Raw genomic sequence first — 144,179 nt, 5'->3', positions numbered from 1 at the left:
GGTCGCATAATTACCATTATTTCAATTGCCCATCAGTTGCTGCTGTTATAGGATGCACTCCTGCTTTATTATCATTACAATAATATCAGCAGCAGCATGTAATGTCAGCCAATTTGTAGACTATACCGCTAAGTGATTGTAGCTGCATTTTATTTAAATTTGATGAGACTTTCTATTACCCACCATGGTATTACTCTGGCAGTTTGAAACCGAAATCTGTGCCTCGTTCTCAATTCATTTTTTTATTGTTGATTGGGTTGAAATCAGTGATAATTGTGTTTTGTAATACCATACATTTGTAATTCAATTAGGAAAATGAATGAGTGACTGTGGGGGGCAGCAGTCTCATGCAGCATCTATTAGCACCTATTGCTGCATTAATATTTTATCTTGGTTTGATAGAATAATTCTGCCAATGGGTCAAAAACATTTATATTCGTGCTTACCAGAAAATAGGAGTTGCCTCTATTAGAGACTGTTATTGCAATATTTCTTTCCTCATGTTTGGAAAGCTGAATTCTTACCTGTGTGGCTGTGATTGGGTTTGTCAGTATGTCAATCATTTGATATTGGCTAATGGAAATGTGTGCAGTGCTGACATGGCCTCTCCTGGAGCTTTTCTGTCTCTATTCCCTTCAAGTTTGAAGTATTATCAGTCTGCTCGGCTGGGTGAATGCTTGATTTCGTCAAACTGCTTTCTATGGAAAAGCTGTGTGTTACCAAGGTGAAAAAGAGGGCAGAATCAATCGCTGCCAGTTACTCTCATCACATTATCACCATATGGTGCCATTTGCAAATGCTATGGAACTGGATGGACTCTTGAGCCACTGCTGTACGGCACATGGAGCCTGTTTGCTCAGACTCACACTGCTTATAGTATTAGCATTCAGTGTGACAGCTGGCCTGAGAGTCAGTCTGCTGTATGCAAGAATTACTCATGGGCAAGTCCTTTATCCTTGCTACAACTCCGACTTAAACTGTTGAGCAGCATCAATGATAATGTGCATTTTAAGCGGCACCTCTTTTCCATAGCCATTGTATAAATTTTGTACTTTAATTTCAATAATGTTGTGTTTTGATAAGCAGTGTTGACTGGGAGAAAATGTGTTCATTAAGAGGGGATTATACGAAGAGAAATGCAACACCTGCAAAACCTGCTGTGGTGCATCTGGCTGTTACCTGCAGAACATGCTGGAAATTTTCAGGCCTTCTTATTGGCTGAGTATAAAAATTTTATACAGCAAAATTTTAATATTTGCCTCTTTTTTTCCCCGATACCACTTCACCTCACCTCAGCACATTGCCAAACACATGCTGGACAGCCTCAGGTGGACCAAACTGTTTTCCCTGCACGTTTCTGAAGCAAATTAATCTGTCGAGATGAAACCCCCCCTTAGTGTTCTACCAACCCCTGACACCCATTCTGTTCTGTGGAGTTAATTATGATAGGCATATGGAAATCCAGCCAGGTGTGATTGGTTTCATTCTTGTTGCGTTTTAGTACAGAATATGAAATGGAAGTAATTCAGTATAGGAAAGGCTTCACAGGTTACATTCTTCTACCAGGCAATACATTTCACATTCAAATGTTATTCCTTTGACATTATCTAAATCTGAAAGCTATTCTTTGAATCATTAAACTATTATTCATGAGGGCACTTTCAGCCACATACTGGCTTTAAGCCGTCATCTCAGAACATGAACACAGCACTTGCTTCTAAAGGTTTTCTTCATGAATGAGCGGGCATGATTGTCTACCCTCCCTCCTGGTCATCATCACCAAGTCTGCTTGCTCTTTATTATCAACACTCTAGTGCATGTCAGCAGGATACTGGTATATACTGCAATGTGTGTGAGCCTGTGCACTTCAGGCTGGATATGAAGCTGGGTTGACATTCAGCAACACGAACAACACCCACTCGCACACAAGGGGTGGCAGTGGTGAGTGTCGGAGGATCAATACACGATCGATAGTCTCTGGATGATTTGACAAGTGCTTTCAGCTCTCTGTGCTCCAACCTGCTTTGTATCTTGATTACTGATTAAGTGGATGGCCCTAGGAACTGACCTGAAGCAGAAGGACTCAAAGAAGGGCCCATGGACTTGTAAGCCGAGCAATTCCCCGACTATCTCCTCATCTCTCACTCTCTGCCCTCGCTGTCTCTCCTCAGGTCAAGCTATTCCTGTGCATCACAGGCAGGAAACTCCCTGTTGTTCTGCAGAGCGTGTGCCCTTTTCTCCACATTCTAAATGAAGATATTTCTGTTTTTCTCTTTAACCCTTCCTTACATGCAAATGTGTCTGCAAGTGCCCACATTTATCATGCTGTACTTAAGAAAAACCCCAGCGGCTTGTGTGCTTCCTTCTGCATTGGTGTTGCTGAGTTCCAGACGTGTTTTTAAAGTTGGAACTGAATGAAATTGTTTTTAATGTATTGTAACATGCAGACTAGAGTGTGTACCCTTTGGGCTTGTGCTTTATATCTTGACTTGCTTTTAATAGAAGTAAAAAAACACAAAATGCTGTGAGCCATTGCAAAGAACAAGGGAAGAGTTGTTTCATTTTCAAACCTATGTAAAGTTTATTTAAATTCAACATCTAACAAAACTGATTTTGTTCACAGTGAGGGCAATTTTTTGTGTGTGAATGTGTGTTTTGGGACCCTGAAGACAGGACAAATATTGCCTGTTGCTTCACATTGTCATGGGTTTTTGGCAGAGTGACAGAGAATGGGACAGAATATACTATACCTTGTCTGATTGACTGATGCCAAAATTTTAATACTTATAAGAGAGAACAAAGTCTGCTGATATGTGAAGTTACATGTTTTATATGTTGCCCTGCCTCTGTCACGCCATTTAACCGTTTCCCCCCCCACCCTTGGCACGCCGCGACACGCAGCGCTGCACCAAAAATCAAAAGCGAAACTGACCACAAACTGTGCGCCTCAAAGAGTTTGTCAAAGAGGTTTTCAGTCCAGCCAGCATAATGCCAGCTGATTTCACTGATCAACTACGAGCCGAGTCGTAATCAGTGAATTAAGCTGGCCTGGCGTCGGGTTGGAACGGGAAGCAGCAGACTTTTTGGCCCTTAGTGGCTCACCAATGATTTCAGCTGGGTGGACTGTGTATATTTAATCAAAACGGCAGATGTGACGAGGAGAGTAAGAGGTCAATCACGGGCCACTCACTCACTCTCTCTCTCACACACACACACACACATAAATGAGCCTAACCAAGTACAGCATCTGAAAACATCTTCCGGGTTTACATCCCTTAAACTATCTTGCTCCAAAAATAAATGTGTATTTATGAATTAAAAATATGTGGAAGTGGAGTTATTCACACAAAACAGCTTGTTCTTGTGTTTATGTGAGGAAAACAAAGACAGCGGACAGTAGAGCATCAAGTCCAATACTCCATTTGAATAATCATTTAAGAAAACAAAGAATATGTTCACATATCTTAAATCCGCTTGCTTTTTTAACTGAATGATTAAACAGAAGTGATATTTGGATGAAGCATGAATTGATATGGTCCCCGAGGAAATCATTAACTGCCACGGCGTTCCCAGCATCCCAAGGGAGAGGATGAGGATGACCCCTTGTAAAACACGATGATTACACCAGCAAACATTAACGGACCCCGGTGCGTAATGGCTCGCCTTAAATCAAATTCATTTAATTATGATGACTCCGGACCCTGGACAAGCACAGTTATCTCCCCAAGAGAGGAAAATGGAAGAGGGACCCGCACGGTGATTAAAGGTGTTGGAGACAAAGTACTTTACGTCGTGAATAATGCATTCACATTTTTATAGCAAGGTAAAATGAATGGAATGAAAGCGTCCAGGGCGGTTGAGATTCCATTTCCACATGTTGAAAGCACTCATAGCCCCGTCGCTAACATTGCTAAGCATTTATCCACATGTTCAGATCAAAGCAACTCCAGATCTAATAGGTTTTATAAGATAACAAAGAGTAAACGCTACACTGATAGTGAGAACTATTTTTCTGTTCACCCTAGTAGCTTAATCCTGTGCTTTTACCTTTTGAAGTAAGTCTGGCGTGGCTGAGGAGGTTGAGTGGTTGTCTAGGGATCGAGAGAATGTTGGTTTGCGCCTTGCCTCAGTGTGTTAATGTGAGGTCATTCTAAGGTGCTTTAGCTAGAAGTGCAGTCCATTTAATACCACAGGTTTCACTTCTTCTCGCCCAGTCCAGATGTGCTGCTGCTCACCTCAGGGTTACCAGAAATGAGTAAGAATCGATGTGGGGGAACATGACTACAAGCAGTTTTAAAAAGGAGACGATGTGTAAATTTATAGCACTGCTCTCCAATTCTACAACCTGAGTCTTTCCTTTATTTTTCTCCAAAGTGAGCTCCTATTCAGTGAAGCCAGGAAGCCTCCAACGCCAGGCAAACCAGACAAACCATAAACAGCAACAAGTATGCTGCCTTTTTCACACTTTCTTGAGACGTTTCAACATTATCATTATCACACTGTTGACTCAAAACATCAAACCTGCTCAACTGTCTTCTTCTGATGTATTGCGCCACTAATTTTAAGAAATACAATTCAGCTCATTAGTCCACAGAAGGCTACATGTGACAAACATATATCTGAAGTCATAGAGTTTTGTGAAATGTAGAGGTTCTGATCGCTTAAGAATGTAAATATTAAAATAGAAGAGTCAAGGTGAGATGAGGAACATTTTCATAAATTGGGAATATCCACCAACCCCTATATCCCCGTATCCCCCCTTTCTGTCCATCATGCCTTTAGTCCATCTGTCTATCAGCAACTCTCCATCAGCCCGTGTCCATCTGTCTGTCTGACAGTTTGTCAGCAGGTCAGTAGCTTGCTTGTGTTCGGTTTCACTCTTCGTGGGTCCGTTTCAGTCTAACAGCGAGTAACTGTCTTCAGCGGAGGCCTTCTGGGAATCTTCTCCTCGCGTTTGACCTCTGAGAAGCGGTTTTACTTTCTTTTGAGGACCGCCGTGACATCTGATGGAGATTTTTTGTACTCAAATACACAACTACATGCCAAAAATACTTGTTCGCAAAAATGAAGTGATCGCAGATTACAAAATGTGTCTAAATCTCTTTCAAAACCAATCTGACGAAAAGAAATTAAGGAACGAGAAAGTGACTTCTATTTAACTCTACTGCAAAGAAATTCTAAAGGAATGACTCGGACTAAACTGAAAGCTCTTTAGCTGTCAAAATGAACACTGGCTTTGTGACGGCTGACAAAGTTTAAATGTTGACTTGCAAGGGTTTTGAGTTCATCCAGTGAAAGGATGGATGTGTATTTACAGAAGAAACTTTATATCGCAGTGAACTAATATGCATAAAGAAATGAATTATGCATTTAAACAGAGCATAAGCACAACACCCCTTTGTTCTATGTCAACCTCCAACTGCTCCTGCAAAACTCTATAAATTCACTGTTTCTTCATCTGCATTAACATACTGTTCTTACCAATCAAGCACTGCATGTGTCACATGTGTGATTTCACATAATTCTATTAATTGTGCCTGTGTAACAAAGACACTTGCAAATCTGGTATATTGATATGTTGAAGTATTGGATACTGTTTGATTGACATCACACAGCAATAAGCTGCTTATTCAGAGGCCAAATACCACAATTTGCATTATACTGCACTATACTGAAGAGTGTTGATGTGGACTTTGTTTTAGTTTGACTTTGCTCAGGGAGGATGAATGATGATGTGTTTTTATCAGTTGTTCCTGCATGCTTGCTCCAGTCTCCTGAGATTTATTTACATACCTTAATTAAAAAACACACGTGTCCATAGGCCTGAAATACAACTCTATCTACATCAGACCGATCAATAAATCAAAAACAAGCAAAGCAGAAATCTAAACAAACGCCGTATGGGTAATCACAACGATGTCAGATTGCATTAAAGTAACACACGGTCAGAGTTGTAATGAAAATCCTCACTAAAACATCTTTTTACCCCCTCAGTCACCCTCCTGTACTCCTCACCCTCTTCACTGCAGTTCCATCCTCCTCTCCAGTTTCACCTTCTGCACTGACTGTGTTACAAAGTATATAATGATGTTGCTGTTGAATTATGAGCATGAATTAAGCTATAAACCATGCACTCGCCAGTGAATAGAGCCTTTAAATCACCAGGAGGAATGCTAACTGCTGTGCATTCTGTTGCAGTGACTTTAAGACCTTAATTCCATGAATGCAGTTGCTTGCCTCTCATCAATATCACATAGGCCAAGACGAGATAAGCTATGTGGAAAAAATAATTTGAAAGGCTCTGCAATCCTCATTAAGATCTGAGAGGGAAATTGTTTTTGTCAGCATGAGAGGAAATAACCTCAGCTCTTTCCTAAATGTGCTGTAATATTGTAATGGAATGTATGCGGCAAGAGTGCATTTCTGGTACGCAGCAAGAGAGATGGATGAGACGATGCGAGGATAAAAGAAAACACCATATTGACCTTGATGAGCACTGTGCAGTGGCTGCTGTTGTGGCTGCCGCCATGAATGTACTTGATGTAGCCATAAACATGAGTCAGAGTTTGGCTGATTTCTAATATGCAGTTTGTCAGAAAAGGAGTGGCTTTGTCTTAATACATTATACCTGATTTAATGGCAGTATTGATTGTATCAATTAGGTGACTGATGATTTGTTTTCATTGTGCAATACATTTCCATCAAACTCTTCCCTGCAAAGACACAACGTGCCATCTCCACGTGTTCACACAGCTCTTTAATTCTTTTGTTGTGAAAAAAGATTTCAATAGAACTCAATAAGAAAATCTTCCATGACTACAGCTCTGATTCTTTTGCATTTCTATAACATATGATGCCATAAATTAGTAACCACGTGCCTAAAATGATATAACGTGATTGGTCGCCATGGTTGCACCATCGAGTTCCATTTAGGCGCATGTAGACCAAAACAAGCTGAACAATATCAGCAAGCTTCCGACCAAATCATGACCTCCATTCACAATGTGACCGGCATTCACACAACACACTGCATGTTGGACAACTGTACTTCTAACAGTGTGCAGTGACCGTTATGCCTGACAATGAGCACAAAAGCAGCAAACAGCCACAACCTGCACAACATCCTCTGTAACCTTCCTGACTATTGTATGAATTATGAATAGCTGTATTACAAGAGGAGCGCTGTGTCACACACACACACACACACACACACACACACACACACACACACACACACACACACACACACACACACACACACACACACACACACACACACACACACACACACACACACACACACACACACACACACACACACACACACACACACACGACAATTAAACACCAAGCATCTTAATTGATATTAGAGGACTCAAGCAGTTAGAAGTTAGATTACTAAATGTACATTGCGGGCGCAAAACCAAACATGAAGTCCCTCCCCCTTCCCTGCACAGCTGATTAATCAACTTTAATTCCATTGATCAGTTTCTTATTCCGTACAATGAGGCCAGTCTGATTAACTTGTTGTGGAAATAATGGCAGTGACCTCTGCACCAGGCCAGATGCGAAACTCACCTGGAATCTAATTCGTCCAGGCTGTGATGCAAATGGACAGAAATGCATAGTTTATTAAATTACACTGGCAAAAATGACATCTTTTAATTTCAGAAATGTGATTTTGCCAGCAGGGGGCACTGCTGTTCCAAATCAAACTCGGGTATCAACAGCGTAGGCACGGAGACATTTTTGCCTCACCTGAGCATTATTTCAATTGCGGTGACTCGCCATGATGTGCGTCACAGACGGGGTGGGTGTGTGATGTAGGGTGCGAGTCTGAAACAATTAGACAGTGCAGTTCAGTGTTTCACACACTTTCAGAATATAATTGCAGTGGTAGACCTCAAGGGGGTTCGAGCGGGAGGCTGCAAATAGCACTGAGCATCAAGAGCCTGCAGCTAAAGACCAATAAATTCACAGGGATGTGTGTGAACGCAGCATTTAGGAGGCTTAGACTACCACCACTCAGATCTCTGCATGGCCAACACAATAAAGCATGATGATGTGCGTCATGATCATGCTGTATCCATGTTTTCCAGGGTTTTCCAAGACCCCTGAGCAGATCATTTCTTATTCAGTCTAACTATGTGCACATGTTGCCACTGGTTGAATGACCAGTGGCATCTGACACACATCTGCCCTGAAAGGCATTTAGAGTCAGATAGGTGGTCTAGTCAGTTTCCATAGAACCACCTGTGCTGTGCATTATTTGTTGAGATGAGTCAGCTGTGGAATGGAGTTGTTTTGTATGCATTGTCCCCCGGCACGTCGAAATGATTATTTAGTCAAATATTCAGGAGGAAACACAGAATATGTGACAGGCTGAGGGAGCAAATCTATAACCAGAGAATGTATCCACTAAACCATCCATTCATCAAGCTACCCCTTCCGAACAATCCACAGTGGGGGGTCTATTGGACGGCTGCAGCTGCCAGCGAGGGCAGCCCAACACAACAGGTCCCTGCATTCTCTCATCATCATGAAAGTTGTATGAACCCTCAGTTTCTTCGCCACTGGCTTACTCCCACAAACACGTATATGGCAGCTGGCGCCTTGTTGCCGCCGCCCTCAGCCGAGCGGGTGCGGTGTAATCGCCGGCGCCCGTTTGTCTGTCACAGCGATAACTTGGGACAGCTGTGGTCTGATTTGGCTCAAACATGGCAGGATAATAAGGGTCTTGTTCAGCCTGATGGCGGCGCTGTAGTAAGCACTTTGACATTTAACTTTTATAACTAACTTGTCCTTTTAAAGTGTAAGCCACAGAATACAAATACATCTCCCCTGTAACACGTTCATGCTTAATCTAAGTGGACATGGCTCATGCTAATAGCTATAGCTAAAAATTATGAACCTGCCAGTGCGGGATGAGTGTAGCGTCGCCCTGAATGCATTTCTAGATTCGCTGGTTATTCAGCAAATATACCAGCTGAGATGCGTATCGATAGCTTGGACTGGTCTCATTCGTAAAGACTGCTAAGGTACTTATTGATAATGTATCTTGAACGCACATTATGTTGCGTCTCGTTTAAGATATCGGATATTGGTGTTCAGACACTATGGTCAATTTAGCTGTGCTTTGAATGATGGATTTATTTTTCATATCCATATTCCTCCATCCATAGAAACTTTTTTCAATCATCCTCAGAGTGGTGCTGGAGCTTTGCAGTTTTTCAGAGAATGTTCTGACCCTGAACTCCTTCCCACTTGACATTGTTATGAATGACTGTTAAAGCCTTACTTGAAACTTGAAACACTTGTACTCGTGACACGACTGCAAGGAGAACTAAATTAATTCAGTTTAGATCTGCTTTGAATTGAATATAGGTGACTGAAGAAATTGAAGACACCCTCATCAAATAGTTCAATAATGAAATGAAATAAAGATTGATTTAATATGGGAATTTTTCAAAAGATGTATATATTATGATTTATGTCATCTCTACATAATGTTTCATAATAATAGTCTTTCATTTCAGTTCCTGCTGTCTTAATGAAGCACACCTTTTGGCATAAGTAATCGCAATTTTCTTCCCAGTGACACATTAATGACATATTAAATCATTACAATTTTTACCTCTACAAAGGCGTTCCAAGGGTCACAAAAATTAGGTGATGAATGAATTCCCCTTCTGTTTGTTTTTTATGACCCAATTTCAAATTGTTGCTTTTCTCAGACAGCATTAATGTGGAAAAAAGTGTTTTTTTAATGGATTTTGTCAAAATCCACAGACCCTTGTCAGTGGGTCCTTACAGAATCCATTAGCGAACGTGTGGCTATTCAACAGCCACAGCAAGTTGAATAGCTACAGGTGAGAAGTGATTTTCACCTCTGAAGGTCAAAAGATTTGTTTGTACACTTCTGGCCATCCACAAGTCGAACACATTACCACCTCAGCCAGATCCACCTTTTTCCATTTTCTTTTCAGGCAGGTTTGTACAAAGAATCTTTTATCAATAATAAATCAATACTTATTTTACTGTACGATGCGTAAACATATCGGCAAATGTTCACACATGACCTGGAGGTTAAACACCATGGCAGTCTCGTTGGGGTTTTGGACCTTTGTGAAAAGAAGTGTAGGATTTGTGTTGTTCACCCCGTCAATGCAGATCATTCTCTACCCCGGAAATACATTATTGTTCTGTATACGTTTCAATAAAACATCTCTTTTGTCAAAACCATTCATAGATAACAAAGAGGACTTTTCTATTCATAAATGACATTCTATTGATTCATTTCTCCGCACGCAAATTGAAAAAATACAATTATCAATAAAACAGGGTTTGGTTGATGCAGTAATTCCCAACAGCTGCTCATTCTAACATGCAGGATGTAAACACAGATATAGGAAATGTCTGTTGTAAATAAATTATAACCTTGCGATTGACAGTCTGCAACATATCCTTTGATAAGAAAAAGCTTTTCTGAGCGATGGCATTGGCAGCTTCCGTCTTCCTTCCTATCGAGGTAAGCTTGCGTGGCATTTGAATGTGCTTATTCTTTTGTGTGCAGGGAGAAAAGCACTTCAAGGAAACAAATTCCATTTCATGAAGAACCCAAGGACGGAAGCAAATATAAAAGCAATAAAAGATATCCAGGAGATAGGTCTTATCTGCAGTCATCACACTGCAAAGCATGCATCACGCTTTTGTCCTTGAGACATTTTCCTCCTTCCACACCCCCCCACTTCTAATACTCGCCCAATCATATGAAAAATGTGATTAAACTGTTCCTCAGCTGAAAAACTACAGCTATTTTCCCAGAGTCGTTATTTTGGGAGCAGCAGATATGGCGGCGCTGCTGTCTATACATGGATTACAGCTGCCCGCCTCAATATGGAGAAAGCCAGCGGCGTGATTTGGAACTGCTCAAAGTGCTGGAGTGCAGGTGCAGGTACACACACACACACACACACACACACACACACACACACACACACACACACACACACACACACACACACACACACACACACACACACACACACACACACACACACACACAAGTTTTCATGCTAATAAAAATGAGAAGCCTTATGAATTCAGTAATAGTCATTTTAAAATAGGGCTGGTGTGTTATTAAGCTTATATCAGATGTGCTCTTAGGAATAGCCCTAAACACTGAACAAAGAAGAAAAGTAATAAGTCTAAGTTGCATTCTAAGCACGGACTGGGATAACTGAGGCTTGTTGTTGAAATAAGAATGAAATCGATGTGCCGGCCATCAGCTGTTGAATGGGCCAATAGAGGGCCTGCTAGTGCAGCGTGCCACATTTTGCCCACGCGTCTTCGGCCTTGGTGGGGAAGTGTAGGCAACCGAGTGTCTGTCTGGTTCTTCTAATGCGACTAAAATAACCACAAAATGTTTTTATGAATACACCAAATGGCCGATTTGAAATGTGTTATCAGAGGATAGATTCTGCTCTGGGTTTCTTTTGGATTGCAACCTCACAACACTGCTAAATGTAATCAGGATTTCCCAGCTGTGGACTGTGACACCTCGCAGTGAGGACGGCCCCGTATGAGGGATCTGCTTAATGTTAGACGCTTTCCCATCGTTGTCATTCATCAAAGAACTCGCGCTCTGGAGGTCTTGTTGAGATCGAAACGCCTCGCTGATGAACACTAATTGCCTCAGCCAGGGAGGTTGTGTTTTGGTTTTGCCTGTTTTCTTATCAGGATTACTTGCAAATTTATGAACCGATTAGCATGAAACTTGGTGGGCAGGTTGAACACCAGCCAGGGAAGAACTCATTTCATTTTGTTGGTGATCGAGATAGGGCAACAGTGAAGAGATTTGGACTAAAAACGTAGACAAATATTTATTCTAAGGTGTGATATGGTGTCAATCTAGATATGGATCTTTGGAATTAATGGCCTCTGGTGAACCAAAACAATTTTTAAGAAACTGCAAAGAAACAAATCAGGATAGAAACATAAAACTAGCACCGTTATGTATCCAAGGTGGCGCAGGTTCACTTGACACATCTTCAATCGTTTTGGATCCAGAAGAAGATTATGATTGTAATATGTGACTGATCTTGTGCCTAGAACCAGAATATCCGCCATGATGGAATAACTGGTGCTCAGTGAGAGACACAAGGTTTTTGATTGTAGGAGCAGGCGTTCAAGGTCAGGGAACAAGCTGGTGTCGATGAGTTTTAAGTGGAAGTGTAATTGGACTTTGTTTGGAACTGTGCCTACTAGTTGAATGAGCGCCTCGACGGCAATGTGCAGGATCCTTGAAATAGTACATTTTCTAAGTTCGGTAGAAGAGCAGAAGATTTGTTGTGAATGACAAACATTTCAAAAGCCCAGCACACACAGAATATCAACCAGGCAGAGGCAGCCTCTCTCTTTGAAAACCTTTTGGCACCAGCTACGCTTTGAGAATCTGTAAAATATAAGTCATGACCTATAATCACTCATGTTTAAGGTGCGCCTGTAACTCCACACATGTACAACTCATTTAAATCACACGGGTCATCTGTAAATGTGCTGCAATCAAATAAACGACTGTACTTTCCACTAACGTGTCACATTTTGACGTACAGACATGACGGCAGATTGTCTCAACATTGACTGACGTTTGTGTTCTGTGTGGCTGGAAAATGGGATTTGATACACAGCGTAACAACACCGGGGGGACACCTGCTCTTTAGTTCCACTGACCGGATGAAAGCTATTAACTCTCTGTCAGGAGAGATGTGGATGTGTATGACCCTGTTCCTCAAATCAAGCACCTGCAGAATTTAAGGAGTCAGTTCACCATCTATTAACGATAAGGAGTTGTAGCTTTCATCTGGTCGATTCAAATGAGTGCCGGAGCGGACCGACTCATTACCGGCTTTCCATTTCTCAAACTAGCGACTATCAATTCTTCTAATTCTAGTCTTGACTACATAATTAAACCTCATAATGGGTAAAGTTTTACAAAATAGAGTGTGTGCCGTCAAGATAAAAGTCCTGCTTTCGAATACACACAAAACATAATGTGGAGATGACAAAGCTTTTACTACTACTTTTACTAACTACACCAGGTCAGTGGATATCTAAATGATGGGAGTCAAAGATTTCCACCAGTCCAGCTTCTTTGTAAATAAATAGAGCAAAGACATCCAAAGTTTGTGTTTTATTAGCCTGGAGCCAATATGCACATTTTCATCATTTCACCTGAGTGTACCAGCACAATTTCCAGTTTCCATGGCCACAACATGCGTTTATCACGATTGGAGGTGAGGTTGTGAAGACATCAAACATAGAGACATGCTTTAATGAAGAGTGGGAGTGCAGCTACCGGCCACTGTGATTGGGGGTAAATAATTAAAATGAAGCTTGCATGAAGCCAAATGCGATTATATGAGAACAACACTGCCCCGTTGTTCAGATGTTCTGCCCTCTGCAGGACGCAGCCCACGTCGTCTTCAAAAAGACTGCGACCTTCCAAGGCTGCAGCAGAGGAAATGAGACACAGCCACACACACACACACACACACACACACACACACACACACACACACACACACACACACACACACACACACACACACACACACACACACACACACACACACACACACGAAGCAGCAGCAGACGGAAATGAAAAGGGCAGGGGGGCAGCGTATCCAAGGCCACAGCCATGTAAAATGGAAATTGGGGGTCAGGAATGCTTTGAGCTACTACCAGCTAATGCTAAAACATGGGTTAACGTTGTTCACGAACACCCTCGCGCGTGTGTGTGTGTATGGATCATACTCACGATACAGTGGCACGCTGAAGTTATAGACACACTCACTCTGCTTTGCTTTGTATCATACATTCATTTCATTTTCGCAGCTCAATGCAACAGAAGACTCCTGTGTGTGTGTTCGGATGAAATGCAAGCCTAAGCAGGGTGTTGACTTTCCACCACTTAGGGGAAATTGAGAACTTTGCCTGCCATGTTAGGTAATGTTAGAAAGTGGATTATTGCATCCTGCATCCAAGGAGAAAATCCCATTTAGGTTTCCGATCTGTTTATAGGATGCAGTAACTGAGGCAATGGGGAGAGTCATCATGGCATCAAAGTCAAGTCAAAGTGACATTTTAAACGGCAAGCAGCTGCACTAGGAGGTTGCGAAAAGACGAGAAAAGGTTCAATCTGAAATGTGTGTGCATGCTGCAGTTATGCAGAGCTTAATTTTGGAAAAAGAGAAAAAAGGACAGAGTGGTTAGTCACTTTAGAAATCCAGTATGAAAACAAGTGTGAAAAATAGGGAAGAGACTGACTGAGGAAGAAAAGATCAAAAGAATGAGGATGAAAAGAAGCATGAGAAGAAAGAAAGAAAGAAAGAGAAATTAGATGGCAGGAAAAGCAAAGTGGAAGGAAAGGGAAGGAGAGCAGCTTACTGTGTGTTCTTTAATGACGACAGGGTTGACGCTGAGTATCTAGTCGTAGTTTCTGAATCATCAAATGTGTTATTTTGCCATTTCTGTAAACCGATAAGCGCATGCGGGCAAGCTGAGTAAAAATGAAAGAAGCCAGCGAGGCGGAGGTGTGTGTGTGTGTGTGTGTGTGTGTGTGTGTGTGTGTGTGTGTGTGTGTGTGTGTGTGTGTGTGTGTGTGTGTGTGTGTGTGTGTGTGTGTGTGTGTGTGTGGGGGGGGGGGGGGGTGTTTGTGCCGCCGCTAAGTTTTAAGGCAGAGAAAAAAATGAGACAAATTGTGTTCCAGCAGAGGTAAAGCCACAAGGCTCGGAATCTAATTGAAGAAAAAGGTCTTTGCAGCGGAGCCCTTTGCAACATTAAAGCTTCCCTGTGGACATTTTGATTGCCAGCAGTGTTGTATAGGGGCAATGTTTTGATGAGTGGGTCCGTCCATTGTTTGTATCTGCTGTTGTACCAAATAAAGATTCCCGTTGTAAAACGCTGCTGGAAGAAGCTGGAAGAGCAAGATCGAGCCGTGGAGACAGCAAAAGAGCATCATGTGAAAAACGCTCTAGCTCTTCAGACAAATCTGAGAGTAGAAAGAGATGTTTGTACTGGCGGAAAACAGATCTGCCACAGATCCACCCACATCCCCTGTAAATCCTGAGGTATGTCAACGAAACTGGAATCATGCGGGGCTTCATAATGAAAGGTCACAATATTTTCAGACCTGGAAAGGGAGGCAAGGCTCAGTTATGTCAAATTATGTTGAGGCCTGTGGCAGGTCAAAACCAAATTACCTGTAGGAGGAGAGTCATTTGAAGCCTGTGCCGCTCGAGGGCCCGTGTCTGAACATCCAGATAAATGTAAGCAGCTGCACCGGCGAAGAAAAGAGTGAAATGATGAAAAATGTCCGGCTAGCGCGTCGAGGTAATTTTGAACACGACATGGCGGCAAAGTAGCAAATATGTTAATAAAGTCCTCAGTCAATGTCAAAGGATGTTTGTGCCAAAAAACACTGGCTTTGTTTCAGCGTTACCTGAATTAAGCAGCTATCGCAAAATGGTAAAAAACAGAGAGCTAATCTGGTCTCTTTGAAGGTGGGGGGGTTGATATCTGCAGTCAGTGGAGTTAACATCTTCTGAAAGGTCTGCACTGATCCCCAAGATTGATAACAAAGTAAAAGATATCAACCTTAAAGGGCAACCTTCAAAGGGCGATCTTGATACGTAATTGGCCATCTTCTTCTTCTTCGAGGTGGGATTTGAAAGGACCAGCTCCAAGGTTTATATCTGATTTAATATCAGAGGCTTCTCAGCGCCCAGTCGCACTCATTAATGGCATATTTAATCATTTGAGGTTAAATTATACATCACTGGTGTCACGCATTCGTCTCTGATGAATCGTGTTTTTGTTCGGGGATCGGCAACTCTTCTGAGAAAGTGTAAGTTGGTTTGTTTAAGTCACATACACACCGCCGTAAATCTTACAAAGTCACCGTACACTCCTCGGGTATCTTGAAAGACATTGGAGTCTGGAAATGACTTGACTGATCGTGACAGGGGGGCTGCGAATTACCAAGAACTTTCATCAGGAAGAATCCTTGGATGCTGAGTTCTCACACACACACACACACACACACACACACACACACACACACACACACACACACACACACACACACACACACACACACACACACACACACACACACACACACACACACACACACACACACACACACACACACACACACACACGAGAAGTGACAGAGGAAATAAAAGCGAAAACCTCACATAAGACAGGATTTCCTCATCTCTCCAGGAAGCTGCTCATGCAACATGTTGTGGGCTGATTTGCAGGAGGAAAGAAAAAAAAAACAACAAAGGCTGAAAAGAAGAAGGAGCCGCGCTTGCTGATATTTCCCACCGTGTCTTGGAAGTTTCATTGGCCTTGCATCACAACATGTTTCACACCACAGGATTTGGGCCTGTTTTCCGCCCCCCCACCCCCAACACCACCCCAGCATCTGGGCTTCATCAGTGCATCTGTTGGGGTGCAGTTTTGAATAGTTCACACATAAACAGAAGATCTTTGTTCGATTTGCCTCTCAGCTGAAAGTGTTTTGTCTGTAAGATGCAATAACTCGGCTTTATATGAACCTTTACCTGATTCTCAATTATTAGCCACCAGGTTCTCTTTTTACACTCAAACACACACACACAAACATATGCAAAGATGTCTGTGGCCATATTGAGCCCTACAGCCATAGATTTATGAAAACACTGGCCGCACTGTTTCAAACAACAGGAAACTTTCCATCTTTCCCTTTATAGGCCCAAAAGAGGCGATGCCACTGTGCACAGGCGCTACTCACTGCGGGAGTGCTGAGAGACAGCTGCTAATTACCAATTACCTGCAGCTGCAACTGTCTGCACTGCTGCCTCACACCCAAACATACACAGCAATCACACCTCGCTGTGATGTTGAAATGGGATTTGAAACGTTGATTTATTGTTACACAGAAGGCAGCGAAAAGGAGATGCATATATAAGCCGGCGTTTTTGTTTACAAGTAGTTCTGGCAGAAAAACAAAGTCAAGTCATATTAAATGGATTCCAGTCAAATCCATATCCTAACCTGGAACTTAATGCAGCGCCGCCTGATGTAGAGCACGGCAGGTCATCGCCCTACATTCTGGAAATGTTGCCCTACATTTCGTTGATTTTTATGAGACAGGATCTAATAAACAACATCCCTCATATGTTCACAGCCTGGCAGCGCGACATTTCGCCCACTGTTCTCTGTGTTTCACGTCTCTGTTTGTGCTTTCCGATCAACCTCTACAAAACAACACAGCGCAAATCATCACTTTTGTTTTCTTGTGAATTTAAGAGGCGACTGACATTCCTCATCTTCCCCTGATAGGTAAGCAAGATGTTGATTGCTTTGGATATGATATGTGTTGCATTATTCTTTTTAATTAGGGGGTTGATGTTTATAAGCCCCAAACAGTAACTCTAGATAATAGTGGATTCAGCGCCAGTTAATCAAAATCCTGTTGGCAGATAATGCTGCCAGCGGCTCCGCCAGGTTTGCAAAAATTTAATTAGCAAAGCCATGAATCTCGACTCTGTGATGCTTGCTCAAGGGTGAAAGCATACTGAACGCAACATTCAGTGTGTGGTTGAATGGTTTAAGAAGCTAAAAGGTCTGGGAAGGGAAAGGGAAGAGGTAATGTCTTCATTTTTACCAGAGTGAAAATAAATTGGCGCTCGCACCAGGCACAGATATTGATATTTATGAGAATTAGAGTTTGTTTTCATGCGCCACCTTCAGATCCTCAGTTTAGTAACATCAAAGACCATAGCTAAGAGTACTGCCAAAACCTGTGAGGCATTACTCTACTTAAGGTGCAGACAGAGAAAAAACCATGTTGTGAAAACACAAGAGTCCTCCAGACACATTTTGGAATGTGCTGTGTTCAAAATTTCAGTCTCATATTCTTGCTTCTCAACATGTTTGTAACACTTTGCTATTCAGTGTATTATCTTGTCAGTGTCAATGTTTCCAGTCTGAAGTGCTTGTCTGGCTGTTATTATTTTTAATCTGTGTTGTGTATTTGCATCTTTTTTTTTATATTTACTTGGCTTGTAAGAACAGTTCCCCCCATGATTCACACATCACTGCAGTTGTACAAACCATTGTAGGAACTGGGCTGTGCACAATTGCAGCATAGTGTGAAGTCCCAGTATGTGGATTGTTATATGAATTCATTTCAAATGCATATAGTCAACAAATTATTTATCAAAAAGCTGATACTGTTGCCATGTGGTTTACAGACCCACCCATAGAAATTCATCTTTAACAAAATGAAATCAACAGATTGTTGCATTTTCGCTATTAAAAAGGAACACAATTGTTTTGTTTATTCAAATGTTAACCACACATTTTGCATTTTTGAACGTGGCATGACCATGATGTCTACATTTAGGTGACAGATCAATATAAGAGCTATTTCAATTGTAACTGTAATTTTAACGACATCCATATTATATGCTGTACTTTTTCTTTTTTTACACTAATCTATGACGCATTAGCACACTAACAACATAAAGGTCGGTTGAAGTGAAATATAAATGTGACAGGGTGGTGATAAATCATCATCTTCTCTGTTACATTGGTCTTCTCATACTTTTTAATCAGCTGTGCCTATCACACGATGAAAATAGCTCACCAGATGGAGAGCAGAGAGCACAATGACTCTCGGGTACAAAAAACTTTAATGTTTTTTTCCTCCAGGGAGTTGAGAATGTCACAAAGGGCAGGAAATGTGAGACATCTAGGGTATGCAGGTAAGAGCATGAAAGCAGATGTGCGCCTTCGTAAACTGAATATATGTTTGTGGAGATATACAAAAGAGGGGAAAGGTCAGATTGAATCGTTTATTTGATGTTGCACGTCAGAGCACATATGCTGCTTTAAATGTGCCTGCCTACAGAGCGCCACACGGTAACTTAGTGTATTTCCCTTCCTATCAATAAAAGTGTAAGAATACTCATTAGAGCGTAAAGCACGGCCACTATATAGAATCTACAACTGAATGGATCGGGCAGTTCCATTGCGTTCCCTTGTGATATATCATTAGCGCAATTGCCTCATAGGTGTTGCCTATTTGAGCAGTATTAAACCTTTTCGTAATGAGGTTTTCACAGGCGGAAAGAACGATTTAGAGTTTCTGCCATAGATCAAATGAGTTCTGGACTCCGATCCTTGCATGCTGCCATCCAGACAAACAAATGGAGGCAAAGCCCAAGCAAAGCCTAATGCACCGAGGAGACGACATTAGAAGCACATATCCTGTTTTATTAATGTGGTCAATACAGTCCATTAGGCCAGGGATTTAAAAAGCCACAGAGCACTTCCACCGCCATTAATATTCCCTCTGACCCACAGTAATCTGGCTTTTTGTTGAAGAAGGCCAAGTCGGTCGTTCAGATTCCCAAAACAGCACAAATGGAAAATTGTTCTGTTGAACTCGCTGAAAATTGTATTGCATTTGTATGCCCCACATTTTGAATATGTGAAAGATGACTTCAATATCACTTCCTCAGAATACCGGAGATGTTTTCATAAAATTGTTCAATCTCTCAAGATGAGCGGATAGTTTTATGGCTTTTCATTTGTGTGGATTTCATCTGCTACCCAAGGCTGAAATATATATTTCCTAGCTCTGTGCCATAAAAGGAAAACAGGAGATGAAAAAGACTATGGAGACCACGGAGACCAATGCAGGCGCAAATATAATTCATGAAAGCAAAATAAACTATTTTGAAGTTTGAGAAGGCGAGCAGTGGAGGCCTTAGTGTGCAGTCTGTTAAAGCTTGGAAATGAAAAAGACCAAATATTGCAATTCAGTTGCACGGGGAGCAACAAACATTTGCATTGTTCACGTTACCAAAAATCCTTAAAAATAATTTCCCCTTGGGGATCAATAAAGTGTCTTTCTTTCATTCTAAATTACCTTGAGCACAATGATCAGTGACAAATCAAATCATTTAGTTATCAAAAGATGGCCTCTAGCTTCAAATACAGATACAGACCAGGTGTCTTCTGTGTAGAGTTTGCATTTTCTCCCTGTGTCTGCGTGGGTTCTCTCTGGCTCCCTCCAACAGGCCAAAGACATGCAGGTTAATTCGGGGACTCCAAATTGTCAGTAGGTGTGAGAGTGAGAGTTGTTTGTGTCTATGTGTGCCCTGTGATGGACTGGCGACCTGCCCTGGCCTGTTGGCAGCTGGGATTGGCTCCAGCGACCCCACCACCCACTAGTGGATAAGCTGGTAGATGATGGATGGACGGAAGATGCAATTAGTCATGGGGTCACATATCTAACCTGATGAAGACTTATGAATCAGAATCATATGGCATTGTTTTGGCCCAAAAAATGTTTTAAATTATTGCCTGGCTTCCAAAAATGATGTGGCAGATGTGAATGTGCTCTGATGAATTCTTTAGTATTCCCAACAAAAACGCTGCTGCCAAACCCCTGCTACAGTAACTTGACCGCATGTAACCGAGGCTTCCTACAGCTCGTGAACACATCAAAGCATCAAAAACGTGTTAGATACGTAATAGACCATCACACACACACACACACACACACACACACACACTGAACACTTCTCCAACCAAATGTAGTAAAGGGGTTAAAACATGGGAGAAGCAAAGATCTCGGTTGATGAAAGATGCACGAGCGAAGTGGAGCAAGGATTGGAATGTTGAATTCAACGTTGGGTGGCGAAGCTGCTGGTGGAAGGATTTCAAAGCAGATGGATAATGCACTAAGCATGTAAGCACCATATTTGATCTGCTCACGCCCAAATGAAAATGCAATGAGTCTGACAGACTGCACAGCAAAAAATGAATACATCAAAGTCTCAAGATTGGGATCTAAGATAATTGCCAGTTCATTTTTCTTTATCCAAGGAAATTAATCTTATCAAAGCCTCTATGCTCAAATGAATAGACTCTTAAAAAAACATGTCTAGTAAATGCTTGAATAGTTGCATATTAAGATCCATTACTTAATATCTTGGCAAGCCAATTAGTCTATATTTGTTTCTAGAAAGAAAGAAAGAAACAAAAACAATCCCTGCTCGAAAACCTCACAAGGTTACAGAATAATTGGTTTGGGGAGATTTTTTCATTTGAACATTTTAAACGTTTGTTGGTTGATTTCAAAAAGCTACAAACTGATTTTAGCAGGTTCTTAAAAATATATTCCGTAAAATTGCAAGCCGTTATGTTTATTTTTTATTATTATTATTTTATTGATTCATCTATGTATTACTTTTTACTTTTGTAAATTTCACAGGTAAAGTAATGGACCAATCTCAATGAAAAAGAAAATCTAAAAAAATAAGACTTAATAGATATTCTTAGACAGGGTGTATACTATGGAATTGCTGTACAGTTCTAAATAGAGCTAGAAACATGCAACAGCAATTAATGTGTAGTTGAGACGATGCTGAATTCAGAACATATTTTATTACAGCTCGTAATTGCACGTTTCAGGTGTGTGCGGTTTAATAAGTGCCCTTCTGGTTTGCAGCCTGTGTGCATATTGGCCTGTTGAACACTGTTGCATATCTGAACAAAGCAAAAAACAACATCCACACGAGTTCCTCCTGCAGGACTAGCACATCCCTGAACTCCTCCAGCTGTGAAGCGTGGGAGCGTGTCAGCAAGTCAGCAACACGTGCAAGTCACTCCCTCGGCGGCCACGTTTGCCACCTCTCTGTCATGTTCCTGCCACTTATTAAGCTTCTGACGAGCCCACAACCCAATACACGGTGGCAGGTTGATGCTTGTAAGTGGGGGGGGAAAAAAAGTTCAAACTGATACTTCAGGTCACGGCGACACGGTGTGCGACAGAGATTGAGCGTGACCTGTGTGAGCAGTGTTTCTTCAAATGAAAGTATTTCTGTACTGATGGATGGGCAACAACGCACTGCAGCTGCATTCAGAATTGGTGTGTGGTGACACACTGCTGCTGTGCTGTACGTTTACTCTTGTCTTGCATGTTGTAGGTGTCACAGGTGTTTGCAATCATCCATTGATTGCAAACACCAACTTTGCAACCCTAACCCACTGGTGGTAAATACAGCACATAGAGTGTAAGACCCATAAAGAAAAGGAAAGGAACATTGCAAAATGAACGCTGAACTTTGGTTACTTAAACTTAAACTACTTGGATAAATGAAAATATAAAGTCTTTAGTTTGTCTACAGTCAATTCAATAGTTTATTGGTCCATTTAGTAGTGGTAGTGTTTTGGGGGCGACTGGCACCCTCCTACCTGACCATCAGCTGGGGGATTCCATCAGTCTGTTGTGCTCTCCGGGCAGAATCAGGCTGGGAGGCTTTACCGTCCACAGGAGAGGATCTTCACAGGCGACTCTTCCACTCTGTCCATACAACAAACAGGCTTGTTGTTCAAGCATAAAAGCATGTTGGGGCCTTTCATTACACTCTAGTTCAATAACTTAAATATTATTATCAATATCTGAATCATGGTACTATAATACCAGCATGCACTATGACACACTATATATTTATATATATATATGAAACACTAAAGCACCAATTAAACAAACTAATAACATAACACACAAATACATTTGATTTGAGAACAATCTGTACCTCAATCCAATATTAGAAGAGATCACTGATGGTTAAATGTAGAATAGTGTTCGTGGTGTGGATCCTAACATGAGAAGAGCTTTCTTCAAGAACATGTTCTGATAACACCTATGAATGGTTAACACATATGAATGGAAACCTTTAGGAGGAGGTCAGAAGCAGATCATAATGTTCATAAAACTCCAGGAAAACGTTTGACAATTAATAAAACAGCAAACCCACTGTGTTTCTCTTAAATCTTTAAACATGAACTTGACTGTGTGAATCTGCGTGTGTTATCCCCCTAATCAGAGTAGCAGTGGTGACAGGTGTGTGTAGGTCTTCTAGGGGTGTAGTTTTCATGGGCCAAGAACTTGCAACTTACACATTTGATTGACTTTAATTTGAGGTGTCAGCCATTGCTTCGCTAGCTGTGCCGGTGGCTTCAAATTAGCATAGATGTAATGACTCCCGTTTTACCAAATAACCTACTGCCTAATCTCATACAAGTTACCTTATTCAAACTTCAACAGTATCGGTACTTATTAAAATACAGAATTAGTCCAAAAAATGACGTTCTTACCTGAAAATTATTGTTTTGGCAGCAAAACCGGCTCGCTCCTTCGCACAGCTATTTAAATTGATTCACGCGCAAGGTAAAAGTGGGCGTGGCTTTTCATGAAATCGATCACGTGACTCTTCTGTTCTCCCTTACTGGTCAAAGTGACATTGTTTCCACCGATACCTTGGATACGACCACCCCGTGTTAAGATTCTTCACCCCAATGTCAACAATCAACAACTGCGGCGCAGGACCTTCAGATTTCATCAACTTATCGCGCTTCGATTTCCGTCTTCTGTGTGGATTAGTTAGCTTGTAGATACATTAAACATACGTCATTAACTTTTTGATGCTACACATCAATTTGCTTTGCTCCTCTGCGTCGCACACATACGATTCGTATGATCAAACAGGTGCGTTGTTGATCCGTCAGTCATGTTCAGCAAGAGGCAGAACTTTGGCTGATCACCTCTCTACTTGTTGAAATGTTGAAAAATATTCATAAATGATTCATTCTTTAATCCTTTATTGTCAATCACAAAAATAATCACTGCTAAGCCTGTCTGGTAAAGTCCAAAAACACACAACTTCTTTGTTGTTTTATTCCTTTTTGTGAAGCTTTTTCAGAGGCTGAAATCTTTTCTGATTTTAAAGCTAATTTCACATTAATGATGTACTGCTGATTGCTTTTAGATGGAATAAAAGCATAGCAGATTGTTCGAACTTACTCACAACACTGTGACAAATCCCTGCTCATCTGTTTTACCGATCCCTTTCATTCAAGGCCTAATGCCGAGAGCATGCAGGGCTAAATTATACCTCCTCAATTCCTTCATTCTTCACTCCAGTTTGAATCGTGTGATTTTTCTTAGTTGTCACAAAACAATGATTTGCTGATTGAAAAATGTGTTGTTGGCAATTCAAAGAGCCCTAAAGTCCACTGTTTTTATCAGATGGTAGTTAACTTCATCTGTAGATCACAATTGAAATACAAATAACACGATTTCTACTGAATGGCGAGCACACAAACTATGAAAGCTTCCAAGTAAAGTTCTATATTATCCGTCTAAACTTTGTTGTACATCCTTGACCTATTTCCTGTCAAAAGCGATACACTTTTTATTTTATGTTTTTTTAGGACCCATTAGAGCATAGCCCTCTGCCTGTGCTGTACTGCCAATGTTGTCAAGTTATTTCCCTCTGTAGTCCTATTCACAGCTTGTGTCAGACCACTCCCTATGACAGTAATGGTTCTTTAAAAGCTTGGTGGAGGTATGTTCCCTTTGCTGCCTGACAAGGTGGAGCATCAATGGTCCTAGCCCATTCACAAACCTGCCCTCTTCTACCTCCCCCCTCTCTCAGGGGAGCAAAAGCTTAGTTATGTGGATATATAATTCATCCGGATTCCTACACACAGTGCGCTGCAAAGAATCTGTGGATTCCTGTGGGCAGTGTCACGTCTTCATCCCCACCATCTAATGTGAGAGATTTGAATCCTCCTCTTTTCTTTCCTGCTGCATTGTATTTCAGTTCCCTAGACAGAGAAACACATGCCTGATAGCATGAAGAGAGGAAGCACAAAGGCCTGTAGTCGCCAGCAGGTTCAAATCAGGGAAATGAATCCAGTCTTGTTGTCTGGCTCTTTCAAAAGCCAGGGGACTGACATCACTGTTTATACATTTGAATGCTGTCTGCACAGATTTGTTGTTCCGTGCATCCTAATGCACGGATGCCATCTAATTTCCATATTGAGATGATTAAATTATGATTTCTTTCAATTGTAATAAACTGAATGAGGACTCAGTTGATAATTGATCACTCAAGCAGCAGATATACAAACCAAGGGTGTGAAGCTCTTATCTGCAATTTGTTTCTGCATCGATTAACTTCAAAATAATCCATATTGTGATGCAAAATGAAAGTGGGTGAGGTATAAACCAAAATTAGGCACTCTGTAAACTGTGCAATCTTTTCAGTCCATGCATGTCACACTGTGCGACAAGGGAATCAACAGTGTCCGATATAAAGTTGGATGTAGGTCAGATTGTGTGATGAATGCCTGGTGAATCAGAGCTTTACAAAGGCAGCATTGACTCACTATCTATCTGTGTGGGTCACATCAGCAGTCACATTGTATGATTCTTTGGTCACATAAGCAAGAAATTGTCCATCTATTCTCACAACCATTGTTACTGTATGCATTTATGGAGAAAATAATCATGCAAATCACATTACACCAGTACAATTCACCCCTACAACACATACAATGCACTGCTTGTTTAAGCTGCAAAGACATTTTAATTTTCTCAAAGGAAGCTGCATCTACAACAGATTTAAACTGTAATATCTCAATGTAAATGTCTAATTTCCTCAATGGCTGAACTGGGCTAGTGCACTTTTGCAGGCTTTTTTTCGGGGGATACACACTCAAAAGGGAGAACAATTGACCCAAACCATTTCCCACAAGGTTAGCATGCCCTCCCCACCATGCGATGTGGTCGCCCCATACATCAAGAGTGACACCCGGGAAAATGAATGCCACCAAGATCCTGGGCTCAGCGGTGTTATTGAATGCATCTTCCTCAGTGGCCACCGGCATAGTAAGACGTCAGCAAAGACCTCGACAAAGCATTAAATGTGAGACTTAATATACAAGCCAAGCAAAGAAAATCAAAGCATCTCTTCTTCACTTTCTTTGTATAATTAAAATAAAACAGCTTGGTAGAATAAATGTTGAATGACTCACTCATATTGTTGACATCTAGTCTTTCAAAACTCCCCTTAAATATATCTTTAAGTTCCTTCAGTTTTGTTTGAGCTTTTGTGTCACCTGTAAATGAGAAATTCATTTATTTATTCATTTATGGTGTAGTTTTCCAAGTTTATAATATAAAATATGAAACATATGGTCGCCTTACCAATAGTCATAGTGCAACCTGCCATTTGAATGGTGAATTTGAGCCTCTATTGGGTTCATATGTGTGTGAGTCTGATTTAGTGCTTCCCCAGCCACTGACCTCACCGCACGTCACTGCTACAGCGCCCCTGCTGACCTCTGTTGGGAATAAATTCTGGCGAGGGAAGGATCATTTTGAGGAACTCCTGAACCTGACTTGACACCTGCCGAGGAAGAGGCAGAGTCTGAGTACCCAGGGGAGGACCTGTCTGTCTCTCTTGCAGAGGTCACTGCTGAGGTAGTGAAAAAAACAAAAACCTCAACAGGGAAGGCACAAGGGATAGATGAGATTTGCTCAGAGATGGTTAATGTCTCCTGGAGGTCGAAGACAGCGCCCGGGGATTGGCAGAGAGGGGTGACGGCTCCCATTTAAAGAAAGGGGGCGCTCAGTGTGTTCCAATTGCTGTGGGTTCATACCGCTTAGCCTACCCAGAAAACCTTGGGGCACTGGGAAGAAAGGTTCAGCCAATTATGGAACCTTAGATGAAGACTACGTGTGGTTTGTGGATCTGGAGAAGATGATAGCGTCCCTCTAGAAATCTTGTGGAAGTGCTCTGGGAAACATGAGTGCCTCGTCCAGACTGGATGTTACAAACAATAAGGTGGCTCTATCACCAAAATGAGAGCTGTGTCCAGATTCTCAGCAGTACTTCTAGCATGTCCCCGGTGGATGTGGAGCTCTGCCAAGGCTGTGCCTCGTTGTTGATTCTGTTTGTGATTTTGACAGACAGAGCCAGAGAGTCCAGTTTGGAGAGAGTCCAGTTTGGTGACGTGGAGCGTGCATCTGTGGTTTTTGCAGATGGTGTAGCTCTCTTGGCTTCATCAGGCTGTGATCTCCGACATGCTTCGTGTTGTTTTGAAACTGAATGTGAAGTGGTTGCCACATTGGAGACCACAGTAATCTGCTCGAAAATGGTGCATTGTCTCTTTCGCCTGGGGAGTGAAAATGCGTCCCACGCTAAAGAGGTGAAGTGTCATGGTGTCTTTTTCACAGCTCAGGAAAGGATGGAGCATGAGACTGATCACATGACTGTCACATGGGTGCTGTGGCAGATATAATCCATATCATTATCATTACTGTACTCAATTTAAGTTACCATTTAGTATTTTTTTAATAGTTATGGAGTAAGTATAGATACATACCTTAATGTTGTATCCAGTAATATTAGTGATTGTAACTAGTTTTCACTGTAGAGCTTCAGGAGTCAGTAATTGCCATGAGCAAGATATTCCTCCACTAAATAAAACTATGAAAAACAAATAGATATAATCAACAGACAGGTATACAGTTTGTGGAAGAGAGACAGACAAGCAGACAGACGGACAGACAGTGTCTGTCTAAGAGAGCATGTGGAAGAGATGCAGGGGTAAAAAGAGGAGGAGGAGGAATAGGCAACATTCCAGCCTGCAGTAACCTTGATGACACCCTTCATTACTATGTGCAGTCTGACATACTGACAGAGGCATGCGGCACCAGATGGAGAGGAGGGACACAACGCCGCGTTCCCACCCTCCACTCGTCCTTTGTGGAGGGCCGGTGAGAAGGAAGTTTCCGGCAGAAAAGAAAAGGATGGGGCAGCAGTAGCTTTGGTACACAGCTTGACTGACACTCCACTGGCTCAGCTCGGCAAGGCTGCCCTTGTCCTTGTTCCTTGACAGCAGGTGGTGTAAACTCTGGCCCGACCTTGCCACGTCGTCAGCCTTCGTTTCCGTCTCTGCGTGAAGCTAGAGGTCCCTCGTCCAAACGGTGTGCAGTCTCTGAACATCCACCATCAGGGTGTTGGTGTCAGCATGCGTCGTTACAAATTGAAAACCACAGCAGGGTAAAAAAGTTGCCTTGATTTATAACTGATACACCAGGTGGTATGTTCCACACTGTGAGAGTGTTCAGTACTGTGCAAATAAGCAGCTCGTTAAATAATGAATACACAGACTCGAACATGAAAGTCATCAGAGGATTTCATTTAAATACTGATTTCATATTTGAAATTCTAAAGTGTCCAAAGTGAGTAAAGCTCAGGCTGAATGTTAATGGTCAACTAGCAGCTATTTCCGTACATACGTGTCTTTCTGAGCAAGTATGCGCATCACCACACACACTCACAGTAAAATGAAATAAAGTGACAGTTCCAGTACTGGGAGAAAAAGTCATGGCGGAGTGATCAAAGGTGGCGCTGACAGCAGTCTCCTTTAAGGACGCTGGCAGTTAACGCAGGGCTACCCAGCCTCTTTGTCTTCCTGGCAGCCCTTTGATGAGACTCTCTTGGGTGATTCACTCTTACTTACAGACGTGCGCACGGCTGTTAAGATTTGGATCAAAACAGATTGAGAGGGAGACACGTGCACCGAAGAGAAGGGGGGGAGAAAGAATAGAGAAAAAGATTAAAACTGAGAGAAATGACAGTGAAGCGTGTAGACATCAGAGAGACGGAGCATGGCAGAGACAAAAAGTGACTTTAGGAGGGAGGATTAATTATGATGTTGGAATACACTATTTATCAGTTCCTTGTTGTCAGGTTTCAAAGGCGAAAGGTTACTGTAGTTAATGGTTTGCGAGTCGTGGTGCGAGCAACATGGGTTGAACAATCAACTCATCAAGCTCAACGGTGACAGTCACGCAATCAGTCACACTCGTGCTCGCATGGTTACAAATCTGATATCAATTTAGATTAATCCCTCACCTACTTAACTCGTCGGTTTTGACGTTTTCAAAAAGAGTTTGCATTGTATAAATCAAAAAGGGATCTGTGCAAATGATGTGTGAACAAATAAGACAGGTCGTATTGTTAAGCTTCCACACCCAAAAAAATACTGAACAAGCTGTCACCGGTTCGGGTCAAGACCTGTGATTGGCTGACTGATCTGCTGCATTAGGTGTTTTAAAGGATTAGCTTTTGGATAAATCCTCTGACTGAACAGATAATTTTTCTTCTATATTTTTATGTGACAGACCCTCCAAGGTCTGCAAAATCTGATTTGACCACACATATCTGTGGAGCAGTAATGCTTGTTATTGAATACATATACTGTTCATCTCGCACAAACTCTGTCTTTTGGCATCCTTGTAATGTCAAAAGTAACATTCCACTGATTGGCAAGCAGCACTGGTCCCTGGCTGTTATTGCAGCGGCAAGAGTCACAAAGCAGACCGGCAGAATTTTGGTGGCAGATGGCAGAACTGTGTGCATTCCCATGGGGTGGCAGCTTACCACCAGCGCCGGGTTGAGCAACAAAGTTGAAGCTTTACGTACATTGGAATAAAAAGAGGCCGCACCACTTCTGCTGCCTGTTGTGCGAGTTCATGTAGATTCTTCATTCTTAGTTCAAGCATCCAGGAAATATTCCACTTTTGTTTGGTATTATGATTACTATTCATGTTTTTGTGTCTAAATATCTAATATTGTTGTTAATGTTGAGCTGAGTCTGCTTGAGGAAAACTGTACTTGAATCTGAAATGTTGAATAGGTGTCATGAGAAGATAAGGTACTATCTACAGTCTTGACCAGATACTGCTTGGTGTTTAAATCTGGTGTTTGTTACAGGCAACACAGTACGCAGTGTGAATAAAATCATAGTACTGTATTACATTTACTTACTTGTATTACCATTATCGCACTCTACAGAATGAATAGGCGGTAATCACTGATCTCGGCTGAGGGAACACCTCCTTTTTTTCTTACTGAGACGTTTAATCTGGAAAATATTCCACTGCAACTACAAATCATTCTGTTCTCAATTATCATCCAATATATATCCTCATATGTCATCCAGATAAGGAAAAGTGTGTGGTAATGTACAAAGTATGTAAATGTGAACAGGACTCATTGAGATCAGAATGCGAACCAATATACAATCTGACTTTGTGATGGGATCTCAGTCTGTCCCGACTGTACACAGTATGTACAATTGGGACACATTTGTGTGATTAAAATCTGCACATTACATTAAATTGGAAGCTATCAGCCAGTCTCATCTTCCTGCCTCGGCTTTGATTTCATTGTTATTTTGATTCAGGAGTTGTGGCTTACTGAACCACAACAAGGAAGCAACAAAGCAAGGGGTAAATACACAAATAATGTATGCAAGTTGAGAAGTTGAGACAAAGACACCAAGCAACCTTCTTAACTAACTGTAGTGTCTTTGGATTTTCAAGGTTCCTTTTTCTTTAATAGTCCTCTCCAAAGACGATCTCCATAAGCCATTAGAAGGCCATGGATGTATTTCTGCATTCAAATGGCTTGACGTTAAAAAGGAAAAGGCCAAAACCAGCAGATGACCGTGATCTTTACTCAACATCCTTATTCCTGCTAAAGCTGAATGTTTATATCCAGTAAAGTAAACACAGATGCTCCAGAATCTTGTGTGTGTTTGGTTTTGGGTAAATGTCAGCTGTTGCGGAGGCATTCTGTTCGTTGAGACCAACATGGGCTGGTTTTCTAAGGCTCAAAGGCTCCATCTCAAAGCTTTATCTCTGCACTTCTTTATAATCTGAAGTTTGGCAGGCATAAACCAAGTCTTTTGCAAAATCCACTAGGACTGAGAAAGGTAAAGGAGCAGTCCCACTTCATGCATACGTAGGAGGGAAACCTACTGGTCTTATGGTTCAATCACTTAACTCAATAGCAAGAGCTGTGATGGGAAAATAACAGTAGGTATGATTATTGCTTGGTTGAAAATACCAGCTAATCTCAGCATCACTCTGTCCCAAAGGGCAGGTCCCCCATCAAATAGCTAAATTAAAAAGAACCTGGATGGAAACTTGAGCTCATACTCTTCACCTCCCACATCTAACCTTTACAGCGGGCAGTACAGGAATAAATAACTGCAGTGATGATTCATATTGGAGCCATAACAGGTCTACAAAATGAATCAGTAACATATAACTGATGAGATGTTGGATTTGGGGATGTATGAGTTTCTGAATCAAGACACAAAGTTCTCGAGTGTCACTGGCCCTCTAACTAGTTAATCACAAATCAGTGTTGTTGAGTCATATATGGAAAACCTTATACTAGGAAATCAAGATGAAAAGTAAAGGCAGAGTTAAGCAAACAATTATAACTTTAATGGCACATTTGCGTACATCATGAACACCTTGCTGCCCCTCTGCAGAATCACTCATGTTAAATACTCTTCCTCCTCTAATCTATAGAACCTTTGTATGCCTTTGTTTAGTCTTGATATGTCAGCTGCCAACAAAATTGCCATGTCAAAATATCATTCTCTCATTGCCTCATCATAGCTGAAAAAGCTTGTATCAGCATTGACTAATTACCTGTCCTACAAATCATAATTTGTTTTTGCTTCAGATTCCTCTCTGTGGCATACAAAATAAGGCCAAAGGTAATCCCATTGATTGGTGTCGTGTGAACTCAGCACCTCTCAACAATGAGGTGAGCGTGCCATCCCATTAAATTAATTAATTACCTTTTGCCATTTGGGAACCATTTAAATTTGTAAAATTGTGCCTGGGCCAAGGAAGGTTAATTGGGCATTTAGCTCTCAGAGCTCCCTCCAGCACCCAGGAGGAGGTTGTCCCTAAAACAGAGGCATCTCTTTAATAAAAGTAGCACAGTGACCCTTGCAGGAGACAATACCTGGTTCTGTGTCTTTGACCCCACCCATCCTACTGATAAATGGGTACAAAAGAACGCGTCTCTTGATTCCTACTCCAGCCCACCACAGGCTGAGCTATCCTACTCTATCCTACTCTCAGACCCCAGCATTACTACAATCCACCAGAGAGAGATAAGGTGGTAAGGTGTAGCTGGCTTGTTGTGTTTTGAAGCTATGATTGCGGTCTGTGTGTGTGTGTGTGTGTGTGTCTCCCTTTCGACAGAGACAGATGGAGTGGGAGCCACCAGATTTACCAGAGGAAGCAGTTTATAGAATATTGTCAGGGGAGTAGGTAGAGTGTCTGAAATGCAGCTTTCAAGTCACAGCCATCAATCTCACCAGTGCCTGTCTAGATCAGGAGGCTTTTTTTTATTACGTTCACAAAATATGATGGTGTTGTGGTTCAACATTCTGAAGCTCCAGAGACCGACAGACCAGCGGCTACATGCAAAGAACAGAACAGTACAGGTGAAGCTGTTCAACCATCCATATGTAAATAAATTGCCCCATTCTGTCAATCAGATTGTGAAATTGGGGCAGTGGCTGTGAAGGTGCCGTGTTAATGAACAGTCTCTCAGGGCTCGGTGCTGGCACTTATACATCAGGAGGCAACATGTTGTACAAAATTCTACAAAAAAAGAATCTCCCTGACTTTTCCCCTGCTAAAATAATCTATGTTTGAGTTTCCCAAAAAGTTTCAATACGGGCCAAAAACAAAAGAACATTCCGAATTTGGACTTTGACACAGATCAGTCACCAGGTCGAATAAGAACTGCATGAAGTCTCACCTGAGCATGTTTTCATACATCTATAAGCAGGGATGTGTGTCAGCAGTATGTGACCTCCTGCAGACCTGCAAAGTTTTCTTATAAATAAGATGACGCACTCTGGCTATAATTGACAAGAACAAAACTCTCCCCTCATCTTTTATTCATGCTGGAATGAATGGTAAAAGTATCTCAACGTGATGTAAAGAAAAATCAAATCAAATTCTTAAGTCAAATGTAGCTTTTATGAAAAATAGTGATGTCGACAAAGTAGCAATAACCGACTCTGACTACAAAAAGAAGAGACCAAATGGCAGACATTTGCAAACTTTTTCAGGGTATATGTAATAGTATATCTTAAGTGTGCTATGTGATAACAAAACGCAAAACATTCCATTGCTCCCTCTGATGTGATGAAAAGCAGTTTTCTCAGCCAAAAACCTTTTCTCACATCACCGTGCGCGCTGATAACCCCCTGCTTTACCGCGAACGCCTCTGAGAGGAAAAGGGAAAGTGTGCGTCATCATCACTGTGATATGTGTGTGTTAATGCATGTGTCAACACACCTGCCTGTAGCCCCCGTTTTATCGTTTTGCATATGAATCGTGGAATGAGAGCATTTCTAGAATAGGTGGTATTTCCTGTTGACTCTGTGTGTGTTGCGTTCACTGACCATCCTACATGCTGATTTCCATGTTTGTGTTTTTCTGTGCTATTTTGCTGGTTTGTTACTTGAATTTATTATCTTGTGTTTTGTTGTTTTGTTGCATTTGAGATTTTTTCTCCACTGCACCCCGGGGGCCGCCATAAATATCCACACAGCTCCAAAAGCTTTCATAATATGAAGATCGATGCTGCTGCCTCACAAGGTTTTCACCATCCGAGACATTTTTTTTAAATAATTTCCTTGTAGCTGTGAGACATATGACAATATCGCACCTCTGAAATAATTTAGTCCGTTGTTTTGTTTCTGTGTGACTTGTCAGGAACTTTCTTTCTATACAATGCACATAACGTTAGCACATATTTCTGTTATTCGCAGCTGTTAACAAGATCCTGGAATAACAACAGCCCTGAGGTGTTTGTGGTGGAGTGTCTTCAATTATCTGGAGAGCCGCTTGCCAGGTTGTGTCTAATTCCTTGCAAGGCGAGACTGTACACTAACAACGGTGTTTTTTTTCTTGTCAGCTGTTTGTCTGCCCACAGGAAAGCAAAAACTGAAGACCAAGTTCACCTGGTCCCTCTTAATGAGCTTTGGTTATTTGGGTTGTTGTCCTCAGTTACCCCTTAAGTAAGGGATCTTGTTATGAATGTCTCCCTTTCCTTTTTTCTGCTTCTCCCTTTCGCTTTAGTCTGGGTGTTCAGAGTTTTGTGAATTTTGAGAAATATGTCTGTTTCCATATGTTTTATCCCATGAAACAGAGGGACAATACATACATTGTATACAATGTATGTATACAATGCATACAATTTCTGTTTATTTTCATGTAGCTTTGTTTCTTTTATAAAATTACAACAAAATTAGTCGTATAATTGCTTCTCCACAAAACCTTGGATCACCTGCGTTTGCTGGCGATTAAGAGAATTAAAAGTGACAATTAACTGTAAATTAGTAAGTAAATTACAACATTTATTCACCCAGACCCAAATATTACAATTTTACAGTTTATTGAAATGGTTAAAGCTCAGTAAATACTAAGACACAAACAGTTCATTCTCTCAATAAAAGTAATGTGTGATATGTTAGGTTAAAGCACTGAGTAACTGCAGGATATTAAGGATTTTAATTGGATTGTTTACATGATGTTTTTGTTGGTGCAGTGGTGTGAAAATCATCTAAGCAGGAACAGAGATGAACCGAGTGAAGTCCTGTGTCAGGATCAACTCTTACCTGTGCCACCTACAGGCTTGGGAAGTGATAGCAGCAGCAGCAGCAGACATCACCTGAAGGCCTCACAAGTCCAAACATGGAAAACCTTGAACAAACTCAACATGCATGCATAAATTAATCTTCTTACCTGAAAGCGACATAAGGATAATTAGTCAACAAAAAATGGTGTGGAGCTGAACGGACCCACATCTAGATGGAACATAGTTATCATATATCTGTCCATACGCACAAAAGTCTACTTCCACGTACAAATGAAGAAAAGCTGTTGCAGAATTGAGAAGTTTAATAAGAGATGGGCTGAGTGTGTGTGGATAAATGTATACAAGCTTTCATTTATCTACAAAGCAAATTATTCACCCAGATTGTGATTTATTAGAACCCGGAAATACAGTAAATAAATTGATAAATTGTATATAATTAGCACAGGGTGAGGCATCGCAAATGCACATGAAAGTTGAACGTTGAGGATATGTTTTTTACAAGATGCAAGTAATATTGTAGAGACCAAACCGTAAGCGTGTGTAAGAGAGATATTGTAACTTAAACTCTGCACTGCAGAAGAAGCAGCAACAGAAGGACCAATGCAGCCAATCAGCATCCATGTTCCAAATGATCGTAAATCTAAATGTTCCTCACTGGGGATTCTACGTTTGTTAGGGTTTATCTGAGGTCCTGTCTGTATAGGCTTATCTGTTCTGTTGTGTTGATATTAGAGGAAATCACAGCTTACAGTTGAGACAAATGCAGTAACCAGGAGTGACAACTGAGATTTAAGGTATTTTAGAACAGATGTCACCAAATTATCCACGGACCCTTATGATTTGCATTAGAATCATGATTCAAGGAACTTCAAGTAATTCAGCTGGCATTGTTGATTAAACACATTTTGCTTGCTGAAGAGGCTTTGGGATAATTAAGCAAATATTTACCCCCATAAAAAATACAACAGTGGTTCTCAACCTTTGGTGCGAGTACAAGTATCAGTACAGTTTGCAGAGTTATGTGCAGTTCCCCTGGTGTCACTGCAAATCTAGCATAATGAGTCTGTGAGGGAGAATATGGTGCAGGTGAAGAAGAATCTAAACCCAACGTCTACAGAATTAATGCTTTGATTTTTTGGTTGAAAGTTCCAAAGTCCAATCATGTCATCATGTAGCCCAGCTAGTATAGGAAACTCTTTAGGACATAGATGTGTGGCAAAGATGTGAGCTGTGAGTCAGCAGCGGATGAGTAGGTGGACACGACTATCGGGTGTGTATTGAATCTGCAGGTGAATGACAGCACAGTTTTTGTCATTGTCAACCTTCAGCACATGTATTACTTCTTTCACTTCATCCAGTGGACAGTGATGTCTGGGGCGAGTGATGTCACGGCTTTGAATAGACTTTAGAGGTTTCATTCAACATTCATGATTTTCTATGGAACCGTATATTACAGAAAAGAGTGGTGTGTTTCGGTTTGACCATGGGAGCAGACTTATATCACCCTGCGAAGACGCCTTTGACAAAAGATGTTCTGCCCTTTTTGATCTGAGAGACTATTTCCTCATTTTCAAACTTAGGGAAACGGTACAAACAGTCCTTGCTCTTCGTATTAAATATAGCCTTTTAATGAGAAATAGATTATTATATGAAACATTCATTTGAAATAAGCGGATATAATGGTCTCAACAGAACAGCAAAAGGTACATAGGCAAGGTATAAGGTGTAAAAATCTTCAATCAGACATATCCATGGATACATGTAAGCAACACTGTGGTAGCATAATGCCAAAGGAGTAAATGTGCTTGTTTCATGGACCTTGCAGTGGCTGAAAACTGTAATGTACATAATGTTTTGACAGTATCAAAATCATCAGAGGTGTAATTAATTTACATTAGACATGGCTGCCCTGTACTTTGTGCTAATGTACTCAAATGGAGGGCTACTTTGAAGTAGTGAAGTCTTATTTTCCCTTTTTTTCTGACTATTTCCTCTATTTGTTACTGAGAGCAATGTTAACTGTAACAGTATTAATTATTTACAGGACATATTGTACAAAAGGGGACAGTAATTATCCACCATTCAGGATTTAAAGTCATTCTTAGTCTCCTGGCTGGTAGTTGATATCCCCACATGCACAAACCTCCTGGCACGCTTACGTCCCAGGAGGAAAATGAAAATGGAAAGATTTACGCGGTTAATATCTGACCATAATTCAGTGTCACTATGAGAGTTTAGTCCAGCTCCAAACATGTTAAAGGGATAGATAACAGGCACTTAATATAACAATAATAATAATAATCTAATTTGCAGAGTCCAATGTTGACTATCAGGTGAATGTTGAATGTTTCAGTTGCCTGTTTACGTTTGCGTGGCCATTTTAGAACATCTCAGGCTTTTTTGGCTTATCAGACTAAGCTCCACTTTATCTTCATCAGGCTCAGCTCGGTCTCCATTACACCAAGCTGTAGCTCATCGGGTTCAACTGTACTTTGGTCAGTCTCAGCTGCGGCCACAGCTCTAGATGTCAGCCACTTTGTCAGCCTACGCTAAATTGATTGAAAGTACCGCAGAAGTAGTAGTCGTGTAGCGAGTACAGCTGAAGTATAGCTGAGTCTAACTGATGCTGAGCCTGGCAAGTCTTTTGTCACTGCAAAAGCAAAATAATCAGACTAATTAGAGCTGGGCCTGACAAATTAGGATGGGCAAAGCCATATTTCAGCAGTAGACTTCAGTATTGATACTTCATAATAAAGCACCTTTCCAGAAATCCCAACAACATAAAAATAAGGCCAATCATAGTTTCGTAGAGCCAGACTAGAATTCTACACATATTTTACACGTTGAACACAATTTGTTGTTTCATTGCTCTCATCCAGATTTAAGCCAAAATCCATAACAGTTTCCCACAAACTTGAACATCTGTGTTTGCGGCTGGCCCTGCGAGTCTACTTTAATCACACTGAAAAAGAGCAATAACAATTAGGTAAAAGAATAATGATAATGATGATGGTGATGATAATAATTAAAGAGAGAGAGAAGCTTTACCCACATCAAGAAATAAACAGGCAATAACAAAGAATAAACTCAGTAGAATGGAAGGAAATAAAGCGTTTTAAGATGCCATATAAAAGTTTCTTCTGGACTGGCAGCTTTAATAGAGAGAGAGAGAGAGGAGGTTGCCGTCTCCTCTGGGTTAGATTTGGACCAAGACATGTCCAGAACACTTATGTCGGAGGACCTGATTGACCCGTCTGTTTAACTGGGTTAACAGGTCACTGGGGGTGCAAAGTAAAAATACAGAAGCATCATTGAAGAAATTACAGAATCATAAAATACATTCTTTAACATGAAGCTGATGCAGAGAGGCAAGTATAGAAGTGGACCAGCGAGAAGCAAATGGATTCATTCATTGGATTCATCCACGTGGGATTACGACCAACAACATACAGGTAGTGTTAGTTCAAGTTCGATGAACGGAGTGTGTGTGTGTGTGAAATAGAGTTGTAGTTCTGTTGTTGTATCCAGCAACATGCATAAATGGTTAAATCTGAATGTAGTGACGTCTGGAAAGAAAAAGACAAAATAATGTGGTCATAAAAAGCTTACAGAGTAAAAATGTATTTAAAGATTTAATATAACTGTTTCTTAAGCCATACAGTATGTTTTTTTTCTGTGGCATATAGAAATTCAATGGCTTTACAACACATTTCTTATCCAACATTATATACCTTCTTTTGTCATCTGCCAGCTGTGCTCTTAAATATGAAATGAACGCAATAGACAGGCCTGAAGGGGAAAGAAAACACACACACACGCACCACACACGCACACACACAAACGGAGCATTTTTTCTTGTTCTTAAGTAAGTACTTAGTGAGTGGGGAGAGGATGAACCTTCATGTCTGATGTTTACCTCGGGGGAAAGTGTATGGCTTCAAGTTGTTGTGGTAAAATGTGCGTGAATGACGAATGTTTTTACATTTTGCTCTTGGCGCTGGAAAAGCTCCACAATTCAGCGGTCACAACATGTACATTTTGCAAAGCCGTACAAAATAGCATTGATTGTTAAATCTTCAGACCACAATATATTGCACTCGCGCACCAGGAGGTACTGCCTTGTGAAAAAACACAGCTTGGATTTCAAACACGGGATAGAAGCGCCCCAAAATGCAAAGATTCAGCTTTTAGACTTTTTGAGTCCATTTCAAAATGACACATTAAATTAACGAACAGCGAAGCGTCAAGCGAAATAAAGGTATACACGTACACGCACGTGCGCGCACACACACACACACACACACGCACACATACACACACATATATATGTATATATAAACAGCTGGCTTTTGTTATTTGACATGACTATCCATTACTGCCCTGCTGTGTGCCTTATGTGTCAGAACAATGACGGAGTGCCTCATCACTCACGGAGAGCGATGCAGATTCACTGTAGGTTTTGAAATGTATTAAAGAGTCTCTAACTAATGTGTGGAGTATTTACTCACTAGGGCTATTCGATCCTTACAATGTATAAACATTTTGAATATTAAACTGTCCGTTATGTCTGAAATAGTGTGAACATTAGCTGAAATAAAAGGAGATCTGCTCTGCCCTTGTGTTACTTCATTATACCTTTAAAAACATTTCTCTCTCAGTAAAGAATGGCAGTTTTTCAGATACAACCTTTGATCCCTCAGAGTAAAATCAAGGCCTCTTTTTCACCAGTACATAGATTTAATATTTCTTTTTTTTTTTTCTCTTTTCTTTCTCTTTTTTAGTTCTTTTTAGGGAATGACGACATGCTGGGACAAATATGATACAGTCTTTATAGGTGGTTCCATCAGTCTTCTCAATCTGCCTGAAATGCGATTCATCACTGCTTACCCCCCCGCCCCCCCCCCCGCCCCCCTTTACCGCTTTATGCTTACAAAGTTGATATTTTTACATCAAAAGGCAGAAAAGGTCCAAAAATGAAAAAAGGAGAAAAACAAAATAAAGATTAATATCCCCTTATAGTTCTTTTGTTGTTGTTGTCGTTGTGGTTGAATGTTTCCGTATAGTTTTCTGTCCTTCTGTAATGTTCTTCAGCAGAGCTTAGTAGTCAGGTGATCTGATTGTTTCAGTATCTCTGTGCTGTACATGTCCAAAGCATGGTTCACACGGATCATCTCACTGTTGTTGAGCTTGAGCCTATGCTTTAGCATACAAGAGAAGAGGTCCAGCTGGGGTTTGCCGGGCGCAGATGGAGGAGCTAGGCGGTTAATCCGATCCCTAATGTCCAGTAACAGGAGCATCACGGACGAGGATGAGTAGAACTGACTTCCCTGGGTGTACGATTGGTTGACCTGCTGCACGGCACTACGGAGCAGGTCGGCGTTAAAGCGCAGGCTGTAGCCGAACACTTGGATGTCGGAGATTTTGATGTAGATCTGCCGCTTGTTGGGGTCTCCCAGATCCACCGGGCCCTGTCCCGTGTCATTTCGCAGGCCAGTTGGGATCTTAGCGCGGCTTCGCAGGTAGATGTGCACCGTCTCGAAGAAGGTCTTCCACCGGTTGCCAAGCAGCAGAGTCCAGTTAAAGCACTGGGAGTTCTGCAGGCGTATCTTCTCCCAGCGTGGGTAACCGTGTTCACCAAAGGGCATGCTCCAGCCTTCTGAGTGACTGCCACTGAACGGGTTGACATAAACAAAGAACATGGGATCTATGCTGCTGTTTCGCATCTGGCAGATCTTCATCGACAGGCCGATTATCATGTGGAGGTAGTCCATCCGGTTTTTGTTACTCTTCAGCGTCAGGGACATGCGTTTACGCCATCGTGGGTCGAAGAAGGTCTCCAGGCGGATCTCGTTACTGATGAAAGTGGTGTGAATGTAAAGCCGCGAATCCATCTTCTGCAACAGGTATTTGAGCTCCAGGTCCTGGAAGTCCAGATCGGTTTCAAAGCTGATGAACTGCTCGCTGCGTTCTGAGTCCACGTTCTGGGGCTCGCAGCGGCCGCGGTACAACTTGTAGCCCTTGTTGCAGGAGCCACATTGGGAAATGTTGGCCAGGCTGCACATTGCGCAGCTGTTGTTGCCGCCGATGACGCACGGGATGGGTCGCTGGCATAGGTTGATGCCTGTGTGGCAAACGCACGTCCTTTGGCTCTCCAGAAAGGTCCCCCAGAAACCGTTCTCGTTACAGTAGAGGAAGGACTGAACCCTGTTGAGCCACTGCATCACAGATCTATGTAGGCGGTGAGAAAGAGAGAAAGAGAGAAAGAGAGTGAGAGAGAGAGAGAGAGAGAGAGAGAGAGAGAGAGAGGGAGATGGAGATTAGAAACTACTGAGCATTATCTACTGGGTTCTGCACTTTCTCTCATTTAACAGGCACGATTTATGTTTCTTTCCACTACCAACTTACATATTTTGTTGTATTTCATTCAAAGTCATATTTCAAAAGCCTCGTTATGCATTTTAAAGCACAGCATGTACCGTTTTAGCTCACAAATCCACAGTGTTCTTCCCCTGCCCGCCCGCCCCCCAACATCACAACTTCCCTTTCAGATTCCTGGTTTCACACACCAAGATGAAAAAGATGAAAGCACTTCAAAGCACCAACCAGGAAGAGTTTTGACAATTCTTTGACAATCTTGACAAAAATGATGAGACAGCTAAAGAGCATTGAGTTTTTTCAACCAAATGGACTTTCATACTGCACCAAATTGAATAGAAAGCAGTGGGGGAGAGACGGAGGAAATGAGCAGTTTATTTTGTAAATGGTTGTCAGCGGTGTTAAACACACACAGTTTGAAGGAAGTGAGGTTAAACAAGGAAATGAAATCCTGTATGATCCTTTCATGTTGCTTGTTACAGGCTGGGGAATAAGATAATGTATTCAGCTCAACAGAGAGGAGTAGCTTTATTTCCCTCAAGTGGTGCGCTTTACTTGTTATTCTTATCTTGTCTCTTCTTTCCCCCCCTCAGGCATCATTTCTTGTCATCTTGACACTGCTAGAACTTCTTTTGTGACTACAGAAGGTGAATTCTGAATTCTGATTTCTCAAAGAGGAGGGATGGTCAAGGTTGGTCAAGGTTAGCTTGACATGTTAATGAACCTGAGCGTTAACTATGACGGATGACATTGCAGTCTGAGGCAGGCCGGAAAGCCCCCGAGCTAAACCCCAAACCAGCCCGGAACAGTTCCCTAACAGAGGACAATGGGAACAAGCTTTCATCCTGCCAACTTCTGCTCCAAATTGGGAATTGGTTAAAGTCAAGGTTTGTTAGTTGTGCATACAACACGGTATGAAATCAGGCCTTTTTCAAAAATGCAAATGTCTTCCGGGCCTGTGATGCGTCTTATTTTGCATATCTGAAGGAAATTCTGTGAGAATCGTAAATCATTCAGTCCTTAAACTGCACTGGAGTGACTGACCTGGCAATGGTTGTTAAGATTCGAAGTCTATCATGCACAATTCATGAATGATAATGTAAAGTATGCAGATTTTATATTATTTTTAATTATTAGGCTTACTTAGACCTGCAGTTTGTAATCAACAAATACTGCACAGATATTATATATTTAAGTTTAACACTAATATTTATTGAGCTCCCTTGTATTTATTGGAGTTACATTCCTATATTCATGCCAACAAAATATTTGTCAAATCCACAGGTTTTATGCACAGAGGTATAACATTAAAAGCTGGGGATTTCTTTTTTTCTTTTACAAGAGAAAAATAGAGCACTGAAATCAAATGAATACATAAACATTTTCCAAAGATGGCAGAGGGTTCCTTTTCAGAACAGTAAACCTGAATGTGAGTTATGGGACCTAATAATTATATTCATTGTATCTTAAAATTTATTTCTCTAAACTTTTCTTCTTATAAGAATCTACTCCACGTTGGATCTTGCCCAGATGAATTGATACGGCACACAACGGAGATCAATTCCACAGATGCTTCAAATGTGAAACTTTCCTATTATTTTTTATAGCCCATTCATTATCGCATTTGATACAGACATGGCCATTACGATAGCGCCTTTGAATTTATTTGCAATAACTGTTGGGACATCTAGTCTGACATACTGAGCTAAAATATGTTCCATCATGCCGCCTCCTTCCAAAAGAGATTTGGGAGGATCCTGCTGCTACTTTTTATTTTTTGCCTAATTTGTTTCCAGCTAAAGCAAGTGGCTCGGGCTCAGATTTGCCATGGGAAATTAGATAGAAATAAGTGGGAATGGACAGCATTTGTTTCTACAAATCCTCGCATAAGCTGCGTTTGTAATGCAGCATCAAACCGATTCTGGTCGCCGCAGACAAACATCACAGCTCCCTCATGCGTCAGAGCAAAGACAAGAAACATCAGAGATTGAAAAGGACTTAAGATGTCTCTTCAAAGAAGCACACAAACAGAAAGACCTGATATGGCACTTGTGTGTTAAAATCAATACAAATTAGGAAGAAATAATAAATCACGTGGAGGCTACACTCAAATTTGTAAATATGCTCGACTGTGAATATGAATATTTAAAGCCAATGCATAGCCTGCATGCAAATGATTTGGCTGGGAGTGATGCCAATTCATATCTGTCACTATTAATCATTTATACATAAGGAGAAACTGCTACGTTCACTCTACTTGAGGCGAGCTGCTGTGCTCATTAGAGAAAACGCAACAGCAAACCCATTACAGTTCTGCAGGAAAGTTTCAAGTGGAGTCCTGGATTAAGTGTTTGTAACTGAAATTCACATTGGTGGGCCGAGATGATGAAAGACATTTGTACTCTGCTGCAGAATCAGAAGACAGATTTGAAGCCTTACTTATGTTCCTACTCATAGTAAAAATGTTCATCTCACACTGAGCTCATTTGCAATCGGTATCCGCTTCAGTTTCATCTGCAAAGTGGCAAAAGCATTTAAATAAGGCTTTACTCCTTTTTTTTTTTTGATCATATACATTTGACATGAAACACAAACATAAAAGTTTGCCTTCATGATGAAAAACAAAAATCCTGTTGCTCAATGCATAACATAAAATAAGTTATTTTCTGCTGCCTTTTCTCTTTTGAAGACCAAGATCAATTTGAAAGCTGCAACTGGTTCTAATGATGCATGCTGCTGACCCTGTGGTGTACATTTGTATCACAGATTGGAGTTTTCAGTCAATATGTAAGCCCTTAAATTCATATTTCTGCTTCTATGTTGGCTAATATAAGTAAGAATTGAAAGATGTATGGCATTGACAGCTCTGTCTGTACTGGTATTGATGATAAAGATGGTTTGTGATGTAACTTGTTCTCTGTGAAGGCTGTAGCTCTCGCCTAGTCCATTCTTTTGATGTCTCTCAGCATTTGCAGTCCATTCTGAGATGCTTTTATATTCTACTCAACATGGATTTAATGGAGTTAAGATCAAACCGCACGCTCCCATGCTCCCATTCCAGCTTGGTGGCGCTAAACCCACGTCTCACGCCATTCACTGCTGCTCCGAATGTAAATACGCACAGAGTAGCAGGTAGATGACAGCATCATCCACCTTATTGTGGGTCTGGAATGGGAACTGGAAAGCATCCAAGGAATATCTCACACGGGGTCCTGCCTGCCTGTAGTCATTTAGAATCCAAGTGTGCTCATTCTTGGCCACTGGGACTAGGAAAGGATGATTTCCACATTATCAGCAGTCTGTGTAGTCTCATTGACAGGTTGAAGATGTGCTGAAGGCCTCCCTGAGGTACCTGGCACACCCTGTAAAAAACCTGAGCTGATGCTGCTGCTACACGTGGGTCCCTCCTTCCCCCGCTCAGCTGTTTTTGCAGCAGGCGAGGGTTGGATTCCCTTGTTTTGTTGACGTGCTGGAAGAATGTGCACTTTATTCACTCAATGTGTTCTGATACTAGGTCATCAGAGTTGGGGAATGCAAACTACAAATGGCTGACTCCATTTATAATCCAGTGAGGAATAGACACAGATACGGCATGATGTCAACCCTCACAAACGAAATTCATAATGAATGAATCACAACTAAACCAGGTTATTTAATAACAAAACGCATGACTCTCATATGATATCTAAAACCTGATACTCCATCAAAAATCCCTTTATTGTAAAATGTAGTATGTGTAAATGTAATGTGTCAATGTAGCCACATAACCTTCTTCCAGTAATGCAGTTGTATACACTCCCTTTTCCTAATGGCCCATTGAAAATTGCTTTACTGCGTAGCATGAAATGTCTACAAACACGTCACAGTGATTTAAAGCCCTGCGTCAGTCGAAGAAAATGATTTGGCCTCGGTGTATCGATCTGTGCGAGTCGCGTGTGTGTGTGTGTGTGTGTGGGGGGGGGGGGGGGAGCACACGTACATTAGAAGCCCAAAATGGTGAAGACGGCAGCCGGATGCTTTGATCAGCGGCGATACTGTCAATTTCATTTTTATCGAAGTCTGTTTTAAGATATGAAAAAATAAATATCACCGCAAGACGTGCTGAGGTCAGAATCGCTTGATCAGAAAACAAACTGGAGTGAGAAGAACCCGGTGTTCTCACCAAATGTCTGGCTGAGCAGAAGAGGAAAAGATTCTTTAGAGATCAGTCACAAACTAAATAGCACAAAGAGATAGGAACTGTCTCGAAGGAACGTGATCACTTTCCCTCTTTGAGTGATGAGTAATGTTCTTTAAATCAACATTTGGTTATCTGGTTGAAACATCTCCCATTATTCTATAGTCCCTTTATAAATAAAAGTAAAAAATAGATTGAGTTGTTCTGAATGGCCAAAGGTTCATTCTGGGGGATTAACGATGAATTTGGGGATCACTGCATCCCAAAGAATCCGGCCTAATTCACACATAATCTGCTTGCTTTAATCTTCTTCACCAGAGTGAATCATACTCATCATATTGTGTTCAGCTAATATAATGACATTATGGCTTTAACACAGTTGGATGGTAAATGCAGATTTGTGTTCTCTCAATGTACAGATCAAGACTTCATCAGCATATAGTAGAGTACATCATATTGATCTACTGTACACTGGTTCATTAGTGGCTGGTCAGAACAGGAAATTCACACTCATACATATATATACAGCATATACTGTATACAGAGATGTATATGTGTTTGAAATTGCGACTGCATATGCAATCTTCTGTTAATAAGTTCACCAGCCCAGTGTAAGCTGAGAAAATGAACACCACACATGCATGTAGAGCATATGCACAGATAGGAGCTATTTGTTTTCATCAGCTTCTAAAGCAGCCTTCTATATGTGATGCAGAGCACATTTTCACACAAGCAAGCAAACAAACACGCTGCTCTTGTTTCCAGTGCCATCAGGCGCCCTTGATCCGTGCTTCATGGAACAGGGAAGCGAATACTGCCGCTCTTTGATAACACTTCAGCATCAACCATTGCCAAATCGCACGTACACGTACGGGCGTCCTCCTTTTCTGCTTGTGAAGTGCGGCTAAAATTAACGTTTTACACACTCCCGGAGTGTTCCAGACTCGCTTAATGTGGCAGGGAGGAGCCTTGGATATTTGGCATAATGTGTTGTGATATTTCCCACCGTGAACAGAGAAATCCCTCGCATTTCGTGCGGCGATGACAACACGGGGACATCTGCGGCGAGGCTCTTAGGCTGCGGCGGCAGTAGGTGGTGACAGATGTGTGCGCTGACCTATCCAGAAAACTCCCACCGCTACACTTTCCTCCTCAGACTGCAGCGAGGCACACAAGAGCGAGCGAGCGAGAGAGCGAGTGCGCTTTGGGCATGTGCACGCCTCAGCAGTATGTTGACTTGACGGACAGTAACAACAGAGGCCCAAGTTGAAGTTTATGATGGATGACATTGCTTCTGTGTTCGCTCCATGGGGCAACAATTGAAATAAAACTCTGCATCAACTCAGAGGAGAAATTTCCCTTGATGTTGTCACTTAGTTTAGAATATATTTTCAGATCGTTCTATCTTACTTCTATCTAACCAGACACACAAATATCCAAAACAACACACACCTAAAAAAAACCAAGACCCTTTGTTTGTGTCACAGTGTGAGTCACATCTAATCTCCATCATGACGGTGGGGAATATTCTCGCACCGATGCTGCATTTCTACCCACCTCTCCCTAGGCATCTGGTGGTTGGGATTGTGGTGACAACGGATGCTGAGGCCAAAGAGCTTGCGGGCGGTGCGCTGGATCTTGAGTCGTTGGATCTCCAGGGAACTCTGGAGCAGCCGGTAGCGGGCTTGCAGGTCCCAGTCGCTTCCCCACAGGAGATGCACACTGCTAATGGGCAGGAAGTGAGTCGAGGGCAGCCGCTTCAGAAAGGACTTGAACTCGTCTGAGAGGAGCGGTTATAAAAGGGAGAGAGGGAGAGAGGGAGGGAGGGAGGAGAGACGGGGAGGAAATTGAGGTGGACAAGCAAAAGAAGAAATGAGAAAGATGCAGAAGTGGAAAGTAACTAAATGCATTGATCTAATAGTGTTCCATCCATCCATCCATCCATCCATCCATCCATCCTTCCTTTCTGTCAAGCACTGTTAGATTTCACACATACATTGTAATATTATATTACTCCACTGCATTAATCTCTCTGCTGAAGTCACAAGTTATCGTCGAATTTCAGGAGTCACATTCAGCTATTATCTTTCCTCCCTCCCTCCCTCCCTTCCTTCCTTCCCTGTTGTCTGTAGATCAGTTTCACTCTTCCTTGTATCCTTTTGTCCTGTCTTCCTCATTTTGGCGTTCATTTTTTTCTTTCCTTCTATCTGACTGTTAAGAATGAAAATTCATCTTTGCCTTAACTATCGGTGCTTAAACATTTGATACATTGCTACATTTTGCAGTGGCTCATTGATTCAAACGACTCTGCAGCTTTTATAGTATTGCCAACATTTGATTATGTGTTCCAGTGGAAAGATGGAGAACGGCAGAAAATTTTCAATTTATTTACAAAGACGTTCTTAATACACAATGAGGTAAATCCGGGGTGTTTACATGCTCAGGGGTGTTGCGTCCCAATACACCTGATCTCCCTTTTTTAAAGCAGCACGGTTATCTGACGAGCTCAGTCAGGTGTGGGCAAAGCAGGGAGAGATGGAAAACGTGGGTTCCCAGGAGGAGGATTAAGAACCACTGGGATAAGGTACTGAGTAAAGGAAACATGAAGCTTTGTAGGTTTCTCCATTTCAGAATGTAAAGCTGAGCAAATCTCCTCTTAAACGAAACATTGCTCCCCGAGAGATCTGGCCAACCAAAATAGGAAAAACCAAGAACCAGACCGGTGAGCTGCGAGCTGGAAAGTGCTGCTAGAGGCGGGCGCCGAAAACAAGCAAACTCTTTCAGTCGAGCAATGCAATTTGATGATAATGTGAAGAATATTGCGGTGAATAATGTCAGATCTATATTGTCAAACAAAGGGGTTGGTCAATAAGTACACAAGATTAAACTCTGATCCTGCTCATTTCAGATCGATATTGATGTTCTCTAGTCGTTGTTAATAATGGGAAGTATGTGACTTCCGTTATTCAATAGCTGCCTGGGTGAGCATGGGCAGAGAAATGAGAGCGACTGTAACTGTTACTGTCACTCCCACAATGTCTCTGCTCCTCTGTTCCTCCTTCTACCGCATACAAAACTCTCCCATCTCCTCCTCAGACAACCAGCCTGAGGTGCAGAGTTCAGCACTCTGAGCCCCTTTAGAGCTTGAAACTCCATCAGAAGTAAGCGTGGAGATTTACTCGAAACTATTCCAGTAAAAGAATCCTGTGAATACTGGGAAAATGTAAACGAAACAGATGAGACAATGACTCAATAATTACACAAGAGCTTCATTTCCTCTTTATATTGTCAAGAAATAGTGTTGATGCAACTGTACATAAATTGTGTTTGGGTTATTGTTGCTATTATCCCCTGCGTCCATTGGATTTAGAGTGTTTTTAATTTTCAGGACATTTTATGAATTGCTTGTATAGTGGCTGCAATATACTGTACATCAATCTATTCATGTTCAATACAAACTAATTCATTTCTTTATGTGTATTGAATCCTCCTCTGCTCTACGGTCCATACATATATTTATCTGTCGCCAGCAGCTTTTATTGGGACACCTTTATAACACATCAATAATAGATAAACAAGGTGCCTTGTCGAGTTGGAACAGGGATGATGTTTCCTTTTTTTAGCTTGCAACTTCTATACTGTGGAAGAGTGTGTGTGTGTGTGCTGCAGTTGCGCTCTTGATATGTGTGTATGTCTGTGTTTGTATTAGCCAGCTACTTTATCTGGGTCATAGCATGCTGCATATGTTAGCAGTCTTTTCCTGCTTAGTGTTTATTCAGTATTGCTTTGCAGGCATATGTGCATACATTTGTTTGTACACACCAAATGTACAAATGTGTGTGTGTGTGTTTTTTAAAGAAGACTCCCAGGCCATTAACATTGGTAAAGTTAATAGGATAGAATACTGTAATCGAGAAAATGTTCAGACTGTGCAGGCCCAAATCCATCAGATGTGACACAGATGTGTTTTGTTAAAGATGGGGAATCATATTGACATTGTTTCAGGGGCATTTTCATATAAAGAGGCATATTCATATCATGTATATATAACGTGGGATGAAGTCGGTACAGTTCTTTGTCTCAGTGTGCACGGGAACAACCACTGCTCCACAACAGCCATAATTAATTGGCTTCCTATCTTCTCCTCATCCTCATCATCAATATTTAGTAAATTCACAGTCAGTTCACGTGACATCATCCTCAATGACTAATTGACTAACTTTGCTATTGTGCCTTTTTCAGGTTCAAGCTACTGGGCAAACGCCATGAACGGCCTACATCCTGCAGGCTTGCACTGCTCTGCTCCACTTCCAGGGTGATAAACACTGGTGTTAATCAGCAGCACAGTTTGTGGATTCGCCCGTTTGACACTACAGCTGGTGCTAAATTTCAACCAAATTGGGACTGTTTAAAAGTGATTAGCTCTGGTTGTCTAGCACACAATCCGCCACATTATGAGCTGCAGGAATTCTTGCACATTTATTTCTTTCTAACTTTATTTTCAGATCAGTTCAGGGCATGTTATGTTCATTTTGTTTTCAGCCTTGTGGAGGGTTCAAGACACAGAAAGTTCCTACGGCAAATTCCTGCAGCAAGAAAATGTTACTAGAGCAAAATAACAACTTATGAGAGGACACTGGGTCCAATATATCTTACTGTGCACTCCAACCTGCTTTCATTAAAAAAGAGCCCTTTGTATGATGGAGAATACTACTTCATGCTGGCAAACGTAATCACTGTTATCCATTCTTTGCAAACAATTACATGAGGATTCCCCTACAGCAGATCATAGAACCGATCAATGGGTAACTGAGAAAACTCACTCTTGAGTAGGTGTGGGAGGGAGCCAGGAAACACTAAACTATTGAATTTTTAAACTGGGTGTCAGCAAAGTCACCTCAGGGCAAAAAGGTGCTGAGATACTTCTGTGTGGGATTTCAGCTTCTCAGGCTTCCTACTGGGTTCTGGTTTTGATCCCACAGTCTGAAAACACGTGTGGGTTAGCGAAACCTGGAGACTCCAAACTGCTGGTATGTGTGAATGTGAGTGTGAAAGTGTTGGTCTGTGTCTATGTGTTGGCCCTGTTAGACTGGTGACCTGGACAGGTTGCATCCTGCATCTCACCCAGTGGATGCTGGGATGGGATCCAACCCCCTGTGACTCTGCACAGCATGAGCAGGGTTAGACTAATTCCTAATGCAGAGTAGAATTCATTGAATCATCATGGGAAATAAAGAAAGAGAGGAATTTTAAGCTCACCAGAGTTCTCAAAGTCCTTATAAGAAGTGGCCCATGTCTCAGACATCCCCAGCAGTGTGTTCTCCATGATCTGGATGTCGGTGATGGGACAGTTGCACTGGGGATACTCCTCGGCACACTGACAGATGCAGTGGTTGTTGCGACACACATATTCCCCTTCGCCATTGCACATTATGTAGCTCAGAGCCGACTGAACAAACTTCTCCTGCAGATAATCGGGGAATATGGCCTGAAGACCTGAAACAGAGAAACAGCAGAGGAACTTTATATGCAATTTGAAATGTGACAAACACATAAACAGTCTTTTGGGAATCCAGGAAGAGAATATGCAACTTCTTTATTTTTCTTCTGTAAGTGAATTCAACAAACATATGTTCTTATTTTCTTTACAGTAGCCCACAAAAAGATGACAAAATTATTATTCTGCAATTGTGCCGATGTTCAACACACACACACCCGACTATATTACAATATAAAATGAGGGAAAACACACAAAAAAAGCAGAAACGTCCCTTTTTGATCATTCTCAACACTAATGAAAGTCAAATTGATCAGCAAGAAAAATAGTCATTGAAATCACTTCTCCATATTAAAGTAACAGTTATTTGATTTGTGTTATAAGCACTTGTTTATTTGTCTGAAGCTCGTCGGTGTTTGACTTTGAGCCGTCTTTCCTGTGGTGCGCGATGTGACAAATGTAGCAGTGATTGATGTCTGTTGTCTCGTGGTGTGTTGGTTTATTTAACAGAGAATCCCCCCCCCCATCCCTCTGGGTATATGTTGTTCTGAGTGTGTGTGTGTGTGTGTATTCGATATTGAAATACCTCTCTGTAATACCTGTGTGTTTCCATTTATGTTTCAATGCAGTTTGAATCCTGCCCTCCGCATTGTTCTGCAAAAACTAAACACTAAAGGTGATGGTTGCATTTCTAATCTTTGGGTCTGTCTTGACTTCAAGAACCTCTTCACTCTTACCACTGACAAGTTATTTAAATTTTCAGAATCTGAGCCAATCCATATCTCCCCCATGGGATCTTATACAACTGGAGTGCTGACAGCTAACAGGAAAGCCTTTCTCTCCGGTCCAGGCCAGGAAAATAAATCCCTTGCTCTACAAGCCACTGGATTGGAAAAGAACTAAATAGATTTTTCCTTCTTGTATGAAACCACATCTTGGCAAGGCAATATTTTCTTAATAGGTTTTACTTGAGCACAAACAGTGCTTCAGCAGAAAATATGCATCCAGAAACCGGAACACAACATGTTATTGAATGATAAATGATTGTATTATTTTTTTCCATGCAGGTATTTTTTCCAACCTAAAGGTGAAACACGAATTCATCCATGCAAAATCAACATAATGTAGCGTGAATGAAAGGTAATGTAATCATCCCATCCTGCATGGTACACATATATCATTTTAGTGTCATAGGATAAGATCATATTTCTTATGCATGTGCATGGATGGAAAAAAATGTTTATGAATAATAAATGAAGATGATATTATTGATATTAATAGTTAAAATACTTGTATCAAAGCGTAAGTTGTGAACATAATTGGAGTCATATTGCTACACGGTACGTATATATGAGGCTGCCAGGGCCTGAAGTTTCATCTCTGCATGTGTGCGCCAAATTCACTCCATCACAACGCAAACGCTGCCCTGCTCTGTAAATAACCTTGCCTGGTGCCCATTTGCTTTTTCAAGGGTTCTCTCAGTTCTCCACGCCTCATACACCTCAGAACCACTGCCCATCAGCGATGAAGGGAGCAGTGGCTGTGAGCGAGGGAGGGAGGGAGGGAGGGAGGGAAGGAGGGATGGAGTAAAGGGGATGGATGGATCATATCTGACCACAAAAGAGTTGGGTTGCACAGGGCTTTTTCTCCATCAGCCCTGTCTGCGGCCTCTGGATCCAATATTCATTTAGCTTGATGTATTCCTGGGCTTGAAACTTTAATGTGATTTGTGGGAGAATCCAGATGGCAAGTTCACGGATCAGCGCTGCTCACTGACAGTGCTGGTGCCAGCGGCTGGGTGCACAATAACACCCAGTCTCTCAGCCCCCCCTCTCTCCCTGCTCTCTGTAACCATGCCTCATACCCTCCCCGCCCCAACACCATCAACACACACACACATACGCCTACACACACACGCGCTTTCTTTCAATGTGTTGGAAGACTGCGGGGGGAACTATTCAGGACACTGACATAAAGCTCAGCACTATCACTCCTGCAATCTCTTGTTTTTTTCCGACCCCTTTCCTTCTTCTCTCTCACTCTCACACACATCTATCCTGTCTCACTTCATTACGCTCTCTCCTTCTCTTGCACTCTAGCCACACTCATGCACATGTCCCCCGACTTGTCTCCCTCATCCTTTTGCTCTCACCGACTCCATCAATCACTCCCTTCATTACCGCGTCGTCACCTCCTCTCCTCTCACCGTTCGCCTCCGCCGAGCACGTGCTCAGGTTTTGGAAATTTGACGCCTTGTACTTCCAATTCCGCTAGAGAAATGATGTCATGCAATAAAAATAAATCAATCAACATTTGTTAGCAGAGTGAGGGATGAGGAAGAGAATTGGACCCCTCAGGGTGAAAGAATGAAACCAGAAACTAATCAAAATAAAATAGCTGCCTTTACGAACATCGTTGCTCTTTTGTGGCTTGGAGCAACAACATGTTAACACCGGGCGGAGGCAGGTGTTTTTTTTCCGAGGAAAGCCCTCAACGTTTCGGAGTAGGCGGGTAAACCTCGAATCCTTAAAGAGCTGCTGATGAAATGAAAGGTGAATATTGGAATTCCCATGTAGCCGTTTGATAACCTCCAACTTCATGCTCTGTCAGTGCACATAATTCCCTGCTACCCCATACGCCTGGCTCGCTCTAAATAAATAGGGCCTCAAAATGGCAGTTAATCTTGCGGCATACGTCGTAAGCTGATGTATTTCATTCACGTACGCTGGATGTCGACGCTCCGGCGTTCTGCGGAAAAAGTTGAGACTCTGCATCTGTGACTTTACCTGTTCCTTCCATCTCTTCTTTTTTCACAGTGTGTCCCATTTGTGCACGGTGATAGATGGTGAGTGTAAGCCGCAACCGAGGCTTGTAACTGCCTTGGCTAGCAGTCGCCTGCTTATTGCAATGCCACGCTCCGCCTCATAAGTTACACTTTCATTAAAGATTAATTGACCATTGTGTGGCCGCAATTTCACAAAATAATCATTACTTAATCCACTGGTGCAATAAAGTGAATTACCTCAATAGGGGCATTAAATTACCATTGGAGGTTATTGTTGCAGCCCTGATACAAAATCAAAGACCTCTGAAATGGAAGAATGCCTGATTTTACCTTAGTGCAGTCCTGCCTGACCTGCCCTCTGTGTAGAGAGACATACACACACACACACACACATGCAGAAGGGGCTCACAGCTTTTAGGACTTGCTGTGTTGGCCCATTTCACGCGAGGGCTCCTTTTGAAGTAAAGGTGCAGCTAATGTAGCTTTTTATCCTCTATTTATTTCTTTGAATGTCACCATTTAGGCCTGTAGTAGCGTGTGAACTCATGCCAAAAGACATGAAAGAGGAAAACATGTTCGGCTCGTCGCATATCCTAGTAAGTGCGGAATCGAGCCGCGGCAAGAAATCACACTGATAATATGTTGCCATGTCTGTTCAGACTTAATAACAGGGATTTGACGATAATTGAGTCAATATTTCCATTTCATACATCAAACATTAATTCATTTCCTTTCCTTAAAGCGCATGAGTGTGTGTGTTTTCCTTCCTGAGGACTCTCTTGAGGTTTATTTCCTTTTTATGCATGCATGAACACTTGGCCATGCATAGAATGTGACAGCAAAACAATACAGACGGAGGAAATCCCATTTACTAGAACACATTCACACCCTGCCTTCATACATGTGATAAACCTCTGTGTACATGGGTGGAAGTGGAGGACTTTGATGCTGCCCGTCCAGTCAGCTCTTAGATTTAGCTTTAGAAAGGAGCATTTATCTATACCGTTCATCTCAGCGGTGAGAAATATCCGTGAAAGCATAAATTACATTTAATGATTGTCATGGTATTCAAGGTTTTCCGGCTGCTGCTGCCTGAAAAAGGAAAAGGCTGAAATTGCTGATTTATTGCCAGTTGTGCTGAACACTCAGGTTGAGCCAGGGAAAAAGAGTAAAGTTAGTCATCTTTTCTTTCTTCTGTGGACAAACCTGGTGTATAGAGAATGAAACATGGATGTTTAGCTGTGAGTGCTTGTGTTTTTGCAAGATGTCTGTCCTGTAGGTACATACAGTATAATATGTGGTGCACAAGGTCTTAAGCATTCTGTCGCAATTATCACACTGAATATCAGTTGGGTGTACATCACTTTAAGGGCCCAGCGTGTAATTAGAGATGTGGATGCTGTTGGCTGCTCGTGTGCTTCAGTTGCACTCTTCAAGCTGTTCAGTCATGTGCCGCCATGTGTCCTCGCGCAGCAGTGGCAGTAGGGCCTCGGCTGGTGCGAATTTTCTGCTAGTGTGACACATTCACACAAACGCACACACACACAAACTGCCGCACATTCGGACACGCACGCCCTCGTTCACAAATGGCATGTTCTACAACAACCCAAGAGAGGGCGAGAGTGTGACAAGCTGTGACATCTCCATCTCAGCTATAAAAGACACAACTGCCCTTAATGTGTCAGGATGTACAGTTTACACATTTCACACCAGGAGGACAGATTTATGTCATCACAGAGATTGCAACAAAGATTCCTAAATACGGTAAATAATCAGATATATGCTTATATTGAGGTTTTAATATCCTTTTCCAACTATTCTAATCAACATTCTAATCTGATTAGATGGCAGGTATGGGTGTGGACTCATTTTTGGTCACATTACACACACATCAGCTGCAGCAGAGCTTGTTTGTGGCCATTACCAGAACAATGGGGGTTCCAGGGCAAATTCTATTACGTGGCGATGGACGTGGCATTCAAGGGAACTATTTACCCTGTTCCTTTTCCACAACAGTGGAATGGATATTTCGTGTTTCGCTTTTTTTCCCCTGTCTGGGATAGTAAAGCAGCAGGACCCCAAACCAGCCTGACCTTCAAGGAGAGAGGAAGAGAGAGAATCTACTGCATGTGTGTGGATACAGTGGAGCTAATGGACTAATGGCAGCACAGAGACAGCAGGAGAGTAGGACCCTGACATTTTGCACCAAGACATGCTTTTAGAGCTCCACTTGGGAGATTTCACTGGCCGGCAGGAGTTTATCCCAGTGTATTTTAAAACACTCAACTGCTTCCTGCTCAAAATTGCTTACATTGTGCTGTATTTGGCTGAAATGCGGAGTGGAGTGTGTGTTATTTGTTGTATTCTATCACATATGCGGCCCTTTCTCAAAAAATGTGCTTCTATTGAAACACAGGTCCTCATACTGTGTTCGCGACCCAGGAAAGACCCTTACAAATCAACCACAAGAAACGATCAGAAAATAAAGAAACCGCGATCAATTGGTAAAACTGAATCTGTCAGAGGAAGAGAAAATGGGAAACCACGGGCAACCAGCAGCAATGGCAGCCTGGAGGTGGCAAGAGTGAGTGGTGGGGAGGGGAAGAGATTTATGGTCATACCAGCCCAAAGGGAAACTCACTCTTGATTGACCACTTCCAATTGAAAGCTGACCTCCAGGTCAACGTGGAAAGATTTCATCGGCTGCTGGGGTTTCAGCATGTTATGAATAGGTGAGGAAATGGGTGCAGCCATCCATCTAGAAAATGATCTGCTGTTATCAGTTCTCTGGGCGCAAGGACGTATGTTTGCACAGGTCTGACGGACCGAGTCTCATCAAGAGCTGCCTTCATACCCGGGTGTAAATAACTCAAAAGAATCTCGTAAAAGTGTACAATTTGTGATGTCATGTTTTAAAAAAGTGTGTCCCGGTTTCTGATGGCAAAAAAATGAAACGGGGGAAAAAGTGGCTGGACAATATTTGTGCTTGGGAGTGCAGAGAGTTTAAATGCGAGACAGAAGGAGTGATTCAGAAAGAGATGAAGAAGATGAAAAAGCTTCTCTGTGTTGATTGTTGTGCTCATCCAACATTTACTCTGCATGTTTTGCATCACAGATTTCACCCCCCAGTAAATTATCTTCTGGTAACCAAGGACATTGTGTTTACTGACACACTTTACTCTCCAAATCAATTCCTCCAGAAGTCTCTCATCAGAATAAAACCCCCAGAAGGACTTAATTGATTTGTATGTTTGTTTGTTTCCCCCATAATGTTTGCAGCATTTTCACTTGAAAAGAGGGACGGGCATCGAGCGTCAGAGCAATGAGAATCTAATTCATCACTCTACGCACGACTTGCCTACAGGGCCAGTTTAATTTATTTTCACTTCACCACTTTGAAAACTGTTGGCTCAGGCTATTCTAACATATTCATAAATCTTTCAAGATGGGCTCATGGCTCTTCCGAGATAGGCTCTTCAGGAAAGTGGAGACAGGGAGCGAGCATGTGGTAGGTATTGAGAAAAAGCAAATGAGTTTGCTTTTGTTTTTGTGCTAATTTATGTCCGGCGTATTGGTGGTTGGGTCCATGTGAGGTAATGGCTCATGGAGGATCCGGGCTCTTTTATTTTCCTTTGGCCCTGTTAATATATGTTAGCAATTTGCTTTTTTATTTCAACCTCCCACCACATGCTTTGTCTGCTCTTGTTAGATGCTTGATTATGTGGAGGATGTTCCTGTCCTTTGTGTAATTTAATCACAGCCTGCACTGTTCAGCCGCTTTTCTTTACACATAGCATTTATTCAAATAAATGAATCAATGATACAAAGCAATAGATGGCATGAAATGAGGACCGCCTCAGTCTTGTGAAATATGAGATTTTACAGGTAAACAATGAATGTCCTGGGCATTTAATTGGCACTTGTTAATCCTGTGTATCATTCATTTCATTCCCAGCTCTCTGTCTATTTTTACTTTAAGGTCCCTGTGGAGGCACAAAGTGAGAATCCAGACAAACCAATATCACTGTGTTCCAAAGCTTTAGCCCTGAGAGGATACAACACATAAACCAGAAATTAATTTGGGAGAACAAAAGTGTATTTAAATCACAATTATTGTAACTCTTTCTTCAGTCAATTACAGAAGCAATTTGGAACTTTCATTTACTTTGAACTGAAGGGAATAAATAAACTGAGTTTTATGATTAGCAATTTATGATCTTCTATAAATAACAGTCTTTTGCTACATGTGCATTTTCCTTTCTTGGTTATTTGCAATATGAATTGAGTTCAAAATCATATATGAGCTGTATGCTCAAGGTAATAAATTTGTCGGGGGGAAGACAGGCAGAGAGAGAGAGAACGAGAGAGAGAGGGAGAGGGAGAGAGAGATTCATTTGTCCTGACAAAAATCAATGGGTTCCTCTAGCAGGAGCACAAATCTGCCAATACAGCAGTGTAGAGACGATGCAATCCAGCGTGAAACGTGCAAAAATGCAAAGCTGAGACATCCACAGTCAAATCATTAAGTTTAAGGAAAGGAAAGTTTGGTGTTTAAAAGATCAAAGCAGTGCTAAGTCATGCATTACATTTAAGGTGGAAAAACATGTTGCACTGCCAGCTTTAATTCTGATGACAGTCAAAAAAAAGTGAAAAAGGCATAAAGTGCAAGGTGTTGGTTAATTTGATAAACATTTTTACAAAGTAAAAGCGTCGCAGGGAGGAGAGCTGAGGTTTTTGGGTGAGCTTTGATTGGTCGCTGCCTTGATTTCAGATCCTGCTACACACTCCTTATCTCAATCTGAGTGAAAGCGGAAGGAATATTCAAAGAGTGTCATATCCGCATTGTGTTATCTGTGCCTCACAGCTCCGCTCGCTCGTAGAGAGAGGGGGGGGAGAGACGGAGAGAGCGAAAAATCCCTTTTAAAAAATGTGGTTATTTTTGAAGTGACAGTGTAATGTGTTCCCAAAATAAATGTCCCCGAAACTAAATTCAGCAGTTTATTTGTTGCCCGCTTATTACCTCTGAACCACAATGCCGACTCGAGCGATTTTAAGGCTAATCACACCAAAGCCAATCACACACAAAAGAGTTTAACAAAAAAATAAAAAGAAGCCGGTTGTGGGTTTCTAATAGAATTCTTGTATAACTTCTCCAACAATGTCATTTAGATGTATGCCTTAAGGCAGATAAAGTGTTTAGGCTCAGAGGCAAAGAAGAAAGGTGGAAAAGAAACGAGTATGATTAAAAGTTTAATTAGAAGAAGGAAATTGAGTGGGTTTTCTATTACTGCATCCGTGTTGTAACTCATGTGGCGCTGCATACTAATACCAATAAACTCATTTCCTAATTTAATTTATAAGCAATTAAAATAGCCAGTGTAGATTAAGGCATTATAAAGTTCATTCATTTTCAAAGGACAGATTTCACATGGTGGTGGTGGAAAACAGGTGAACACGGAGATTGAAATATAATTGACATAGAATGCTGCTTTTTTTCTAAATAGCTCCTCTTCCTCACCCTGACCCTTTTGGCTTGAACACTTATGTGAGCGCTTCTCCCCGAGCCCCACTGCAGCCAGGAGAGGACTCCCAAAGGCCCCTCGTTAGAAATCACACGCCATTAATACACAGGACAATGGCATGCCACTTAAACATCACACGCGTGATAAATGTTAAATCTAAAATTCCATTTTAACTTAAGTGTACGATGAGTTGCACATTTCGCTATCAGTCAGTGATCCGTGACACTGGCCAGATGTGACTCCTCCCTACGGTTTAAATGCCAGAACTTTTGCATTCTGGCTAATTGTCTGCTAAAAGGTCAATAGGCATTTGGAAATGAGACACACGGTGGGTGTTCATTAGATGTGCAGAGAGCTCCGAGTGCTTGTTAGACTAATCCTGGGTCCAGACAGTGTTTTGCTCCTTGGGGGATAGTTTGAGAAAACCATTTATGGCATGCTAGAGAGTGGAGAAAGGCTGCTACAGCTGCTTGTCTACTGTATTCACTCAGGCCCATGAAAAGACACACTTCCCCGCCTCTTTGTGCGTGTAACATATGACAACCATCATGACGTGCTTTATGGAAGTCACTATGGGGCATGCGAGTTGTTCCAAATGAATGTCATTTATATATACTGCATACCTCTTCTATGTGTCCCCAGATGGTGATAAAGATAATGGACCTCTTCTTTGTGTTCTGTTCTCTATGCCTTTTTCTCATCAAACCATTATTACCTTGAATTTTTAAAATCATTTTTTTCTCATTTCAGTCGAGGCACAGCAGAATCGGAGAGCAATTCCAGCTTGAGGCCTATTTTCATTATTATGAGCAGTTAAGTGTGCTGTGCGCAGGGGATGTTGTGGCAACCTTTTGCACCTATGGTGCAATTGGAAAAGATTCGATGTGGGACTGAATAGAATCAATTGTATATTATCTGTAGGTGTGTTAGCATCACCCATAGCTAATCACAGCTTAAAAGGTGTGATCTCATGATAGCCTGTGATGGAGAGAAGGGGACTCTTATTTTTCCACATGTGACTGTTCAGCACATGTACATATGGCAGCATAGATATGCCACCGTGGATAATTATAGCCATTTTAGGTAAAATTACAAAATGACTGGTCATACTGAAAGCCTTGTTGCCATGGATTCAGCACGTGACAATGAATACAGTCATTTCTTGTGCGATTGAGTGGTTGCATTCATTTACTTGCTTCTGTTACACTGTCAGACCTGGGAATGAAACAGTGACAGACTTTCCTGTTCAGAAAGAGAAACGATCATGATTTTATTCTACCACATTGTGTTGTTCATAACAGCCACAGGTCCGTCTCTAGTGCAGCGAAAACTGCAATGTTTATGATTTTACAAGTGGTCAGCAGCACTCACAAGTCCCTAATGTACAGTAGGTGGAGGATATGGATGAGTTCTCTTCCTCACAGTCCTTGATTACATGAGCCGAGCCTCAAGGATTATTCCTGTGACCGGTTCTTATACCTTTATATGCTGCCTGTGAGTTACTAAATTAGAGGACATGACATCTCTGTCCATTGCTATGGTAATGTCACACGGTTGTACCATTCCTCCAAGCCAAGTGAAGTGAATAAATTAAAGTCTCTTTGCAAGCGTTTCACTGATGTGACAAATTGGTTGTCTAATCAGTTCTCGCAATTAATTTTGATAAAGCTAAAGTGCTTATAATAGGCCCTAAACAGCAGTCTACTTACACTGCGTGTGCTGTCTCCTAATTCAGTATAGTGGTCATATATGACTTGAGCTTTGAGGGAATATACTGTATTACGTACATATGTGTTCTCTGTTTAGATCACTTAAACTTGATTTATGAGTTAGAGTAGATGCGGTAACTATGTGTCTTAAACAAAAGAGACACAATGGTGCCAATGCTGCAGAACGACTTTTAATTACGGCTAAGCGACATTTACACGTTTTAGTGACTGTTAATTGCTGGTTGCTTGTTTGTTTTTCAATGAATGTTGAGTTTGTACTTTTTTTTCACTTGAGCAGTATAAGTCACTTTATGGCCTGGTCACAGTCCAGCTCATGTCGGAATCTTTTCTTTACAGGTTTGGCCTGGCCCCACTCCATCTTCCTTAGGGAGCCTGCACAAAGCCTATGGTTCTCTGTTAGGGACTGTCTAACTGCACATATTACTAATCTGTAACTGAATTTGATGGTGAGCCGATTCACAGCCTGGTAAGTCATTTAAAACATATTCTTAAAAGCCATTTGTATCATATAATCTTTTGTGTGTGCAGGACTATTACCTTGCTTTGTCAATCTAATTTAATAAGAATATGTCCAGATGAAATTGAGATAATTTACAGTATGTATAATGATTTACTGATGTCTCCTGTATGTTTAACTTTATATTTTTATCATCTATATTGCCCTTGTAGTAGTTGATAATATTATCAGTACTACTACCACTACTACTACTACTAATATTAATAATAATAATGATCTCTGTCATTACTTAACATACATCATCATCATCATCATCAATCTTCTCTGACTGTGATCAGTTTGATGAGTTTTCCACCACCTGTTATTTTAGACGCGTTTTATGTGAAAATATGACATTTTAAGAATTGATTTAGAGTGTGAGCGTCTCCATAAACACAGCAAAGGAAAAAAACAGACCCTGCTTTGTGGCATCTTGACATAGAAGGAAAGATGGCCTTTTGACTAATGTTTCCTGACATATGTGGGTATTTTTCAAAAGACAGAACTCCAGTCATCGGGTAGATAAGAAATGTCTCCATAATGTTCTTCTCATTATTCCTGAGGAAGAATAATAACACAGACTGTACTGTCTGCCACAACGGAAAAATTAATAACCCGCAGAAAGCATTAATCGCACAACACGGCACTGAACGCACATCAAGAAGTTGAAGTGAATGACAAGGATTCTATCAACTTTACATAGCTAGGAAGATAAAAACGCTCTAAACACACACAGCTGCTATGATATGAAATGCAGATAATGTTTACTAGGATATTAAATGACTAAACTGGCTAATACTTCGACACGTGTTGAATGAGTCACAGCATCAGCTTGGTGAAGAATAGTCCCTATAACAGGCAGGAATGACAATTTCTCTTGAAAATAAAACCAGGAGCTTGCACAAAGGCATGCGCACACACTTCGTCCCTATATAAACTGCATAAAAGCTGAGGCCACCCTGAGGACCTCTTCTCCGTTCTCGCGGGGTAAGTATTGTGGATGCGTCTCAGGCCTGTCATTCCTCAGTTGTGTGACGAAACAGTCTTCAAAGCAGAAAGCTTATACATTTTCTGCATAACAATAAAGGTTTTTCAAAAACCTTCGTATATGTCCTTTGAGTAAGTGACAGGGAAGGACTTGAAAGCGTTTCTTTGACAACCCACATAGTTGAGTTTAGAGGACAAATAACGGTCCCTTTAGAGAAGAGGGAAAGGTGGACTGAATACAAGACTCTCAAGTTCATGAACGCCTCACTCTATTCCAGTTCTTGGCCAAACATGCACTCTCAACAACTGCCACAACTATAAGACATTTTCACTCCTCTCAAACTTCATACTGATCAGTAAATCCTCCTTATTCCGTCCGCTGTGTGTAATAATCAGTGAAATGGAGCATATTTTTGTTTGATATTCCAGGGACCAAAGGAAATGCCTCATTAACGCTTTCAAAGAAACACTACAGCTAAAGTTTAAGATGAATTTACACTGCATTAATTGTTTTGTTCTTTACTCATCATTCCTTAATGAAGAGTTGCAGTTTGCTTTAGTGGGAGTTCGCACAGTTGTGTTGTACAGAGTCCTTTACTTTGTTCAAAGACTTGAGAGTCGTTCTAAAACAAGAGCAGACATCCGTAACCACAGAGAATCATATCACAATCCCCAACAGAGCCGGGAAGAGAACCTATCCGAGTCCCAACTCCAATTAAAAAACGTACTGATCTCCAATTCTTGACAAGGCACAAACCATTTCCTGTGTCCACCTAAGAGCAATTATTATTGTCAGATTGTAGAACCCTCCCGCTCAGCCTGAGGTAAAACAGATTGTTGACCCTCCGGCGTTTACGCTGCATAGCCCACCACCCTGCCGCCCTGTGATTCTAGTCTCTAGATCATCTGTGTTTGTTTACCTTGCAGATGGAGCTTGCTTTCGGGGCTCTGCAGAAGGATGGAGCTAACAGAGTCCAGATTGTCATAGCTACTGCATCCCAGCGGCCCCGTCCGTGTCTCCGTCACCTGCAAGAGAATTAGGGACTCAAATGAAGACAATATTGGAAGACAGAGTGAGGACATGTGTGTTTTTTCTGTGTTTATGAAGAAATGCACACCAGGGGATTGAGACTCATTTTGTCTCCATCTTTGGACCAGCTGCAGTGTTTCTTCCGTTACAGTCGTACACACATATAATACTGTACATCAATAACAGATGGGCAAAGTTACGGATCACAAGACCAACCAGCCATTAAGATCATCATCTTGTAATAAGATGTTAACATCTGTTTATTACTGCTGTCACACAGGAACACAGGAACGCTTAGTACAGCATTTTATTCATTGATTGACTTAAGACTTTCATATGTGGTGATTCTGAGTTTGAACACCGTTGGGACATTACAGAAAAATGAAGAATATACAGTGAGGAAATGCACTGGGACAGGTTCTCACCCTGATATATGTTCTATAGTGGAATTAATTGTTTCCAACAGCCATAATGTGGGGGGTAATCGACTCAAGCCTCAATAGACGACTTAATGGTGTTTTAAAACAGCACCTTTAGACATAAAATCTTTAATATAGGCACTGGTGGTATGTGAAATTTGCTTTTAGGGTGTGATCTCTTTTAGATTCACTTTAGAAAAGCCCTTTATTCTTTTGAGAGAGATACATTGATGGGCACTTCCCTCGATCTATGTCCTTGTTCTCCGCCAAACAATGAGACAATCGCAGTGTTCTATGTTGCCTGTCCCTAAGTGCAGTTAAAAGAAGTAATTATGCTATTCAGATGGGAAGCGGCCGCTTTTAACAACGCACGGCTTCCACGTAGGAGACTTCTGAAGAGGCTGCCTCTTGAAAAGAAAGAAAATCTCTTCTCTTCTCCTTTCGCCTTTGCTCAATAACTTCTCAGAGTCACGCTTTATGCTACTTTTAGAAGGTTCCCGAGGAGATAACGGGGATGCGGCTCGGCAAAGGGAGATTAAAGGAGTAAAAGAACAATCTTGCATTTAAAAAACACTCAAGTGTTTATTCCTTTGGGGCTTCTTTTGAGACACTTCAACAGTAGAGAGAAAAAACATAGAATCGGCACTTGTCCGTCCGTCCGTCCTCGAAAACGGAGACAAAATTAAACTTGTGATGATTGTATTTGGCTGTAGAGTGGCTGTTTCTAGTTATATCCCTTCACCTATTTGACGTCGCGCACCAGCAATTCACAACAGAAAAGGCAAGAGGAAGTCCGTGTTTGTGTTCGGAATACTGCTCAGACTGACTGACGAGGTGAAGTTTTTCTATATATAATAGAAATATCCAGGTTGGGGCAGGTGAGGCCATGGGAAAGTGGATTATCAAAAAAAAAAGAGGCAATTCTCAGCGTGTAAGAATAAAAAAAGGAGCCCATTGTGTAGCTTCAATTAGCAAATGTATTATTCATGATACCATATTGACCCGAGCTGACCCGCCTCAGTATTTCCCAGCATACCACAGAATGGATTATGAGTTCAAAGCGGTTTGTGTCATTTTGATATTCTAAGCCGGGCGTCTTAAGTCTTTCATTTCACGTTGGGAGACAGTCACAGAATGAATGAATGGATGAATGAATGAATGGATGAATGAGTGAATGGATGGATGGCTGAATGAATGAATGAATGAATGAATGAATGGATGGATGAATGAATGAATGAATGAATGAATGGATGGATGGATGAATGAATGAATGAATGACGTGCTTTACCTACTGTACTCTTATGGTATTAAAACAGCTGGATGCTATAAGGATGCAGTCGTATTGGGCTTGAATTCATCATTATTGTAGTTACACCATCAAGTACTGAACAGAGTATCATTTCACTAAATTGTCATGAAGTAACCACGGTTAAGTCCGAACCTTTATGGAGATTAAAAGCAGCATGTAACTTTCTGAAAGCTGTCGGCTGCGTCTCACGGATGACACGCCGACACCGTTTTCAGAGTGTTTCCATTCACATGCTGTCGAGCATTTTCGCAGATTTGCTGGCAGTTTTGTCGCACGACGCGTCAACCAGAACGAGGTGAGAAGGGGTGAAGCCGCTGAAACAGGTCACATGAACTCTGAATTTAACATGTTGTCAGGGGAACGACCTCACAAAGCTGTTGATATTCTGTATTCGATGGGGAATGTCGGTGCAGATTCTGTGTTTGAACTTTAATAACATCAAAAACGTTGCTGGTGGATTAAAAAAAACGAATCATCGACTTATGTGTAAGCTATCCACCACTAATGTCCTCGAGACGCCTGTGTGTGTGTGTGCATGCGTGTGTAGATGTGTGTGATTGATTATATGATATTATTTTCCTGTCTTTAATGTTGATACCGCGGCAGATGGTGTGCTGACAAGCAAGAAATTAGACAGATGTATATCTCACCCTGGGCATCAGGCTGTTGGCGGATAAGATTCAGAATCACAGAGAGACAGACATGAAGTGACTCTGTAGGAGAGCTGTGAAGACTTCAGCATTCAGCGCGTTTCCACTTCAATAAATCTTAATTTCTTTATTTTAAGAAGTTTGACAGAATCAAACATATTATGTTGTAAGGAAAACAGAAGAAACTCAGTGTTGAATACAAAACAAAGTATATTGTTAGTTTTTGGATTCTTTTCGTTCAGTGAAATATAACGGTTGTCAAGGTTACAGGTTTTTGAGTGCAGTATCTGATGAGCTCTAGGACTCATACAATCTTTACTTGCTAAGCTTTTAATGAATTTTATACCTAAGCCTCACAACACAACACAAAAGGCCTTCGTCTTCCTTTGCTGCTGTGTCTTCTTCGTCTCGACTCTTTTGTTAAGGATTTAGATGACAATGATTAGCTGAACCTGAATTCTGATGTTCTTTACGATACCGGCGGCACACCTGGCTGATACAAAGACAGGCCGCCGCAGCCTATTATTTTTAATTAGCTCCACCTTTTCAGTATGTTAGCTCGAGCCGAACTGATTCTGCCACCGCGTGTCAAACTTGTAAAACCGGCCGCTTGTAAACATTAACATTTACTCAAAGTGCGGGGCCCATATGTGTCATTCCAACTTTCCTCAAGCTGCTATAAATGAAATATGCTCTGGCATTCTAAATAAAGCCGGGCGGCGCGCTCATGTTTGACTGTTTATGACACCTTAAAGAGCATTCCGCCGCATTTTTTAGGCAACTATCCGAACATGTGCAGGCTCTACTTTATTACATTCCTGCCAACATTGGACGTTAAGATGCACTTTATGGCCTTGGATGAAGTGCACGTGCAGATTGATTACCCAGCCAGACTTGACTATCACGCGCCGGCTGCTGACGGTGCTCTTTCTGCTTCCTATTTGTTGTGCTTATCGCTGAATGGAATTACTTCCTTGGAAAGGTTGTGTTGCATGATACATGGTGACGGAGCAAAGTGAATATTTGTCCTTTGTCACCTCTGGACTTCTTCTTCGAGTGGCGAAACATGCACAAACACGCGCAGGAGTGGTTATACACACAAATCACAACAGGCTCGCTGCAGCCAGTTTATCACGTCGTAATAATTATTATTCCAAATGGGGAACAGACATACAAGACTTTATGGATTACTAACTGACCCGTGTAATCTAAATGACCTCAGGACAGCGGTGTCTTCTCTCTTTTTCCTTACTCTCCCTCACACACACCATACTACTCGTAATGCATGCAAGATTATGAAAATGGAGTATTAACGTAATAAAAAACACAAGGAGCAATCAAAGGACTGAATTGGGCCAAGGGGGATTTAGAGGATTTGGATTATTAAGCAGAACACAACAGTAAAAATCCCCAATGGGCCCAGACTATATCACAACACCACAGCTTGGGAGAATCACAGTTCTGGAACATCATCTCTCAACTGTCATCTGTCATCAAGAGAATCATCTCACCAAATAATAGAAGATGAAGCACGCAAGATCATTATAGGGGTCGAGTTGTATTGTCTTCTGTAAAATCCCTTGGGAGAATTTTGAAATGATTATTCCCTAAAGAGCTAAACTGTCCAGGACCCTGAGGCAGCAAAGCAGCACCCAAACCATGATTATTATCATTGTAGGATTAGTAGTTTCATCCATTCGTGTTCTTTTCTGACTGGACACAATGGTTCTGTCGCTATTTCCAGCTTCGTGCATCTCTGTAATTCTTCTCCTGAGGTCTTCTATCTAATACGGAGTTTGGACAACCTTTAATGGCTAATTCTTTTAATTCCAAAGGACTCGTTCCTTGTCTGGCCCGTGTTTATAAACTTAAATACATTTCCGCAGATGACCTTTCCATTTCACTTGCCCTTAATGAGCGCAAGCCAATTAATGGGCTCCCAAATCTGAGAAGTTAAGACTTCAGTGGTTATTCAGTAGTTATCATGGGAAGGAAAGGTCAGTGTCACGACAGAGAAAATGCGAGCTATTATTACAGAGAGAAAAGCCGAATAAATAGCCTCAGAGAGACTTTGGCAAAGAGGTTGAACATATGTTTAGGTCCTGATGATATCGAAAGGGCATCTGGCAGAGGCGGGACTGAGTCTTTGTCTCAATTCTTAGAACAAACGTTAGGGCTCCAGTAACAGAGAAACGACGACTTGTCTCATCTGGCATCTAGTGCCAAAAAGTAAAAAATCTGAAATAGTGCACGTGTGAGTGTGTAGGGTTAGAGTGATAAAGCTTTTGGCCATATCCAGTGAAATGAATTCAAATAAAAAAGTAATGTCTTAGTAATGTCCACTTCATGTTACAAAATTACATTTGATTTGATGGCCTTATCAGTAGGAAATTGCTTTAAAATGCCCATCGACCTTCAGACTCAATCAGTCCTGCTAATATAACTGTGAGATTATGTAAAGGGACGTTTTTCCATTAGATAAAACGCTCGGATGTGTATTGACTTGTAACATTTTTTCATATTTCATCAGCAAAAAAAAGGAAAGAAGCCCACTTATCACCCAGCTAATTAAATCCATCGCAGCATATGGAGCTCTCGTAATTCCTATAACTTGTCATGGGATCGGCGTGGTCTCAATTCTATTTTTCAAACCACGGAAGATTACAGTCTCAGAAATCAACCTTTCATTATAGCCCCCCCAAGTTGCATTTTTAATCTGAGAGGAGAAGAAAATAAAACGTCAATTTGAAGCGGAGGAAACGTGAGATAAAGGAAACACGTGATGAAGGGAATAAGACGGGTGAGTGGGACGGAGAGAGCTGGAAGTTTGAACTCTTGTCATAATGCTCTGGCTCTGCTGAGCCGTCCTAATCTGCCCATCACCTGCCATTCTCTTAATGACTTGCTATTCCTGGCTACATAGAAATGAAGAGACATGCTCCTCAGTAATTCTCCATTTTGGTACAGTGAAACCTCAGAGGACATTTACTCTGCCTCTTCCTCATATTATATTTGAGCATTATTATACCTACAGCTGAGGGATGCCACATCCGCACGTAGATGCTTAATGAACTTTTGTAAAATACATAAGTGTGTCAAGTGTATAAGTCATGTTTGCTTTGATTTATTTTAAGTGACACAGAGGAAATTATTTAATTATTAACTTGAGGCCGTTGCTTATTATAACCGTGGCCCCCTAAAGTGCATAATCTGAAGCAACGCCGCATATAAATCTGCCACGCTCGCCTCTGGCAAATGCAAATGAGTAACTACACTTGCAGAAGACAAAAATCTGGGTTATATTGTATGGACTTTAGATTTCCCTTACTTCACACAAACCTCACATGACTTGACTGTGAAATGAGGAATAAGATGGGTTTGGCTGTGCGTGCCGCTGCCCACACTGCGGCATCATCAGGAAGTGTGTATATTGAGCGCTGGGGTAAATCAGCCCTGAGTATGGATAGGTGACCTTGCGAGGAGTGAAGTAAGCACTCTGGCCGACAGGAATGCACGCTTGCATACTTCACGCATGAATGAACATTTGCATGCCACAGGCAGACGCCTAGACACACGCGCACGCATATGTCGCTATGATGCAGCATGTGACCACACACACATATATATACAGTCACTTCCTAATCACGGGTCGTCCTGTATAATCACTGTTTATCTCAGGACAACATCCACTCCTAAAATTGACATTGGGCATCTTATTTTCATTCTTAACGATCCCTCCTCCCCACACGAGACCTCGCTTGCAGAAATCAGGTTCAGCCACACAAAGACACACATCCACATGTCATTACTTTCTATCAGCAAGGTATGATATTGTTCACAGTGGGAAGAAGCCTTTCCTTCTATTGCTTATGTTTTCTATTTCAGGACCCTGTGGATAAATAATGTATTTGGGGAAATATAAATATCTCGCAGTCATTGGGTGATTTCTCTCTCTTGCCGTAAAATTGGAAAGTGAAGGGATCCGTAAATACTTGTATTGGTTGATACCTGCTGGAAAAGGAATCAGAGCTGGTTACGCCTGAATGGGCAACACTTTAAGATGAAGAGTGGCACAAAAAGGAATTGAAATATGATTTATGAATAAGGAAATTTGAAGAAAAACTCTCTAAACAAATGGATAGGGCGTTTTTTTATTTATATGTACTGTATTTTCTGTAAATAAAATACAGAACTACAACACATTTATGCAGATACAATCCTCCACCAGGATTCACTGACACTCTATGTGATCTTCTTAAATTGTAACCCCAGGCAAGCACATACAGTAGAGTACTGCAGGTACTGTGTTTGTGTGTTTTCATGCAGAAACAGCTTCATGTTGAACCCAGTGAACAATTGGGTCAGAAAGAAGATGAAGGAGATGGAGTTTCCATTTAAAAATCGTAATTTATTTAACCTTATTAATAATAATTCCGCAATTTACTTATGATGTCATTTTGTATTTCATGTCATCAGAAATGGTATCAAATGTAATATCACCTTCCCAGAGTTTAGAGGTACTGTAACGTGAGCGCACACGCCTACACACTTCTATCACTGATCAGACAGCTTAAATCCTTTTCCAACGCAGCTAACTTGTGTTTTGATCTTCTCTCTGTAAATTCGGACTGTTTGGCACTGAATTTGTGTACTGTTTGACTAATAGTGGACAAATTACAGTGTCTCAAATCACAGATACTCAATGCCAGATGATCTAATTTATAGTTGTACTTTTAATTTGGGGTTCTCAGGTCTCTAAGCCCCTGAGCACACACAGAGAGAGAGAGAGTGTGAGTATCGTTAAACTCTTGCTGGTTTTTTTCTTCAATTCACAAGTGGCAAGGGCAACAAAATCCTAATTAGGGTCTGTAGAAAAATAAACAGACTCTACTAAAGGTATCACGAGCACACAGGGGATACTTCTCTGTTTTTTTAATTAACATTCATATGTGGCTGGACCGTATTTAAGCTGTGTTTGGGCTCAGGGAAACAGGAAGGGCTACGGTGCAAATGAAAGGTTTGATAAGACTTACTAGGCACTGAACACACACGCTTTCAGTCCACTTAAGTTGTGGAAACCAATTAGCCTGAAAACAGGTGCAGTATCACACACATGCTTTGGCATCTTTAATAAAAAATCTCATCTCTACTCTTCTTGTTCTCCACACAAATGTGCAGAAAAACACCAAAGTTGAATATCATACAAAATGTGGGTGATTTGGAGGTTAGAAGTCTTTTCAAATGTTCCAGGACTCTGAAAGCAGCAGAAGCAATTTCATCTAGAATAAGAACGTGGAGGGCAAACCTAAGGTATCATTTCTTTATTCTTTAAACTTACATTATTTGCTTTAAGTTTTGAAAACAACTGCAGAAATGTAGCTGAAGTAAAAGTCTAACACAGTTTAAAGCACTATAAACACTTTAGATGATTAAAATGATCAAAGTAGAAGCAAACATGTCCACAAGACCTCTGATTCACAATTCAAACAATGGTTAAATGTACTGAATAGGCTTTTTTCTGTGTTTTTATCGCACTCTGTAGTGATTGATGCTATTTGGAAACTGCAGGAGTCCTCTAACATTGAAAAAAACCCAAAACAATTCGTATTTCTCACAGTTGAAAGGAAAACTGCCTTTTCAGTGAGAAAGCTTGGCATTAGTGCCTAACCAGATGCCTGATGTCATTAAAGATTGATCGGTATGTGTCGTGCTGACGGTGCAGATGTTTACGGCTCAGTTCTCTCGCCTCATTAGTTTGCTATACAATAATGACACATTCAAACCCATTACCGTGATTAAAAATACATATTGACAGCATACATGTTGCTTTGATGTACTGCGTCAACCTACATTGACCTACTTAGTCCACACAGAAGTGGTTTGGAGTGTATAATTGGGTTTTAATGCACTATTTAAAACGTGAACCTTAACACTGTTAAGCTGGCAAAATAAAAGTTCCCTGATTTCATTTGACACACTGTCAAAGCAACACGATGCAGTGATTCACTCAACACTTAAAATTAGCTACCAAAGGTGATATTAAACTTTGCCTACGAGGAAATGTCACCTTCAGTTCCCCTTTTTGTTCTGCTCCTCTGAGAGCTGTTATCCAACGCAGGAAACAGTTCAATGACATCAGTCGAAGAGCATGAAAATAAGCATCAGTGCGACGGGTGTGTCCACCGGTCAGTCCCTGACACCCCAAGACGCTCGGCAGGTATCTTCAATATAAAGCAATACTGAAAATAATTGCTTTGGTGTATTCTAAAACACAATTTCTGGTAACGTACATAATAAAAATCGTAAAAACGCGGTGAGGTAATGTAACGCTTTTGTGCTTGTTTTCCATTCAGTTGTTTTCTCTGGTGATGACGCTTTTCGTTATTTAATTAAAAATATAAGCATGAATCCTGTTGCATCAGCACCAATCTGGGTTATCTGAAGTTCAACAAATGAAGTAATTATGAAGGCTTTAAACAATATGCTTCTTGAACAATTAATTACAATGAGTCATTACGCTCCAGAGTACTTCAGGTGTGACACACTGTCTATTACCTGCCCACTTACATTTGCAACAGACGCTGATGGAAATGTATTGTTGATGGAAAAGAATTTTGCGTCTATATTCCAGTCAGCCATCCGTGTGCGCATACTTTCTGGGCTGATATAGAAATAATAAGTAACAATTCTCTTTTAACCCGGGAGGAGTTAAAAGATGGGCAATATTATTTTATTTGATCGTGTTTGCAGCCATACGCTCATACACTTTAAGTGCTGGCACACTAAAAAAAGAAGAGATCAATCTCAAAGGAACTAAAATGACATTCAGGGTAAACAACGTTTCTCTGAAAACAAAGTACACACGACTTTCCGTCTACTTACTTGCAGGGCAGGAAATGTTGAATACTTTTCTGCCGTATTGACATGTGTGTTTCATCCTGATTGTAAGTTTGCACTCCATAGCCGGTCTCAGAGCCGTCCTGAATCAATATTGGGAGAGCAAAGCCCTTGTTCTCTGTGTTTATAGATCCATGCTTTCTGCTGGACTTTGCTTCCTCTGCACATTCTGATCACCGTCTGTCTGCAGACTACGTGACTGGAGAGCAACTAATGCTGCCTTCACCTATTTATAGTCAATAGATAAGAGGGGGAAAGTTGAGCCTTAACTGCGTTTTGATAGAGTGTATCAGACGTCAATGCAATTTAAAGGATATGTTAGTTTTATGATACTTATCCCTTATCTGGCCTGCAGACTCCACAGTGACACATATGGCAGAGTTTATCATACAGGAGAGATTTGATTTCTCTGATGTGACTGACCGTGATCAAAGGACGATGCCACTTTATCTCGTGACGGAACAAGTCCATGTAATGTGCCTAATGTGCGTTTTTCTGTGCTTGCATTAATGCAATTAACTTTGTCAATTAATCAACCTTGTTCGACTGTTGAAAAAAAACAATCAAACAACTCATTACTCTCAGAGGTCCAATGTCAGCAGAGTCAAACCTTCGCTTGTCTTCCCACGGCTTTAACTCGCTCACTCTACTCCACTCAATCGCCAATCCATTCCCGGGCCTAACTGGAGGCGGCCTCGCCTTTTAACATAAACTAAAGGTCAATCAGCCTCGATCAGCAGAAGGAAAGTCGCTCAACTTTGCAGCGACTCTTGTGTGCGTGCCGCTTGGATACACTCCTCTCACAACTCCTCCTGTCTCCCGTCCCCGAGAAACTGACTCGGCAGCCACTGTCAGTTCTGCTTAATTTTGTCATGGTTGACTTCCTGCTACCCACAGTCTCCTCTGCCAGAAGCCCTTTATCCACTTGTCACTCACGTCAACAAAAAGCCAGGAAGGTGCTCCTTGAAGTACGGCAGGGTGGTGGAGCATTGTGGGTACATATGAGAGAGACGGATTTTTTAGGATTTTAGTTTGGCTAGAGACGACAACAGATCCAGCAGCTTCAAGTTCAGGAAAGTTTCGTCCCCCCGGCAATACATGCATTCAATATACAACGTATACAAGTGTTATTGCTGATAATTCTATTGGTGAACTCAAGTACTCTATTGATCGTGGCCTGTGTGAGGAGAAATGTCATATTTGATGTGGTTCTCACCCTGAAAATGAAAAGATCACTCCTGACACATTTGGTCTGCCTGAACATTCAGTAAGTCGAGTTCGTTAAGCACCAACCTTGATGGCATTGGTGGAGATCTGGATCTCGTGCAGCTTCCTCATCGTGCCGTCACGGTCGATGAAGTAGGACGAGGCGAGCTGATGAAGGGCCTCCACGTTTTGAGTGGCGTTGGCGAGCTTCCTGTCGAGCTTGTTTTTGGCCATGTACATAGTCAGCGCCTCCTCTCCTACAGGTAGCACAAGGGAAACGAGCATATGGTTTGGATTATAAACTCTATAAGGCTTGGGATTTGTGAAATATGCAAGGTCTTAATTGGCAAAATGAAAGCATTAAAGAATTAACAGACTCCATAAAAAAAAGACTTAGGCTGAGGTGCGCAAATAAATAAATCATGTGAGTGGTGGTGATTCATGTCAGCTGATCATTTCAGACATTCACCAGGCTTGCAAGATTTCGCAAAAGAAACCAAACGCCCCAGTTTTCCAGGAACAGTCCCTGTATTTGCAGCTTTATCCCCAGCTGGCACCGTCCCCAGAAACGTCTGTGGATTTACCCCTATCAAGATGGCATTAGTATTACCAGGGGAGGTCTAGTGATATTGTTGTTTTCTCCGTACCATCAGAATTTTATTTTCCTGCCCAGAACAATCATATCGTATCTTTTCAGCTACCCTGAGCAGCAAAAAGACAAATATGAGTAGAGAAAGAGAGAAAATTAAATCAAAGATTGAAGAGATTTCATTTGTGCCAGAGAAGTTAGGAAAACAGAATTGAGTGCAGACGCTGCTGCATCTGCTGCTGTAATGACTTGGAGCCACTTTGAAGAGAGCTTTGCCTGTTTAGATGTAACATGGCATTGTGTGGCGTGCTCCAGGATTTCCTCTGTCAGCGAAATATTTTTTCGACGGATGGGAATTATTCATACGTGTGTGTCAAAATCAAATTACTGACCTTGTCTCGTAATGCAGCGGTCAGCTTAAATCTTCCCTGTTCTCCTGTAAAAAGGCTTAAATCCGGCCTGACACACACCTCAAATTGCAGATTAAAAAAATACAACCGATCTGCACCCAACTCTGCAGGCCACTGGAACTTTCCCCAGCAAATAAATAAATGAATAAATACATAAATCAGGACGCTGGCGGAATGCAAACTTCATAGAGGCCCAGAAGTCCTCTGATATTTTTTGCTTTTGCTGCCAGTTTACTGTCATTACCTTTAAATCAGAGCTTATCACAGACTTTCATTGCACAGCCCTAATCTTATCTACATCTATATCCTTAACTTTTGAAAACATCTGAAAGGACTCACGTGTCAAACTGCTGAGTCAGCATCGTCGCTGCTACACACTAGTGGTGGTTGCATGTTTTTAATTCGCTAAAGTACAGCATCAGCAAAGTATGATGTTGTTATACTACACCGCACCACTAGGGGTGCAGTTTCCTATCTTAAGCAAGTGACTGAGTGTATTTTTGGGGGCAAAACTCATGAAGTCTGAGTCTTTGTTCATCATCCTTGAAGTGAGGAGTTCAAACAGAGACGGTGATCACTGCTGCTGGATAGACAGCGGCAGGGCATCAATGTAGCCTTCACTCCATTCACAGCAACAGAAATACAATTAAAGTTATTATTAAGACTAAAACGTGCAGGTGAATATTGATTCTGAGTACTTATTATGATGAAACAGAGTGTGTTGTAAGAACTGTTCAGGCTTGCGGTTCGAATTAGAAAGCTCTCAACTCTGTGAAAACAAATTTGCTGGGCTGGTATCAGGCCTGGAGTGAAACCATTAAGGTGTGCGCCGGGCCGAGTCCACCTCAGAAATCAATCTCAGGCTGACAGGATTGGGTTCAAATTGAAATATCATGCCTACTCCAAGATCTAATGTGGACTAACCTGGTGACGGTAAATCAAAGGATACACATAGCTGAAGTTTTTGGTGTGTATGTGTATCAAGACCTGGCAATGTTAGAGAAAGTGATTGTTGCATGCTGATCCCGAGCGTAGCTTCTTCCACTCTGATTGAATTGAAATTCTCTCTCCCAAAATAAGGACAGGCATCTCCTGCGAGTATAAGTATGTATTAAAGATTATATTTGCAGACAAATCCACAGATTTTTCTAATCTCTTCGTCTGAATTTGAATGCGGTACGATGAGAACTTGATTCAACATCTGTCAACATGCCATCGACTAACAAATGTGTCTGTATTCATAAAGTTTGAAGGGCAGTACGCGTGCTCAAACACTGAGTGCGCGCACACACACACACACACACACACACACACACACACACACCACAGTAGAAAATAAATGTCAAGAGTAGTGACACTTCTGAATATTTACACAGCAACAAACAATTTACAGAGCATATACTGGTTTGTTGTCACACTATAAAAGTCTGAGCTGTTTATTCTTAACACACATGCTCTGTGTCTCGCACTATTACAAATAAAAACAACTTTGCCTTCAGAAAAATGGACGTTCAAAGGGCAAACAATATGTCTGGAACCCGTTGAAGAGCACGTCACATGTGTTCATGTTTCCAGCGCTGTGAGTGGATATTCGGCCCCAAGCCATGCATTGGAATTGGTCACTTAACTTGTGGTGACCGTGACGATGGGTGAGTAGCAGTCAGGGCCAATGTCTCATGCCTGGTTAGAGTACAAGCACTGAGGGGACGGGGGCCTTTCTCCGATGCTATCCCTCAGGGGTTAGGAAAGTTACTTACACACACGCTAGACTTACACTGTCGCACAAGAAACACGGTCCCACCTTAAGCCCTTCACATGTCCTTTATTCACCTTTTTCCACCGAGTCTAGCACAAAGAAGGTCTTCTGTGCATAAATATGTTGCAGTTATTATTCCTGGTCCCGGGGAATCATTAGTTCCGTGGCCTTTGTGCATTAATTCAGGCGTGAAACTGAATGTAACTAACACATTGCGGTATATTTTTTAACAGAGCACCTCACTGGCAGCCTGCCAGAATGAATCTGCTCACACCGAGCAGCTGACGGATCCGTAAAAACAATGTACAGGTATAACTCCACATCATTAATAGGGAATGAAGGCGTGGACACTTGTGTGTGTGTGTGTGTGTGGATTTACGTGCAGATTTTTTATGTAGATTTACAGTATTATTTTTTTTCTATCTGGCTATGCAGATGTTAATGAGGGTTAGAAGTGTAAGTGGTGTTTTAAAGCAGTAGAGAGGCTGGGAGTGCTCCATTTGGAGTTAATGCCACCACAATGGGTCAGTTTATGGAGAACATTAAACTTAACTGCTTTAAAATAGTACAATGGAAGGAAGCTAACGGATGAATTCCCAAAATACTTTCACGGTCCTTTTCCATGTACGCATCAGCCACCAAAACAGTCAAAATCGTTACGACTTATCTCGCGTTTTTCTACATGAGCGCATTGTTTTATTGCAAACTGTGCATACTGCCACTTTTCTGTTGTCCAATCACATATTGTGCATTTATGAGGAAAAACCTATTTCATGTAAGATATGGCAACAACAAAACCAAAAAAAAGGGTAAGTAAGCGATGACAGTTTCTCTGCTCTGCCCCGCTGTCACGACTCTGCATTAAAACGCTACACTCAGGCTTTTAAGGAATCTGCAGCTGAATGCATCAAACTTCAGCATTGAAATGAGCGTTTGGACATTGATGCGGACATTCATCCTTTCATGCGAACACTATTCTGTGGATTTGAATCAGCATGAGTGTCTCTCTTCTTTTAAGTTTCCTTAGCAGGTCCTGTTTTGTGAAAATACTCTAATCTTGATTGAGAGTTGGAGAGTTATACCTCACACACACATTACTTGTCAGTGTTTCTCTCAAGGTGTTTCTCCCAATTCTCAAAAACCTTCTCGGTCTGCAAAATTCTCTGCTTGGAAAGTCTAAAAAAAATGTATAATATTAAAATAGACATACGCGAGTGTGTGAGAGTGTGTGAGAGTTGTATGGGGATATGAGATCTGTCCTCTGCATGTCTGGCAAAATGGAATTCTGTCCTCCGCAGATTTTTCTGATGTTCGACGGTAATGGCTTCCTGTAGCATCAATATAATAGCACTCACTGTTCAGCCACTCGCTCGCCGCCCCGGAGGCTCTGGTTACACAAAATGGATCAGACGCCAGTGTCAACAAATGCACGTACTGCTGGAGGTGGCTGCAGGCGATCGAGAGATGTTAAGTGGCAGTGTCAAACTTTTTTCTGACGTTTCTCTCCTGCACCTGAGTTCAGCTCCGGAGGAAAGAGGCGATCAAAACCGCGGTGTCTTTTTATGCAAAGTGATATGGCTGAAGTATTGTTCTCCACTGTCTAATCTTCTGTCTGCAGCCAGCACCCAGGCTGCCTGACTGGGGTCATATGCTGCCTTTCAAAGCTCTACGCATATCCAGATAGTCAAACCCAGCTGATCAGAGGCGGTTGAAATGTTCAGATTGACAGCAAAAGGGCAACAGGTTCTTGATAATTACCTGCCTACTGCAGTCAAATAAAAGGTGTCGTTTGATTTCTACAGAGATGTTAATACTCATTTAGTGACCATAATGTGTCTGTCAAAGCCTGAGTTTAAAGTAAGGCGTGTAATTGTGTGAGAGGTGGTGATAGAAATGGTATGAGCAAGAGTTAATGATGAGGTTTATAGGATTACTTGTTTGGCTTTGGGTTTATAATGGGATTAATATTTCAGTTATGTTAGGATTAATCTTGACATTAACCACACATACGTGTTTATATAATGGTCGTTCATTTCCTGCGTTTGTTTAAAATGATAGCTGTCAAAAGTTGCAATACCTCTCCAAAAGTGTGGGGGCAGTAATGATACATTTGTTCATACGACGCCTCGCAGTGCCCCCGAGTGGATATCGGATTTAATCCTCTAGACTGATGTAACATAAGCAAGCGAGTACAAGCAGCACCGCTCGTGTCTGCACCAGTAATGTCAAGAATAATCCTGGCTTTAGCCTGAGGTTACGCGTTCCATAATTTAGATTATCAAAATGTCTCCACGCTTGGTGAAAGATCAATAGTGACCCGGTGTGACAACGGCCACAGTTTAGTTCTATGAAGTGGAAGAGCCCTGAAACGGGGGATATTTTCTCCTCGCCACTTGTCCTGAAGTTGCCCACGACAACGATGATTTCGCTGAAGCGTCTATATGACTCCAGTGCCAATAAAGTGTAGGTGGCTGTAGTGAGAAGCAGACCCTCATTCTTACTTCATCTGGTCTGCACCGTTTATTGGTTCCTATAACTGTGTTCTTTAATGGGCAATCCCAAGATTAAGCCGAGCGTCTACTGACCCATAAATTGAAAGAAAATGGCCTCAAGGTTAAAGATGATACGGTGATACTTCACAGGGAGGGAGAGGAGAGAGGCGGAGGCGGAGAGGTAAAGATAGAACATGAACGAGAGCACGAAATGTTGGGAGAGGAAAATAGGGTGAGGGTGTACAGTGATGGAGGCTGCGGTCGGGAATGATATTGTGATTATTTCTGGAACTAATTTTTCTCAGATATTATCCAATTTGAGACACCTGGTGCGTCTGCAGCAGCGGGGCCCTCGTCCTTCCTGGGTCGGACCACTTGTTTTAAATATTCCCCTCCATATAATGTTTCATCCATATATTGCATTTCCAAAATTAGTGTCTCAGCGTGAATCACCTTACAGAGTGCTGTGTATTGCGATATTGCAGCTAAACATAGCCTGCAAAGTGTCACATTCAAATGAACTCTAAAAGGATTTGTCAAAAATATCCACTTACACAAACGGAAAGACTAGTTGGCAATGTAACATGCAGGCATATATGAAGCTCTGTGGGCATGTCACTGGATTATCTGACTAATTATACCTTTAAAATGCAATCTGGAGCAATATCGCAACAATGGTGACTCTCAGATGAGGTGGGAGATTCAAGAGAGAAGCAGTTTGTCTTTGGACGTGAACAGCACTGCAGCTTAAGTTTCATTCTGAGGAGACATACGCAGAATACTGAACGCACCCACTTGGAAAATGTGTTTCGGTGATGCTCTTCTTCTAATCTTTATCTATGAAATATCTATCGTGTTGCCGCTTAATTAGTGGCTGATCTGTTGGAACGCTGAGTCCAGAATCGTGAGCGTCATTCAGAGAACTGTACAGCTTCTCAGGCGGTTGTCTTTTCCATGCAATAGCAGCGACCTTAAAAATCCAGGAGCTCATTACTGCCCCAGGCTGCTGAGCAGAAAGCTGGCTGGTTCTAACTCCTGTACGGCGCTGAAGCAACAGAGGCGCCTCGTCACACTTTAACTCACTCAAACAAGCTGAGGCGAGTCCTCAGAGCAGCAACCATACCCAGGAAGCTCCTTTATAAATAAAATGTAAAGACTTTTCTCTGTCCCTTCCCTCCAATGTACCAAAACTGCCAAGTCTGGGGAAAAACTCTTGAAGAATCTGTTCCCCAAATATGAACAAAGCAAAAGCGTACAAGTGTTGGAGAGCTGGGAGACGTACAGAACACGCTGTCTATAAGCTCGGCGTTAACGTGTGGCATGTTGTTTAACCTGACAGTGTAACGCTGCAAATGGATCACATGGATCAGTCGTGGGTGTGTAGCTGGACCCGGACATTTATCTTCATCTATTCTTTACTCTTCACTTGGAGGAGACGATATGAGCTGTTGTGTCTGGGTGCTTGGGCCTGAAAACTACATCCAGGGATGTCAACAAAAAAAACATTTTGAGCCTCTATAATCTTTAGGAGGAATTTTGTTGGCTTTCTAGAACAAAACGGCCAAATAATAATAAAGTTAGGACACTGCGATTAGTCTCTGATGTGGGTTCTGTCTCTCTTTCTGGTCAAGATAGGGTGACATGTTTTATGTATGTAGATTTATTCATTTGTATTTAAATTACCACAGTTTATTAGTGACACGGATTCTACTAAATCCACTTTGTGAAGCATATGGTGAGCGTTTTATGGGGAGAAAAAATGCAACCCGTGTACTGTATGTACGCTGAAGGTCGCGCTTGGCAAGGCAAGGTCCACCTTTAAGATACACACACATGTCCCTGTTTGCGACAACAGCTGCCTTCTGTCTGTCGGTCTTTGCGAGATTTCGAAGTAAAGAAGAAGCTGATGGCAACAAATCTCAGCAAGTAAACATTATTTACATCGAATATATACTTTGAACACGATTTATTTTCATGTACATTAGGTTACGGTGTCATTGTATACAGTATGCAGGTTGCAATCCCGTGTGTCCACAGTCAAAACATATATTCCATTAAAGGCGATTGTGAAACTGCAGTCGAAAATCTATTCCTCAAACCACAATAGTATTCACTGTAAGTCAGTATTCTCTGCATTTGATATGTCAGCACCTTGCAGACCCGCTGCGCCTGTCTGCCATCATTTCTCTACTTTTCCCCCAGAATATGAGAATCACAAATATTCTTGGTGTTGCACTGTGTTTTTGCCCCTTATCAAAAGTTTGCGAACATCTTCAGATGGGTTCAGACTCGCAGACAGACAGTCCTGCCGTGGCTCTGCATGCACATTTGCGGGTCGTTATCCTTCTGGAAATCGAATCCTCTTACTTACCTCTGTAGAATACTAGGACTGGTGAAATATTAAATGTGCTGCGCTGTTTCATTGATGTTTTCAGTAAAACGTTGGTGGATAACGGTCTCTGTGTGCTCATTTGTCTTAGGCGGTGTTCACACGCGGCGTCTCCACCTTATGGGAGGTGACTACCTTTCAAAATGTGCTGTCGGTGCTTTAGACTATCCTGGTCACTGCTGTTTTTTTATCAAAACCAAGCACTTTTTGACAATGGTTCAACTTTTGAAGCACGTTTTATTTAACCTGCTGACCGATTAGAACTTACTACCGAGGGGACACAACAGTGGCAGTGAAAGGCTGCCGTTGGAACACGACATCATCTCCGAAGTACTTCTGTCTTTCTGTGTGTCATATACTTCTGCTGATCTTCAAACAGTGTGGTCTTCATATCTACATGTACTACCGTTTCACTATTTGATGCATGGAAGTAAACTGTTTCACCGAGCGCTTGTGACATCATTACAAACAGGCATAAGCAGTGCATCATCCAGGATGAATCACCACAGAGTCACGTACTTGTGATAATTAACAGCACAAATGAGCAAAGTCAGGAATTCAGCATTTTTGACAGGAGTGTTATCATATTTCAGGCTGTTGTATGTTTCATGTGTGATCCATAATGACAAAAAGTAATTAATGCACCTGGCATTTAAGTATGCATAATTTAGCAATTTTAAATTAACAGTGTTCTTATTAAACATTTAAAGTCACAAGTAGTCACTTAGTACCTTTCTGCTGCTAAGTACATTGGGATACACACTGTGCTTTTCTGCCTGGTTGGTGTACTTTAGTCCCCTTCCTCTGGAGAATACACAGAACTTTACTCAACATTTACTGCATGCGTATATTTTGGAGAAATTGTGCTTTTGCTTTATGAATGCGGCTTCCCAAAACTACCTGAAAGACATCCGTCCCAAGTCTCCATTTCAATCTAAAAACATCTACATTTGACCTGTAGCCATAAAATAACTGCATTCAGAATATGCAAACCAGTGCGGCTCTCTTACCTCCCAGGGTGGCTGAGATGAGGATGTGGGTTCCATACTTTTTAATGATGGTTTCGATGAACTGTTGCGTCGTTGGTCTGCGGCCCAGCAAGCGAACGCTGCGCTGGAACTCGGGCATGAGTGGCACAGGGTTCCGGATTAGGTCCCTTCTCTCAATGGCTGTGTTCCTCACCTTCCAACGTGCAAATTCCCTGAAATTCACACAAAGAGTTAATGCTCACGTCCACATTAGCCATTAGGATGAACAGAATGTGTCTTGTTCTAATTATATACAAGCCCAAAGAGAAAGAAATTACTACAACAAACAGTAATTAAGTGTTTTATATGTAATAAGAGTCATTAGTGTTTTTAATTTATTCAGATCAGGACCAAATTGCAGCTTTTAATCAAGTTTATATGGGATAGGTGAGCGCCCTATCATTACAAATCGCTTTAAGAACTCCTGGATCTGCTCCGAGATTTGGATGGGCACCAAAATGTAAAAGGTTCTTCCCCCGACCATCCATCCACCAAATTTCTTAAAAAAAAAAAAAATCACACACACTCCAACAAAGATACAACGTTTGAAAGAAAGCAAAGCAATTTGTAGAGCAACAAAGGTCCGATATGAGGCTTAATTTACATTTAAGTGTTATTTTATGAGCCAAACACAAAATGTCCATTTAACTTTTGCATTCAATGAAAATACTTGATAAAAACCTGCCGTTTCACTTGAATACACAAGATGAGGCACTTGCTTAAGGTTGAATATGCTGCATCATGGCCCAAATGCCAAAATGTAAAAGGTTCAACAAAGAAAACGTCAATGAATTAATCCGTCGTCAAAGTAAACTGCTAAAGTAAATCTTATCCTTTCTGTTGTTTTTCACTGAGACTGTGGAGTTCAACGTGTAAATGTCAAGCACATTCTCGGAAATGTTTGTGTAGATTTTCATGATTTATTCTTTGCCTCTGAGCCCCATGAGACGTAACATCAAGGCAACTCTGAGTCCAGGAAACACACACACACACACACACACACACACACACACACACACACAAACACACAAACAAAAGCCATGTGCAATAACCCCATCCTAAGGATAAAAGTGACAGACTTTCTTCTGCATGTCTGAAATGCAAATGTAGACCTCATGTTATTCAATCAGTGGCTAATCCAAAATTAGCCCTGCATAGCCAAGGGGCTGTGCTAATTGCTAACTAGCACAGACTGATCATCAATTCAGCCACGACTGCAGAGGCCCTGTAGCCTTTATGCAGTTAAGGGCAGAATCAGAAATTTTACACCAATTCTCTTATTATTATTTTTATGATACTAATTGTTATTATGAAGATAGTGATTATAAGTTGAATAAATGAGACCCACAGAGCAGCTGCATTAGCTGATTAGCTGCTATATTTCCATTTTCATTTCATTTAGCAGCAATCTTTGTGGCCTTAAACAATTTAAAATTTTATGGTTACATTTCCTGGTATTTTTAACTGTGCGGAGAGGTTTAAGCATCACAATCGTCAAGAACGGCATGTTCGTCTCCCTGGGCAACATGAAGGATTGATTTCTTGGCGACCGACTCCCTCACGTCTTGATTTCTAACAAAGTTGGGATTGTCTCGTTCTGAGCTGTTTCTGTCAGATGTGGTCTGATCACATTCTCAAATGAACCACCCAGGTGTGCATATGCATATGAACACACACACACGGATTTATGCTTTCATATTCCTCAGACAGGTGGTTCTGCCTCTCTCCACTCTGGGCTGAAAGCTGTTTGTGAGCAGCACTTTAGCCCACTGGGAACAAATACCAAGTGATCAAAATAATCAGCTCGACATGAAAATGCTCGGGATGATTATTTTCTGCCTTGATTGTGTTTACGCCGTGTGCTCAAAGCATGAGTGTGCGTGACGATGTGTGTTCCAGATGAAATGCGTAAACAGAATCTCATGTGTCTTAGATGCATTTGGTAGACTCCACATCAACCCAACAAGTGTTTCAGATCTCTCCTTTGTTACAACTCCTCCATATGGATGGAGAAATCCTGTGTGTTTGTGAAACACACATTTAATTATATTTTAAGAGTCTGCAGTGTTTAGACATTTCTAACAATGGTCTTTGAAAACTGCAGTATATTGGGGATTTATTATGGAGCAGTCTGAGTTTAAGACGATAAAAAGACTTTGTAGTAATCATGTTTAAGGGGGCAAAAGATAGAAGTCACTCTTTATTGAGTTTATTTTAATTTAGTGAGGTATTTTATTGATATTTTTGTTTTTTTATGAAGGCAGGTCCAGTATATTGATCTTTCCTGCCGTTAGAGTCTGCAGCATACGGATCCAACTACAATATAAAAAGCCTTTTCCTTATAGTTTTGCTGCAGCAGTAACATAGAAAGCAAACTCTTATAAAAGCTTCATTTATGGTTGTGGTGAGTGTGTGAAGAAGCATTCCAGAGCAAATGGAAGCCAAGTGAAATCACGGGACAAAACACCTGAACATCATCTTTAACATGCTATGGTATATCAATCAATACATTAATGACAGCCACCTTTTAAGAGTCCACAGACGCTGCAGGGCTTTTGAGCAGTCATGTCCATTTATTCCCCTTTCCATTCCTGTTCTCAAGGGCTCCTTAGAATGATTTAGCTATGAATAGGCAGCTCTTTGGGCGCCCTCGAATCGATTTATTACTTAGCTTGAATTCTGTGACACGCAGTCAGCTACACGTCAGTCTGTCTGTGCATATCTTCATGACAGCACCTTTTCCTCCTCTATTGAGCACACATTTAGTATTTCCTCTTATATATAATTTCTGTCACTGCCCTAATACATAATCACGCACATTTCCAATGTAGCCGACACTTGAGAGGCATTCCATGACCTGACAAATGCCTCAAAAGTCAAATCCTGACGACAAATGATTAAAAAGAGCATATATAGAAGGAAAATGGGCGCATCAGTGACACGTGAATGTTGACGTACAATATAAGTCTCCTCCACAGACGGGAGAAAAATGACTTGCGCTGCTTTTTCTGTTGCTCCTTCTAATCACATAAATCATCAAGGATTGTGTTCCAATCAGATGCACAGCAAACGCTATGTGCCAGAATTGCAGAAAACCTTCCTTTGGAGACTTGTGCAATTCCTCAATGTCAGAGAGACACAAGTGCTCGTCTAGTGGGACAGGCCTCACCAATCATGCACACTCATGAGTACACGCTGATTCAGCTGCCACCCCTCTTCCATGACTTGGCTTTTTCTGCTTCCCGGTTTGTGTTTGTGCAACCACTTTTCTGCAAATAAGCAAAGAGAACTCCTGCAGACTTCTACACTTGCAGGACCCAGCTTTTCCTCTCTCTCTCACGCCGTCGCCTCCCTGCTCCCTCTCTCTTTCAGATATCAATTCATTTCGAGTGAATCCTCTTCACGACTCTGTCACTGACAATTATTGTATAAAACGTTATATGGCAGCCATATGTACTTGGGCCCTTCTGCCCCAGATTAGGGGATGCCAGCAGATGGAACCTGCGATATGATTCAGTGCCTTACTTCACAGCTCCAAGACCAGTTTAATGACCTATCAAAGGACGTTAAGAGGAGATAAATGGCATTGCAGCTGCACAGGAAGCAAATGGGAACATGGGTGATTATTGCTTTATGGTGACCAAGCCACTAGTGTGGGAGGGTTGTTATTTTATATTAGCTTGTGTGGGACTATATGTGACATGCAGAAAGCACAGGTTACATGCTTGTGATTAAATTATGATGTGCTTGAACAATTATAGACTGTGCACATGTACATATGTGGCAGGTCCACACAAACTGCACTTGCACAGAATTCCCACAAGCAAAACTTTGGCTTTGAACAAAGAGCTTTAGCCTGATGATTGAGGAGGAGTAATGTGAAGAATTATTCTCTGTTATTAATTCCCTGTTGCCCTCATTGAGACCACCGTTTTATTTGATTCTCGTCCAATGTTTTGTCTCGGCACAGTTTAGCCAAGCAAACATCAACAGTGATTGCTGGGAAATACATTAATCTAGTCAAGCGACCAACTCCCTGGTCTCACATAGATCAGATCCACAGTGTGTCTCACCAGAGGATATTTGTTCTAATGAATGTTCTGTTGGCTCTAACACGACTGCTTCTATTTTAGACTTTAGTCGAGAAAATGCTGGACCAAGGTGTTTGTCTAAGGCAAGTAGCAAGTCTACCCAAAAGTGATTGAGCTTTAACTCTAACTGATGTGATCTGTCTCTCTGGTTCTCCTGTCATAGAGCAAAATCATGGAAGAGAAGGGAATAATTGCACAAAGAACGCAAAAGAAAGTTTCTGTCCACGCGTAATTAAATATAGCCTTGAACTTATAGATTTTTCGACTTCCGATTTTCTCTCATTACACATTTTCACATACCATATGTTACTATGACATATTGCATATTGGATGTGTCACTGTGACAGAAGGCTTTGAGCTTTTGAGGTTCAATCTGATGCAAACTGGTGTCTGAGCAGAATGAGAATCATTCAGATTTAAACTACATTCATTCTTACATATCTGCAGTGTTCTAGAGGTTTCTGTCTCATCATTATTATTATTATTATTCTGCATTGACTGATGGGTTGTTAGGGGTGAAACGATATAGTTGGGTGCACTGATGCATTATGGGTTGATTATGGTGATCTAACTGCATTTATTTATTTCAAGAATTAAACAAAACTGCTGCCACTTCAGTAATAATCAACTTGAAATATTATGAATGAAACATTTTTCCAATTCTGAAAAAAAGAGTATTAATTGTATAATTTACATTTTGGGTGTCTTTGGTTAGAGAGAGGAAGACAATGGAGCATGTTCATCCAAAACAGGACGTGCAGAGTATTGATGCATATTGTGTTTCCTGCCCCATCCATCCATGAAAAAGCACAGATTTTGCAAATGTGAAAACTTTGCAAAACTGCAGCGTGGTCGGGAACGCCATTAATCTATGGAGCCACCTGGTTTGGAAACAAAGCGTTTCCTCCAGCGCCAAATTGCCAACGTCGCAAAGGTACAGATGTTAATTCCAACTTACCCAGCCAACCACTCATCCCATCCCATCCCAACCCACGCACCATCCCACCCACACCAAACACACACGGCCTGCCAGTCTATACGTGCCCATTACAAATACATGCGTCATAAGAGTAAATGCGTTATTACAGCTTTACAAGACAGCACATGCACTTCTCACTTTTCAAGGTCAATTTGCACATTGTCACTCTCCCCATTTAGCAAGAAAAGATCATTATCATCTCTGTAAACATAGTGTCCTTACACACACACACACACACACACACACACACACACACACACACACACACAGCGTCCTTACAGCCTGTCGTCTAGCTCAGTGAAAGCAAAGGTGTTGGCATGTCTGGTAAACATTCTGCAGGACGCTCTGACAGAGGCGGAATGTGGTCATAGCGTCCTCTCGTCACTGCAGGGACTTTGTTGATCTTGACGCCAGAGCGCATATTCCAGTCCCTAACAGAGCATGACGGACATTCAAAACGTGGTGACGCAGAGGAAACAAGAACTGCTGTCTGATAGAGAGATGGGGGGGGGAAAAACAACAACGTATCTAATTAACTGAGAGGGAAACGCTGCTGGCTTGGAAAGACTCACAGACAGCGAGCGTTGGCGAGCGTTTTATCGCCGGCATCAAACGTATCAAAAGCATGTCATTGGATGTTTACCCCTCTGCTGCGCTGACACCGCCATGTATCTACAGCTGAATGCATTTTGCATTCATGAGGATGTGTCGCCGTGGTTACATCTCTATCTTTGTTGCGGCAAAGTAAAGAGCTGGATTTGTAAAGCTGAAAATCCGTGTTTGCTTCCTCTCGCTTTATCTATAAAAGCACAGAGGGTGAAGGTATAGTGGATTGACATCATTATTGTGTAAGGGAGAAATGTAGGTGCGGGATGCTGTCGAGGCTGCAAAACTTGAGGTTCACGCCAAGAGAAATGCATCGACTAACCCCATAGGTCCTGAACTTCCAGGGAAACTCCTTACTTCCCTAACTTATGCTATATCCTAACAACTCCAACAATGGAGAGGAGGCTCCATTCTGTTTAGGTTACAACTCCGATATTGAATTTATGAACTCTACCCTATATCATATTTTAAAAGATCATGAATGAGGCTTACAAGAGCTGGGAGCCGACACTGAGGAAAGACCAAGAACAAAACACGGCCTCAAATAAATCTGTAGGCAGCAATGCAACGACCTACACGGGCCTTTACTTTTTAGTTTGAAGTTTTACTATAGCTCGTTCTACATTCTAGTAAAAAAAACCCATCTATTTGTGACCTTGGGTGCTGCCCAAACCCGTCCAAGTATTACATTCTGCTTGCTTCAGCCCTCCTCCTCAGTGTCTGACTAATAAACCAAATGCTAACGATGGAAAACTCAGCGAAAATCAGAAAACCAGCTGAAATCAGATAATTTGTCCAATATCCAACAGTACACCTGGAGAATGGCCTGGCAGTGCGGGGGCAGATGAGTTGTGAGACCATATATAAAATCATTCGCTCAGTGTAACTAAGAAATCCTCTAAAGTTTACCAAGGCATGAAATATTCATCTCTCTCATTGCCCTCCCTCTTCTCCGGTTTTCCTCTTCCTCCCTTTCTTGTGCTCCATGTTCTTCTTGTTCCACTTAAACGCTGAAAAGATCCGATCACGTGGCTGTACTTTTGGTTTCCTGTGTGCAAGGCCAACGGACTCTGCAACGACTTATTAATGAAAACGACGCAGCCTTTTCTTAGTATTCCATTAGTTTGAAATAGCCTTGGAAGTGCTTTAATGACGCTTCTTCTAAAGAACATCAATGACCCCTAATCTAAAGCACACAGAATTTCATATATTCTCTGTTACATAGTGTGTGTTTGTGGTGGCATTGAAAGAAAATATCGCTGTATCTTTCCAAGAGCTCAACCTGGAGCAGAACTAAAGAATCACCAGGCTGTGTCACATCTGTGGAGGCCGTCTCCTCTGAAGGATGCTGCCTGCAAAGACGTGACCTTTAGAGAAGTACATGCTACGGCAGGCAGAAGCATCTCCTAATGAGACGGTCTGTAGAGAATTCACCGGGAGCATCTTCATCGTCTGTTCCCGCTCCTCTAATACCTCAAACAATGGCGCGTTTAGGAGGGTGTTTATCCAGCGTGCCGGTGTACCCACGATGCACTTGTGTGGTCAACAGAGCGGCTACAGACAAGTTCCTTTACAATTTAGAGTTTAGACGTCAACACATGACAAACTAAAGTCGAACACATTACAAATGCATGGTGAACACAACAAAAGCTATATGTAATTTCTCTCATTTTTCACGCTGCAGTCCATGTAATTTATCGCTTTTTACATGTGACTAATGAATACGTGATCTTAAGCACCTCCGCGCAGCTGCAATTGCCATGCTCGAGCCTCTCATAAACATAATTCCAGCCTTTCCAGGCAACACAGTAATGATAAATATTGTGCATTACAGATATTGCTGGAAATTCAATTAAAATCGAAAGTAGCACAAACTGGCAGGGCGGTGTTGTTGTGTAGGCTGCAGATAAGCTGGTGTTGGGTTGTAAGAGGGTTAGGCCGGGGTTAACACCAAGCAAATGGAGAACGCGCCCACCTACACTGCATTATGTAGATTTGTGCGTTTGCGTACCACAGAGGGCACGGGCAGCTGTTTCAACCAGGAAGGTCTCAGCGCCTTAATCTGAGAGCTAAGAGCCCTGTTTCTGTGCTGCCATTGTGTTGTGCAGCAGCTTGAGGGAATTAAAGAAAAAATGGGGAGGAAAAAAAAAAGAGAAGAAATTCAAGGCCCTCTATAATAACCGCGAGGCAAAGCCCGGCAATAAATCAAACAGACACAGATACAATTGAAATCCGGTGCGGTTTTCAACTACGGAAACCCATTCAAAATATTAAAGAAGGAATCTTAATCCAATGCTCCGCTGCACAGTGAAGGACGATGCAGTAAGAGGTAGAATGTTATGCTGGCTGGGCCCGAGCCGCTGTTTGCTCTCGTGTGTTTTATTTATTTTCACCTCGGCGTCTGGCGTGTGCCAGATTTCTAAACACGGTGTCAGAAAATAGCGCACAAAATCTGGGCCTGTTTTGAAATTCTGATATAAGGCTACTGATAAAAAAGAGAGACAGAGAGAGACAGAGAGAGAGACAGAGACAGAGACAGAGAGGCCATGTACAAACATCCATGTGACTGTCTGGAGCTAATGGGTTAACGCAAAGTGACTGTAGGTATTTGAGAGTGAATCTGCATGTCCGTCAATTTAACGATGATGCACACAAGCTGTCAACCTGACATACTTTAATATTTATGAGTCTAGAAATAATGACTGGAACAACTTGTGTTCTTAAAGTGTCCGAAAATTGTGCTCGTTCTGAGCCCTGGTACAGGACGGATTCATCAAAATGCTCTTACAAGCATCAAACACGTTCCAGCAATTTGATGCACTACACTGTGGAATTTGGCTGCCACCCAAAATTGCCCTCCTAGAGCAAATCACTTTGATATTTTCTCTGTGACCCACAATCCAGAACACACAGTAAGTCTGTATCAGTATGTTTGTATTTATATCAGTATGTTTATATTCTTTATTTTATTTTTTATTATTTCACCTTGCATGTCTCTTATGTTTCAACCTTGCTTAAGCTGCTGGAAAACGTGAATTTCTCTTGGAGATTAATAAAGTATCTATCTATCTATCTGCACAGACAAGTGAGATATCGTATTCTTGTATATTTCAGCTATTCAGACCTTGTAACTGTTCTTCTCCATGTCCTTGTTTGAAGGTTTATGCAGATCAAGATCATACAGGATGTTGTATGATGAGAATGCGAATCCCTCGTCTCCTTATTTGGAATGCCCAGTTGCCTGTGTGCTTGTGGCCCACTGCACTTCCACTGTTGGCCTGTGGAGGGTGTCCACCACCATGTGCTTCCTCCTCCCCGACATGCGGTGCTGCCAGCTGCTTCTTTTTCGCCTGCCGCAGTCGAGTTTCAGCGGGAGGGACGTAACGCGCGGTAGGTACACGCCATCCCTCGCAGAGTCCTGCTTCCCCCCCTGCATGCGGGTGCCCTGACCAACCCGTAGGGGTAGCCACAGGGAGGCTACCCCTTACAGTGGGCGCCACTACCAGGGGTTGAACCTGCTGCTGTTTTGTAAGCAGCGTTGTGGTTTTAACCCTTCAAATGTCTAACACTAAAATGGGCTCAAAAGTGTTGTTGCTGAATTGTCATAGCTGTTATCAAAAGTGCACGGACGACCAAGAAGACCTGTGTCTGCCCCCAGTGGATGGCTTTGTTCCTGCCAGAGGCAAAGGCACATTCGTTTACTTCCTCATCTCCTCCTGTTGAGCAGCGGCGCTTTCTTGAATTCTTTGCTGCAACATTTTTCGACACCGCCGTTGCCGTTGTCATGACGTCTGGGGGTTGGTCAACTGTGACTGCTTTCATCAAGTCTTCATAGCTTGCCTCAAGTCTTAAGTTTAGACAGTTTGGACAGCATGAGACGTGCTCATGTTCTTATGGAAGACAAGTGAGAACATCTGGTCAGCTGTTCACACCAAAGAGTAGCAAATTCTTCACAAGTCGGAGAGGAAAAAAAAATCCCATGTCTTTAATCAATTCCGATGAAGCGTTCCTAAGGGACCGTCACAAACGCATTCACAAATATATGTTTTCCTTCCTTTAGGAGGGCATAACGCAACAAGCAAGGATCAATGTGTATCTTATTCAATTTAGAGATGTGTAATTTTAATTTCGCTTGTGCCTACAGCCAGATGACAAAGTAGATCGATGTCGGCTGTTTCCGAGTTACGCGTCGCATTCTTACACAAACATTTCTCTTAATCTTGTGAGCGCCGTCTGGCAGCATCCAGAGAAAGTCAAGAGTTGTGTAGGGAAGATTACGTTTAGGTTATTACGAGATACCGTTAAAATGCTGCAAGGATCGGTATAATCTTGGAGTGTGAGGGTTTAGACTTAATTTCTATGTTTAAAAGGTTTTGTGTTATTTTAGAGATGGGTATTAAAGTCCAAACAGCAGGAGAGAGTAAATAAATAAGAAACTGAAGTGTAAGCTAATTCAGAGTATGAATTATGATTCTCACAACTCTACACACTGTGGTTGGTATGAACAGTGTTGTGAACGTCTATCGTTGGGTCATTGTTCCATTCAATTTGGTGTCGACACTAAATAGACTCCCCCTGGCTAAAGACCCCAGAAGAAAGATGCAGCGAGGTACAAAGGTCAAATAAACACCATTAATCACATTTATTCACCAGCATGATGGTGAAGAATTTGATGCTGAATGCAGAATGTTCAATGGCTGCGCAGGAAAAACAACAGGGTACTGTAATGATTCAATAAATAAGCCCCACTCTTCATAAACATATTTAAGAGCTGTACACACACACACACACACACACACACATCCGACAAAAAATCCTAATATTTTGATGCTGACACATAATAGTCGGCAAATCATAGCTATCTAGCCAATAAGTGAAGCATAGCAGTAAATGGAAAGTGATTGCCTAAATGGAATATGATTGCCATGATAATAGCTTTGTTAGTGCACTCTGCAATTGTGAGGATTGAGGCAGTGAAAAGAAAATGGATCTAATCATAAACAATTTCCTAATTCGCTGTAATCTCGAGATTTTGATGGGACATAGTGCCAGAAGCGAACGAGTGGGATGAGTGACACAAGCGTGCGTTTGAATCTAATTAACGGCGTAATGAGAAGTTGCTGCTGATGAACTTGATCCGGAGTGTGTGTGTGTGCATATGTACAGTATGTGTGTGTGTGTGCGTGTGTGAGAGTGTGTGGCGAGGTCTTCCTGGAAATGATCACGAGACGACACCGCAAATTATAGAGATGTTGCAGGAAATATTGAGCGGAATTTTAGAGAAACTTATAATCAAGCGACGCATTAACCTATATTGAAGGGCTTTTTGCTGGGAAATGATATTGTTGCATTTCACACAAAAAGGCAGAGGCGTGGAAGAGATTCCCTTTTCTTCTCTAATGTGAATCCATCTCATGTGTTGAGTGCTTGTGTGCTTGTATAGCGTTTATAGCCGATGACACAATCCATTGCCCCCTGTGTTTTACAGTACAGTATACAAGTCACCAACGCGTGCCCTCCCGATCTGCATATAACACAAACCCTGCCAAGGTCAAGCCCTCTATGCAGTGAAAAAATGAAAAAAGAAACTACTTCTATTTTCAGTTACACAACATGCTGCATGTTGTTCGCCACAACTTTAGTGCTTCACTCAATTTGCCCTGTGGTAACTAACAGCCTAAATAAAACCTCATTATGCTGACGACTTCCTTCTATATTCTCCCCTCATCGATTTTTATTCTCATCTTTAAAAAAATGTGTCTTTCTTTGTAACATGATTTGCAATGTTCTATATCTATTTTAAATCTATTTATTGCTGTAATCTTGGTATAATCAAATTTGTAAGTGTGTTTTAGTGTGTAAACGTTGTGACATTAGTTCACATCTTGTAAGCCGTTTTGGTAAAAAGAATGGGCTAAAAAAGAGTAAACTTCAAAGAATGAGGACGGCTGCTTACATGCTGTCACGGCGACGTCCAATTCTGTGCTTGTCCCGTTTCTGTCAGCAGATTGATCTGATTAAATCGATTTGTTCTGCTCTCTCATACGCGTGCAATTCTCAACCTGTCCACCAGCTGCCCCCCTCCAGAGTTTGGCTCTCCAGCCAGATCATCTGACTGCCTCTCCTCTCCTCTCCTCTCCTCTCCTCTCCTCTCCTCTCCTCTCCTCTCCTCTCTCTCATAAGCTCTTTCTCTGTGTATACACCAGCTGCCTTAGTGTTTGCTAAATCGTCTTTGTAAGCTTTGTTCGTGGCTCCGGCCTTTCTGTTGTCTCCAGGTTGCTATTGATCCCTTTGCTTTGTCTTTTGTCTGTAGAGAATTTACCTTCGCCTCTTTTGGATTTGTTTCTCCAATCTGCCTGGTAAGCCTGCCTCATTGACCATTGTTTTTGCCTTCCCCCTCATACACACATTTGGGATGTTCCCGCGACTGTGGGAAAACAAAATGATTCCGTATTTTTGTTTCCGTTTCGAAAACACAGTTCAATTGTTGGATATTGTGTCAAGAAGCACAGCAGAGGACGCGGGCACACATAAGTGGCTAGTAATCACCATTTTCTTTGTTGCTTCACGAATTCAATGATAGAGATGTGAAATGTGCGGTGTTGAGTCATCAAGCCGTTGCCTCTGCCACTGGAATTCATTCTTTGCTCTCATTCAATTCCCCTTTTATGCACTCCTTCTTACCAGAAATTCAACATTTGTCTATTAATTAACCTGCAATTGCTCTCCTCTTGCTTGACAGAAAGTCATATTTATGCAGAAGTGCAAGTGTTATTTTTAGGAATGATTCAAATAGAGAAGTTATTTGGCTTATTTGTTACCATTCTTACTGAAGCATTACCAGCGTTCCTGTCTTACCACGCCTGCACGATGTTGGCACTCCCACATACTGGAGATGTTTTCAGTTAGTTTGTCTGATTAGACTTCTCCCCCAGAACTGTGTGGGTGTGCACAGCCTGCTTCCATGACATCTCCCCCCTCAGTCTCCTATGTTAGTTTTGTACCCATTAGTTCAAGTCAACTTACTCTTTCCTTTGATTCTGTTGAAGATATGGAGCCCTGTGTCCTCAGCACATTCTCAATATAGCTCTGCCTAAACTTAACCTGAGCACCAGCTGAAATACTAAACACCTGTGTGGGTTGACAGGAGCTTGAAACCGTCGCCAGATTACCAAAAAAGGAACAATGCTGTACCCGAACAACAGATGCTCTGCTCAGGTACAGTGGGATACAATACACCACCCTACTTTATATGTATCATGCTGTCTATGAAGGGCATATTTATACATATTCTCATTTATATCTATATGTCTATTAAGACAAAGAGCATGAATCCATGTAACAGATTCATTGTGATGATGGCATATATGATTTTAGGCTAAATCACACACTCAACAGCCATTGCATGAAATGTACACACACATATTCCATGCTGGCAGTATCCTGGTTATGATTGGATGGCCAGTGGCAAGTAGCGGGGCAATGGGGTTACTATTAGATACGCATTTCACATATTCTTCCACAAAAATGCAAGACCCACTTTAATGGAGCATCTCGGTGTTATGTAGCTCGGATCACCACATCACAGAAACGGAGGTGCTGCTCTTCCCTGCGTACAAGAGACTCCAGCATCTCCTCCTTCGCCGGAGCTTCCATTCTTGTGGTGATGTTGCATTGCCAGTCTCAAGGGAGAGTGGCACAGCGTCCCACGCAGTGAATTAGTCAGTACTTAACCCTGACACTTCCTTCTAGCCTCCTGTTTCTTCTCTAATTACCATTCCTTCCTTGTCAGTAATTAAGCTGTCCCACAGCGGGGGCTTTTTACCACTAGGTTTAAGAGGAGACGTGTCACCGAGTCCCTCCCCAGATCAGCCCCTGTCGATTCTCCCAAACTTACGGCTAAGAAATGCAGATTAACACCAAGTATCAGCACTGCTCCAGTGATTGTAATTGCAGTATAGCCCCAGGATAACGAGCGTGCGTGAAAGATAAACAAAACCTAAGAGAGGCAACAGAAGAAGGTAAAACACTGCATTTCACTGGAATCTTGTGTAAATAAGAATAGATTTGGTCTGCATGTGTACCAGCGTATTTGTTTGGGTTTTTTTTCCTATTCCCCACAGCAAACACGGCTTACAAAATGCTCATAAACATCTCTCATTTGAAAATTTTGTTTGTAAAAAGACAAATTGCTCACTCGGCTTTCACAACAATGCAAATGGCGACGTGAGAGATGTAAGCCGTGTTACGATCCAAGCTTGGCAGCTCGCCCAGGGCGCCAACGCTCAGAAGAGCTCAAACATCCAAGCGTTCAAATCGTTATAGCTTCAGTCAGCAAATCGCTTCTCACCTCTGCACCCCTGAGCAGAGGTGACGTGACAGCCAAGATCCTCTGCGGACACAACTTGTTTAGTAGCTGTCAAATATAAATAGATAGAAAAACCGGAAATACTGTATTTCGAGCCACACATGACATTTAACTCCAACAAAAAGCTGCAAAACATCTACTGCCCATTATACTTCACTTTATGTTATCATATGCTTACATTCTACTCAACCCGCTATACAATAAAACTAAAGTTGGGTGCCAGGTGACGGTTGGAGGATGAGCGTGTGTAAGATGATATTGGTGTGAAATATTACTGCTAAAAAGGTGAAGTCACACTCTGGGTTTTCACACCAATGTAGAGAAAAATAAACATTTCTCACTCGTTTTTGGAATGGTTTTTGCAGCTAATTTCCTTCTCCTTTCCCACTTCTAACACAACAAACACTCTGATGTGTGACCACCATTCTGTTGTGTGACCCTCAACCTCTGTCAATTTCTCACCTATGGAAACCAAATGACTGTACATTAACAGCACAATCCTGAATTACAATCTTTCCCCCACCAGCCTGATGAAATATCGCCCAATATCCTTAAACTTGAGCCTTTTGTTTGAGGGAAAACACATTAGGCGTGATTATCTAGGAGCACGTGTGATGATATGGAGGTCAAGCTTTCATAACAGGCGTATTCTTATTGACAAAGATGTACGTTGGTACATGTACGCTTCAGTCATTTGAGCCTCTGTAGGCAGACTCTTCCTCACCTTGACGACGACCTCACTGTCAAACTACTTGCTCTGTCCTCATTCATTTTGATACACAACCGACTTGAAGTCATCCACATCTCATAGCACACACACACACACACACACACACACTTTTGGTCCCTTTTCGTCTCACTGCCTAATGGTATCTCCCCTTATGTTTAGTTCCTCTTCCTTTGGTCTCCTTTTATCCCTCTTGACATCCTGGCTGTCTCTTTTCTTATTTTTATTCCTTTGGCTGTAGCCTGCTGAATTAAACATCGCCGCAGCCTCTCTCAGCAAATCTGCCGACTGCATCAAATCTGCCTTCCCCTTGCTCTATCCAATTACGAGTGGCTCATCCAAACTAATTCAAGGCCCGGGTCGGACAAATGTTACACTGTGTTTCTGTTTCAAACCAACGGGCATCGGGTCAGTGCGTCCATGCCGGATTCTGAGAATCCACTTTGAAGGTGCTTTTGTTCCGTTACGAGAGGCCAATAACTGCCATTAAAGGATGTGAACATGTTGGATGGATGGATCGACTGACGCTGTGTTCACAACAATGAAAAGGAAAATGAGAGTAACAAAAAACATTGAATAAAAGGTAGAGTGGGATTGAAGACACAGTGTGATGTACAGGGTAGCTGGGCAGAAGAAGATGTTTGCACATGCAAATGATCAACCATAGATTATTCATTCATGGTGGTGTGCTGATCAAGTGGTTGTCTCTGGGCCGATGCTAGTTAGGAATAATTAATCTTGTGAAGGAAATGTTAGAGCTAAGCATAATTTTCCTGCTATAAACAAATTGCCCTGTCAATTAAAACGCTGTCATGTCTCCAAAACATTGCACCAAGCGATGGATTGATTCTGTATAAGCTACACACGGCGCTCAGAGGAGAACGCGTCTGATGTCTGACCAAAAATGGTCACTTATCAGAATCTATAGTCACCCAAAGGAAGTCACCTATAGTTGTGTGTTTGATGGGTTTGTTATGAAATAGAGCAGTTTTGTCCTCATAAAGGTGTTTATTGTTTGCTTGCATCTTGAGAATGCTTCAAACCCTTGAGGTCCTTTGATTAAATGAAATGAATGTATACAGATTATTTGTAGTTGTGCTGCTACAAACTTGTCTAACATGCAGTGGTGCTCCTGTAGGCAAAAACACTAATAGGTGCTGAGACAGCTAGTTAGCAGCTAGTATGTACTTCAGATTGTGACATCAGCAGATGAAGGGCTAATCATAAACACTGTTAATGGTTAGATTATATCTTCATATCCTCTTAACAGTCTGGGGAGGAAGTAGAGGAGATCAGTCTTCGTACAAGGCAATGTAGGCCAGATGAAATTAAGTGAGATAATGTACTAATTACTGACTTTAATATAACTGGGGAGGATAAATATCAGTAGAGGATCATCAATCAACGCAGGGCAAATCGGAGGTGATTATGGTGAAAAGGGTATGATTACACAAAAATCAGAGTTTCCTCTCTGGGTAGAGAAATGCACAAGTACTGTCCCGATATAAAGCATAATATTGCAATTATTTGAAGCAATTACTGAACATTTCTGCAGGTAATTACAGTGTCAGTCACGTCCATTTTGATAAGTCCTGATCCAATGACAGAAGCGCCTCTACCTGTAGTCACTCTATTCACTCACCTCGCCGTGGCTTCTACACCAAGGATCAATGAGAGCCACGTCATTTTCATAAATATTTTTATTCCAAATAACAGCCCCCATCTCGCCTCTTTGATTACAGTGCAATGCTGATTCGAGACCTTTAAAATGCATTAATGGCGACCGGATTTGCATTTATATTGGATTTTTACTCGGGCACACAAGAACCTCAAATAGAGATCCACGAACAAAGACCAAACGGCGAACACACATCATCTGAAACACATTCGACCCCATAATAGAGTACAAGCAACAGGACTAGAGATGCACGGGCGAGAGAAACAGCCCATTGAATTTGGCTACTAACTGAAGCATGTATTGATACATAGGATTCATCTTCAGCTTCTCACACTGGTGCAACGCAAACGGCAGGGACAGGAAGTGATGAGCGTCGTATCGGTAAAGCACTCGCCTACTATAACGAGGAACAAAATAACCCAACTCGGCGTGAGGATTGCAATCAACGCTCACATATTGGTGAAAATACTTACCAGAAGCACTCCAATCAGTCCTCTGAGTGACCTAGCGCCACAGCCGGGCGATAATTGGGGCCTTGTGGTGCTTCGTTCCCCTTCAAGTGACAGTGACCTTTTCAGATTACCAGACAAGAGGCTGGGCGCATCGTAATTCTGTGTTTATCCTGCAAAATTAGGCAGCGCGCCCATGTTATTAAAGATGGGGGAGATTTGTTTGTTGCCGATCAGGTTGGGCATTGTCCATGCAGCGCGCCTCCTGGGTAATCTCTCTCGATAAGAGAACCTGAAAGGAATGGATGCTTTGTCTCTCCGCAAATCTGATTCAACCACTTTCCACTACTAAATCGCAGAGGCAGAGGAAGTCCCGGGGGAAATTTACAAAGCGATTCAGTCCTCATTGCTGGTCAGAGTGGAGCAGGGCGAGGCAATAATAAGCCATGGAGGACTGAGGGCTATGTATGATTTCATTCCGAACCAAACACTGCACCAGCTGATGCCGGTGATTTCCTCACCCTCTCTGGTTGAAGACGTCCTAATCATTGGGATTACCTGGCCGGTCGTCTGTTGGAATGGAAACACCTGAAGCGCCATTTCCGCCTGCCAAGCCGAGTAGGAAGCACTCCAAAGAAATCTTTACTTGAGGCGACAACAATTTGACAACGACGCAATATAAAAAGTTGATTACGAAAAATAAGATAAGTAACAGGAGTACTACACGAAGATTGGAGTTGAATATCTGAGGCATTAGCACATAAGTGGTAGATTCTCCTCTTGAAATTAAGAAAAAATCTATATCTATATCTGTAGCCGTGTACTTTTTGAATGAAATAACAATAAAAATCCTCTTAGTCGGTGATATGAGGTTTCCACCCCAAAATGTGGGGGATTCTCGTTCCGAGCACCGAGCTGCCCCCTGCTTCTTACTTTATCTAAGAATCCGTAACGTGCCACTGAGCCGGAACGTGCGGCGAGATATGATGTTATAAACCCCCGACAACATTCAACAGGCCAGTAACTACAGCTGTCGTATAAATCTAGTAGAGTACAGAGTGCAGTATTTCCCTCTAGTCTGAGAAAAGTGCAAGTACAACACAAGGGAAATACTCAACCACGAAACTGCCTGATGAGCAGATGAACTCTACAGGTGTAAGATGTTATTTTAATGTGAAGTACGTGGAAGATTTGGCCGTACAGATGCAAGAGGTTATTGTCTTGTCATACAAAAAGGTAATATCTTGTATTGATGGCTGAATTTAATGTCGGTGATGTTTCTCCGGCGGAATAAACAACAGTAGCCACTTGGGCCCAACAACCTTTCCAGAAACACGCGCTCTGTTTTAATAAATCACAGCAGCATCACACACACACTAACTCTCCACCCCGCAGTGTATCTGGAAAATCAGCCTCAGACGGTGTGCGCCGGCGAGATTCATGTGTCTGCGTAACAACCCACTGTGTCAAGTTACACATTATGCAAATGCATTGTTTACTGTTCATGTGACAATATCAAGGCACGGAAGCCAGCAGGGACCGTGGACTTTGTGGCAAGTTACCAAGAGCGATGGGGAGCAGGGCGAGAACGAATCTCCTGAAAGAGCTGCCAAAGGAATGTGGCAAATGGCTCCTCGCTCCTTTTATAATTCAGAGTCCGTGCGTTGCAGGAGAGGAACATCAAAGCTCGTCACTCTGCGGAGGGAGGGGTGGATGGAGGGAGGGAGGGAGGGAGGGAGGGAGGGAGGGCTATAGCGCGGGAGGTTCCTTGCCATCTAATTTTCTCAACCCCTCCTGCAAACGTGAGCTGCGAGGTGATTTGCATAGCAAGGGCTGACGAGGAAAATATAGACGGTGGCATGGGCGTTGTGAATGTCAAAATAAATTATCTCGTCGCCCAAAGAGGAGGAGAAGCGACAAACACAGGTATGCTGAGAAAAGATGACAAGATGACTACTTATTTATATTAGAAGAGGTACAAAATATGAGGACAAAGATGCATCCTGCCCTTTACATAAAAACTCTGACATTACTTTAAAGACAGAACTAGAAAACACTCGTACTTGAAAGTTCAGCACACATTGAATGATGAATGTATTTTGTTATCAATGTGTATTTTGTGATTTCAAAACGAGAAACCAAGTTGATGTGCAAAAGTGACTAATGTAGAGTTCTTTAGTCTCACATCATAAGCTGTCCAATATTGAAAGTACAGTTGGCGATTGGCTGCATTCAGTACAAACAAAAGCTGCGACTCAAGGATCAAAATAGACAAAAACATCAACACAGTCAAAACCACATTCGGCACGAGAAGACAGGAGAAAGAGACTCACCTATAAATTTTATATCTGGTCGTAAATCCTTGGCGGAATCTTTCCACAAAGGACAGATAACTCCGAGAGTGGTGGAAAGGTCCACGGTCAGAGATGAGCCAGTCATATTGCTTGGTGACATGTTGCTCAGTGGCCAACGGGTCCTGGCGGGAAGACTGAACTGTTATATGGTCCCATATAAACAGGAAGCAGATGACCTCAATAAACCTCCAGTTCATGCTTTTTTTTAAGCCGCTCTCTGTTCATTCTCGCTCCATTATGTGGAGACCTGATGGGAGAGAGAGAAAAAAACAAGGGGGGGGGGGGAGAGAGAGAGAGAGAGAGAGAGAGAAAAAACAAAGACGTGTTACATGACAAAGTCCATTTTAAGAAGTACAAGAGGATGTCACAGTTGGGGATAATTGTGCTGTACCAGAACAAATAAGATAGTGAGGCCTTGTCGGTGTCATTTTACCGTGACATGAAATCTGTGTTTCTTCTTCATTCTCATGCTGCCCTGAGCTCTGTGGTGTTCGGCGCCACATGGAGTAATGTTACCCTTTAACCAATGAGCAACACGTACATCCTCAGTTGCGTGGTCGTCACTTTTTCTTTCTTTTTTTCCTTCTAACCCTAACTCTCCAGAGAAATTGGTGCTATAATAACATCTGACAGGGTTATAAGGCTGCTTTATGACACGACACACCCACCCACCCACCAGTGTGTGAGGACGCCACCTCCCTTTACCCAGTGGTGTCAATTACAAACCATCACTTGGAGGTAATGTGGTACAATGTGGTGCTCTATTCAAACACACAATCAGTCCTTGCTTTGTTTAAAATGTTAATATAGTTTATTGTAGTTGAAAGTATTGGTTTCAAACCTGCAAAACTGTCTCAGCAGGACTGCCAGTACATGAAAGGCAGAAAAACTTCAGAAAACCTGGTTAAAACACTCCTGCAAAGACACAAGAGGTTCCACTGGAAACAGATTTCAGCGAGACGCCACTTGTGATGTTTACTCTTTTGGCACTTCTATATTAACATACAAAGGTTAGAAAGTCAATTTCATTCCCCAATGGTTTCTTTGATTCATTTGCAAATAGTGTATTACCCAGAGGAGATGACAGATAACGCAGCTCATCCTACCCGGCTCGCTTCTTGCTCTGTTCTTTCTGTATCATAGGCGCGATAATCTCCACTCACAAGATTTCTGAATTAAAACAGCTCAGTTAAAAGTGGAAAAACTGCAGCATCATCATCATTGCATCCCGTTTGTTGTACAAAGTGTACATTTTCGTCTTTAACATCCTCTTCTATCGCTTCAAACTGATCATTAAAATGACACGTTTGCTCATTGTGTTTTGTCGTTGAACATTATTATCCACTTGCCAGTGAAGCCATGTCTCTTAGTTGCTGATAATGAAATGATTTTCATCAGTAATTGCATTTAAGAACTCTGGCCCCTGGCCGCGGAGCAACCAACAGTGTGCTATCAAGTGCTGCTGTATGCAGAAATTCCTTCCCCTTTTCATGCTTTATTAGACAATAACACATCATAAAAGAGCAGGGAAAATTTAATGGGCCTAATCTTTTTCCTGTTAAATAGAGGATGAACTACTTGACAAAGCTAGAGTCATCACAGTGGTATGCCCTGCTAGGCTGGCAAATTTGAGTTCTTTATTTATTTTGTTAGGTCTTGATGATGTCGTGGTGCAAATGAGACTCAACTGAGCAAATGTGCAGAAGCTATTAGATTCAGGAAACAGGAAACGGGAGGATTCATGATGCCAATGTGGACACAAGCCATTCAAGACATTCAAGCCGAGGGGGAACACAAACGTAAGATATGTGTTTCGCCTGCCTTCTCACATGCTCTCCCCATTTCAATGTCTGCTCCTGCTGCTTTTAGTGCCAATTCAGCATCCAGTTTTCTTACAAATTGCAAAACAGAATAAGCCAGTTTTGTCCCCACAGAGGTACAAATACTCAAACATAGGATATGATACAGAACCTAAAAAGCATCTGTACCTCTGAAATCATAAAAGCAACCGACAGCGACCAAACTACAGTGCATTCACACAGCATCAAAGGAAAGAAGAGGATCCAACAAGACAAAGACAAACAAAAAACAAATGTACTGTCCGTCAGACGAAAAGCTCCCAATGTCTCTGCTGTTGTCAGCCGTCTGTCTTTAGTTTACAAAACAAGAAAAGTGCTAAATAAGTAGAAACTTTCTATAAAGTGGCGTGCGAGTTCTCTCCCACCAGCTGTCGTCGCTGCAAGTTGCTCAATTGGCTGAACAGCCACAAATGTAGTCCAACTCACGCAAACAGTGCCAGACACACACACACAAACCTCAAAACGTGAAATAAGTGATGGCTGAGGGTTTGACAGAAGGATAACAAAGCAACTTCTCCCACATCAACCAAAGACACAGAGGCAGAATGTGACACTGTTCTGTTTAAAGATAATTAGATTAGACGGTTTTCAACTTGGCTATTAAAAAATTAAACAATCTATAATCTGATAAGAGGGGGATGACTCACAGCAGGGACCCGATAAATGATATGGCTCTGTGATAAGGCCGTAAAAATCTCACAATAATTGGGTGAAGTGTGTGTATGTGTATGTGTGTATGTGTGTGTGTGTCCATGTGTGACCGTGCTGTATGTGTCGGTGAATAGAGTCATAAAAATGAATGATCACTGGATTACTGGTGAGCGTTCATCGGCAGAATATGAGCATTTAGAAGGTTGATTGAGGATTTCTCTGGCTGATCTACAAAATCTGAAGAAACTTAAATGTGATGACACTCTCCTGACATTGTTTTGTTGATTTTCTATACCATGTTCTAGAGCTTTCCACATTCCAAATAAGCAGCACAAAAATCTCCTCCATCCCATTGTTTTAAGTCTTGAAATAATGATGGATGCTAATGAATAACTTCACTTCTGACCCTGCTTTTAATTGTCACAAGCTACATAATTAACCTCAACACTTATCCCATCATATACAGTCGTTCACCTTGATGTTAACCATAACAGTCTTAAAACTAATCTCGAGCTTTGAAGGACCTTTGAAGTGACATAACCCACTTTCTCAATAACGTCCTCCATTCAATTCAAAGGCCGGCGAGTCAACCGGCTCTTGCAAGGACAAATGTACAAAAATGCACAGAAAGCCATTTTGTGCTGATGAGGTACAGTATAGAAGGGTATAAGTCCAAGTCCACAATCGCACTCAGACTTTACCACGGAGAAGCGCCTGACTGTTTCTCCATTAGCCTTGAACCTCATCATGGTGGTAGATAGAGATCAATGCCTGTGTGTGTGTGTGTGTGTGTGTGTGTGTGTGAGAGAGTGAGAGTGAGAGTGAGAGAGATTGCTCTGGTGCCATGGCGATTTTGGTTCTGTGTCCGCTTGGTTGCCTCATTTGTTTTCACCGACTGCAGATATGTTACTGTGGGCCGTTCATTTTTAATTTAATTTAAGGATTAGTTGGTGAAGAAAACCGAGCATTGACTAAGCTGAAGTGTATTTTGTTGTTTTTTCCCCACAGGAGTTAATGGAGCACAAAGGACAAGGAATGTTGAACTGAAATATATGAGATGGGCTGAATCACAACTGCAGAGGACTGATAATGTTTAGCAGTTATGTAAGTAGCTATTTCTTTGGTAACCTTAGCTATAATGTAATTAGCTGATGGTTTATAGGGGCTAGATGTTTATAAATCACATCAGTGCAATCGATCAATCTAAATATGCATTTGGATTTGGATTGGCTTGTATTTGCCACATCTTAAACAGTATTTCTCTTAAATATATGCATTGGTACATTTTCTATAGTTGAATTGTGTTCCATTGCAGTGACTGTGCTACACATCCACCACATCCCAGACTTGTTGTCGTGAATCGGAGCCGGCTGGCACAAAGCGCTGCACACCTGGAGTCTGTGGTGTTATATCAGCTCGGTGATGGAAGCGACAGAAAGGAGTCCAGAGGATTTCACACAAAGTTTCTCAAGAGATAGAACTGATGTCAGTACGCGAGAAGTGCCGAGTCAGCAAAAGCAAATACACAGCACTGTAAATAAGGCACAGAGGGCGAATAATGTTAGATTAGCCTGGGAAGAGATACAGATTTGGGTAATAATTGTCTCTGGTGTCCTAGGAGGACTGCTGCCCAATTTAGGTTCAGTTGCCATCAGAAAGAGAGAACAATATAATTGCCGGTGAACTATAGGGACAGTTTAACAACTGGAGAGGGACCATCAACACACCTCGCTTGTGCAGAGGATGTGACTGCATCAGCAATCCTAACTCAAGGCACAGAGGAAGGTTTAAGTGTCAGAGGTCAGTAATTAGAGAAAGCCTTCCTTCATGAAAGTTCCCAACAGAGCCTGCGATCCCACAAAATCCCTTTCAGCACACTGCTGATGTTTCAGAACTCGACTTTGAGCTGTGCCGAGTTGGGAGTGTGCACAATCCAGGTGCACATCCGGCAATTAAATGATTTCTCCACATTGGTAAAGTGTCACTATTTTCTCAACACCTATGGCATTTAACTAAGAAAAGAAATATGGCACATTCTCCATCAAGACACTGTATGTATTTTGACTCAGCACTGGCTCCTATGCAAAAGGTTGACTTCATAAAAGCTGACGTTTTGGCAGCGTGTCAGAACGAGAGCAGTACACCGAATCCCTCCGGTCCACCTGAAGCCATTGTCACGCCAACACGAAGGTCAAAGGGAAGTTTGCAAAAAAGAAAGAGTGCAACATCCAAAACCCAACCACTTCATCCCTCATCTGTGACAAAGGCAAGTGGCAAGATAACTTTGTTCATTGAGAAGATGCTTTAAGTTTCATCTGTCTAGGATGGATATGTATGACTCACACACACAGCTGCCATTGTAGAGTGTTGTGTAGTGTTTGATCAAATACAGCACAGGATGTTGTGATTCCGCAACCGTGTTCAGTGTGAATTTGTGACAATCAAAACGCCTGAAACCTTTGAAGGAACTGTTTCTCTAGATGGAAGAAATCAAGACTGCAGCGGTATATATCCTCTGCAAGAACTGGCTCCTGACATCCTGTTGCACAAGATCAAAACTCTTCTTACAAATCTCACAGGCATTTGACAAATCTGCTTGGAGGTATGTCAAAAATCTATATTTGAATATTAATCTCTGCTGACTGGATGTAGGGAGACAAAGAGAGGAAGAGACGGCGCAGTGGATCGCATTTCTCCTTGAATAAGCAGGGGGAAAAGCGGAGGATGTCTGCTTCAGGAAATCAAAAGCCAGAACAAGGGAGGCCTGTTTCCTCCATCCCCCTTTTAAACAGGCTTATTCATGGTGCAACTCCTCCTCCATTCTGGTTCATTCAAGGGGATTCAATCTCCATTCTGGTCCCGTCACTGGCTTTGCCAATCAATTCATCTCTCCTCCTGCGTGGGGCCCTAAGTGTACCTCTTTGTTCTAGAAAGTTCACAAGAATGAGGAGGCTTGTTCTCCTTATTTGTATTCGAAATCCCAGAGAGGCCGAGAGATCAGCGGAGAATGAAGCTCGAGGCGTCCGACAGGTAGACTCACGGGACTCTGAGCAGACGTATCTCCACACGGTCTCTCCATTTATCCTGCACACGAGTTTGACATCTGGTCGCCAATATGTAATATTTATTTCCTACAGCACGTGCAGATGGAACTCTATGATGGATATAGATGGAGCAAATTCACTCCAAGTGATACAGGTGTAATACGTCCAGCCAAGAAAATCCCTTGACATGAAGGTTACGGATGGCTGCCAGCCTAAACTGAATTTTATACTCCTCCGGGTTACTTTAACTTAGTTCATATATTAATATGACCTCCCTGGGTCTAAAGGGTTACTAGTGAGTGATGCAATGGAATGACAGAATGAGGCGAGAGAGAGAGAGAGTGAGAGAGTGAGAGAGAGAGAGAGAGAGAGAGCTGAGTGGCGTCTAAATGTGCCAAACCAATGTTATCCGAATTCTGGGAATTACGCAGTGCTCCAGCCATGTCTGGAAAGGCGTGGTAATGGTCTGCCACTTACAATTGCTGGGAAGTAACGGAGGAATGGGAGGTCCAGCCGTGGCTAACTTCATTTGTACTGGATTCTTCCCCCCTCCAATCTCTCGCCTTGGTCCTTTCCGTTCTTTATATAGGACTGCAGTGGCACCCTGACCTTCAGAAAACGCGGCTGTGCAAGCAACACTCCGTTTGTTAATTAAATCCTACGGTTGGTCAGTGACCAATCAGCTGGGCTCCAGGATCAATGGCTGATTTTAAAGAACAAACTAATTCACTAATGGTCTGAGTTATTGTTCCAATTTACCTGGCTGCTGAATTATTGTGTCCAAATCTATTCCCGGAGACAAAGGATCAATGCCAGCTGAGGAGAAGCGTTGGAGGGGAGTCGCTCGCATCCGTCATGTGAAGCGGCCCGAGGAACGTGTGTGTGTGTGTGTGTGTGTGTGTGTGTGTGTGTGTAAGGCTTATTTGATAGCTGTCCAGTTGAATGGTTGCAATGCAGGAGTGTTTTATGGGATTCGTCAGCACAGGGACGTCTGCGTCATAAAGCAAAGACATTAATACGAGCACGAGACCTCTAACGATACCGAGTGGAAGGTCCAGATAAATTAAGAGCATTGACCAACCGAACAGCCAATTTAATTTAGCATAAAATGCGCCGCGCTGTGATTCTGACTGCACTGGTTCGGAAAAATGAATCAAACGGCGGAAGGTGGACTCACAGTGAAACTAACACATGCAGTTTTACACAGCGACAGAACAGAATTCATTAGTATCTGGAAAAACCTGCTGATCTTGAACACATATGGGAAGAAATGGCACTTATTAAAGTAGTGATTGGCTCTCACAACCTTTGCAGTCCAGGGCAGGATGTGGGCCGGGCTGAGAGGTGGGACTGAATCATTCCACCTACCCTGTCTCCTTCACGGAAAAGAGAATGAGATGCTAGCTAGGCACGGACAAGCCCCTGCCATTTGTCACCACATCCGCCGCTGCTGCTATATGCTATTGTGCATGCGTTACAGATGAAGATTGATCATTTGTCAACTCGCAAATTGGCTTTCAAGTGCTTTCTCTAATTACTCTGTGGTTTTATTGATGAGAATCCGCCCAGTGCTTTCCTCCGATTTAACTCGCTGGGCAAGGTCTTCGCTTTGAATATGTTGTCTTTACCTTTCTTTCCCCCGTAGGCAACAGAGGGGAAAATAAAAAAGCTCCAGCCTGAACTGACTTTACATGCCGGTGTGGCGCAATGTGAGATAAAAGGCGAACGTGTCGGAGCAACTTGCATTCCTGCCGAAACCGGTCACATTTTAAAATGCGCCCGCAGAGGCCTTTAACACGAATCAGAGCTTCAACACGAGTCACCGGGAAGATGTAAATGACACTGTCGGCGCCCAGGTTCTTCCTTGCTCATGCATGTAAATGTCAGGCGATGTTATCCTGACCGCCGATTCCACCGACGAGACCCAAAAGGTCTTGACAGAAGGGAGAGAAGAGCAGGGAGGAAATGGGCTCTGAGCCTGTTCCAATGCGTTTATATCCTAGAGAGGATGCATTATAAATGGCTGCGATCTTGCTTTTTCCTCAGTTGTCTTTGAGCAATCTGAGTAAAAATAACCCTAACATGGCTTTGAGCCTGCAGGAAGTCAGCTCAGGTCCCTTTGACACTTTTTTTTTTTAATTACCTGCAGGATTAAATGGCAGATTCTCCATCCTACCTCCTCCTTCCCCTCATCTGTGAGTGATTTGCCTTAATTGCTTGTGTCTGTACAATTTTATTTAAATCTCCCCATCGTTGCCAGCGGGGGGGAGTGCAGGTGATTTAGTGTTGTTGCGAGGCAACTGCAAGAGTTACATTTTATTTTAGAGGAACAAGCGAGGAAATGTTTCGCCTTATCGTGAGGGGGTGGGGGGGAGGGGGCGGTGGGGGAGACGGCCGAGCGATTTGCTGCATCAGAGGCTGCGAGGGAAAGAAAGTTCATTCATTTTCTCACACTGAATTTTATCTGCACGTGTGTGTCGGAGTTGCAGCTGAATTAAACCCGTTCCCCCTCCGCCCCCCACCGTTCCTAACGACCGTCACACTCCAGCGACTCCCTCCGGTGGACGGATCACAGACGGAACCCTTGTGCAAAGCGAAAGATAAAAGAAAATGTTCCCGCCAGCACATTTTGCTTGCCTCACGCTGCTTTGCTAACCTTTTTCACCGCAACTTTCCACTTTTGCAGTCACTGCTTGTTTTCTGGGTTTCTCTTGACAGGAATACACAACAGCTGCTGTCCTCTCCGGGGACTGGACCACTGGCGTTAACGGGGTGGGGGGGGAGAGGTTTTAGTCCAAACTGCAGTGGGTTATTTTTGTTCCCCTTTGCCTTTGCTTACCATCCCATCTACTCCCCCGCACCCTGATGCAATTCCACGGCTGAATTTAGTGACCCAATTCCCTTTTGCAAATTGATGTTTACTTCCAATTCGTTCCTTGATGACGTGGTAATCGTGAGACGGTCTGGTAAAGAGCTCCCTCTTCGACCCTCTGCTCTCCAGGAATAGGAAGGAACCAGTGTGTGTGTGCAATGGTCAACGCTCCCTTTTTTTGTTCGTAATTCAAAGCCGTAAATTTGCGAAATGGAAGGAACGGAGAGGGAGCGCGCACACAAGACTCACCGGGCCCCATAAATCAACACAATCTGCAGAGACGCAGAGCAGATGGTGGGAAAAACGCACCCCCATCACAATTCCTTGCAGATTAAGCATTGCAAAGTTAAACTGCTCAGTATTACGTCGTGCTTCATCTCAGCCACGTGCGCGCCACTCACTACTGTAAAGCCTTTTTTCCTCTCAATCCTTTAGTGTTAGACGACTTCTACATCAGCTGTGTGATAAATGGATTTATGTGCATGTCAGCTTTCTACGTAAAGGACAATTCATCTTTACCATATTCATTTGGTCTAAACTACATTTATACCCATTAGCTACCCAATGACCCCATTTCATACAAACACACACGTATGACTTTTGACATAAAGAATACGCCCTTAAAACGATAGATGTCATTTTCGCTCGTAGCCTGCGAGATGGATTGGACGCATTTCATTGCATTGATTATCTCGCCGTCAAGGGCAACGACAATGAGCAACGCCTCCCAAAAAAAAAATAGAACGGAAATAGTTGGGATCAGACGTGTTCGGGGCAGTTTGTCACCGTCTCGCCGCAGAATCAAAACAAATTAGCCAATGAATATGAAAGATGTTAAATCCATAAACATCTTGGCAAAGGCGCAGGAATGGAGGTCACAACTTTGGAGTCATTGTCATCTTTGTTTTTTTTAACAGCGCACTAGGAAATTGGCTTTGAGCGGCGAATCTAAAATTAGAAAGAACACTGTTGTGATTGTTGTGATTTCACAATATTTAATTAATGTGATGAATGTGGGGAAAGTAATAGGAAGTTACGGAAAGGACGACTCGGCTGTGTCCTAGAGGAGACGGTGAAAAGGACACTACTTTGGGGAGATACTGTGTCATATACTATTCAAGCAGGCTTATACACACATACACACGCGCGCACACACACACACACACACACAGTACATACAGTAGATCCACATGAGCAAAGGCATCCTGAGCAGACATTTTCAGGGCTGATATGACTAAAAGGATTGTGAATTTTTGCTGAGAAAAGCATTTTCCTTTCTGCACTACATTCCGTCTCCACTTCCTGGGAGGTTATCACTTGCAAAAATGTGCCCTTGATATGGGTTATACCAGGCAATGTGCACCCATTCCCCACGTTCGGATTTTAAAATAGAGCGCTCTTGACCCCTTGCCTTTGAAATTCTTTCAATGTTGCTTGTATTGGTCCACCTAAGCCGCCCTCCTTTATGCTACAGCTCACAGGCTTTTGCAACCAGGCGAGCAAGCATCTGCCCACCTTTCATGCTAACCAAGTTGCATAAGCCTTTCAAAATGGATACAGAAGTCAGTAAAATCTCAATTCTTGTTGACCAGTAAGGAGACGTCTCATTTCCAATACTTCAACCTTTAGAATCTCAAAAATGTGGACGTTGTTGCAGAACAACAGAGGCGACTTTGTCAGATCTTTGACAGAAATGCATCCTAATCCATTCTAAAAGCATAATGAGGTGCGGATTGGAACATGTAACCTTTCCTTCCTCTTGGGAGTAAAGGGCGTTACTTCAATTTCTGATGAAATCAAAGCAGAACTACTGCGCTAACGTCTTAAAAAGGTAAGAAGAAGAGAAGCAGCCAGCTGGGTTTCTGCTCTGGAGCTCAGCGTTTTCGCACCGTCAGCCACCAAGCTTATATTTAGGCTCCGATTTGGTTAACTTGCACATTAAGCAAAAGAAACCTAGCACAGATATAAATTGTGTTGTGCGAGACAAATGGGAAAAAACAGAGCTCTAACTGTCCCGCTATTGTCTTGTGACAAAACAATGGGAATAAATTAGAAAGTAAAACACAAAGACAGCGAACAACCTGGAACAATACAGAGAGAAGAACAGCTGAGTAACAGCCACATTCATAAAAAAAAGGGGGAGAGGACAAAAGACTTTGTGTGTTCCAAGGAGACAACTGGGGACGAATTGAAATGTGGTATAATGTGTGTGTGTGTGTGTGTGTGTGTGTGTGTGTGTGTGTGTGTGTGTGTGTGTGTGTGTGTGTGTGTGTGTGTGTGTGTGTGTGTGTGTGCGCGTGTGTGTGTGTGCGCATGTGTGTGTGAGACATGCATGTGTGAGGTGTTGATAAGAAACTAGTGTTCATTTAGAGTGAACAGGCTGGAATTTGGACGTTTCACATGAATATTTGTGGCCAATTTCGGTTTTGAATTTTAAAGGCGCATCTGTTTACATTCATGCAGTGACAGTGCAGGTTGTTCTCTGTGTAGTTCAGTTTTGTCGACATACTCTGCCACATTTTCGACAAAGTTTTCCCTCATTATCATGCAGTTTGTGGAAGCGTCTTTGTCTGATGTGGAAATTGTGGCTGTGGGCTGTTAATTGATTTTTGCTCTTGTGTGACTGTGCACTGACTTAAGAAGAGAGTGTGTGTGTGTGTGTGTGTGTGTGTGTGTGTGTGTGTGTGTGTGTGTGTGTGTGTGTGTGTGTTTGGCAGTTTTCGAAAGGGAAACAATAGCAAAAAAGTAAAAGGTTACTGTAGCGGAGAAGCAGCGAGTCTCGGGAGCTGCTGAAGGGGTTAACAAGGAGCGTGCTGATGAGTGATCGGCTCCCTCGTGGTTAAGAGGGAATGAGTGGGAATTTTCGGCTCACTCGATTGGAAGACGAAGCGAGAGGAGGTCGCCACTCGACTGTTCAAGCGGACGGGATATTAGAGGGGAGCGAGGACCAGAGGGAGCCAAGAGGTGTGGCTTAGAAGGAGTAATGAATGAAAGAGAAGGCCTGGAGGTGAAAGAATTAAAAATGAAGGAGTCGGCTTCTTATTATACGTTCCCCAAGTTCAATTACAGTGATGGAAGAGATTTCTGACGAACGCCGGAACAATAGGACATTGGGACGGCGCTGTACCAGAGTTTACAGACCTAAACTGATGACGAGGCAAATGCAAAATGTGGACAATATGATCTATTTAGAGATCAGCTCGTCCTCTTCCTCGGCTGAAACCAGGCTGGTATTTAGCCAAAGGCGACTGCCATTTCACTTTTTTTTTGTCTTTTCTGCCACGCTGTGTCTTCTGTGCCCTACATTGATGTCACGTTGCTGTGCTGAGTGTGCAAAAAGACCAGAAAGGATCGTGCACGGGCGAGCTTCCACCCACACGCCGGCCTCTCCATCATTCAAACCAACAACACAGACGGACGCCGCCGCCTGCATCAGCTTTGGGGATGCAGATCGTGATCACTCGTCCTAACTACGCACACGTGCACACACACTCACACACTGAACATAGACGTGAGAGTGTAGATTCAGATTTCAATATACTACTGTTTATAATACCTTGTTTTGAGGCTTTATCATCTATCAGTGTGAAACTACTGCAGTATAAATGCATGAAGTGAAAATGGAAATTTTAATATTTATACTTCAGTAACCTTGGTTGCAATGAATCTATGGTCATCACTTTCTGAGGGCAGCTCATAATAAAAGCCATCAAATCCACAAAATTGATTCAGGCTTTTATTTTGAAACAGGTCAGGAAGTCGCCTGTTAAAGTTCTTCACTCGTTCATCTCAACAATTCTACATTTGGAGCTGCAGCTGCTCGTACGTGAATCGGAGAATATAACTAAGCTTTGTTCCAGTGCCTCTGCTGTCAACACACCACACACACAACAAACACACACACTCATTAAACACTCAAGTTTAATAATGTAAGAGAAATGAGATCCACTGCACAACATTTCCTACCCTGAAATTACAAACGTACGCATGTGTGTGATTCTTTTACCCTTACACACACACAGACACACACACGTGTTTAACATGATATGGACGGGGCTGTTCCCTGTGTGAACCAGAGGTAAACACTATAATGAAGCTATTTTAACTACAAACGCCCATAGATTGATCGCAGAATGTTTTCATAACTTCCTTGGTCCGATAAAATGACATTAAACTGTGGCGGTTTGTCAAGAAACGAGACTACGACGTCTGTTGTGACCAAAGGGGATTGATGGTGTTTCCCATTCAAAGATGACAACACGTGCAAGTGCTAAGCAAACACGGTGCAAAGTGTATTTTCTAGATAACAGAAAATCCAGGAAGAATTGTGTTGAATTATAAAGTGGCTCTGCAGCCGCCGTCTGCACAACGCAAACAGGATTGTAACATGACAGTCATGTATAATTCGCTTGTTGGGAATTGAGAGCTCACAGTAAATCACAGCAAACAGCCGCCGATTGAATCATATATGAGATGCTTCTGTACGACAGCGTCCTCATCCGCTTTACACACTCGGTCTCGGTTTGCACGCAAATGAGCGAAACACAAATCCTCTCCCGTTCTGGCTGAGGCACGTCTGTTGCATTTTGTGAGGTTTCTTTGGTGCTACCAGAGAATCGTCTCGCTGACTGTTTATTCCGTAACCGCAGTTCGAAATCCGTCCGGCTCCTCATCAGCGCTTCCATCGACCCTACAGGACTGACGGAAATGGTGCTGTAATTCCCAAATTAGGGCACGAGGAGAAGTGTTAATAGAGGTTTGGCGGCAGTGCACTCGCCTGGGTAAACAAATTATTCCTTTTAGGTGCAGACTCAATCAATGCCCATTTCCAATGTCTCAGCACTGTCGACAAAAACAACAAGTGCGTCATCCACTCTGGTGTCTGAGCATTGATTATACTGGGGATAGATCCCCTCCGGATACAAGCCACAGCATGGGAACGTACGCAAACAGATCAGAGCTCCTCTCTCCTTGGTTGAGAATCTATGAATATGCAACTATGGCCACAGCCACCAGCACCACTGCTCTCATCACATGTACTCTGATAATTAGCCACATGTAGCATTGGAAAGAAGATGCCAAGTTGATCTGTGCGCACGATCGGCTTCCTCTGATTTGTGACATCAGAGGGCGTCGTACATCGCCAACAATCCTGCGTCATAAACCGCCAAAGCTCCGGGAAGCAGCTGTTTGTTATTGGCAAATGAACGCACAATGCAAACAAAAAACACTTACAACACAAGAGGACCCTTGATCATAGACAGCATTCACGTAAGGTTCAGTCTGTGCCCAGTCAAACATTGTCCATTTCAAGCAGAGATATTAAAGAAAGAGCCACTGATCTCCATTGGGAACAATTACGGAGATGTATCCAGTTACGTGAATATGAAAATAGAGAGAATGAAACACTTCTTTTCATGTTGGGTTTAAGTGATTCAACTCCATAAAATGGCGGAAGTTAAATCAATAAGGAAAAGAGGTTTCCACTCAGACCGACAAAGGCTCTTCTTGAGTAAGGGACCTCAACTCAACTCAATATTAAAGGTTATAAAACACACATTTAGCTTTCTTGTATCTTGTATAGCTATTAAGTGTTTCTCTTCAATCTGATCCACCATTCTGAAGCATAATAACAATGAGCCTTACATTGCGTGGATGATGTTTGATCCAGTACAAAGCCAGCCCAGAGGGGGAAACGCAGAAAGAGCTGCGCTGCCTTACAACTGAATTTCACATTATTGCAATTGTTTTACTTCACCCCCCCCCCACAAAAAAAATTATTATTTCATATTTCTTTGCTTTGGAAAGTCTTTTCATTCTCCTCCTTACATCCTTCTAAAGCGCCTTCACAAAGCCTCCTCCTCTTATCTATTCCCTCCTCTGCCTCCCACACGACCGTGCAAAGCAAAGAAACTCGGCGTCTTCGTCTCTGCAACCCCCCCAAACAAAAAGAGGGCGAAGAAGAAGAGGAACCCATCGCCCCCCCCCCCCCCCCCAGTCAACCCTTGCGATTCCACCCCCCCTCCATCTCTAATAGGCGCTCCTTGTGTTACACGATCACCAGGTGTCAAGATTAAAGAATGGCTCCCACTTCCCAGGGCAGGCATAGATGTGGAGTCAAGAGAAAATAGCGCTCCATAATTACTGATAAATTGAGCACACTGCCTCCCCTCTTCCTCCGCCGTCCTCCTCCTCCTCATCCACCTGGACTCCCCACCGGTGTCAACGTGAGGGGCTGAGCAAGTCAAGAGGAGAGAAAGAAACAAGAAGAAGAAAAAGAGTTGACCACGCCAGACACTTTTCCTCTGCTGATATTGCAGTTAAGTTCAGGCAATTCAGGGCCAATTGACTGACTTGGAGGTTTTATTCACCCTCCAATCATCTCTTCTCTGAAGTGGGGCTCACAGCGCTGCACTCACACAAGGCAGCTGCAGCCCGAGCACAATGGCACGGGATCACACTGCAGCAAAAGCAAATCTGCGCCGAATTACTCCGAGAGCACACACACGCACACACACACACACACACGCTCTCTCTCTGACAGGGGTTGGGACCTGCGTCGGTCGCTGAATGTGAAAACACAACTCCAGGTGGCGCGTTAGAGGGAGGTTCTCCGGAAATTGCCTCTAATGAAAACTGACCTTTTTTTGAAGTTAGTAGCTTAATTTGCCATTCTTGTCCTCAGCATCCCTCTCTCTCTTTCCCTCTCTAATATACATTAAAGCATGTGTCGTGCGAGAGAGAGAGAGAGAGAGAGGCTGGCATTGGCGTAAAAGAATGACGAGCTGGCGGCATCTCCTCCCTCCCTTGGGTTGCCATTGTTTATTGATAAATCCCCTGCAGCCTCGGTGGGTACAGCAGCCGAGGTGAACGCAGTCCAATTTGGAAGGAATGTTGATAAGCGCGGCGGATGAGGAGGCGGCGGCGGCGGCGGCGGCGAGGTGAAAATTTTCTCTGCTAGACTTCTGAAGAAAGAAAATATGCAAAGACATCATTTTGTCTCTTTTAGAAATCCTCTCGCACCACTATTTTCTTTTTTATTTATAAATGTACAACGCTTCATCCTGCTTCAGGGACATGCTGACGATTGACCTTAAACGCTTCCCGCCAACTAGAAACACTTTAGGGAATTGCTCTTTTTAGTCAAGATTTTGGGATATCTTCTAATACAGCAGTGGGGATTCTTCATGGGTGGGAGAGAATGTTTGAGTTAACAAAGGAAAAGGCTCTCAGCAGGTCAGAGCCAGTCGTGACCTTCTGTTATTGGAAAATGAGAGTGAAGTGTGTGGTCCATACTGTTAGATTTGACTGTTTGAAATGTAGCTGGAAAGATGAAACATTGGTATCTGAAGACCCTCAGTCAACATCAGCAACTTTCAGCCAACACTACACCTGGGATTCACTCTGTTTGCGCTTTTTCTGCACTTTGGAACGTTAGGAAATCAGACACAGTGAGTCCAGGTTTCTTTTTGCCAACATAAAGCCAATCGCAACACGGTAGAGCTGCTTTTATCTTTGATACATTATCCCTCCAGTCCCTTTCTACCAAGTTTTCCAACTTATGTGATGTACAAACATACCAGCAGATGTACCTTTTACTTTTCGATGCAATTTCCATTTTGTGTTATTAAAGCACAAACCTTTCAGAGTAAATGATTCACTAAATGCAAATGCAATCGTAAGAACAGAATGTACATATTTCGAGATATAATGAGCATGCAGAGGCCAAGGAACACAGGAGCATATCCCTGCAAATTTGATGATTTCTTCTTCAGTACCCAGTAATCATATTCCACATCCTAAAGCAAATCTAGTTCATATTCAGAAATGGCCTGAACAATGTTACAGCCTGGAGGTGAGAATATGCCTTTAAAGCCACAGACGTATAGATAATATAGTATAGTAATGAAACGCAAAGCCGCTGTAGGAATGAATCCTCATCAACTGTCATGACAGTTCATTACATTAGCCTGTTAATAATACTCTGTCTCATCATTCATTCATTCAGCTGATTAAATACAACGGTTACGTGAATGGGCTGGCCAAATAAAAAGTGCACAATTTGAAGATGCGCCACAAGGTTAGAACACCACAGTAACAACCTTACGAGCAATGTCAAAGGATCACAAATACAGAAGACATAAATCTTTAGTCAGTCAATATTCCTCGGGCTGTGTGTGACGATGTGCATTAGGCAATTGGGCTCCATCCTGCATGCCAGGAATGCAAATGTCCCAATGGTTCATCCATTAGCACAAATGGAATTTACATCTATGAACATGAGGCATGTGTATGTTTAGGATTCTAATTAATATGCATGTCTTCTGTCGTGGCAGATTCTGAACTTTGGCTGCTTAAGAGACGATCCCAGTAGGAGATGGCACGCAAGTACAAAGGCACAGGGTCAGATACTGTATGTATAAAATACATTACTTATGTGGTGGGTCACAACTGAATGTACATGGCTCTCAGGATATCAGTCTCAGTGCATTCTCCATTGCTCTGTGTAGATCCACTAAACAAAAATATAATACTACTACGAAATAAAACAGAAATTATGATTTCATGTGATTGTAGTGAATCGTTTTCCTGTGAAATCCCAAACATTATAATGCCTTTAAACATAATATTAATAATAAATGCACAAATAATAATAACAATACTTTGTAATGTATTATCATTACAGTATAATGTAATACAGATCCAGAAAATATGGATCGTTATTTAGCAGGAAGCTAGCATCATCGTCGGTAATCAACAGGCTGCTACGTGTAACTTTAAGCCAAACATCTATGAACTACTTTACTGATCAGTTAAAACCAGCGCGACCATTTAGCAATAAAACAACAAGACAACGAAGAAAAACATAAAATATTACCTGCAACACCGCATATGACAATGGAATGACGACAGGAATCAACAGGGGTCTCGGGATAAAAGTCTGGACAACAAACAGGTGCAATTAATACGCGAGTTGAACACTGAAAATGTCCGTTTTGTTTTTGTCTCTAAAATATCGTTTTAAGGACTAAACCACACATAAGCTGAACACAGACAGTCAGCTAAGATTATAAAGGTACACCATATTAAAAGTTACAACGTATGAACATTTACAAATTCACTAAATCAATTATTACAGACCTTGCAAGATTATACACCTCAGTGAATTCCCCATTAACCACAGTGTGCTGTACTGCTGTTTACCTATAGGGGGCGGAGTTGCGCTACTTTTGCATTAATTTAACTTAGTTATATTATACTCTGTTACACATTTACTGTTTTGTTGTAGTTTGATATAAAAGGTGTGACCCCCGCATCCTTAGTTTGGGTTGCAATACATTACACTTACAAATCAGCATATCCATTCGCTGCTTCTGCAAAAAATACACCCATTTTGCATGAATGACACAAATACTATTAATACTAAAATGACCCAGCTATGAAAATAAACCCTCTGCTCCTTCGATAAAATCAAGTAGCCTTTTCTGAACATCTGTGAAGTGGCAATATGTTGCTTCCTACAGACAGTGATCCCAGAGTTATGAAAGTGTAGCTGCTGTATGCATAATTGGAGTAAGAATCTGACAATAGCATATAGGAAATGTATGAGGGCATTTAATCAGTGTGTCAAAGTTGGACAAGAGTTCAGCTGTTACGGCCCTCCACTGTATTTTTCAGTTCCAATTTGAACATTAAAGTGTGATTTGTTATCGCTTTGCTTTTGGCTGCTGTAATATTCTGCATTATCCTGCAGGCAAATGCCAACAGCATAGATTGTGCCTGTTACAATGGATTTCACATTAAATTTGACCTCTCCACTGCCACTAATATGCTCAGTACGTTCTAAAAACACCCTCAAAAGCTCAATAGACATTAGGAGTGAGAGACAAGAAGCTTAGACATGCATATGTTCCTGGAAGGCAGAAAGTTTGAAACATTCTGAGCATATGGCGAGACAGCAGATGGGGATAGACAAGAGGATGATTTTATGGTAAAGTCTCAACAAACAAAGTAAAGCTTCTTGGTTGCTAGTCAGCACCGAGAAGTTTGTTGAATTTTAAAACCATCTCTTTACTGTTTGCATTATGAAATAAATGCTTTTTCTCGACGTTCGCACTTCAAAAGGTGTGATATTTTACATTTTGTCTACTGACTTGTTGTGTGCATTGAGAACTTCATACATATTTTCTTAATTAATGCAACAGATATAATTGCATGCACATTGCAGAGAAAGGTGCACATCTAATTTATCTCCTGCTTAATAAAAGCATGACAGGAGAAAAGGTGCGAATCGTGGGTGAGATCAGGCAAAAATACATGTTTTTAATGGTGTGTTGCAAATCACCAGGGTTGTTTTCACATATTATTCTGAAGTCTGCAACAGAACAGTCACTCCTTGTATTCTAATAGTTCAAAATTCTCAACATGCCTCTGTTTGAAGAGAAATATTTCTTATTTTTGTGCTTCAGACATTGTTAGGTTGCCAGGTTTCATGAAAAAAAGCTTATGCCAGGAGATGAATCAGACCTCCCGTTACCTTTGAGCAGCTGTCTGTTACCTGCTACAGCTCACTGACAACTACATGGAGAAGTGCTGATCATCTGTCAAAAAGTGACGCTCGTCAGTGTGTAAATACAAAGATTCACACAATAACGGCAAACTTTACACGATAATAAAATATGTTTGCTATATTCCTTGTTTCTTTGCCTGTAGTTTCTATTCCTGTCCGTGTAATAATGTGATTATTCCCATACAGTCCTGCTTAAGTAATTTTCACGACTGCATAAATGGCACCGTTGTGGATAATCTAGTTTAAACGACTTGGGCACTGTTCGATTATCCAGAGGGCATTGTGGCAATCTGATTTTCCCCCCATGACTCTCACTATTAAAATTGCAAATTGCGGTCCTCCAGGCACTTTTGGAAACCTGTTGGAAACAGATGATATATGACATATGCCACTGATGCACCCCTGGCAGCCCGGTGTTTTTGGATGAAGACACAGAGTGAATATTGGGGGGAACAGGCCATCCTTAGGGGGTTCCGTGTTATGCAGTAAAGTGGAGCGAGGGCTTAAAACTGTCCAAGACACCTTTTATAGGACTGTGTGAACAATATCCACTGTGTATCAGGGTTCAGCCTCTGAATATCACACGATTACCGAGTTCTCATCAACCACTACAGCAGCACGGGACTGTTAAGAAACGTGACCACCTGCTTTGTAGCTGCATGGAGCTCAACACTCCAACAAGCCGGTGCACATAGTGTGGATTCATTAACTTGTTGAAACTGAAACAGTGTGACAGAGACTATGAAAATATGAGTGAAGCACATGGCTGCATGATCATGAGCTCCACGCCCACGTTGGTACGCTCCAGGAGCTGTGATCAGAATGTGTGTCAATGTTCTAACTGGTGTCGAGTCGAACTGGGAGTAGTGCACGTGATTATGGTAATGAGTTTAAGAGGCTAATCATATGTGCTGTATGATTATTCATATAACATAATCAGGCTTTTCCCCGTATTATGATTATAGTTATTATTTGCACGTACACACTCCTGGCCAATTGTTACAAGCGAGAAAAAGCTTTTTGTTTCATTGCAATGGGATGGAGACACAAGAAGAATGTCTATTAAGTTTATATTGACAATTGCATGAAGGGAATCAATAAAATTAACAAAGAGAAATATCTTTGCTTTGATACAAATTAGGGTCTTCAAAACCATTTTCACCCCTGCGAGCACTATTTTGCTTTAAATAGCTCATACATCACTACAAGACTGAAACATATCAAATGTTTGTGCTGCAGGGAACATGAGAAGCAACAGCGAAGCCAATTGAGTTAAAGGGAGTTAAAGGGTTTATATGTAATTCATGCTCATTGCTCACTATTCTATTGTTCAGCGGAGTGAAAGACCACCACAAATCGAAACAACACCTCCCACCCGTCTCTCTCTCTCTCTCTCTCTCTCGCTCTCTCTTTCTCTCTCTCGCAGCAAGATGGGTTAGCAGATGCTTCCCAATTCAACCCCATCAATTACGTTGCCAAAACAATCGCCATCATTTTTCTGCCAAACCGGCATAAACCTCCATTGCTGATAGCTTCTGCAAGCACACATTTTAGATTTTGGCCACAAAGTCTCAACTCAACTTTGGTGTCACAGACTTTTGGGATTCTCTCTTGGAAACTTACGGTGCACATATTTGTCCTATAAATACTAGTTTGTGCTTTGGTTGCTATTTTGCATGTGATTGTCAATTTCTAGATGGACTCTTGTGAATGTAGGGAAGGAAAACAAAGACAAAAAACAGACTAGAGGAGCCATTGACTGTGATATACAACAATAAGATCATCGCTCCATCACCACATTTCTATTCTGCCTGTATCCCTCAACCTTTTGAATAATGTATTGCATGGAAAACAGCAATGTGGGAATGCGGCAGCAACAACGGCTGTTAAAGATTACGGTGACTGAAGGTGCACTTCCTGGATGCTCGTTTCAACACAGCTGACATTGCAATGATGTAAATAGAAACCACTTTGAAGCGTTTTTTTCCATCACATTCCACGACAAATGAGTATCTCAACGTCAAATTAAGCTACTGACTTCAATTATTTAATATGCATCTTATTGCAGTTTTATTATTCTATTAGGGGAATGTTATAGCATAAAATTAAGTACCTTTTTGGGGTATGTTTAGCTTGATGGATAGATTTCTCAAGCTGTCACACTGAGCCACGGTGTTTTCTAAACCCAGCTCAGCTCCCCAAGGCTTCACACCTTGCAAAAAAATTTGGATTTTTCTACCTCTGATAACTGACAAACTGGCAGAGAGCAAAAAAAATCCAGGTTCAGGTTTCAGAACATGTCCTCACAGAAACTATAGGCGACATCTCTGGGAGCTATAGCTGAGTTTTTCCTACAATGTATGGATGTGGGGAAAGAGCAGACGGAGCATCACCCCAGACAAAAATGATCAGATGAAGCTGTGCGGAGGTGACAAATCTCCATGATGAGATGGATTAAAGCTGGAAGTTGAAAGAATAAACTCAGCAAGCACTCAAGAAATACTCCAACAGATAAAAATCATTTGCGTTCATCTTTGTTTACCTCTTTGAGCTAAATCAAAAGGTGCCAGTGGGACTTCAAGCTAGAGATTAGATCAGGGCTGATTTGGATCTGAATTCGAAACAAATCAGCCAAGTTTGAGTTCTGAGAAGGAGCAAGCTCAACAAATACCTTAATGTTTTTGAGTCAGTATTCGTAAAACAAAATCAAAATCATCATATTAGTAGAAATCCTCCATCCAATCCTTTACACATGATTCCACCTCCACTTACACAACTTCATTCATCATTATATACCACCACTATCCCATTCTGCTATGGATCTCTTACTGTGGATGGAGTGAGGGCTTCATTTTAGTTTTTCAGCCATTGATTGTCAATCCAGCAGCAGAAGACACAAATGGCTGCTGAACATGGATTTATTGACAATAACACAGTCCAGAGTCAGAACCAAAACACACTCTCACGCTTTCTGCACAAACAACACTAATTTGAATCCAAAAGTGCAATTTTGGGTTTCGAAACAGATCTCACACTCGACTTCATGTCTGAATTTGCCCCCTCGTGGATATAATATTCCCACGGTTTCAAGTAAAGAAAGAAGAAAGACAATCTAAGCATCAATGTGTGCGTGTGGGAGTGTATGTGAGCGTGGGTATACATCACACAAGCCCACGTGATGTTTGTCGCTCTCTTATATATTGAACACTGGCCCAGTATTTCTTTGAGCGTCTGTCACATGTCATTACGTGACCCTGTTGTTTGCTTCCAATAAAAACAGATTTTTTTCCAACCCCCTTGGGACGCAGCCTTCTGGCCACTACAGCTGGAATGAACACCCACATAAAAACAAAGCCAATACCAGAGCGAACCATGCCAATATGAGAACAGTGCTGTTCTCCGTCCGCCACGATGACAGTTTATCGTTAATATCCTTGTCCACACACACGCGAGGACGGAGAAATCGTTCAACCCCGAGGAGTTTCTGCAAAGGGTAAACAAACAAGCAGATTCTATCCTCCTTTCCTCCCTAATTATGTGCATGGGTGTTTATTTGCTTATTATATAGTTCATCGCTAATTTGCACTGCCAAAGATCTCTACCAAGGGCCCTCTGCAGTGTGGCCTCTTTGTGAGCTTCATCGATATTAGGTCATCTAAGCCGTGACACAAATGTGGCTTCAGGCTGCTGTTGGCATTTTCACTTTGGCGATTTGATGTGGGAACGCTTGCCTTCTGAGGAATGATTACATATTACCGTTGTACTTTGTTTTGCTATTGAAAAGGCCACCTGAATAAAGAAAGCATTCTGAATAAGCCATCATTTCTTTAGTAATTTTCTGCCACCACTGCAATTTTCCTGCACTCCACACAGCACAAACGCAATCATGTGCACTGATTTGCTTGATATGGGGTCATTTTGGAAACACTTGAAAGTTTGCAACAGTATGCTGTCAGTCACTCAACTTGCTCTCTGCTGTGTCTGTCACATAGTGTTCGATGATTTGACAGCATCCCCGTTTGCACTCAACCTGCTCAATAATGAGGCTTATGGAGTTGAGATGACTGAAGCAGAGTTTTTAACCTGTACTTACCAAACACATAGAGACGCAAATACATTCTCCCAAAATGCTCTAGCAGAAATTGAAACAGCTTCCAGACCAATTTCTCTCATTTCAAACTTGATATCAACACCATGCACAGTTATATTGCCTTTGGCCACAGGATGATATCCAGTGTAAAAGAGCTTGAGCTCCCCTTACAGTTAGCAGGCGGTACAACAGTTAAAGTAACTTAAGGGAACGCGGAACAACGGCAACTTTGCCTCATTGGTGACATGCAGGCACGGACACACACACACACACACACACAAGCAGCGCAACCAAACATGCACACGCACACTGGGTGATGCACGTACACCGATAGGACTGAATCTGAAGCGCATATGTCTGAATATCGGCGATGAATCTCATTCTTGATGCATGATAATACAAAAGTGCAAGCGCAGATCGCATATTAGCCCACCTGGGAGTACTTTTGTAGTACTAATCCAGAATTTAGAGTATTACTTTCAGCTAACGGGGCGATGGAGGCTCTGGAATGAATTGATGAAGGTGGACAACCGTGAGGGGGGGGAAAAGCCACGATTGGACTGCAAATGTAAATAGACTGAAAACAAACGCGGACGCCGGTGCTGCATATGTGATCTATAGGCCTGTATACGCTAACACACACACACACACAGAGGGACACACATTTCTTGTAGAATTCATTGACGCCGCGGCAGGTACAGCTACGTGCATATTGGACGCCGCGACCCCCACCGAATTCGGAGATCGTCGTCCCCGATTGATGCTTCCTTTCATCCGCACTTTCTGCAACATCACCCCGGGAAGATGCTGTCTCACTGCGCGCTGAGGGGGAGACGCAGTCGGCTGTGCATAATCGAGAGAATAACTTATTCGCGCGATAAGCTTTTAAGAAGATTATGATAAGACTGCTGCTGGTGTGTGTGTGTGTGTGTGTGTGTGTATGTGCGTTTGTGTGTGTGTGGTTGTGTGTGTGTGTGTGTGTGGTTTGGATGTTAAACCCATCAAAACGTTGCGGACGAAGCTTGAAACGTTCATTTAACAGCTGAGTAAAATTGAGAAGAAGGAGGAAAGAATCGGATCCACCGGCCATCCTACAAAAAAAACAACAACATGCTGACCAGGCAACATCGCTATAATTGTGCCCCAATACAACCTAGCCTTCCCGGCCACTATACCTCGTGGCCGGCGACACAGGAGGAAATAATGTGATACATCTTGATATATGATCTGAGGATGGGATCGAAAAGCGGCTGTGATCGAACCCGCCACTTACCTAAAACTGACTCTCCCCTCTCCGCTGTGTCTGTGCGCCGAGGTCGGTTAGTGCTCTGGCCAACAACTTCTGCTGCTGGAGCGTGTGTATCCAGTGCTCATGCTCATGCTGGCTGCTCAGACGGTGATGTTGGATTGCGGATGATTTGGCGATCCTTGTCATGCTCAGAGGGAGAAAATCCGTCGCTCCGGCGTGGTTACGGGCATCAAGAGCAAAGTAGCCAAGTCCGTCATTTGAGGAGGAGGAGGAGGAGGAGGAAGAGGGGCAGAAAAGGAGGAAATAAAGGGGGGCGATCGCTGGATGTGAGGTGTATACGCCGACGTGTTTGGAAGTCTTCTCTCTATCTCTCTCTCCCTCCCTCTCTCTCTCTCTTTCTCTCTCTATGTGTGTGTGTGTCTATCTCTCTCTCTCTTTCTTTCCTCTTCTTTCCTTCCCCCAACCCAGGTTTTGCGGGAGGAGAGAGCGAGGATGATGCGCGCATGCAGGCTGAGAGGGGCGAGAAAGGGGGAGGTACAAAGGGAAAGAACTGTCTCGCACTGTAGAGGACGGTCACGGCAGACGGTATGAAAAAAATAAAAAATAAATAAAAAAGAGAGGAGGGAGGGAAAAAAAAAAAGAAAGAAGCAGAGGGGTGGGGGTGTGGGGGGGTCCCGGAGGCCGTGTGAGGCGGGGAGGGAGGGGTGAGGGTGGGTGAGGGATAATGAAGCGTGTCGTGACTTTCTCCGTGCAGGTGGGTAAATATTTACATCCACGCCGCCGCCGCCGCTGTGAGGGGGAATTCGGGTTTGGAAAGAAGGAAGGAACGGGGACGTGTGGAGGAAAGAATGAGTGAAGTTGTAGTATTCCACAGATTGAATCATCCCGCCCCTCAAAAAAGCCCTGAAGACTCAGAACCATAAATCTGCTTTTCTGTTGCTGTCCATGGTGCTGAAATGCAAACCCAGGAATTTTAGGCACCACAGAATTACAGACTCGTCCCAGAATTCCAAGATCTGAAAATAGCTGAGATGTCAAATAAAAATCACCTCTGTGACTTCATGTTAGTCAACCAAAGGCCATTGGTCGCAATCCGCATAGTCTTGAAGGTTGATGTTGTAACACACACTTGTAAACGTAGAAAAGAACATTTTGGTTTAGCAAGAAGAAGAAATGAGAGTGGCGGGAGAACCATTATAGATAATTCTGTGTTCTATCCGAAATGCTCTTACGGTGAAAATTCTGCCGTTTGGATTTGAAGTTCAGCCTACTCTGTTGTCATTAGGGATTCATTTGGTTTGAATGAACTTGCATTTCCCTTCAGTGTAACATCTCTTTGAGACTTTGGGAAGGAGTTTCTTGTGCCGTGGCCACAAAACCAATCTCGGTGGTTGCTGTCCGTGCAGGTTCACAATCACAACGCAACACACAAGAGGTTTTGCTGTGGGAGTCGCAGGGGAAAATATCCACAGAATTCACATACAAATCAAATCATCGCTTCCTCTTTGTAGTTAAAAGCTTTTGCATTTGGTAAAAATGTGACTTGAAAAAGAATTCCTAAAATGTGAAATACTCTTTGCTGTGGAGATTATACAAACTGTGTTTTCCTTCATCACTGAGACATCAACAGCACAGCAGGCCGGCTGCTTCTTCTGTATCTTTGATCTCACTCAAGATGCACATCTATGTTGAGATAATGATACTTGTTGGTTTTGATTGCACACACATGGCAGACATGTGCATGCAAAGTGGTTATAGAGCCACAATGCAAAGTAAATGCAGTGAAGTAAATACCTGTTATGTTCCCCAGTTCACCAGGTCCTGATGCTCATATGGAGCAGCACCAGATCTCAACTACCTGGGGATCACCATGGATGAAAACACGACAATCTTCAAACTTAACAACTTCCCACAGCTAGTCACACCAGTCACAGCTACTGGTTTCATACCGTGTTTATATTATCACATCCCAGCAGTATTTTGAAGTTGCTACTTTTTCACCTTGCAATGTTAATACAGATGCAAATTAATTGATAAATGCACAATCAATTCACACTGTTAATTAACAGCCCTTGTTTGAAATAGACGTGTTGACCGACCATGGTGCTTCGTTATGTTGTCAAGTAACATAGTTCCTGCGCTTTGACTCGTTCATGGTGTTCAGCTCAAGGTGTTTTACTGTAGAAAGTCATTGGCAAATCCCATTTTGATACCGAGTTAACTTTGCTGAGAAAAACTGAAAAGCAAATCTAAAAAAAGATCTATATGATGCGTTTGTTTCGGGGCATTTTGCTTTTGTGGTTAAAAGTTAAAGATTGCGGACATTTCATATTATAGCCGATGTTGCAGGGAGAGGGGTAAAGATTTAAATTCTTTCTATTACAATTATTACCCATTAAATGTCTGAATTCACTTCTGTCTCAAATAAGACTTTTCTTTCCTTCAAAAGTTTCGCTGTTCATGTGAAACCTTTTTTTATTATATCCCAAAGTCAGAGTATGCAGAAAATATTACGCTTACTCACCGTCCCTCCAGTCATGCACATAGAGTGTCTGAAGGAAAAAGAATATGGGGGGGGGGGGGGGAAATCAGCATTGCGTGGAAGTCAATGAAGCTAAATGGCTAAATGGTATCATTACAGAGTCATTAGACTGGAAGTGGCGGTGACACGTGACGAGTTGTCTTTGCAGTAACAGAGATGAAATACTCCAGGGAGCATCATTAAATTTCTAATTCTCCTGGTCATAACTTTTCATTTGAATCTTTCCTTTAAATGTGTTCATCAGGATATACAGACATTAACGGTCCCAGAGATCCGTGTGCAGGTTTTTGAAACTGTTCTCAACTCGTTCACGTACAGTATGTATGTATGTAGTTCATCTACAGGTCAGTGACGATTACAGATCAATCAATCACAGATTTTGCCTATTTTGTGTTTTCTTGACACATTGCATGGAACAAACTGGACATTTGCAAATATCTGATACAAAAAACACAATGAAAACACACCGATTCTCCACTAAGAATCTGGCTACGCTACACATACTGTATGTGCAGAAGGTCACATCTCCGTCTCCGGCTGGAATTCAGATTGCTATATTGTTGCGGCAGCAAACTTGACCCGACAGCACTGTGGGAATTTACATAATGTTTGCTTCTGCTTTTGAATGGACGGTTGAATGGACAGACAGCTCTCTTCCATCTGACAAGGACAAGTCTCAAACCATCTCCAATGGTCGCTGCAGTTGCCTGAGAAACAACAGGAAACGAAAAACTGTTGATTCTTTATCAAGGGTCGAAGGTTGAAGTAGAAAGAATCTCTTTGAAGAGGAAGAAACAAATCAGGAGCACATTCACATTAGCCAAGCGGCATATTCAGATAGCAACATGACATCAACGTAGAAATGAATAGATTTTCAATCTATGGAAGAAAAGAGAAAGGCGGTGCTGCTGATTGAAACAGTGAGGAGTGCAGGGACCCATCAAAACACACGCACACTGAAGCATCTGCATCCGGGCAGATTGGGCCCTGAAGTGCATCGCTACACCAAGTGCTCCTTCATTTAAAAAAGTTCCCAAAGTTTGTAACTCGTACCTCCTTCTTGACATATAGAACCACCACATCCTGTGTAAGGTGCAGTTTTCACTCCATCATTCCTATAACCACAATAATTGTGCCAAATTCTACACCAGCCATGAAACAATATCCTTACAGCTGCTAAATTTATGTGGCCTGTAATGATCTCATGTCTGCCTCCGTGTAGGAAGCCATGAGGTGAATTTCCCTCCTAACTGCCCAGAAGACTGTTAGCACTCGCTAGACTGACAACCTACTAATGGCTGATATCTGAGGCTTAGGCCACAGAGATGTTCCTACCCACTGTTAGTACACACTGTTGAAGCCTTGTCACACTGTACCCGGGCTCCTCTCTGCTGAGGCTGTGAAGGAGAAGACAGATGTCCAAATAGCCAGCAGGCCCATCAGTCACAAGGATTTTACTCTCATGGGTAGAAAAAGGAAGGATCAAGTGAAAGGAGACGTAAATGAATGAAGATGACATCGCTCTGGCCTCTCTGGCACCCTAATGAAACGCTAAGTCGTTTTCAAGATGTTTCCCGGATAATCGCACAGTCAGCCAACCGCGTCCAAACATAGCAACGGCGACTAAAGTGTTACCTCACCCATGAGGTCGTCGCGTCAACCGGCAAATTTAGAGTCTGAAAATACGCTTGGCTGCGTTTGTTGACAAGGTGAGTAATTTGCTAATGTGAACATAAACACAGAGAGATGAAAATGTTCTGCAATAAAAATGAGGAAGAGACCAAGAAAAAGAGTAATTTGGAGTTCAGAACCGTGGCTTTAGCTAATTCAATCAATGTCCGAGTGTACTTGGCAGTGGTTGTCAATGGCGATATCACAACACACACAATATCGCATCACACAAAAGTGATACTGGTCTGAAAAACTCCCAGAATCCCCTCTGATTTCACAAATAAACCAGAGCCAGGGTGCAGACTGTGACTGTAATTCCCCACCAGGATGATAACACACTGCCTCCCTATCATAATGGCCACTTGTGGTACTTAGAAATGATATACAACATCCTCCTGGCCATGAGCGCAAGTCAGGAAAAGTTATAAAACAGCATTAATCAGTTTACTTTCAAACAAATCCAATTAGACAAGAAAGGAGCTGCTCTTTAAACACAAACAGCTGACTCAGCAATGCCATTTATAGCCATAGAAACTACAGATATTACAAGTATAGAGGGAGTTAAGCTAAAATGACATGGCTGGTGGAAATCACAACCAGTCCATCACACCAGTAAAGCCAATCTTAATCCACATTAGTTCACATTCTATTTAACTGAGTGCTACTAAAAGACAGTGGGAGATTGTTTACATTCTGTCAGTGCTTCCTGTGTTTATGAGCAAATAAATTGAGAGGTATTGTCAACAGTGACTGACCTCTGCATTATAAAAGATAATAGGAGTCTGTAAACATGAAAAGCAAACCCGACAGAGTAGAAATACTGAGGCTAGATGAATACATATGAATCACGTCTGGGAACTATAACTTCAATCGCCCCCTTTATGCCCGCGCAATTATTTATATACTTAATTAATAAATCATCTGACGCCTCTATTAAAAAACTGATCACAAAGAGTGGAGTGGACCATCCTTATATCTTCTGTTCCCTCATAAAGGCGAGGTCATCTGTTGAATCTCAAATACACGATTTCCATTATTCTGAGGAAGAATTATGACATTTAAAATCAATGAAAAGTTCAATGGGGGCAGGAAACTTCTCAAATTTCAAACCTTTCATTAAGCCAAATGTTGTTTACATAACAGGAACAATGCTAGCAAAGTCACCTGTTGCTTTCTCCTGTATCTGCATCGCTATCAGGCTCTGGTTGAACATCGTCACACTCGTATCACCATTTCTTTTAGTCCCTGCTCATCTCATATGTTGGTGGCAATATAGTGCCGTTTGTAATGTACTGTATTTACACTGAGCTTTGGCCTGGGCTGGCTCCCGTCTCCGTCTCGGCCTCTGTCTGGGGAGGCTGGAGATGACCCGGGTATTTCCTACGCCACCTTAACACATTCCACCTGCAGCCATCCATGTCCATATGTAGCTTCCTTTTGCAAAGCTTAGTAATCCAATCGACAAACGCAGCCGACTCACTCTGAAATATTCCATAAAATGCAAGGGATGTCATCAAAGGGGTCACTACAATGTCTTTTATCCCTCCCCCCCGGCCCCCCGCGTCTGGCCGTGGCCGCGGCCGGCTACAAAAACTCCCTTCTAACCGGTCCATGCCTCCAAGGGTGACCAGATGTCCCAATGTAATTAGGTCAGTCCTGATTCAGACGCGACTCGACTGGGACCTGCTTTGTCCTAATAATTAGACGGAATATATGCCAACTTTCAAGCCATCTTTGTGAAATTCCACCCTCTGAAAAATCTACAGAGTCCTGCCGAGGCACTTTCAACACCGTGAGTTTAAGAAGTATTCAATCATCAGAGACTTAACCGGAAAGTATCTGGAGTATAGGAGCGTCTGTACTTTGTGTGTTTCCTGTACTTCTGGCTCTTAAATGTTCCGGCTCCATTTTTCTCAGCCTACTTTCTTTGTGTCATCCAGGCCTTTCCAGCATTGCGGTATCTCGCATCTGACCTCCCTTAGTCACCAGTCTTCAGTTACACAACAGTATTTAGCAGCTGCACTGGTCACGGCACTTTGAATAATCACCATCCTTTTTCTTCTTTTTTTTGTTTACAGTGTTTTCCTCCACTGTATAATGGGGAAATGACCTTAAAACGCAACTCATCCAGGAAGGGAACACACCTTGCAGTTTCCTTGCGTCAATCTGAAAATAATAATAACATGCAGAAAAAAATGACTCAATAACAAACAAACACCTTCCTCCTCGTACCTCTGAACTGTTTTACATTACAGCCGGTAATACAAACCTGCCTGTTGCAAAAAAAACACACTATGATTAAGGTGTTACGTGTCCCTCATCCAAACTGAAAGATAAAACCTTTATATCTCTAAATACCCAAATAATACAACACGCGAGCAACAATCACATAGAATCAGCAATAAAGACTGTGGGCCAAGCTCAGGATTGTAGCTGTGACTGCTGACAACAGCGACGTCTCCCTCCCTCCCTCTTATCACTCTTGGCAAACGGCGTAAATTTAAACAAAAAACTGCAGTTTCTTCTTGGTTAATAGAAAATAACCATACGGCGCACAAAAGGATTACAGTTAAAAAGAAAACAAAGCAGCCTTGAGAGCGGTTGTTCAAGCTGAATAATTATGCTGCGATTAGGATGTGGCCAAAGGCTTTCTGATGGGCTCTGTGGGATGTTGTGGACCAGGCCGAAGCTCTCTGTCTGCAAAGAAGCGTGATTGTAGCCGACAGTGAAGAAACACACTCTCCAAGCTTTTCATGACAGCAGCAGTCTTTAGCGCTCTTCTTCTTCTTGGACTAACTCTATTCCGACATGTCATTCTTCATTCCTTTTCACACAGTTTGCTCCCCCTGCCTTGTTTTTCTAGTCAATTATGCGCTCCAGGTAAAGGACTGCAAAGGCTCCCATGTCCCAGCTCTTGGCAATGATGCTTACACTTCTGCTATTTCGCTTTGTAAATACACATAGGTTAGCAGAAAGAGCTCATTTGCAAATGCGGTCCCAAGATAAGACATTAATTTTTGTTATTTAATTTAACATTTCATTTCTTTGGCCCTCCTCTTCAGATCGTCGTAGCTGCTGTGTTATGAAATCAGTTTCCTAATGGAGTGCTAATTTGATTGGTGATGGCATTTTAATTATCCAAAGCAAAAGGGGAGCTTATGGATGCCTGGGCCTGGCAGCAGATGAACACATTACTGCAGCTCCGCGCCTCACAGAGTAAAAAAAGGTTTTGCATAACTTTGCAAGTAAAACACAGGTACAAATGGCTACACATAAACAAAACACACGCACGCAGTTCAAATTAAAACAGTTTGGTCTCGTGTGTGACACTAGGAGGCACCCTCAGGGTAAAAACACGCTTCATTCTCGGCCCAAGATCACCTCGGAGCTGCACTTAGGCCGAGCTCGGGGGCACTCGGCCTGCTCAGCTCCTTCCCTGGTGGGACATTAGGACCAAAATGAAGCGAGTAAATGTCTCATTAGGGCACAAGCAGAAACTTTTTGGGGTCTCATCATTTTTAGATCCCAAAATTCTTATTGCACCGACAATTACACGCTGGTATGCTCTGATGCCTCTATGTACCAAGTTAAGCATCATTAGATAACAAAAACAACTCGTGGTCCCTCAAGTTTTGTGTATCTTTTACTTTTTGGCTTTATATTTTCTTTTAGATAACATCACAGATCAGTTTTATTATACACATTAATTAATGATTTGGACACAGGAGCTGGACTGTTTAGCTGGTGAGGCAAACTGTGAAGGACTCCTGTGCTTGTGGTCCTGGATTCTGATCCAAAGCGAGTCAATCAAGCAAGTTTAATTAATTAAATGTTCCTTAAATTATAGCTTTGACTTTGTGGGACTGGACTGTATATTACGTTATCTCTGTATCCTTGAAAGATGAAATAAAATTGTCTACAGATAATTTCAATTTGCTGGTTTTATGGTTTCTCCATGATTGCATTTCTCATTTTGATGGTGCAAAAAAAAAAGAAAGAATCTGAAGCAGATGTCTGAGGGAGAATGAAAGAGTTTTCATTTCTCAGATAGCAAACGGCATGTCATAAATATTGACATCCCGTTGTGACAGCTGTAAACTCTTAAGTTTCTGTCTGTAGCTTCTCAACAAATACACACCGACAGACACTCAGTCTCTCTCTCTCTCTCTTTCTCTCTCTCTCTCTCTCTCTCTCTTTCACACAAACACACACACATACACACACTCTCTCTTTTTTTGTCAACAGAAGATTTGGAGTTGTGTTTGAAAGCTTATACAGTGGTAGCGAAAGCGACACACAGTCTTCTAGGGGAAAATCCTAAAAGAGATGCTGCATTTGCTTTCTGGGACCTGCTTGAGGTGCCTGGCACTCCTGGAGTCAAGCATCTGTGGAGAATATTATGCACATAATATAAACAGAATGGTATTTGCATGGTGATGAGAAATTTTGAAAAACTGTTTAAATGGTGTGGGAGACAAGTCCGCCTTTGCTGAACGTGAGGTGACAAAACCTAAAGTCTGTCTGCTGTGAGAAATGTGCTCAGACAATTTTTATGTACATTCTGTCCAATCACTGTTGAAGTTCTAACCCTTCCCCTGCTGCCTCATCGCGCCTCATCTCTTGGTAAGAGCTGGTGAGGTGCAGACTAAGTCAGCATTTTAAACGTGAACGATGTGGAGGTGACAGCTCAATCCCATAAACAACTGCGATGGGCTAGAAGTTGCCGAGCCATGGCCGGGCCGCCGGTGGCCAAATCGCTTCATCACATGTGCCGATCGTCCCTCAGCTCTAATGTAATTTGTGTGGTTCTCCTCTGCCTGCTCTGACCCTTTGTTGTCGCTGATAAATGTGATTAGATAAAATGAAAATCATTACGCCAGAGCCTCGCTTGTCTGAAAAATGTGACACCAAAAGTCATCGCCATTGACAAAGCAGCTAAAAATGTGCTTACCTAGTTCCTCTCAAGTGTAGTTAAAATGCATCTGCCCACACAAGCACCCACTCTAATGCACATAGATACACTCATACACACATGCAGGAAAACTTGTGTGCAATTTATTCACTGTCCTCACAACACAGTGGTGTGTGTGCCAATCCTACAAAGAAGAAGAAAGTGACAAAGAATGCGAAGAGGATGATGAAACATTTAAGGAAACCCATTTACTTTAGCTGAATATGTTCTACTCCAACAGCATAAGTCAAGTGTGACATACGGATGTGTGTTATGCTATATTCAACACAAACCAGCTTCCATTGTTTGATCCAAACAAAAAAGAGCTGTCATCTCTTTATGTACAATGCCCATCTCTGTACCCGAGCCTTCAATCCAGAGTCATTTACACCGTATGGAAAAGGCATCTATTGTCTGAAAACCACAGCCGACAGGGGTTTGATATTTACCCGTCGCTGGCACTTTTCTTATTGGCTTGTGCCAAATCCAGCAAGGAAACGTTACATTCAAAGCTGTTCCTGAGGATTAATTTGACTTGGAGGATAAACCTGTCTGCGCACCTGCACAGACAGCCAGCAGCGATGTTAGAGGGTAAACAGAATGTGAGGGATGAACTCACATTGATCCTTGAGTAAGATAGTGCAATTACACCTCATCAGAAACAATGATATGCTGTATTAAGCTGTGGGAAAAAAAGGAGATATCCCTCCATTGTTGCACAGCAGTACTGTATGATTAGCCTTTTATGATCTCCAGACATTTAGGTAACTCTATTTATAACCCCGTTTAATATATTTTAATGCTCGTACACAAAGGTGCCAAAGCCAACACTGCCGGCAACAATTATGGCACTTTTTGATGAGACGACACAAATCTGAGCAGACCGGATTTTGGTAAGTTCTTCCATCTGTACCTTTTTGTTGCTTTCCCTATCTTCGTAGCCAATTTGGTGTCTTAGCTGAAGTAAACACCTGTTTTTCGTGACGTCCCTGGGGGCACTGCATGCAATTTATAACGCTAATAAGCATAAATTACACTGGGGACTAGAAACCCATCGGAACCGCTGTGGATTCCTGCTTTTGCAGTTTTTGAAAACGCTGCAACATTTTTTTATTTTATTGCTCTGCATTTCGAAGAATGTTACGAGGGTGGCACAGTCAGCACCAAGCATAATACTGAAATTATCTAATTTAGCGTGAATTATGTGTAATTGTGAAATGATTTGAATTCTTTCTACTATATTGTATGAAACATCTGCTTGATAAATTCTGACTGTTTCAGATTCACAATAATAAAGCACTGATTAAGAGTGAATAAAATAACTCCCTGTAATGTGAAAGAGTTTCTATTATTGTCCAACCCGCAACACCCAACTGTGAATTTCTGATGAAGTCTGAATGAAGAGAGATTAGTCAAACATTACACAAACTGAGATAGGATATTATCATCTATTATCTTCCTCTAAACCCCAACAATGTGTGAAAAATGAAAGGGGACGACAATGGGATGGCCATGTTACTCTGTGTCTGTTGCTGTGCGTTTGTTTTGCATAAGTAACAAAGGGGCAGAGTATTTGACACAGTTGAGTGCTGATTTCACCGGGCAATCCTTTGAAATTCCTGGAATGGATTCTAGTCTCAGATACACAGTTTCACAAATAAATGGAGTTGTTTTATTGGACGATTCATCTTGACTAGAGCATAATACAGCTCTAATAAAGGAAACGGCAGAGGAGGCATGGAGAGAGAGGGGGGCCCATATCCTGGACATGTTTCACACCCGCGCTGATGAAATCGGAAGGCTTACTACTGGATTTAAAAGCAAGGAAAGTATCTTTATTTCGTAATAGGGTTTTGTGGCCTTTGGACTAAGCGTTCACATTGAGGTTAACAAATGTAATTCACTGAGGATGGTATCACAATATGGCAAGAAGTTGGCCAGTTGCTGCTGTATTTGCAAGGTTTTAGACACTTATGCAACATTTTGGAGATATTATCCATCCAAATTCTCTCCTCTTAATCCAATGCTCCGGTCAGGCCAGTTTCCTTTCATATCCTCCTCCTCACACGCCCTTTCCTTAAATCCCTCAAAGCCATTATGGTCGCTGACTCGTACGCAGCCCACATCTTTTACAATTTTAGTATTTATTTTGCCCTTGTGCAGACTTGGAAAATGCTGCAGATTCACAACACTCGATTTCAGCCTTGGACAACAATCCTTTGGTCAACATGCTTGAGTCTGCACCTTCGTTTTGACTGACATAGCAAAGGATGACGAGCTTTGTCTTGTCTTGTTATATCTTATCCCCCGAGGAAACAATCCTTCTTTTCCCAAACATACAAGGCAGTTTTCTACAATAGATACACACACACACACACACACACACACACACACACACACACACACACACACACACACACACACACACACACACACACACACACACACACACACACACACACACACACACACACACACACACACAGTATTTCAACATTTGACGGCCAGTGGTGAAATACTCTTTGTGTCTTGCCTCAAAACTGCACTGGGTCACAGTTTTACAATCAGTCTCCTGAACAACATCCTGTCTGTCGAGGTGGCACTTCTTCCCAAATGACGGATTTGGAATAACTTTGGTTCAGCAGATCTCTTGAGCAGGAAACGTGTCACCCTATTCAAAAATAATCAACCATATTATTTTGTCTTCTCTTTTCATGTAATGAATCCTTTTCAGTGTCGGAAAAAAGAATCAGAAACTCGACGCGGTACCACTCAAATTATCTGCAGCTGTCTGCAAGTACATTCTGGACCGTTTCACCCTCTTGCTTTTTCTGGCAGTAACAATGGATATATGAGCCATCCTGCTCGTATGCCTCACCGCAGAACCAGTCTTCATCAGGAGGTGCATGTTCCAGGTTTGTGCTTGATAGATGAAACCGGGAACTGCCACAGAGAGACGGCTACAGCAATGCATCATGGACCGGTGTGTTCCTGAAGTGAGTGAGGAGAACTGCAGGACTGATTTACGAGACTATGTATTTTGTGTTGTTGCATTACTTATTAAGTGACTGCCATAATTGAAAAGCACCTTTCTCGTTTGAATCGGCTATTTAATTAGTCGACCTTGACCACATCGACGGCACGCCGCCGCAGTTTTAATTCCTCTTTTTAATGTCCTCTTCATCTGCAACATCACTTCAGAGTTTTTTATTTCCGTGTACCGTAATGAACTTTCACTGCAGATGAAAGATTTTACCCTTAATGATTTTTCCCTGCAGTGATTTCTGATTGAAGCATATTTAAGCATTAACCTTTCATTGCCTCGTTTATCCAATTCGTCCATGTGTGTCTATAACAATTTTCAAAAGCGATTGCAGCCAAAAATCAATAAATCTGTTTACCTCTTGGAAGATAATCCCTTACAGAACGCTTGAAGAGCATTCACCAGTCCGTAACAATGCCGAGCGGGAGTCGCACCCTTGATACTGGCATGGCAACAGTGGAGCATGTGCTTCATCCTTAAGCCGTCCTCGCAACCCAGGACAGGCTGTTGAACATTATGGACAACCAGCACGAATTCTTGGCAGCCATCTGCGATTTCTAGGACTCCAGCCGTGGTCATGGGGTTTCGACTAGACCACAGTGAGATTGACCAGTACAGGGGTGCAGAGGCCAGTGTGATGGCAACGTGTCCCCGTCCCAAGGTTGTCTCGTCAACAGCCTTTTGTGTGTTCATGGGTGACAACCTTTCAAGATATTCCATCTGCGCCTCGTGTTTGCTACTCGAGGAATACAAAAAGAAAGTTCCTGACTGGTGCCAAAAGTATCATATCAAGAAAGGCTGCTATATGCAAATCAGTATTTCATTTGGCTAAGAAAGAATAGATTTCACAGATCTACTGCCCACTCCATTTAGAGGGGTAAATTTAGAAACTGCAACCTCACAAAGAATTATAATGATGTTAGGGTGGAATATAACAAAATCATCCTCTCCTCTGAAACACTCACTCAAAACTTTACAGAGAACAGCTTTTGCATGATTACATTTACATTTACCTGACAGATCTGAGTGAGCATCTCCTGGATCCACATGTGGTCCATTGGCGAGTTCTGAAGCTTTCGTGCAAGGTGTAGCATTGCAGGGGCAATATAGCCGCAGCTGTGCCAATAGATGTTTGGAACATATGGGGCACTCGTCAAACGGTAATGTGCACGTCGTCAAAGGGGCCAAGTTCCATCAGTCTCAGATTGCCTTCTCTTCTGCGTGCCACTACCAGCATGCACACACAAGCAGCAGAAGTGGGAGGTATGTCCAGGGGCCCCAGAACAATCGCAGTCATTACCTTCTGTCTTTCTCAACAACGCCATCAGTGTTGGCCAGCAACAGAATCGATACAGAACTTTCTAATTTCAACACCCTCAGCCGACGATTGCAGGACTCGGACAACAAAAGGATTTCAGGCTATACCGGCGAGCGTTCTAACAACCCTCAAGGGTTCATTCAAAAATAGCATCAGCGTTATCTTGTGCCTGTTTTGAACTTGTCATAGAAGAAATCTGTAGGATCTGAAAAGGTCCCAATTTCCTCCTGATGGTACAGATTTCCTTTTCTGCCAGAATGTGCTAAGAATAACAAGACAGATACCCGTGCTTGTTCCTGTGTCAGGCCTTTGAGGGTTAAAATCAATGAAATGGATCACAGAAGTCCACTCCAGCACGGTGGAGAGTCATGGCAAGACACCGTTCCAGCAGTATAAATATAAAATAAAGCACTGCTGTTTAATAAAATGTGTCATACCTGCCTTGATCGTTTATAAAGCCAGACACATTCAATGGTGCTTTGAAGCAAGAAGGCTACAGCTGGTGCCCGTCACCTAAAATTTGCAATTCACATTTCCCTGTTAATTTTGCCATATTGTCAGTAAATTATCAGCCATGGGTGAATTCAATCATTCCATCATCTCAAGCTATAAATAGAAGCCACAAACTGAACTGATATAAAAGTAGATGTTATAATGAAAGTATTAAGTATTAACCACCATTTAAGTATTAAGCCAACATTTGACTGTTCCACAGCAGGTGTGTGTATTTGGGGAAAATGAGAAATATAAAGTCATTTTATCAACCATATGTAGGTTTAGAATGTTATTGTCACTGGTCAAATCCAGTTTGTACTGAAATGATAAGCAAGACAAAAAAATAAAGTCTATAAAACATTAAAATTATAAATATTCTGATCAATATAATGTTTGAGATAGAGAAATAGTCAGCAGATCCCGAAACCTAAAATATATTGATAACTAGAATACTATTGATACCATAAGTTAGTACTTAAAAAAACTCAAATTACTAGTTGGTAAATACATTTTTTATCTGTGATTATATTAAGCTGTGGTACAATGCTTACTTAAGCACATATTTGATTGTATTGTGCTGCGTTGTGTTAAACCACTGAGAGGAACCAGTTTGACCAATTTCTTCCGCATTTCTAGATTGCAGCCAAGTTACTCAAATGCAAACCAACAGGGCATGCTGCCTTTTAAGTCTTAACCGCTGTTTAATTACAACCCTTCATTAAATCGCCTACTTACGTTAGATTAATTTGCTAAGACTGATAAACAATCCACAGCCTATTGTTTTAAAGACAATGAAGCATTACACCTCAGAATATTAGCACGACTAGAACGCTTTTCCTGATATTGAGAAAGCGTTTGGTTGGGTTGTATTATGCTTTGTGTTGTGCGACTAAAGTATTTGTACAGATTTGTATTTTTTCAATCCAATATCTAAAGCATGAAAAACATAAAGTGACAAAGTTTAATTTCTCCCAATAGAGCCAGAGCCACCCTATTATTTTGCATTATCAGTTCAATTAAAGCAGTACTGATGTCCTTGTCTTACAAATAGAAACTACAGAAGGACAAATATTCTTGGTTTTAGAGTGACAAGAAGTATTTCTAATAACAAACCCGGAGATTTGATGCAATGGTGACAACTGAGATTCAAATTACCCTTTTACCTGTAAGTGTGTGTGTGTATGCCTTGCGTGTCTGTCTCTGGCTACAGCAGCCACATGTGTAAGTGTATGCATCTGTGCCCAGGCAGAAGGACAGAATGTATGTTGACAATTGAAAAAGCTTTTAGTATTCTACTTAGGTATCCCGCTCAACACGCAGCAGAGCTTGGCTGGTGGCGAGCCCGGGCGCAGTAATGCATTTTCAAAAGAAGCATCTGTCATAAGCATTACATCTCACTGCGACTCCGGCCCATTGAGCAACATCTCTGCACCGCAGCGTGATCCATGGCCATTCCTTCCCTTCTGTTACTTTTCCATTTTCCCCCCTCTTCCCTCCGTACCTGCCCCTCCAATCATGGATGATCCTGGTTGATGGTGACTTCACCAAGGCCAATATTGAACACATCACTCCTCTGGTTATAGAGCCAACGGGGCTTTTTGCTATAGGCTCCGTGTAATGCCGCATATATATTCACACACTGTAATATGTGGGAAATACAACGACCTTGAGGATTTTACGAGTTGTCCGCATCATGGAAGAGAGCAGATTTTAAAACTGAGGAGGTACTGCCAGATCCACAGGGGCTCTCTTTATCCCCTTAAGAGACACCACAGTGAAAATCCACATCCTGGCAGCAGAACAAGGCTAATGCATTTTAAATTTCATATTTTAAAAAACAACCTTATGCTTGGATTTTAAAACCGCACTCCTATTCTTCATAATTGTCAGGCCTACCCTTTAGATTACGCTGTGTGACCTTTATTGTGCTGGAAAGCCTCGCTCCCCGGGTAATCTAACCCATCAACATAAAAAATAATTTACCAGGTAGGAGGCTGATAAAGCGTAGTAGCTTTGATGATACCACAAGGGTTGCAGTAATTTGCAGATATAAATCAGAAAGTGATGTTGCATTGGTAATAATCATCCCTGGGTATTTGCAATTGCTCTAGGGGGATGCGGAGAGAAAATATGATTGTACGCCATATTCTGCACTTCAGACACTTTTTAATTGAGGGAAAACTGGCATTTAATTAACAATTGACCAAAAGGAAATGAGTTTTATTGATTAGTTTGCGAAGGCAGAACATTCATCTGCGCGTTTGCCGCTGACTAGTTAGGTCCTAAGAGGAAGAGAACAGAGAGAGAATGATTTGTTTTATTCAGCAAGTATTGTAGCAAACACTGCGCACGCTACGGCAAATATTTAACATGCCAACATGTGGGGTTAGAAAAGGATTGTCATGAATATTGAGTGTAATTCTAACTCATTTGGAATACTTCTCCCAAAATTGAAATGCATCATAAGCCAAATTCTTGTCATGTCCCAGAATTGAAACTGTTAATGTTACTATCGCCTGACCACAAGCTTCAGTATTTAGATTTCTATATAGTCTAGACTCTTTTCATTCTGCCTGCGCTTCTCTCTGGAAACACTCAAAGCTCCCACAGACCTGTTTGGACCCTCAAAGGAGCACCGGCACTGCCACAGCCTCTCAAACATCTCACCCAGTTCCATCTTGTTTTTGCACGGCTGAATTAGTCGTCGAGCTGGACCGTTTCATTTATTATTGCTTGTACACCAGCGCCTTTAACCGTAGTGCAGTAAATTAAGTGCCTCACCCGAAGAAGCTCACATCTGAACAGGCAGAGTGTTGATTTGTGGTGTGTGTGTGTTTATGCTATATTTTGCTTTTGTGTGTTATTTTTCCGCTATGCTTGAAACTCATTTCTGCCTAAACAAAAGGTAAACAACGGGAAATAATCAGCAGAAGCATCAGTGCACCACCCACATGTCCACAACATTCTGTGTTTGTTCTCGTCGTGAGTTCTCTTCAGCAATATCAGATGTAAAATATGGAAATCACATGGTCAGCATTATAGCCGCAAGGACTCCTTCACTTTCTACACCGGCTTAATACATCAACATCACACAGGCTGTGGTGTGGTGAGCTCATGCAGACCTGTGATGTGTTACCGCTGTCACAAAAGCATAGTGTGTTGATACACACAAAGACTCAAATGAAGCAGAGTGATGAAGAGCCTTTGTGCCAGCATGGTAAATACATCTAATATGTGTTCTATGTACAAATTACTCAACATGATGTATTTCCTTGGACGTTGCATCTGTATTATTATTTTTTCTTTTTTACATATATAAAAACAGCAGGGTGATTCATTTCAGCGTCACGGTAACAGCAAGCTCATGTGAAAAAAAAAAAAAGAAAAGGTTACAAAGTGCAACATTGTGAACTTTTAGTGCAGCGTTGAGACTAAACTGTAAAGTGTCGGTCAAAACAACCACAAGCTGTAATTTCAGCTGTGCTAAGTGACAGCGGAGAAAAGTACGCTATTGCTTTTCTTGCAGGATGTATCGAGTAGATCAGCGCATAGATCTTTGATTGCTGTGCTCTGCATTTCAACACACACACACACACACACACACACACACACACACACACACACACACACACACACACACACACACACACACACACACACACACACACACACACACACACACACACACACACACACACACACACACACACACACACACACACACACACACACACACACAGGCGCCTCACAACCATTTGTTCGGAGGCTGCCGTGTGGGTGGTGGGGATGGTTTATTCCAGATCTCCTCTCTCGCAGAACTGTGTGGGAGCAATGTCTGGAGTGTGAACACAGTGAGCAGAGGTTGCCGCTTATAACACCGGGTAAACACATGGTTGGGCAACAAACGACGTACATGCTCATATACACACATGCACACACGCACGCACACACACACACACACACACACACGTGTACCGTCACGTGCATTCTTCTCCTTAGAAACAAAATGTAAGAATCTCATTGCCCCAAATTTTCTATTCATCCATTTGCCACTTCTTCGTCCTTGTCCACAAAGTACCCAGAATGCTTTGAGGCACTTTAGTAAATGGTAGTGGGTTCAGGTAAAGCCTTTGTTGCCATCTCGTCTCCATCTTTCAGCGTTGGTGCATTTAACATTTGACAATGTGTTCTCTTTTTTCTGTGCGATAACACTAACAACAACAACAACAAAACAGAAGAGAATAACAGAACAAATGAAAAACAACATTTTAAGGTGGAAAAGGTCGGATCTTTCTTCTTTTTCTCGCAGGGGGCTTATGGTTTTAAGGAAATGCTACACTTGGGGGGACTGATGAGTCGACTGAAAGAGCCTTTTTGACTGGGAGGCACTTGGAGCCAAAGCAGTCTGTGTGT

General features: G+C 42.0%; 1 protein-coding gene across 1 annotated transcript; it reads right to left on the bottom strand.

Moving 5' to 3' along the window:
• Window positions 1-39,502: 39,502 nt before the first annotated feature.
• On the bottom strand, window positions 39,503-101,608 carry brinp1 (bone morphogenetic protein/retinoic acid inducible neural-specific 1). Its single transcript, XM_076164165.1, has 7 exons — window positions 101,391-101,608; window positions 82,142-82,332; window positions 73,583-73,752; window positions 62,905-63,010; window positions 50,227-50,463; window positions 46,525-46,747; window positions 39,503-40,643 (listed from the first exon to the last, which is right to left on the bottom strand). Exons 1-7 carry the CDS (start codon window positions 101,606-101,608, stop codon window positions 39,503-39,505), a joined length of 2,286 nt encoding a protein of 761 aa, XP_076020280.1.
• Between the last annotated feature and the right edge of the window lie 42,571 nt (window positions 101,609-144,179).

Source organism: Genypterus blacodes, unplaced genomic scaffold (assembly GCF_046128005.1).
Source record: "Genypterus blacodes isolate CSIRO-AG114 ecotype Tasmania unplaced genomic scaffold, CSIRO-AGI_Gbla_v1 ptg000133l_1, whole genome shotgun sequence".
Classification (NCBI taxonomy): domain Eukaryota; kingdom Metazoa; phylum Chordata; class Actinopteri; order Ophidiiformes; family Ophidiidae; genus Genypterus; species Genypterus blacodes.
Note: the sequence above shows the minus strand (reverse complement) of the source record. Positions and strands in the feature narration are given on the sequence as shown.

Excerpts from the sequence above, each read along its gene's own strand:
- brinp1 (XM_076164165.1), bottom strand. The coding sequence starts at position 101,608 with ATGAACTGGAGGTTTATTGAGGTCATCTGCTTCCTGTTTATATGGGAC. Across the intron at positions 82,333-101,390 it reads ACCAGATATAAAATTTATAG|GGAATTTGCACGTTGGAAGG; the intron begins GTGAGTCTCTTT and ends TGTGAATTTCAG. Across the intron at positions 40,644-46,524 it reads CACCAGATGCCTAGGGAGAG|ATCTGTGATGCAGTGGCTCA; the intron begins GTGGGTAGAAAT and ends CCGCCTACATAG.